At 34.6% G+C, this 144,179-nt stretch overlaps 9 protein-coding genes across 14 annotated transcripts; 3 read left to right on the top strand and 6 right to left on the bottom strand.

The window, feature by feature from the left end:
• Window positions 1-16,564: 16,564 nt before the first annotated feature.
• Window positions 16,565-19,599, bottom strand: LOC130943966 (FCS-Like Zinc finger 10-like). Its single transcript, XM_057872074.1, has 4 exons — window positions 19,409-19,599; window positions 19,264-19,322; window positions 17,561-18,689; window positions 16,565-17,155 (listed from the first exon to the last, which is right to left on the bottom strand). Exons 3-4 carry the CDS (start codon window positions 18,667-18,669, stop codon window positions 16,993-16,995), a joined length of 1,272 nt encoding a protein of 423 aa, XP_057728057.1. The 5' UTR covers window positions 18,670-18,689; window positions 19,264-19,322; window positions 19,409-19,599; the 3' UTR covers window positions 16,565-16,992.
• Window positions 19,600-48,604: 29,005 nt separating this feature from the next.
• LOC130946268 (uncharacterized) lies at window positions 48,605-49,665 on the top strand. Its single transcript, XM_057874943.1, has 4 exons — window positions 48,605-48,684; window positions 49,208-49,259; window positions 49,335-49,498; window positions 49,602-49,665. The coding sequence occupies exons 1-3, from the start codon at window positions 48,609-48,611 to the stop codon at window positions 49,480-49,482; spliced, it is 276 nt and encodes a 91-aa protein (XP_057730926.1). The 5' UTR covers window positions 48,605-48,608; the 3' UTR covers window positions 49,483-49,498; window positions 49,602-49,665.
• LOC130946267 (potassium channel KAT3) lies at window positions 49,029-55,501 on the bottom strand. Of its 2 annotated transcripts, none has more exons than XM_057874941.1 (13): window positions 55,297-55,501; window positions 54,833-55,048; window positions 54,442-54,603; window positions 54,013-54,070; window positions 53,593-53,910; window positions 52,597-52,836; window positions 52,425-52,523; window positions 52,312-52,344; window positions 51,601-51,786; window positions 51,235-51,312; window positions 50,715-50,784; window positions 50,024-50,176; window positions 49,029-49,807 (listed from the first exon to the last, which is right to left on the bottom strand). In XM_057874941.1, the coding sequence occupies exons 1-13, from the start codon at window positions 55,449-55,451 to the stop codon at window positions 49,704-49,706; spliced, it is 1,872 nt and encodes a 623-aa protein (XP_057730924.1). In that variant the 5' UTR covers window positions 55,452-55,501; the 3' UTR covers window positions 49,029-49,703. The 2 variants fall into 2 exon arrangements, with proteins under 2 accessions (XP_057730924.1, XP_057730925.1); XM_057874942.1 differs by having other exon boundaries at window positions 55,348-55,501.
• Window positions 55,502-61,521: 6,020 nt separating this feature from the next.
• On the bottom strand, window positions 61,522-91,425 carry LOC130944509 (uncharacterized). 4 transcript variants are annotated; one of them, XM_057872851.1, is made up of 36 exons: window positions 90,415-91,425; window positions 86,979-87,123; window positions 85,658-85,936; window positions 85,273-85,440; window positions 84,956-85,171; window positions 83,619-83,713; window positions 83,125-83,299; window positions 81,773-82,197; window positions 81,566-81,683; window positions 81,322-81,396; window positions 81,156-81,227; window positions 80,661-80,798; window positions 79,926-80,079; window positions 79,370-79,743; window positions 78,621-79,084; window positions 77,922-78,257; window positions 77,026-77,250; window positions 76,547-76,637; window positions 75,124-75,201; window positions 74,608-74,898; window positions 74,295-74,492; window positions 73,613-74,101; window positions 73,065-73,226; window positions 72,555-72,884; window positions 72,387-72,469; window positions 72,110-72,214; window positions 71,560-71,791; window positions 70,992-71,360; window positions 69,075-69,176; window positions 68,263-68,406; window positions 67,854-67,942; window positions 67,206-67,288; window positions 66,986-67,101; window positions 66,055-66,140; window positions 63,084-63,183; window positions 61,522-62,238 (listed from the first exon to the last, which is right to left on the bottom strand). In XM_057872851.1, the coding sequence occupies exons 1-36, from the start codon at window positions 91,257-91,259 to the stop codon at window positions 62,173-62,175; spliced, it is 7,518 nt and encodes a 2,505-aa protein (XP_057728834.1). In that variant the 5' UTR covers window positions 91,260-91,425; the 3' UTR covers window positions 61,522-62,172. The 4 variants fall into 4 exon arrangements, with proteins under 4 accessions (XP_057728834.1, XP_057728835.1, XP_057728836.1 ...); XM_057872852.1 differs by having other exon boundaries at window positions 86,979-87,118; window positions 90,415-90,557; XM_057872853.1 differs by lacking the exons at window positions 85,658-85,936; window positions 86,979-87,123; window positions 90,415-91,425 and having other exon boundaries at window positions 85,290-85,440.
• A 16,092-nt stretch (window positions 91,426-107,517) lies between these two features.
• Window positions 107,518-114,483, top strand: LOC130946090 (uncharacterized). The gene is made up of 4 exons (XM_057874773.1): window positions 107,518-107,806; window positions 111,600-112,193; window positions 112,573-113,565; window positions 113,660-114,483. The coding sequence occupies exons 1-4, from the start codon at window positions 107,518-107,520 to the stop codon at window positions 114,481-114,483; spliced, it is 2,700 nt and encodes an 899-aa protein (XP_057730756.1).
• Window positions 114,484-115,541: 1,058 nt separating this feature from the next.
• On the bottom strand, window positions 115,542-119,158 carry LOC130946089 (serine/threonine-protein phosphatase 7 long form homolog). The gene is made up of 6 exons (XM_057874771.1): window positions 119,064-119,158; window positions 118,484-118,913; window positions 116,748-117,463; window positions 116,572-116,662; window positions 115,644-116,452; window positions 115,542-115,551 (listed from the first exon to the last, which is right to left on the bottom strand). The coding sequence occupies exons 1-6, from the start codon at window positions 119,156-119,158 to the stop codon at window positions 115,542-115,544; spliced, it is 2,151 nt and encodes a 716-aa protein (XP_057730754.1).
• A 2,164-nt stretch (window positions 119,159-121,322) lies between these two features.
• Window positions 121,323-125,417, top strand: LOC130945241 (DDT domain-containing protein DDR4). 2 transcript variants are annotated; one of them, XM_057873971.1, is made up of 11 exons: window positions 121,323-121,631; window positions 121,813-121,923; window positions 122,448-122,534; window positions 122,628-122,665; window positions 122,749-122,830; window positions 122,964-123,070; window positions 123,148-123,307; window positions 123,391-123,483; window positions 123,604-123,724; window positions 124,256-124,298; window positions 124,696-125,417. In XM_057873971.1, the coding sequence occupies exons 1-11, from the start codon at window positions 121,524-121,526 to the stop codon at window positions 125,156-125,158; spliced, it is 1,413 nt and encodes a 470-aa protein (XP_057729954.1). In that variant the 5' UTR covers window positions 121,323-121,523; the 3' UTR covers window positions 125,159-125,417. The 2 variants fall into 2 exon arrangements, with proteins under 2 accessions (XP_057729954.1, XP_057729955.1); XM_057873972.1 differs by having other exon boundaries at window positions 124,256-124,305; window positions 124,696-124,949.
• Window positions 125,418-125,653: 236 nt separating this feature from the next.
• On the bottom strand, window positions 125,654-127,004 carry LOC130944060 (acetylglutamate kinase, chloroplastic). Its single transcript, XM_057872196.1, has one exon. The coding sequence runs from the start codon at window positions 126,939-126,941 to the stop codon at window positions 125,898-125,900; it is 1,044 nt and encodes a 347-aa protein (XP_057728179.1). The 5' UTR covers window positions 126,942-127,004; the 3' UTR covers window positions 125,654-125,897.
• A 1,739-nt stretch (window positions 127,005-128,743) lies between these two features.
• LOC130946912 (DDB1- and CUL4-associated factor homolog 1) lies at window positions 128,744-137,261 on the bottom strand. The gene is made up of 14 exons (XM_057875808.1): window positions 136,652-137,261; window positions 136,374-136,455; window positions 136,138-136,254; window positions 135,881-136,059; window positions 134,815-135,670; window positions 134,627-134,724; window positions 134,068-134,491; window positions 133,391-133,993; window positions 133,126-133,308; window positions 132,427-132,990; window positions 132,166-132,276; window positions 131,545-131,663; window positions 129,844-131,416; window positions 128,744-129,529 (listed from the first exon to the last, which is right to left on the bottom strand). Exons 1-14 carry the CDS (start codon window positions 136,900-136,902, stop codon window positions 128,825-128,827), a joined length of 5,865 nt encoding a protein of 1,954 aa, XP_057731791.1. The 5' UTR covers window positions 136,903-137,261; the 3' UTR covers window positions 128,744-128,824.
• Between the last annotated feature and the right edge of the window lie 6,918 nt (window positions 137,262-144,179).

The raw sequence follows: 144,179 nt of genomic DNA, 5'->3' as shown, positions 1-144,179 counted from the left end.
TAGCAACACTGTTGTCTTAATTCTCGACCCTTAAGATTCTTTACCAACTATCATTCTAACAACATTTTTTTTTCTTCCAAGGTTGTTGCTACTCAACTCTGCTGAAAAGTAGTCACGCTTGTAAGGAGAAGGCAATGCATTATGATTGTCCTATGTTATTTTGAGGTGAAATTTTGTCGGTTAATTTTGTAATGTGCTCCTATTGGTTTATAGTCAAAATGGTCCACATGTTTGTCAATTTGGTCCTGGAAATAACAAATGCCTCAAATTTATTAATTTGATATTTTCAATTTTTAATATTTAATCTATTTTTAATTTTTAATTTTTTTGGATGATAGCAAGAGATAAGATCAGTGGTGATGGTATTAGCAAGAAGAGACTATAAAAAGAAAGAGTAAAAATATAAAAACAAAAATAAATTTTTAAAAATAAATTCGAGTGCTCTCGCACTAAACGCTAGGTTGGATGTTCAGCACCAGAAATGGCACAAATTTCAAGGCAACTCTCTATTTGGGTGGCGCTAAACGTCAGGTTGGGAGTTTAGCGCCAATAAACACAAATTTTGAGGAGCATTTATGTCGATATATATAGGCGCTAAACGCGGACCTGGGCGTTTAGTGCCAGCATGCACGTATCCCAGGAAAAGACCCCTGCCTCGCAGGGCACCAAACGATAGCTAGAAATGGCATAAAACGTGGAGTTGCTTCTGTTTGCTTGGCGTTAAATGCCAAGAGCGGCATTTAGCGCCCAAGATGGCACAATTTTCAAAAAGCATTCTATTTGGCCGGCGCTAAACGCGGACCTGGGCGTTTAACGCCAGCCCTCGTTTTCCAAAAAAAAATTGTTAATAATAATTTTTCTTACCCTCATATCAGTCCCTTCTTCTTTTGCAATATTTTAATTTTTTCTTTGTTTTTGCTCATTCGTGCATTTGTTATGTCCCTCCCTATTTTCAGTTTCTCTTTGTTTGAGGATAATCGATTAAACTTTTAAGTTTGGTGTTGTCAAGCGTGCTCTCTGTTTATCTTATCATTAATGGCACCAAAGAGAATTGAATCATCTTCACGGACCACAGCCTGAAGAGAGAGACAACCACCACGACAATTGAGGTGGTTGAACTTCCTTTCGTTCTATTTTCTCTTTCCATTCTTATTTTGTTAGTTCCCATGTTATGTTAATTTATTTTCTATCTTGCATGATCTTTAGTGTTTTTATTCTATTTAATTTAGTATTTTAGTATTTTATTTTTAATAGAAAAAGTTGTCTCATGTATCATTTATTGAGCTTGAATCTGAAAAAAAAAATGAGAAAAAGATATAATGCTTGAAAACTTGAGTTTATATATTCTGAGTTGCCTTATTTATCTTGATGTCAAGGTATTTATCTGTGGTTCTGAATGTATGAATATAAATGGTGCATATTTGATATTGAAGTAAAAGTAAATAAAAATCAAGGTCCAAGACTGTGAGTATCAATGGCTAGGAAGGTCAAATATGATTAAGAGCTCAAGGAGTTATTTTCTTAGCCATATGCTTGTAGTGTGAATGTGTTAAGTAATCCTTGAGACAGAGTACTAAGAGTCGAGACCAAGTACAAATACAGAGTATGCCAAAGGCTCTGAACACCACTGACTAGGAGAAATAAAAAGAAAAATCATAACTCAAAGATTTTTCCAGTTAAGTGCTTGTGGTGTTTTTGTGTCAAGTAAAGTTTGAGACAAAACATTTAAGAGTTACGATTAGGCTCAAGGTGCAAAGCACCAAGGAAAAGAAATAAGAAAACGTTGTGTTCAAGGTTTAAGCAAAGGTCAAAGAGGAAGAGAATCGATAATATCATCCAAGTTCTAGTCATGAAGGACGTTGACATTTCCGAATTTCAAAGGATAGTGAGATGCCAAAACTATTTAGGATCACAGTGTTAATAATCCCACTCAGTAATGGGACAGGAGCTTAAGTGAAAACTCAATTTTTAGGCAACTTCACTTCTCAGTTCTATATTGTTTTTAGTTACTTGAGAACAAGCAATAGTTCAAGTTTGGTGTTGTGATGTGTGAGCATCTTTTCTTTATTTTCTATTTATTTTAGATATGAATTTATTGAGTTTTAATTAGATTTTAGTGTTTGAAGCCTATTTGGATGTTATTTTGAGTTGCTTCAGTGTTTTGATTTCAAGTGAAATTTGGATAAGTTTGACAAAGTTTGTGCTGAAGAAAAGAGAAGAATTTGGATTCTGTTGAGCTGGCGCTTAGCGGCCGTATACTTTGAAATGCATGCAACCATCCTGTGAAGCTAGCGCTAAATGTGGACTTGGGCGTTTAGCGCCAGGTACCTCATAACGTGTGCGAGCTCACTGCCTCAAAGATTCGGCGTTTAGCGCCAAGAAGACAGCAAGGTTGGTGAACTCTCTGCCTCGAATGGCGCTAAACGCTGAACCTAGCATTTAGCGCCATGAAGACCGAATTGAATTAAAGCTTTCTACCACCTGGGGCGCTAAACACCCACTCTGGCGTTTAGCGCCAATGATGCGGCAACCTCACCCAAAAGAGCATCTTTAGTTGGATTTGGTTTTTAATTATTATATTATATTTTATTTTGGTTATTTTTATTTACAAACCAAATATTTTAGGTTTAGAATTATTATTTTATTTTAATTTCAAATCAAATTAGGTTAGATAAAAAGGGAAAAGATTTAGCCCTTCGGGCTCTATCTTCTCTCTTATGCACTTCATTCTATAGTTTATACTTTTAAAATCCTAGTTTTTTTCAGAGTCATGAGCAACTAAACCTCTCTTGTTAAGGTTAGGAGTTCTGTTTATTCTATGGATTGATACTATTGTTATTCTACTTTTAATTAATGTATTGATTTCAATTCAAGGATTTGTCTTCGTTCTTCATCTCAGGGACTAAGGTATATCGGAAGATAACCTTTTTTCTATTTGAGTTCTTGTTAAATCTTAGAAAACTAATTTACTTGAACACAAGCTTGAAAACAATTCCTCCTAAATTGCTAATTACTTGGACTTAACAGGATACGTGACATATAATCTTCTTATATTCGGGTTTTTAGAATTTTTGTGGCTAATAAACTAGAATTAAACTTAACCCTTTAATCCTACATTAAGTGACCAAGGAATTGGCGGTTGATTAGGTTAGAGGAGATTATATCACTAAGAAATTAGGGTTTAATGAATCAAAGTTTGCCATAAATTGAATCTTGCATGATTAAAGTAGGTGGCAAGAAATATAAATCTAGAAAAATAAATAACTCTGAAATCTTAACTATTTTCTCACATTATTCTTCACACCAATTTCACTGCCTACCTTCTAATTCTCTGAATTTACTGTTTAATGCAATTAAACCCCCCAAAACATCATTTTCTGCTTGTCTGACTAAGTGAATCATTCAACCATTGTTGTTTGGTCCATCAATCCTCGTAGGATCGACCCTCACTTACCCGAGGTATTACTTGGTAGGACCCGGTGCATTCGCCGGTTAGTTTGTGGACTTCAAATTCCGCACCAAGCTGTCACTGGTATTCTGGATATCTTGGTAAGCAGATTTGAGTTTGAAGCAACCATCCGATGTGAGAGCCCACGTAATCTGGTCTTTATCTTTCCAAGGGGACGGCGGGGGTATCGCAACAATCTTGCTGACTACGTCATCCAGGAGCCATTCTTTGATTTTGTCAGCATCCCAATCCCCTGAAACAGAGAGAAAATCTATAAGGTTACTAGAATAACCAATGCTTCTATTGCTTACCTGATTAACATGCATATCCAAACTCCCTAAATTAGGGACCCAATTATGTTTCCAGAAGTTGATGTGTTCGCTATTGCCAACCCGCTAAATGGTGGTTTTAGTGACATTCTCCCAATTAGCGCATACTCCTTTCCAAAGGTTCGAGTTGCTTTGCTTTCTTTCTATCCGAGGAATAGTGTCATCACCTTCACCATATTTGGATCACAATACCCTTGACCATAGGGCATCCTTCTTCTCAATAAGCCCCAGCTAACCTTCATCATGAAAGCCTTATTAAGAGCGTGGGTATGGCAAACACCCAAGTCCCTATTTTTCTTTTGTAGACCCACTTTCTTCCAACTTAACAAGTGGATCTTCTTTCTTTATTTAGTTTCTTCCCAAAGGAAATTTTTGCATTTACGGTTAATGAAATTACAACTAGTAATAGGAAGTAAGGCAATTTGCATAGTATATAAGGGAATAAAAGAAATGATAGAATTCACCAAGGTATTTCTTCCTGCCAAGGAAAGAGAGGATGCCTTCCAGGAGTTATTGAGTTTGCTGAAGATTTCATCAAAAGTGTTATTTGAGACCTTTGAATGATGAAGAGGAACCTCAACTTATTTCTAACTTCCAGACCCCAATCCCCACTAAGATGAGTTTCGAAGAGAAGTAAAAAATTTGCATCAAATTCACATTTTAAATCTTTGATAAGAGTGGGAAAAGATTTAGAACCAGCACCTCTATAATTCTAACGGATAATATTCATAAGACCAAAAAAAGAGAGGAAGGTTACGGAAAACCTGGAATTCATTATTAGGCATTCGTCCTTTGCTTCAGACAGCTGCGGTCCCGGAAAGAGCTTCCCTCTTTATTCTTGCTCACTGGCGAGGCCATCATATGAACATCAGGAGGTCTACCTTGTTGGTTATTAACTGCCTTCTCCTTCATACCACTCGAAGAGAAGCTTGCTCCTAACCGTTGAGTGGAAAGATCTATTTTCACAATAGGATGCTCCAGCACCTTACTAGACTCCTTTGATTTGTCACCAAGAAGGCATCATTATTTTCTTGCTGTAACCAACGCATACTATGCAACATCACCATTTCCAAAGCTTCCATATCCAAGTGCCTACTACGTGATCTGGGAGGAGGAGATGCATCAGAAGCTTTAAGAATATTAGCTACTTGTTTTCCATAATTTTTAGCTTTAGTGATTATGAGTTTCTCATTTTTTGTAGCCCAATTCTTCACAATTGGGCCTTTTTATGGCCTATTTGATAATTAGGAGCATTAAACTTGGGGGATTTTTATGATAGGTATGTCCCTTCTCAATAATAGCTTGGGCCTTGATAACCTGGAGCCCAGAATCAATTTGGTCCTTAAGCCCTTCCATAGAACCCTTTTTGGCATCTTCCTCACCCTTCTTCATATAAGCCATTGAAACGGGACCCCTTCCACATATCTGCGCTCCAGATCTCCCTCCCTTGCTATATTTGCTAAGGTATCATACTCATTAAGAGACCCCTTTTTCTTTTTTTGGAAGGAAATATCTTTCTTTCTCGTGATTAGTCTCTTGACCAATATCCATGGTTCGAAATTAGACGTGGCATTAGTGTTAGCATCCCAAACATTAATTCCCTCACTATTCTTTCCATTTGGTCACCTTTCCCAGTAACGGTATTCCCTTCATTGGAGTTTTCATCATCACCGAAGTTGACTTAGTGAGTTAACGCCTTAGTTTCAAGATTTTTGTAGTAAGATTCTAAACGATGGCCATACTTCCCGCAAGACAAACAAATTTGATGAACTCCTTCATACTCAATGTTCGCTTCCCATAACAGAAATGTGGGCACCAGTTTCTTGGTTAGATCAATTTCCACACAAATCCTCGCAAACTTTTTCCTTGAGTGTTTAGAAGTTGGACGATCTATTTTGAGCATATAGCCAATAGTAGAACCTACCCTCGAAAGAAATCACCGATTATAGAGATCTATAAGCAAGTTTGGGATGCGAACCCATACAACAATCTTTCGAACCACATTCTCTGATATGAGGAAGAAGGGCATCCATCTTTGGACAATATAGTAATACCTAGCTATAATCCACAACCCTTCTATAAGCGCATGGGAATAGTCCTCGTCATCTGAAAAATGAACAAAAAAGTAGTCACGATCCATATTATTGAGTTTAGAGAACTAAACTATGATTAAGATGATGACTAAAATTATTGGGCTATTATCCAATTGGTTGTGTAATTTGTTTTGTTTAGTGTGCAAAAATTAAACTGAATTAAAACTGGTCCAAGAAGCAAATGCTCAAGCCCATACACACATACAATCATGGCCCAAGTATATATATAATTACTATCATCTAAAATCCTTCTATCAGAAACAAAAACAAGTCTTTAAGCCAAGTGAAGGAAAGGAAACAATTGACCTAAGATCCTTACAAGCCATATAGCATCTGGTCTACTCACACAAACAAACTCATAAAGGCCAAGTATTGATTCACCTTGAACAAAAGCCATCACAAAAATTTCCATCAGAAATAAAAAGAATGCTTCAGGGATCAAAGAAAGAAAATAAGCCCAAGAATATAAACAAGCCCATATCCATAACCTAAGTCTAAACAGTGGTCCACACTCAAATCTATTCATTCACCATAGTTGCTAACTAGGTAACTCAATTTCAATTTCATTTGAACCTCTTCCCATCCACCGGACCAAAGATTTTCTCTTCTCTCTCTTATCTTTCTTTTATATCACATCACTCTGTAACAAAAAGAAAGAATAGGAAAGTTCTTAAGCTAGGGCAATGGGTAGAACAAAAAGTTTAACTCCAAATTCAAGAAAGAAGAAAAAGAAAAAGGGCAACAACAAGAGAAAAGATTTCTTTAGAAAAAAGAATCACAAAAATGTGATTTTTCCATTTGTACTTCATCAAGGAACCGTGAAGAAATCAACTCTGTACAAACACCGTTCTAGAAACAATGGAGAAGGTGAAATCAATGGTGCTTTGCTTGGAATCTACGGTCAAGAAATAAACTTGGGATTAAAGCAAGAACGCACGGCTCAGATTCAAGATGCATGAAGAAAAAGCTTGAAAGAGAATACTGAAAGTATGGTTGCATGTCACTATTTCTACTCTCTCTCTCCTCTGTGGACGCACTGTTGCATCTGTGTATTGGGAGAAGAACACCCAACATGTGTTGAAGCAAGGTTTCAAGCCCTAGAAGCTTCACTCCTCTATAATAGGGGTGAACGGCCAAGGATTGTAGCAAAGAGTGAGAGCACAATGTTTGGATTCTGATAAATCACTGAGCTATTTATTTTTCTCCTTCATGGTTTTTATTTTCTAATTCTTTTTCTCAGTTTAGTATTTCTGAGTTTTATTAGAAAAAGGCAAACATGGCGAAGTTTGTAAGAAAAAGCCAGTGAGCTAGACTTGGAGAAAAAGCCTAAGTTATTTCAGAAATCCTTTGTAAGTTTTTCTGTTTTGTATCATGATCCTGAGGAGATTCTCTTGCAAGTTGGGTTAGCACTTTGCATTTGAAAGGTAGGGTGAGTCCTAGTCAAGTTCAGGTTGGGTTAGAATCTGGACTTGTTCCCTTGCAAGTTAGGTTAGCACTTTGTATTTGAAAGCTAGGGTGAGTCCTAGTCAAATTCAAATTGGGTTAGAATCTGGACTTGTCCCATATAGGATTGGAGTAGATCCTAAGGAGAATTGGTGATTGTAATATGTTTAAAAGATAGTAAAATTCCATCATTGTTGTGATGGAGACTGGATGTAGGCTACATTGCACTGTGTAGCCAAACCAGGATACATCTAGGTGTCATTCTCTACTCTCTTCTCTGTTCTAGCTTGTACCACGTCAGAAGACAAAACCAAAATATCTCCTGTATTTTTTCAACATAAAGTAAAGTTACAAGTAAAGTGAAAAAGAGGCCAAGATTCAACCCCCCATTCTCTTAGCCACTGATTACCATCACATATCAATGACACCAATGGTACCTTTCGTTACCCAATTTCTTATTAGACATTGTTCCATGAAGGCCAAACCAACCCTCTTGCCTAACAACTTCACAATGAGGGCATTATTCCAAGATTTGCACCACTCTTCACACTCTTTCTTAGAAACAGGAATAGTCGGACAAGGGTCAAACTCTTTTGTAGTCTCCTGTTGATCATTGTCCTCTTTATACCATCGATCTTTGGGATTAGGACCGTCCCCCACCATATCATCAGCAAGCCCTATTTCTGATATCCCTTCAAGGCAGGATTCGGTGACAGGCAAGAGCACTTTCTTGTAAGTGAGTATCGAAACCACTGGGTCATGGGGATCACCCATAACCGAAGTGTCCATAGGATCCACTAGTTGATTCAGGTTCACCTCATCCCGAGTTTTAACTTTCTTTGTGCTTTGTTCGACCAGATCTTCTTCTTGTGAAAAACCCCTATCAGAACAATCCATCACAGCCAATTAAAAAGATCCAGATTTTGATTTATTATTATATGATATTTTAGGAGGTTCCAATTGGAGCTCTGAATTTAACACACTACCAAGACGATATCGTTGTCTTTGGAATTCGAATTTCTCATTCTCTTTTTTTTCTCGCCAATTTTTTGTGTTTAGAACCCTCTAATATTTTTCTTTTCTGATTATAAATAGTCTTTTGAGCTTCTCAGTTAGATTCTCTGAGATTTCACCAGTTTAGAGTGGTTCCAATGGGAGCTTCGAATGTAAGACACGACCAAGATGATGTCGTTGTCATTAGGGGATGCATGTATATTTTTTATAATTTATTGTATAATTTACACTATTTTATTTTTAATTGATTATTCTCATCAATATTAATGCTCCTTTTTTCTCAACAGTAATATTAGAGAGACAAAAAAAAAGTTCAAACTTGTCTTATTATCATTTGCTTTTATTTGAATTTTCTTATGGTCAATTTTATCTGTGGCTACCGTGGCCAATTCTCTTGAATCTCATAACTCCAACCATGAAAACTTGTTCTTTTTCTTTAAATAATGTTGTTTGAATGCATTGTATGAATACAATATTAAAATTTTAAATTGAAAATATCAATTCTCATGCTTGGCAATTAGTGATTTTTTTAAACCTTAATTCCTAGTTTAACTAATCATTATTTATCTTAAACTGCAAATTAAGTGAAAATGAAATTGTTTTAGTAGTTATTAGTTAAGAGTAGTTCGTGGGAATAATCTGATTATAGTCATTCAATTATGGTATTCAAAATTTTTATGGTACTCCTATAAAAATATGTGTCAACATTTGATATTGTATGTATAATTCAAAATACACTACTTTTCACATAATTGTGGTCTCACATTTAATACTATATCTCTATGTATAGTTTCGAATACATGGTATCTTTTATATAGTCGGTTGATCATGAAAAAGATGACAATAATATACTTTGAGTCTCTGCAGTTTGAGTACAGTATGCAATCTAATCAGTTAATAATAAATTAAATGGGTATGTAAAACTATATGGGTCAATATCAGATGCTTTTGTGCATATTGCATAATTCAAAATATCAAATTCCATTGTGCTTCAAAAACACCTCTACAATTTCATGAGAAATAGTACGTGCCATGTAAAATTATGTGTCAATATCAGATATTTGTGTGCATATTGCATAATTCAAAATACCTATTGTGTTTCAGAACACCTTTATAATTTCATGAAAAATAGCGTGTCCTAAGAGCACATGTATCAGTATCAGATGCTGCTATCTCTGTGTGTTACATACCCACATCCCAGGTATCTCTATCTTTGTGTACAGTTGGTTTTGTCATATACATCAGTATGCATAATCTAAAATACACTGTACTTTTTACATAGTATGTTGTGTTAATATCATATATCTTTTTACAGTCTAAAATATATGGTACCTTTTTATATAATTGGTTGCATATGTTGTCGTGGAAAATGTGACTAAAATGTACTTTGAGCCTTCACAGTTTGAGTACAGTAACATGAAATATAGAGTACAATATGAGAAATATCTCTAGAATTTCATGAGAAATAACACGTGGTATCTAAAATTATGTGCCAATATTAGGTATTTTTGTGCATATTTCATAATTTGAAATACCTGTTTCAGAAATACCTTTATACTTTCATGAGAAATGACGTGTCCTATAAGAGCAAATGTATCCGTATCAGATGTTGATATCTCTGTATGTCACATCGCAAGTATCTTTATCTATGTATACAGTTGGTTGTGTCACATAAGTATGCATAATCCAAAATACACGGTACTTTTTACATAGTAGGTTGTGTTAATACCAGGTATCCTGTACAATCTAAAATACATGGTACTTTTTTATGTAATCGGTTGCATATGTTGTCATGGAAGACATGACAATAATGTGCACTAAGGCCTTCATAGCTTGAATGTAGTAACATTAAATATGGAGTACAATCTGAGAAATACCTCTAGAATTTCATGAGAAATATCATGTGGCATCTAAAATTATGTGTCAACATCAGCTACTTTTGTGCATATTGCATAATTCGAAATACATGTTGTGTTTCAGAAACATATTTATAATTTTATGAAAAATGACGTGTCGTATAAGAGCACATATATCAGTATTAGATGCTGATATATCTGTGTGTGTCACATCCCAGATATCTCTATCTTTGTGTACAGTTGGTTGTTTTACGTAAGTATGCATAATCCAAGATACACCGTACTTTTTACATAGTAGGTTGTGTTAATATCAGGTATCTCTGAACAATCTAAAATACAAGGTACCATTTTATGTAATCGGTTGCATATGTGAAAGACGTGACAATAATGTACTTTGAGCCTTCACAGTTTGAGTACAGTAACATGAAATATAAAGTACAATCTGAAAAATACCTCTAGAATTTTATGAAAAATATCATGTTGCATCTAAAATTATGTGTCAATATCATGAATTTTTGTGCATATTAAATAATTCGAAATACCTGTTGTGTTTCAGAAATACCTTTATAATTTCATGAAAAATGACGTGTCTTATAAGAGCATATGTATCAGTATCAGATGCTAATATCTTTGTGTGTGTCACATCCCAAGTATCTCTATCTCTGTGTACAGTTAGTTGTACGCATAAATATGCATAATCTAAAATGCACTGTACTTTTTACATAGAAGGTTGTGTTAATATCAGATTATCAGGTATCTATGTACAATCTAAAATACATAGTACCTTTTCATGTAGTCGGTTGCATATGTTATCATGGAAGATGTGACAATAATGTATTCTAAGCCTTCACAATTTAATGCAGTAACTTGAAATATAGAGTACAATCTGAGAAAAAAGTGTACAATCTGTTATCAAATACAGAGTCCATGCATGGAGAAAAATTGGATCAATCAAAAGAACACGAAAAGATCAATGACTTGCGAGAGAGAGGATATATGGAACACAATAAAATCTCATGTTCACTTAGTTTGCATTTTTTTTCTCAATTCTTTTGTTGAAACTTTAGGTTTCCTGCAAATGTCAACATTACCGGAGATGCCGTATTAGGGCCCCCTTGTTGCAATGAGATTTTCTACTGTTGCCATTGTCATAATGAGACAAAGGTCAGTTCATCTTTCTTTTTTTTTTTTCAAATTTTACTTCCGAGACATTTATATTTCTTTCTTATTCCTCAAGTTGGTCGTTTTGTATAAGATAAGTTTTCATGTTATTCATTAGATTAAGTGAGAAGTCTAATTTATAAGGAAAGCGTAAAAGTGAATATCAATTAATTCAAACTACTCTTGACAAACAACCGATTTTTCTTTAGTGACAGATTCCATTACTTAGGACTTTGAAATGGTTATTTTTATTTCTCATGCTGTGACATCCAATTTTTTTCTCTTTCATTAGAACTTATTTCACTTATCTTGTTTTCTTTGTAGAATGATATCAGGTTGATCAGAAGCTTCGACATGACATTCCCCGTCATCAAGTTAAATAGGTAGGCTTATTTATTTGAACATAGATCATTCGAGTATCACCAAAATAATGTATTGCTCCTTCTCCTTTCTGTTATTTCACATGTTAATTCAATTGAATATCTATGTGTGTCACATTCTAGGTATCTCTACCTCTGTGTACAGTTGGTTGTGTCACATAAGTAGGTTGTGTTAATACCAGGTATCTCTGTATAATCTAAAATACATGGTACTTTTTATGTAATCGGTTGCATATGTTGTCATGGAAGACGTGACAATAATGTACTCTGAGCCTTCACAGTTTGAGTGCAGTAACATAAAATATAGAGTACAATGTGAGAAATACTTCTAGAATTTCATGAGAAATATCACGTGGCATCTAAAATTGTGTCAATATCAAGTATTGTTGTGAGTATTGCATAATTCAAAATACCTATTGTGTTTCAGAAATATCTTTATAATTTTATGAAAAATGACATGTCCTATAAGAGCACATGTATCAGTATTATCAGATGCTGATATCTCTGTGTGTGTCACATCCCAGGTATCTCTATCTCTGTGTATACAATTGATTGTGTCATATAAGTATGCATAATCCAAAATACACCGTACTTTTTACATAGTAGGTTGTGTTAATACCAGGTAATGCTGGAAGTGAGTCGAGCTAGACCAAGCTCAAGTTTGGCTCACGAAAATTAAGCTTGGCTCACAACTCGATTTATTAACAATCGAGCCTATTTCGTAAGCTCAAGTTTTGCTCCTTCTTCCTTCCTTCTGTTATTTCACATGTTAATTCAATTAAATATTTTGGGTTGTTTTTCAGGTGATATGTTCACTTTGTGGGACTGAACAAGAGGCAAGGGAAGATCTAACTATTAGCATAGATTATGATAAAGTTTATTTTTGTTTAGTAAGAGAAATACTTTTATGCTTGCAAGTATGCACAAGTGTTCAAAGACATTATTCATATGGGAAGTTCTATGGTGTGGATAGCATTATGCTTTACATCAGCCATTTCCTTTTTAATGCTACTTTTGAGATGTTTTTATCCATAAGGGAAGTTGTTTCTGCACAGCTGCACCACATATAGTGATCCAAGCCCAAAATCCAGTCATAGTCACATAGACAAAAAGAAATACAACTTACTCATTAGTCTCAACTTGCCAAAAATAATTAACGTCACATTAGCCTTATTAATTTCCCGTACAGCAGTAGATATGCAAAAGTACTAGTCCCATTAACTGAACCTGAAAGCATAAACAATCCCAAACGTATTCATTAGCTACGGTATCCACATAATATCCACAGATATGGATGTTTAATGCCATCCACACTATAGAACTTCCCTATTCATATTCATAGACAATCATCAATAAAATTTTTTGGCTTTTGTAAGTTAGAAGTTAGAACCCTGCCATAAACTAAGTTTACTCTTGTGGCCATGTGAGTGCACTTTGAATATACATTAAATATGTTAATAGAATAAAGCAATATATAATCTTTCTCATACATCGTAATTCGTTTGATAAATGAGTGGTGTTATCTTTATTTTATCATAGATAAATTCAATTTTACAGTGTGTGGTGCAGTCGATTTAAAATATAAAAGTTCTATGTTTGATAAATTCATTCCAAAGATAAAAATTTATCAAGAATTGAATTTAATTCAATTTTGTTTTCTTTTCTTATCTCATCGTACTTTTCAAACACATGGTATGTATGTAAAGCTAGATTATCTGTCTAAAATAACTTTGACTGATGGACAAGGCACAAACAGAAATCATGTTTACTTCACCATCTAACCCCATGTAGAACATGCATGATGCATATAAATATATTCATTTCTTGAAATCAATTACTTTTGTACAAGATTAAATAACCATTTTGATCTTTTTAAAGATACAAATTTGAACAAAAATCATTTTTAAACAATAATAATAAAATTATCCTTAATACCAATCACTGTTGACACCAATCACATTACCATCATCATCATCAATCATCACCATTGTCGACACTAACCGATAACCACCACCACCGCCATTGGCAAACCGGTAAGGCACACTAATTACCGCATTGTATTTTTAATATGGGGGTAGAAGGTGGTGTTTTTAAATAAGGTAGAAAGTTGGTATGTTTTTTATTTATATGGATACCACAAATCTAAAGGTCAAATTTGTGGTGTTTTATTTTATTTTTTTTTTGTTAATAACCACAAATCTGAGGTTTATATTTGTGGTTTTAAAATTTTTTTTTTTAAAATACAAATTTAAGGATTAGATTTGAGTTTTTTATTTTAAATTTTTTTAAATATACAAATCTGATCCGCAGATTTGTAATTCTATGAAATCTGACATCTGACTGCAGATTTTTAAATTTCTCTACTTTTCCAAATTTAAAGATCCAATTTGTTATTTAAAATAAAAAAATTAATCCATATAAAAAAAAACACACCAATTATCCATAATAATAAATTACGCACAATTTTTTTTATATAAAAAAAAATAGCCCCACTCATTTACAAGCAACAAAGACATCACGAGTGGCAGTTAATCCAACAGTATCAACCACATATTTGCCAGATTTGGCCATTCAGTTTCATCAAGGCTTAGACTGCAGCATTGAAAGTAATATTAGGACCGAAGAGTAAAATTTTGGTAAAAAGTAAAAGTTAATTTTTTTTAGTAAAAAAAATCTACAAAAAACTTTATCCTCTGTAATATACATATTTTTTTATAAATTTAATAAAGGTTGTCAAATTTCACCTAGTTGTACTTTTCACTACAAAAATTCCCGCAGCAAAGATCACAGAAATTACACACAAGTCAGAATTATGTGCCAAAAATTAAAATATTAACACCATTGTTATCAACTTACCTACCAAACAAAAATAATAATAAATGCCCAATAATCGCAGGCAATAATTGTATGCTACGTACAATTTTCTTTTTATGTAAAAGGAGAATCAAACTTGAAGATTAGTTTGAGTCCCCAGTCTCCACAAACACTAAAAAGTGAACACAAAGATCAGGTTAAGGTTCGTTCAAGCTAATTAGTACACTACATTACAACCCATTTCGCAATTAAAATTTCATATAACATATACAAATTAAATAATAAATAATTATTAAATAAAAGGATAAGTGCTTCTCTATATAGTAAACACTCTTCGAAAGGGAGAAGGAAGAAAAACAGAGCGAGCACTAATAGTCATTGATACACACAAAAGCTTTAATTTTTTCATTCATATTTTTCAAATATCTATCTTTCTGTAATGAAAAAGGCATATTGATAGTTGAGAGAAATCATAGAAAAAGCCAAAGAGTTTAAAAAAAAAGACAAAAGTGATAGATTTAAAAAAAAAGCCAATCTTAAAGTTTATTTGTATGGTTATTTTTAAAGATATGAGCTGGAATTAGGCTTGTATAATTTTTCTTTTGTAAGTTAGGTTAGTACTAAGAGTTTAGAGGTGATCTAAGTTTGGTTTGAGCCTAGGGGTTAAGAATTAGATTTAAATTCTTATGTAGAAAATAGGTGTTTATAATCATTGAATTATAGCAAAAATTTTATCATAATCTATAATAGAGATTGAATATAAACTTCTGCTGAATCAGAATATATAATTATATACCATTTTTTGTACCCTATTCTTTTTGTTTTTAGGTACGAAACAAAAACAAATAATCTTTTGATTTATCAATTCTTTTATGCTAACAGTCTAAACTCTAAAGTTTAATATCGTGGATCCTTGTTTCAACTCCCATAAAAACCATCAATTAGAACATATTGACTAAAAAATATTAAGTGACGTAATTATCAGAAGAAATATTATAAAATATATTTTTTTATAACTATGGTTTTTGTCTCAAATTTTGGTTTTTTTTGTAAGCTTTTTAATGAAATAGTTATCCAAGGTATAATGAGATAGTATATTATTTTTCCTTCAATGAGATTTTTTCATTTGGAAAATTTGGATAAATGGTCAAATTCGTTCCTAAAAGATTACACATTTTTCAAATTAGTCTCTAAAAGATTTTAAATTAATCGCATTAGTCTTTCTGTCATTTTTTTTGGTTAATAGTTGCAAAATTTGTTAGTGTGACATGTTAAGTGATACTACAATACACATATGAGTCTTAATTTACTATTACCATGATAAGTTTATGAAATTATATCAAATTAAAACCTAATTGAGGGAATAACTTGAGATATCAAAATCCCTCAATTTGGAGTTGATTTGATCTAATTTCATAAATTTATCATGTTAGCCGCCAATTAGAATTACTAAGTGTGTGTTGTGGTGTTACATCAACAAATTTTGACATGAATAGTGACGAAAAGACTAAAATAACTATCTTACGATCTTTGAATGATAAATTTAATTAAAAAAAATGTTCGAGAATTAATTAAAAAAAAAAGTGTTCAAGAACTAATTTAGAAAACGATTGATCTACTAATTTGGCCATTTACATGTAAAATTTTAATGACACTAGTCTATCGCAGTAATATCCAAAAAAAAGTGTTATAAATGTAATATTATAGATATTCTAAATTGTAAGTGAATTTTAAAATTTAAATTGATAATGATTTATAAAGGTAACCTAGCTTAATTAACTAAGAGTTATTTGACTATAAATAACCTCGTTGTTGTGTTTTAAATTAAGCATTCATTAACTAAAATCATCTCTTATTCTGTATATTTTCTTTTCTCCTGTTCTCTAAACCCTCATTCTTAAATTTATAACATACTTCTTTTTCTATAATAAATATTAATTTTTTGACCAGTTTTTTAGATCAGTAGTCAAGCCAAATATGATTAGGGTTAAAATGGAAATAAAACTTTGGAAGCCAAACCCCCCAATCCTCTTTATAAGTTATAGATAATAACATAGAGTTTCTGATACAATAACCAAACATCAAAAAGATAAGGGAAGCCGGAAAAATGTGCTTCAACCCTTCAATAGTTTAATTTCAGCATGCTACTAATCAGTTTTTCATAAGATACAAACTCTGCTTCATATATAAAAGAAAGAAACCAATCTCCAAAGCTTAAACGTGAAGCAGAATCCACCAAAGACCCTATCAAAGCTTGAAAATTGATCAGACACCAACAATGGCGGATGCATGCAAACGCGACGATGTACAAAATGACCATCCATGGCTGCTGATAGATGCACATAAAACAGCTCATAGTGTAACAGATGATCATGGTGCGTCCACGCCTTCTCATTGTTCAATTCAGAGGAACTGTGGGGAGTTTAGGAATATGAACTAGACTCGAGTATAGTTCTATCTATTAGATGTGATGATTCCAGTCTCAAAAAGTTTCTCACCATGTTCTTGATTTGGAGGGTTCTTAGAAGAAGGAGTATTATCTGATTCTTCCTCTAACTCCTCGTCATTCATGATCTCCAAGGCGCGGCACGTTAGACTGCAAAATGCTCTTTCACCCCTGCAGTGTTGTTGTAAAAGAACATCCAAATCTTAGTTAGAATCGAATTCAATCATTCAAAGAAGACAGGGGTAGGTACCCGCAGGTACGGGTTGTATTGTCATCCCTACACAAACGGGCAATCGATGCGAGGGAGATTTTAAATTAAGGGAATTTCTATACATACTAAATTAGTAGGATTTATGGTTTCTCCTCAACAAATAAATGTGTATAGAGTAATATGATTCTTCCTATTTGGGGTCTATATAAGTTGTCCTAATTCTTGAATGTTGTATAAATTATAACCTATGCCATTGTGAGTGAAATTTTGAATTAGAAAGATCTTTAGTTCACTATTAAGAAGCTACATCATCACTAAGAATATATAACAAGATGGAAATGTAATAGTACCAAGTTCTAACTCACCTATACATGTAAATATCTTTACCCTCTTCAAGCTTCTTGTTGCAATGGTGGCAGAAACTTAAGAACTCACTAGAGGGATAATGGATTGGAGTTTGTAGCAGGGATACTACTCCCTTCTCCTTTTCCATCTCTTCAATTTTAAGATGATTCTTGAACTCATCGTTGTTGTCATGATGAGTCTCCAAGATGCAATCACAAAAAATGTGAGTTGTTTTGGGATTCGGGCCTCGCGAAATCACACATGTGTAGTCCTCAGAGTTTTCAATCTCATTAGCTGATAAAGACTTTATGAATTCATTGGAACAAGAGCACATGGAAAGTGTGTTTTTAGAGTAGTTCTTGCTCCCTCCAATAAAATGAGGAGGGGAGCTCAATTGGGTGGTTGTGTTCATCACAACCACATCTTTCAAAGCAAAATCGTCCTTGTTTGGATCGGTATTCGACGAATTAACCAAATCAGAATAAAGGGTCTTCAACGGACTACAAGAATCCAATGAACATGACCTTGTTTTCCCAAAAATCTCATGGTCTAAACCACCATCTCCAATCTCAAATAGAACACTAGACTCACTACCACCCTTTTGGAGAATAGATCCAATTTTTCGGGTTGTGAAAGGAGGAGGAGCCTTACAAAAATCTTTAGGCAATGACTTTGATGATGTTGAATCAAAATTGTAATCCAAATAGGCCTTTTCACAATTTGAGGCCTTGGGAGTAACACTAATGTTCTTGCTCTCAGAACACCTTAGAATTTTCCCATTGAACTTGGGACAATCTTCCAATGAATCTATAAGGCTTAGTCCTACTTTGCAACAATCCCAACTCCTTTGATTACATGATGATTTTGGGGTCCTAATATTAACAACATGGTTCCCAAGATTTGAAAGAACTCTAGAATCTAATGGAGAAGTAGGGCTTCTAACTGAATCAGCATCTAAAAGACCTTTAGGACCAAAACCAACAAAGAGACATGGGACATTGTTGAAAATTGAATGGTTTGGTTGAGTTTTGTTTTGCCCCAAAGCAAGGAACTGAGGAGAATAGTGATCAGAATTTGAATCCATTTGGTTCTGATCCTTCTGCTGTGACCTGCTCCTCTTTCTCAGCATTATCTCAAACACAAAAGAACCTGTTCAATAATCAGACCAACATATATTGAATGAACAATTTTTTTTTTAAAATAATAATAATTTAAGTATGAATGGATAAAGAAATGACACTAAATAGGGATAAAGCTTGAAACTTTGAATCCATATCACACTAATCAAATGAAATTTAATGCCTTTTTCCTTTGTTGGGGGGAGGGGGAGGGGGGGGAGTACCATTGAAATTGGTAGATTCTGTGTTGACCTCCCAAAAAATATATGAAAGTACATAAATGAAGAAGCTCAAGAAAATGGAAGCTATTAATTTCCACCATGCAAGACCCAAAATGGAAACTAAGAAAAAGGGGGGATTAAAAATAAAATAAAAAATAAAAAATGATGATAAAGGACACCAACAACAGAGATAGCACACTGCAACAGAATAGCATCATAAAAATAAAAATACTAAAAACACCAAGAAGAAGAAGAAGAAGAAGAAGAAGAAGAAGAAGAAGAAGAAGAAGAAGAAGAAGAAGAAGAAGAAGAAGAAGAAAAATGGAACAATCATAGCAAAAGGAAATAAATTTATTTAAAAAAAAGTAAAAAAGAAAAACCCACCTGGGATTCTTTCTTTTGTGTCTCTTTCTCAATATGAAGAACACCAGAGAGAGATGATGCTGTGAATGAAGAAGAGAACTCACAAAACAAAACACAACACAACACAAATGCAGTTACGAAAAAGAAAAAGAAAAAGAAAAATTACAATGGAGTATGTGTTTGTGAAACTTGTTGCAGTTACTAGTACTCCTCATAGGTCATAACTCACTACTCTCTCTCTCTCTCTCTCTCGCTAATGCATGCCTCAAAATCAGAGCGAAGCAGTGAGCTTCTGAAATACTCTTCTCTCTCTTTCTCTCTCTTTCTCTAGAATAAATGTGGTAGTACTGTACAGAATACAAATACAATGCTGAATTTCTTCTGTACCAGCCCACAGAATTGAGAATTGTTTTTGTGGTTTGTACGTTCCCCATTTTACCTCCATTGTTCATTGCATTAATTTTCATTTTTTTCCCTTTTATTTTCTTTTTATGTTACCTTTGTTTCATGTAATTGGTAATCTGCATCAATTAAGAAAACTCTGTTTTAATTAATTCATCCATGATGTGAAGGATTATGACTTATGAATATGATATTAGAATTAAATTTTTAACTTCACAAGTAGTTTCGTTAGGACAAAATTCTAGGTTTTTTTTTTAAATGAAATGAGTGATATTCTAATATTCTAATTTTTTTTATGTTTTAAAAATTGTGGAAGGAACTAAAATTGGAGAATTCGACTTTTTTTTTTTAATTAAAAGATCTAATTTTTATACTTACAAAATTAGAGAGTTTGATTTTTGTACTTTTTACAAATTAAAAGGTTTAATTTATGCATTTTAAATTAAACAATTTCATATTTAAGATTAACATACAACCATTCACAATTTAAAAAAATACAAGTATCATTCTAATATCAAAAATAAAAAATAATTTTTTACACATCACATATCTAAATTAACAATAACTTTTTATTTATTTTAAAATAACTAATTTTTATATTCTTTATAAAAATAATTATACAAAAATATAATTAAACGATTATATAAAATATTTTATATTATTAATATAGTAAAATTAGACTCTATTTTTATTAGCAAACTTTATTAAGAATATAAAAAAATTATAGATATAAACATTATAAGTTTTGATTTTTTTTTATTAATAACAAATATTTTAAAATATGATCTGTTAACAATACTTTTAACTTTTTCTTGTAACAATAACTTTTTTTTATTTGAGAGTACATTGGAAGTGTTTGAGTTGGCCTTGAAATCTTGAATTCCTTTTTTGGTTGAAGAATTGGCCTCACATTACATCTTGATAATGATGAATATGGACAGTAATTAATTGCCGGTTAAGTTTCTTGTAGACAGTATTAATTACCGGTTAAGTTGTTACACATTATGCTTAAACACATGTCTCTTGCTAATAAATGGTCCTTAGGAATTTAGTCAATTTACAAATAGAATATTTTCATAAAAAAAATTATAAAATAAAATTTATTAAAATAACTAAAATTTAATTTTTTTTTATTCTCTTATACATTTTGAGTGCTCAGTAGCTAAATTTTAAACATATTTACAATTTTAATAAGTGCATTGAATAAGCTAGTTAAGGTTATTATTTATAAAAAGATTAATTGTTTTTTGTTAATAAATACATTATAAATATATTGAAAAATTTAACTATTTAAGTTTTAAAGGTTTTTTTATCAAGCATCTTACTACAAAAATTGGGTAAAATGGGTGCTAATAAACATCAAAAGTCCAATATGAATTTTTAGTGTATTTTAATGTAAAGTAGTAAATATTAATTTTTTATTTATTTTAAAAAAACATCTTACTTAATATATTTAATAGTTTACGCGTTGCTCATGTAGTTTCTGAATTATTAACTCGTCCCTATACCTTTTTTTTTATAATAAAAATGTAAGAATCCCAAAATGAAAAGTGACTATGATAAAGGCAAGGGGGTAAGTGATGACAATGATTAAGAATCTTATTCCCTTTATTACTGTTTGTTACTGTTACCATCTAATTATTGAGAAAGATTAAAGTTTAATTAAAAAATTTACTAGCTCACTGGTTTCATTCTTATGTATTATTTTAAAAGTAAAAAATAGTAAAATACAACATACAAGTATTTATATAAAAATAAAACTTTTTATTTTTAATATATTAAATATAATAGGATTACATAAACACCACAAATTGGTTACAAATCACTTAGTATAGTATTTTTTTTATTTCGTTTTTTAATGAATTAGAAGAAAAATTAAATATATTGGACTTTTTCCATTTTTTATAAAATATAAAAATATTTAATTCCCAAAATAAATTTAAAAAATATTTATTTTCTATAATCTCTTTTTTTTCCATAAAGTTCACCTTAGAACTTCTAAAAATACACTTGAAATTTTTTTTTATATTCTAAATAAGTTAATCCCTCGCTCAAGGTTCATGACCATCAATTGCTAATACTCTCATGTTTATTTAAAAGATTAAAATTAAAAAATTTTAAATAAACATATTTATATTAATTTTAAAATTATTTAAAATAATATTAGTACGTTTATTTAAATTAAAAATTCTAAAAAATAAGAATATGTTATTTAAAAGTTTTAATATAAAATAATATACATACACTTTTTTTTAATTTAAAATTAGATGGTTAATTTTTTTAAGACTCAATAAATATAATTAATTATATAAATATAATAATATGAGTATTTTTATTTTTATTAAATTAAATTAAATTATTAATTTAAATTATACATATTTAAATTTTAAATTAAAATTTTAAATTATTTAAATAAAATTAAATTAATTAAAAAATAAAAATATACTAATATGATTCAAATGTGCCATAATGTTCTTTTAATTTGTTTTAAGAATTAAAAAAAATTATATTTTATAAAAGAAAAAAACCCCATGTGTATTTATATGTTTTTGAATATATATACTATAGCAGAGAGTTTTAAAATATCTGTTTTAAATGTTTAATTACACATGTCAAAAGAGTTTAATTATTCCAAATTATTGATATTTTGCACTAATTTTTATTATGTACTACGTTGAGTGTTGAAAATTTTCAATTTGATTACTAATAATATTTATTGTTTCATTACATGTGCCAAGAAAATTTTGAATATGTGGGTGGAGTTTAATAGTCGTACATGAATAAATAAATTTATTTATCCATATATTGTGGTTATTTATCCATATATTATGGGACAAAATATTATTCTAACATAAGAAATGTTATTATTTCATTGCATAAAATTCAATTATTTTAGTAATTAATTATTCTAATAAAAAATAAGCTAAGTATAAACATAGATAAATATGTAAAAACTAATAATATTAGTCGATTTCTAAAGTTTAAGGAATACTTTATATTCAATATAACATTTTTTAAAATATATTTATAAGTTGAGTTTAATGATGCACGGATATAAAATATTTTAAATAATTGTTTATTTTTTTTAAATTTAAAGATAATTATTTTTATTTATGTAATATTATATAATTAGATGTATAAGTAAAACTTATCAATATTTTGAAAATTAAACTAATAATTGAACCATAAAAATTAAATATTTAAATATTTAAAAATTCAATCAATATTTAATTTAATAAAATGATATATTTTTAGAAAAAATTAATTTTTATATTTTATTATTTGAAATCCATTAACTATTAAAAAATTTATCGATTCAACTAATGAGTTAATTTTTTTATTTGATTTTTTCTTTCCATTTTTTAACTTAGTGGTTGCCAAGCAATTTTTGTTTGAATTGGGACAGGTTTGGTAATCGATTTTCAATTAACATAATTAAATTGACTAATTTAGTATAATTCTAAAATTTATGATAAAATTATTTTATACAACCAGTATATCAAAATTAATTTTTTATAAATTTTCAAAAAATACTGTTAAATTATTAGTGAACTTTACTCAATTAAATTTGCCTTGGTGGCAACGTAAACCAATCTTCTTTTTAACCATTTGTCAGCATCGAAAGAAAAAAAAAATAAATTAAACACTAAAACAGAAGAGAGAGATGGTGAAGGATGAACAGTGTGTCTTTTGCAGTGAGAGTGATCAGAAAACGACAAAAGAGAGGGTGTGTGATGATTGAATAAAACTGACAATGGGCCATGCTCATGGGTCAGTTGACTGAGTTAAAATGGGCCCACAACTGCTCAAAGAATAGAAAGAGAAAAAATTGAAATTTTTTTAAAATATTTTTAAAATATTAATGTTATAGTAATTTTAATTAATATATTATATATTTTTTATAATTAAAATCAATAATTAAAATTATTAAAATATCAATATTTTAAAAACAGTTAATTTTTTTTAAAATTAATATTAATTTAATAATTATGTTTATACATTAAATACTTTTATATAAAAATATAAAATATGATTATTATTAATTTATTATATATTTAAATTATTTAAATTAAAAAACTAGAACATATATTATTCATTAAAAATATTAATGTTAAATTAAGATAATATGTTTTATTAAAATATAGATAAATATATATTTTATATTAATAATTATTTTTTTATAATTAATTATACTGTACGCATCACATTATGGGGATAACAATACCGAAAACTTTTAACTTGAAAGTGGCTTACCAATCAATCAGTGTGTTAGTCGTGTTTTTAAGCTTTTTAGTTTTTTATGTGTTCTCGGTGGTGGTTGTCGTTTTCTGAAACTCAGCTTTTCATGATTAGATTTTAGTACTCAGAAAGAAAGAGAGTTAAGGAGGGCAGGCACGTGTGCACCTTCATCTTATATCTCCATATAAATCCAACGGTCCTCATTGCAAGATTCTTCTACAATGTAATTTACCATTTATTTATTTTTTCTTTTCCTTTTGGTACCGAATTTGTTTTTTTAAATATTTCGATGCTGCCTTTTATGCAAGTCCGGATCCAGTGCCTTAAACACGTGTTATAATATGAATGGCGTGTTGGTTTAGACTTTGTTCTTTTACACTTTTGATTACTTTTTACTTTTCGATTCTCAATTACTAATATAAAAAAAGGTTTAAGAACCAATATTTTTATTAAAATTTAATTAATATTTAATTAATAATAAATAAATAAATTTATATTATTAAAAATATTAATAATAATTAATTAATAATTATAAATTATAAAATTTATTAATTTCTTAATATTTTTTATAAAAAATTTCTAGTTATTAATTTATTATATAAATTTATTATTTTTAGTTATTATTTAATTATTAATTTAATTATTTTATTTTAACTTTTTAATTTAATATTTTAATAATATATTTTATTTTATAATTTTAAATATTAATAATTAATTAATATTTAAAAATAATAAAATTTATTTTTTGTCTAATATTTTTTTAATAATATTGCTTCTGAATTATTTATCATTCTAGAAAATTAACGTCATTTAACTTTAAGTATTATTTATCTTTAAGAGTTTAATTTCTTATTAAAAAAACTTATTGATTATTTTAAAGATTTTATTACTCTTTCGTATTTTAATATAATTATATTAGGGTAAAAAATCATAATAAGCCAACTGGCTCAAAAAATTACGTAAATACGCCAAAGCAAAAATCGTTTCAGCAATAAGCCAGATCGTATTTTTATATAATTCGAACCAGGTTGGTTCGAACTCTATTTCTTAATAAATCGAACCAGGTGAGTTCGAATTAGGGTTTTTTTCTTGGTACTAAATCGAACCAGCCTGGTTCGAATTAGGAATGAAGGTAATTCGAACCAAGATGGTTCGAATTATAGAGAGAGAAGGTTTGCATGTAATTCGAACCGGGCTGGTTCGAATTACACCAATCATAGTTCGAACCAGGCCGGTTCGAACTATGTGTGAGACTGACTGAGCTGTGTATCTATGGACGAGGCAGATCCGAATCGGCTAAAGAGATGCGGCCTATGTCGCCAACCCGGACACAGTTTAATAAGAAAAAATAAACGCAAAACTGTTTCAAGATTCATTGATCATACAAAATGAATGTCCCAGAACAGAAATAAAAAAAAACATAGGTAAACAGACTATAACATAAAAAAAAAAGTACAAACCACTATCATACATGATTGAACTTTAAAGAAAAAAATACATAACAACATGCATACTAGCAAGATGCGCACTAATGTAGATAATGCTAACACTAACAACATGCATACTAATGGTGTCCTGTCTGAGACGAGCCTCCAACCTGTGGGCAACTACGTCGCGTGTGTCCGGGTTGGCGACATAGGCCGCACCTCTTTGGCCGATTCGGATCCGCCTCGTCCATATTCGTCCGTATCCTAGTGGATCTAGGACGACCCTCTCTGGCACGCCTCATGGCAGGGTCTGGAATCACCGTGGGCCCGTCGTAAGGTGGCCAGAAGCCCTCCGGGATGGGAGGTGTGAATCCCATCCGATACACATTGAAGACCGAGCTAATCTGATAGACGCTGTGAACGTAAGAGGTCCAGGTGACCCGTGAGTATGCACAGCACGCAAGTGCGTGCTGACACGGGAAATGAAGAGCCTGGAAGTACCCGCAGTCACATGTCCGAGACGCAAGTGATACTCTGTAAGTACCCAAGGAGAAAGAACCAGTCGGAGTTGTCTCTGCTACAGTGAACTCGGAGTTATCCCGGTCATACAGCGTCACCGTGAAGCACCTGGCCGTCTTCATGTTGGCCTCAATACACTTCACCAAATGCTGACTGAATTGTTGTCCTGTTCCCATATGGGCCTCAGCCTCTCTCCCCTTGCGAACAAACAGTTCCGCAAGCCTACAATATGTTGCCTTCACCAGGGATGCTACAGGGAGATTTCTGACCCCCTTCAGGATAAAGTTCACACACTCGGAGATGTTCGTCGTCATGTGACCGAATCTCCGCCCCTCATCACGATGCTGAGTCCACAACGAGTAATCAATCCGGTTCGCCCATTCACACATCGCCGGATCTTCAGATCGCAGGATATCAAACCAGTAATCAAATTCAACCTCGGTCTTCGCATACGCCGCGTTCACTAGTAGCCTCCTAGCGTCTTTGCCCTTGAAGGTTAGGGCAAAATTAGCCGCTACGTGTCGTATGCAGAATGCACGGTACGCAGATGGAGGTAGCCAACCGCCGTCAGGAGCCTCAAGCGCAGCCTTGATGCCGTTGTGCCTGTCCGATATAACCAGCAGACCGGGCTGCGGGGTCACGTGCTGTCGAAGGTGCGAGAGAAAGAATGTCCAGGACTCCGCATTCTCACCCTCTACTAGTGCGAATGCCACAGGTAGAATGTTGGAGTTCCCATCCTGTGCAATCGCGATGAGCAACGTTCCCCCATACTTCCCATACAAATGTGTGCCGTCAATGCTGATTAGCGGCTTGCAATGACGGAATGCCTCGATGCAGGGCGGGAAAGTCCAGAAAAGTCTGTGGAAGTACGCTTGAGATTCGTCCACCTGTCCTCCAACTCGAACCGGGCTCGTCTTCAGGACCGCAACACTCCCAGGCATCGTCAGCTGGACACCCAAGACCCACCTAGGCAGGTCGTTGTAGGACTCATCCCAGTCACCGTATATGAGGGCAATAGATTTCTGCTTCGCCATCCAAACCCTCCGGTAAGTCGGCCTAAAACCAAAGTGCGCTGCCGTGGCGTTCAGGAGCACCTTGATGCTCACGGATGCATCGGCCCTAACCATTGGCATAATGAACGCGGAAATCACATGATAATCCAAACTCCTGTGGTCACTCGAGATGGATGTGGCCAGGCAAGTGTGAGGTCCATTGTACCGTTTGACCTCCCAAATGCCCTTGCGCTTCCGGAGACTCAGTCGAATCAACCATGTGCACCCATTCCCAAACTCCGAACACTTGCCCACATACCGGCGGTGATCGGACTCCACCACCTTGTACTGTACCCCTCGCCGGATGCTGTAAGTCTTCACACTTAAAAGGGCCTCATCTTTATCCTGGAATTGCTGACCAACCTGGAACTCTGTCAGACCAGTAGTCCCTTCCGCATCTCTAGCTCCGAATCCAACAGCGTGCCCTAAAACCCCCTCATGTCTCATGGCGTCCAAGTCCAACGAGGAAAAATGTGGTGGATACTGCTGTGTGCCAGAGCTAGAACCACCTACCTCCAATGCAGGCCCAGTCGCTCCAATATCATCAGCGCTATCATCGTCAATCATATCCGGCTCGACGTCATCCTCGTCTTCATCGTCCAAAAAACCGTCTCCTACGCCAACAGGTGCAACTCCCAGTAAAGCGTTCGGCAAATTTTCCCTTTCCACTACCTCGTCGCCTTCGGTGGCATTGAGGTCAACAGCGAAAGATGGGGAGGCGACATGTTGGACCACTGGTTCGTACACAGAGACGGACGAGGAAGCAACGGCAGGCCGGGAACTAGAACCTGCTGCATTCGCTATAGTGTTCGTATTCCTGTTCGAACCGCCGGAGCTGGATACAACATCAACCAGCCGGGCCAACAACTCCGGTGTCCTCACCTCCGGAAACTGCCGCCGACAGAGATACATTACTTGCAAGTCCGCATCATTATTAATCGTGAAGCAATCATACTTCACCGTATTCTGTAGCACCGTGACTGGAATGCGATAGAAAAACTTCTTTACCCGCTTCGCACCCTCCAGACCGAGCTTCATTAGTACAGCGCTAACAAGGTCATCGTAACTCGTCGTAGATGTTATGACAATACATAGAGGATTCTTATCTGTGAACTTTACTCCGGAACGAGTTTTTCTATTAACAGATCCTCTGTGGTGCACCAAAACCACAAAACTCTCCTCACTAGCCATCCTACTCCCTCTAATGAGACTAACTCACGTTTGGAACCATATATATACAGTCAGTCTCACACATAGTTCGAACCGGCCTGGTTCGAACTATGATTGGTGTAATTCGAACCAGTCCGGTTCGAATTACATGCAAACCTTCTCTCTCTATAATTCGAACCACCTTGGTTCGAATTACCTTCATTCCTAATTCGAACCAGGCTGGTTCGATTTAGTACCAAGAAAAAAACCCTAATTCGAACTCACCTGGTTCGATTTACTAAGAAATAGAGTTCGAACCAACCTGGTTCGAATTATATAAAAATACGATCTGGCTTATTGCTGAAACGATTTTTGCTTTGGCGTATTTACGTAATTTTTTGAGCCAGTTGGCTTATTATGGTTTTTTACCCATTATATTATATTATTTGCACATCAAAATTAATTATAAAAATTATTTATTAATATAATATATATATATATATTAAAATATAAATACACATTATAAATAAATTAAATAATATATATATATATACATTAATAGTTAATTTTAGTGACTAATTTTAGTATATAAATAGTATTTTTAATTTTAAAAATATATGTTAAAAATATTATTAAAAATTATTTTATTAAAAATAATTAAAAATACAACTTTTTATATTTCTAATATATTAATTAAATACATCAAAAAATTCAAAAAATTTTGTTATATTCTTAAAATATTTTAAAACCTTTTAATTTTTATTAAGTGCAAAATAAATATATTAGACTTTTTAAAATTAATTTTTTTAATATAAATCGTCTATATTAAGAACTTTAAAACACTTGTTAGCAAAATTATATATTTAGTCATACTAATTAATAATAGGAATTTCTTTTTTGTTTCATTTGCCTATTAACTGAGGCACACAAAGCAATAATCCAAAGTTCAATCTAGATTTTAATCTTAAAAATAATTCCAATCGAAAAAGCAAACTCGTTTATCAGTTAATAATTGAGTAATTTAGTATGAAGAGATATTTTTACGAAACCAACCTGGTATTATTACTATAAAGTATAAAGACTACAATCATCACTTATCCATGATCAATATTCAATTATAAGTTTAAAACTACTATTTTTCATGTGTTAATAAGTTATTCCTGCACTTATAAGTGAACCACGCACGTTACTATATATGCTAATTAGCTACAAAAGCATTTAAGTTGTGTTTGTTTACAGGAATAGACACTGACATAGGGACGTTGACACATAAAATCGTATTTGGTAAAAAAGATAATTTATTTAGAGATATTAAATTAGTATATTTTGTGTTTTTTTATAGAAAAGATATGGAGATACTAATAAAATATACAACTTATTTTTTTATTATTTTTATTAACTTTTTATTATTATATTTTTCATCTCAAATCTTTTGAATAAAAATAAATAAATTAAATTTTCATAATTTGTTTTAGTTTATTACTAAATAGAATATAAAAACACAAAAATTTATATTTCTGTCCATCAATATCTTATCGTATTCTATTTTTAGTGTCTTATTCTATCTTATTCTTAAAAACAAAGAAATCTTAGTGAGATGGTAACTTTTCACACTATTGAAAACTAGTGGGGATTAATAATAGGTATTATATCTTCTACTAATTCATTTTTTATTCATGTTATGGTGGTTTAAAATTAATTAATTATATAATAACAATTAATATAGAAATTGATAAGAAGATAAGGCTTTTAGTTTGATATTTAATATATCTTTTTAGTTTTAATCTTTGAAGATAAAAAAAATTTAATAGAAAGACAAAATATAAGAGATAAAGCATGAATAAGAGATTAAATATACCAATCTAAATACTGTAATATGTATTGTAGACCATGACATGAAGAATACAAATATTATTTTTATAGTTGTTAATTTATATATTAGTTTAATTTTATGTATTTTTATTTAGTTAGTAGATTAGATTTTATATTAGTGAATTTAGAATTTTTATTTTTAACTTAATATGAGATGTATAAATACCTCTAAAGCTATTATAATAATCTAACAACCACACAAAAATTAAAGGAGTGAATAATTATTTTTTGGTTTCGTAATGAAATTATAGTATAAATAAGTGAAATTAAGTGAGTTCTCCTATTATCATATCAAAAAATTAAATTGAATATAGAATAATTTTTTATGTTCAATTATTTTAATTTATCCTAAACTATAATATCTACAAATAAGATTGAGTAAATTTATTTTTTATTACAACAAAAAATTATATAAAAATATAATAATTCTCTTTTATTTAATTTTAATTTATTCTTCTTTATTTATTTATTTTTATTTAATTTCAATAATTGTCTTCTTATTTATCATTATTTATTTATCATACCCTAATTTTCTTTATATATAACAAGCATCTCATACAGCACATATATCTATTGGCTGGACTGCTTTTTTATATTTTTAAGGATTAATATATAATTTATTAAATTAAAATAGCACAGTTATATAAGTATAGATATGTTTATATAAGAAATATTAGGTGATTAATATTTATTTTTATTTTTAAATATATTTGAATTAACACAAATTAATTCTTTTTTATATACTAAAAATATTAGATCCCTAATATATATATTATATAGAAAAAATATAATTAAATATTTAAAATAAGTAAAAGATAACTTGAAAAAGAATCAGATTTGACTCCTGTAATTATGAGTAAAAAAAAAAAAAAAAAAAACCCACGTCCAGAAAGAAAATAACATTAACCAGCAAAGAACATTTTACTCCTCCGAGTTACAACTACACGACACCGTGCCTCTCTTCTTCGACCTTTGAAATCCAGCTTATATTGCTGAAATTAATCCACTTGATAATTACAAAAGCCATGTTAATTGGGCGATAGCAGTAGTATGTGAAACCCAAAATTGGAGCTTCAAATTTGAAAACAAACTTTATTTTATTTTATAATTTATCTCTCAATGGCTTTTTGGAATGTGGCAGGCATTCAATTGGTAAAGGTGTATGTGGAAAAGGGTTATAGATCCAAGAAAAATGTAAAAACAGTGCATAGGTTCAACATCTACATTGAATATGCACGCTATCAATAGCTAGCTACCTATATATGGCTATAACTTAATAGAACCCTACCTAGCCGGGCTACCATACCAATAAAGGCTTCTATGCTATATCTGCTGCCTCTGCTTCTTATTTTGCAAGAAATAATAATCATCACGCCAACACCCTACTTCTACCAAATATTTATATAAAAAGGAAGTTACATTATTAAATTAATTGAGATTCTAAATTATACAATTACTACAATTGAGATTTGTTTATATACAAGTATAATTTTCTTTCTATATAAACACTCACAACTTGTAGGATTTTAGAAATTTTTATCAGGAGTGAATAAAGATGGGATAATATCTGCATTTGATCTGTAAATTTTGAATATTATTTGATTTGCAAAATTATCGAATTGATTTAATTTACACTCTAATAAAATTAAATCACGAATATAAATTTAGATTTTTTAAAGTTTGAATTTCACTTTAAAGAGTAAAATATGATCTCTCACCATTGATTTCATATGTGGGATCAAAAATAAATATGAAAGAGAAACTATTCAATGATAAAAAATCACACTTTACTCTTTAAAGTGAAATTCAAACTTTAAAGAATCCAAATCTCACGAATATTATACTTATATCCGCAACTTTGATCTGTTTTCTCATTTGAAAACTTAAAAAATTTCTTTTCTTTTCGAGCGCATCTCACACATTTCACTCTCTAAAAAAATTAACATATCGTATAATAATACATAAAAAGATATGGTATATATGGCTATCTGATTTTGAGAGGTTGTGGGCAATTTTAAGTTCACAAGAAAATTTTTAAAGTTAGACATATGTCTTTATTAAGAAGGAAGAGTGTAAGAAGTAGTTCATTTATTTTTTTTTCAATTATTTGAAATATCTAGCTAAAAAGGAAAAGGAACGGGCGAATATTTCATAACAAAGACTCAGGTATAGAAGAATTTTTTCATAGATCGATTGTTAGTTCTAATGCATGGACTAGTGTGGATCCTTTTGTTATTGATAGCCATCCCGAAAATGACATTCGAGATATATATCTCACATTTTGTTTAATTTGGTTGCGAATTTTGTGTTCTAGTTCATCTTTTTGCTCTACTTTATTGTGTTAAACTCGTTTGTTCAAAAAAAAAGTATAATAATTATTTAATAGTATAATTTTTCTTATAAAAATTATTTGTTAAAATATTTTTTAATAAGATAACTACTTAATTTTAAGCGAAATGATATTTTCTCCGGTCCTATATTTATATTTTGTATAATTTTTTAATATAAAGTTTCTAATTTGTAATGCTCTAAATTTATTAGAAATAAGTTTTTTAAAATATTTTCTATTTTAAGGATATATCCAATATTCGATTAGAAAATGTGCAGATCGGATTGAATCAGATACGATGAATTTGTTGAGGATCGAATAGAGATTTTAGTTATATCTGAGTCGTGTGCAACCCTAATTTTCACATAAACTGCAGTGACATGTTGCGGATTTATTTAAAAGCGTAACAATGCATATACCTCTTTTACTCGTAATGGTTTATGATGAGACAAAGCAAAGTGAAAAAAGATGTGGGAGGCAGTCAAGGTGGTGCTGGTGGAGATGTGGGATCTAGTGAAGGTCTTGTAGAGATTGGCTATGATGGAGGCACATTCAAAGTTGGTGGATCTAGTAGACAGATGTTTGCAGGTTCTAGCTAATAGTCAGATATTTGTGGGGTCTTGCAATTAGCTATTCAGCAAACCTTCTAATATGATGTTCGCCGATTTCGATAGTCCTAGCCCCATAGAGGAGCAGTATGGAGGTTCTCAATTCTATGCAGAGATTGCAGATATGCTATGAGAAGACGAGGGATAACATTACAAACCACAGATGCTAGAGGTGCATCCACATATGCCATAGGTGCAGCCACAGATACCAGAGCTGTAGCCACATTTCATAGCGGACCTGAATGAGCTAGTCACAGGTCCATATGACATGGGATTTGCATTGGGGTGGGAGGACGCCTCCATCAGCATTTGGTGCTCTATCTCCTCCACTAGCAACTGATATCAAGTACAGAGAGGCCACAGGGTGAGACGGCCGCCTAGATGTGGCATCAGGTCTCATTTACTACTTGGATTTGTGCATGATGTTGACGACAATGATGATGATGAGTAGTAGGCTATCTAAGGTTGTTAGTTTCTCAGTCACTTGTTATGTTTAATTTATTGTTGATATGTGTCCTACTATGTATTTTGTTATGTTTGAACTTTGTTTATGCATTTATGAATGTTATTATGATAAATACTATGGCGCTGGTATGTGATTATAAGTTATGTGAGTCGCATGTTAAATTAATAATTCAGGTCTAAATGGATACAAATTGGAGCAAATTGAAAGAAGTGCATAACCATTAAAAGACTAGTTGAGAGTACAAAAGATAAACAAAGTGAAACAAATACATAACCATAAAAAAAACCTACATAGTACGAAAATAGGCTAAAACAAGTACATAAATTATAAAAACAAAAACCATAAACTAAATGTTATTGCCTACAGTGGATCTTCGGTGGTCACAGTTCTTCCGAGTATGACCAGGCTACCTGAAGAGACCATATCGCTTGTGCTAGTTAAGATCAGCCTCATCCATGTTGTTATGAATTCTGGTGGTTCTTGGACTCCCTTCACTTGCACGTCTCATTCCAAGATCAGGAATGACGATGGGCTCATCATTCGGTGGCCAAAACCCTTCTAGAATGGGTGGGGGTGAAGACCATCTTGTACACATTGAAGACCTCAGTCATACAGTATTCAAATCATGAACATATGTCACCCAGTTAATTCGCGAGTGAGCACAGTATGCGATGGCATAACAACATGGAAAATGGATGCCCTGAAAATACTTACAATCGCATGTATGGTCCCTAAGTGAAACTTGGTATGAGAAAAGCAAGAAGTAACCGGTTGGAGTCATCTCAGCCACAGTGTACTCAAAGTGATACCTATTAAACAAAACGACAGTGAAGCATCTTGAATCCCTCATGTTGCACTATATTGCCTTCGTCAGGACCTGGCAGAACTCATGACTAGTCCCTAGCTATGCCTCTGTAGCTTGCATTCGGAGAACAAATAACTTTGCAAGTCTCCCATAGGTGGACTTCACCAATGAAGTTACTAGAAGATTCCTTGTGCCTTTCAGAACAAAGTTAATACACTCGGAAATACGTCTGAAGCGCCTCCCACTATCCTGGTGTTTGGTCCACTTGTTGTAGTATATTCTGTTTGCCCAATCACACATAGTCAAGTCCTCATAGTATCAAACCAATAGTCAAACTCAACCTCCATCTCTTGGATACGCTGCATTAACGAGTAGTCTTTTTGCATCCATACCCTTAAAACTCAAAGTAAAGTTTGTTACGATATGGCGAATACATAATGCTTGATAAGCACTCGAAGGAAGTCAACCACCATCAAGGCCTCCAAAGCAACCTTGATCCTATTGTGCCTATTAGAGATAACAAGAATGCCCTGCTGCAGAGTCACGTGTTGGCAAAGATTGGACAAGAAAAAGACCACGATTTTGCATTTTCACTCTCAACAAGTGCAAACACAACCAGGATAATATTCGAGTTTCCATTCTGTGCAATTACCATTAGAAAATTACCTCCATACTTGCCATACAAATGAGTTCCATTGATGCTCACAAGTGTCTTACGATGCTAGAAGGCCTTGATACACAAGGAACATCCAGAATAGACAATGAAAGTACACTGTAGAATCATCAACCTGATCACCAACTCTAATTGGAGAAGTTTTTAACACTGCAATGCTTCCTGCCGTGGTAGACTGCACACCGAAAATCCATCATGGCAACTCGTCGTAAGACTCCTCTCAATCTCCATATATCTGTGCTATTGCCTTCTGCTTCGTGAGCCAAACTTTTCTGTAAGTAGGTCTGAAACTATAACTTTCATCTGTTGCTTGCTGCAAGACCTTTATAGTTATCACAACATCCGCCTCGATCAACAGAAAGATGAAAGCACGTGTCACATGATAATCAAATTGTCTGTGGTCGCTTGATATCAACGTGTTCAAACAAGTGTGAGGCCTTTTATACCTCCTAACCTCCTAGGTTTTTTTTCTTTGCCAAAGTGAGATTCGTATCAACCAATTGCAGCATCTACCAAACTCCTTGCACTTTCTATGGTACTTAAGATGGTATGATTCTGTCACTCTGCACTCTACTGCATGATAACGCTATAAATCTTGACATTAAGAACAACTTTCTCTTTATTCTGGAATGACTGTCCAATCATAAATTCTATCAGAGCATTTGTGCCATGCAATCTCTAGCCATCAAAAGCAGACTCAAAGTCTAGTGTTGTGCCATCGCATCCAAATTTAGTGTCGAAAAGTGTGCCGAAACTTGATGGACCATGCTGTGTACGTGGATTGCTCCTTTGATCCTCATCACTATTTCAACAGGTTCCTCCTCCGAATCATTCTCTCTCATTGTATTTTCAACCTGATCTGGTTCGCTGTCACCCTCACCAATAGCAATCATGTGAGGACTACCAGCCATCACAACCACTAGCTCACCAAAGGAACGATTATATCCGATACCACATGCATCCCCATCATCTTAGTTTAAATCAACTGCAAGCTTCAATTGGTGATAAAATCTTCCAACTTCGCAAACAACTCATGGATTCTCACCTCTGAAAAACTTCTTCGACAATGAAAAAGAACTTGCATATCTTCATCAGATCCTATGACAAACGTATCATACTTCACACCACTTTACACAATGGCAATGGAAATCTTGTAAACTAATTTCTCTACCTATTTCGTTCTACACACCTCAAGTTTTTGTAGTATATTGCTTTGGACATCAACGAAACTATTTAATGAACGAATAAAAACACTGAATGCTTCCTTGTCTATAAAATTTATACTATCTCTTTTGCTCTTCTGAATCTTTTTCTGTATAGTGCACAAGAGCTAAAAAAGTATTTTTACTGGACATTGTATTTGTTCATTCTACATCATAATAATATTCAACTAATATTTATAGAACAATCCACATTTATAAACCGCTACAACTTATAAAAAATTACACTTAGAGCATAAACCACCACAACTCGTCGCAGTTTATATAGAAAGAAAATTGCGCTCGATCGTATGTAAGGAAATCTTAATTATTGTAATGGTATAATTTAGAGTCTTAATTTATTTATTAATATAATTTGCCCTAACGTAATGTTAATGAAAAGATATTTTACAAATATATTTAATTTTATGTTTAATAAATAAATAACTTTTAGAAGAATCTGCATAATTAAATAATTATATAATAATTATATAAAATATTTTATTTCACAACTCACAAACTAATTAAATCTGTTGTAATAAAATATTAAAATTTTTATATTAGTATAATCAATTTTTTCCAAAAACTCTATGTCTTTATATATGACAGTTAATTTGTAGTTGACTTTTGATATTCTAATAACAATATTCATAATAATATTATGTTGAGTTTATTGTTGATAAATTACTTGAAAGTAATAGTTAAAGAAACAACTTCTATCAGTTTGTCCTAAATTTACATGACTATACCCCAAATTATTCATGTTCGAGATTCCTACCTACCACAAGTTAATATTCATGCTAAAATGAACTAACTTAGGGAAAGCGTCAAAGAAACATGGCTTAAAAGAAAGAAATCACACATAAAAAATAAAAATAAAAATAAAAACGGATTTTTGGGATATGAAATTAGTCTCAATATTTTTGGTAAAATATTATCAATGTCTATTCTAAATTTTGAAGTTTTTAACTCATATAGAGTTTGTTTTAGATGTATTTGAATTCTCTAAGTTCAATATAATATTAATGTTTAAACTTAAGAGTTAACCAACTTACAAATTTTGAAATAATTTATTTGAATATTTAGTGACAAAAAGTTTAAGATGTTAGAATTTGCAGCGATAATGAATTAAGGATACAGTTTCGCATCTCAATAGAGTTTCCCCACTTAAAAATTGGCCTACTAATATTTAAAATACGAAAGTCGATATTTGAATTGCCACCCGTAAAAGTATTATCATCACACCTTTTTCGTTCAATTTTTGTTTACTCTTCTTAATGTACTTTTTTTTTGTCTACTCTTCTTAACGTACTCATTCTTATATAAATGAATAACTAAAAGAAACAATTATGTAACATATATTTTTATAATTTTTTATTATAACAATCTTTTTAGATGTGAAGTCAAAAACAAATACACCAACAAATTTTACAATTAATTAATCCCCCGCTCCAATGCTTTAATTAGTTTCAAGAATAAATAATTATTTGTATCTATAAAAAATAAAAATATTGATATATATACTCACATTAAATCTAAACTAAATTTATATTCTAAACTAAATTTATACTCACGCAGATATTTTTTATGTGACAAAATTAAAGTATCCTACGTGACACTCTAATTTTTTAAAGATAAAATACTTTTGTAAATTTACTATAAATGTTAAAATTCAATTCAATTCTATAATTTTATTAATTTATTTTAAATCCTAAAATTTAATTTAATTTCATATCATTAAAATTTTTAAATAGACCGTTAAGAAAAACACAAATTAATAAGAGAGTATTTACTATGTTTAATTTAGATTAATTAAGTAATTAAATTACTTGTTTAAAGTGTGAGGTTGGAATTTTATTTTGTATATATAACAAATTATTTAACGACAAAAAATTCAGAGCTACAGCGTATTAACCCTTAATTTACCGGGATGAGAAATATTATAAGTTTTTTTTCTTTTTTTAAATTCATCTAAATTAAACAAACATGAACCGGTAGGGCAATTACCAAACACAAACGATAAACGACAAAAAGATAGTAAAATATATTACCAACCACTTCATCAGTATAATAAAGGAAAATTTATTTTCTGCCGTCATTATTTCCCCCTAATTTATTTATTCTTTTGGTGCAATGCGATCTTCATTTATTTATTTTCTTAACGTCTCTATGTGAGCCCCCCCCTATGCTCCCAAGTCCCAAGTACCAAAATATTCTCGCAGGGGTATTATGAAGCGTAGCATTATTTTATGCAATTTTGTATCGTTTCGTAACCACTGCCGTCAGTTTAGTGATGAATGAATACACGTGAACATGAAATTAAAGTATAAACATGACATGCTCCTTAAGTAATCTTCGTGATTAGCAATAGTTTATTAGATTTTATTCCAAATGCAATGGATTTGTTTGGCAGAACGAAATGCAAATTTGATTTTGGCATTCAAATCCCAAATCAAGTACTTAAATATTGAAGCTTTGTTATTTTTGTAGGGATTCTTATCCTTGTTTGAAAGATTTGGAAGATAACAGGAAGATCACAACATCGTCAATTTGAAATATACATCAAACGGTAGTTCCCACCTCTCAATTGGGTGAGGTAAATTAATATGTAAAAGATGCCACTTAATTAACTATGTCGATTTTGAAATTGATTTTATTTTCATAGCTCACTGATGAATTGATCAAATCTAATATTTCTAGAAGTAATGTTTAAAATGGTCATTGAAATTTTTAACTCACTTTAATTAAGTTTTTTATTTTTTAAAATGACTAAATATATTCTTTACTCAAAAATATAAATTTTTATTAGTCCAAATATCATCATTCGTTTTAATGTTGATGATGTGTGCAGTTAAGTACAGTTTGTTATAAACTGATGTGAACAAACAATAAATTTAACTCAAATTGGTCCATACACAATTATAAAATTCTAACTCTCAAATCTTTATCTTCATCGTTTGTTCTTTCTCCCTTATTCTATGCTCTCTTTTTCCTCATCTTTATCGTTTGAATTGAACCTGGTTCTTGCCATAGCGCTACTTCAATACTATCAAGTTTGCTCTTTTTTTTGTCTCTTTCAATTTCAAGGGTTTTAAGTATAGAGGGAGCATTCACTTTTTCATGGTTCTTTGGATAGTGGCAGAGTCCATAGTTGTGGACTAATTCTAGAGACTCCTCTTCTTTCGATGACACTATATAGTTCAAACTAAATAAGCAATATAATAGAGAGTAATAAACAATACATAATACAAATTCATGCTCAAATATCATCAACTTAGAAGGAACATTCACTTCACTTCAATTTCGTTTGATGAAGTAAAACAAAAATGAACCAACCTTGTTCAGAAGCAATGTTGCATGTAGAGGTTGGCAGCAACAAGCTGACTTCAACAACATTGAAACGGTTGTTGATTTGTGTAGTTGTTGTATCATTACTCTAAAAGACAACAGTCTTATGTTAGATGGGTAAATATTAGATGGGTAAATATTAGTTTGTTGTTGTCCAAAAAAAATTATAAAAAAATTATTGTAAGGCATGAACGGAGAAGAAAATAGATCATGTCCTAAATATAAAAAAGAAGCAGTTCACCTAAAAAAAGAAAAAAGAAAAGAGAAGCAAATAAAATGTTAAAAATAAGTAATGAATTTAAAATTTGAATTGGTCGAGAGGTCTCTTTAATCATTCACTTAAACAAGTGTCGGGAGTTTGAATTCCATCTTGTGTATACAATTCTTTGGTCAATGACAAACCTTTAATGAAGCTTAGAACCATTGCGGATTAGTTCTTGACTTAATGCCTGCCAGATTATGAGATATCGTGAGAAACTAAAAAAAAAATGAAATTGAGTTGGTCGAGTAACCAACTCAAGGTTAAAATTTGAGTTTTGCCTTATATATGAGATAACAATCTATTGGCGAGTGGATATGATAAAAAAATTAAAAATAACGATATTTCATCTGGATCATACTAATTTAGGGTTTATTTTTATATTTTTTTAGTGAATAAATTACCATTTGTATCCATGAAAGATACAGACGCTAACAAATGTACTCATATAAGAATAAAACGACAATTGTAACTACGGAAGATGGCTTACGTGTGCCAAAAGTACCCTAACAGACCAATTGCGTAACCAACGTCCGGGTATTCTTGGCACACAAGGCCATCTTTCGTGGTTATAATTGTCGTTTTATTCTTATATGAGTATATTTGTCGGCATCTATATCTTTTATGGATACAAATAGTAATTTATTCAACATGTAATAATAAGAAAAGTAGCATATATATTAGATGTGTGTAAATAAAATTCAACTAAGCAACTGCCTTAGCTCAAATGGCAAACTATATGTATATATAGTATGAATGTTTTGTAATACTTGAAATTGTGTTGTTCAATCTATCTGACAAAAAATAAATAAAATTCAACTATACCTATCACCAAAAAAAAATTACCCATACCAAAAATAAAAAGAATTGGATTAACTACTAATTCAATATTTAAAAGATTCTATCACTAACAAAAAGATTCCTAAAATATGTTATCGACAAAACAATTTGTGAATGATTTGAATATATGACAAAATAACTAATAAATATTGTATTTTTTTTATAAGTGACAACAAATTTTCGTATTTAGCAAACGACTTATCAATTTCATTTGATTTTTTTGTGGTAGCATTTGAATAAATATTTGAAAGTTGCACAAAAAAATTTAGAGCGAAATTTGATCTCTAGATTTTTCTTTCTATTTTCAAAAAAATATAACTATTCACAGTCATTTTTTGAAAATTCACTTGACATAAAATTACAAATTTTAAGGATAGAAATATCTTATTTTTTTTAATAATGATTACAAAAATTTACTTCAAAATCTGTTTTCTAAAATCTGTTTTTGGAATATATATTTAATATTTAGTTCTTTTTGTTGCATTCTTAAATTTTTCATGGACTTATTTGTCGTTAGCCTTTTTTAGGATTATTTTTATAACTTTTAGATACCATTTTAATAGTTTACTCAAAAAGAGATTGAATGAAAAATATCTTTTAATATTATATGATAAAATTACTTAAAAAAATATAAAAATGAATTTTAAATATAATTTAAATTTTAGTTCTTGGACTTAATTTGACCAAAAAAAATCACAATAATGGTTCTGTAGCAAGATTTGTTTTAAAGAAATAATGGCCAAACTTTAAGTTTCATATATTAATAACTAAAAAAATTAATTAATAAATTCACTAAATGTGTTGTGATATGGATTCCCATTTAATGATATACGACTTTTTTCATAATATGAGTAGCTCATTTTTTTAATAGTAAAAGGCTCAAATTTTTAAGATAAATTAACTTAATAAAATTTAAAAATGTCTGTATAAATCGGGAAAACATGATCTAAAACAAAACACACACAAGACTAGCATAAAACACTTATATATATATATATATATATATATATATATATATATATATATATATATATATATATATATATATATATATATATATATATATATATATAATATAATGCATATTATAAGATAAGAAAGAGTTAATTATCAAAAAACATATGAATTATCTCAGGTATATTGAGATAATAATATTAGAAAATATTAATACTAAAGTTTTCTATTTATATTTTTTATTTTATATTTATTTTTTTTTCTTATTTATTTATTTTACAACACGTTATCAGCACGACATTCTGATCAAAATTTAGAAAGACACGTGTAATAAATTTATATTATATCAAAACTCTCTCATCTTAAATTTAATACTCTTAATATATCTGGAGATAACTACTTATCATGGATATTAAATACCAATATTCATCTTAATTCAATGGATATTGGAGATACCATTAAAGTTGATAATAAAACATCCTCGAAGGATAAAGCTAAAGCCATTATCTTTTTTCGTTGTCATCTTGACAAAGGATTGAAAAAATGAATATCTCACATTAAAAAGGCAAATCTTTGAAAAAATATTGAAGAAAGGTATAAACATCAAAAGACAGTGATACTTTATCAAATTCGATATGAATAGATGCATTTGCGTCTATAGGATTTTAAATCCATAAATGAATACGATTCAATAGTGTTCCGAATTACCTCACGAATGAAATTATGTGGAAAAAAATAACTGATAATGACATGTTAGAAAAAACTTTCTTGACCTTTCATACCTCGAATGTGCTTCTGTAGCAACAGTATCAAGAAAAAGAATTTAAAAATATTCTACTCTAATTTCTTACATTCTTGTTGTTGAACGAAATAATGAATTGCTTTAAAAAATCATGAAACGTCCCCAGCTAGCACTGCCCATTTTCTGAAGCAAATGCGACAAATTATAATCTAGAAGAGGTAAATGACAAGGTCTTGGTAAAAAAAAAAATTATGAAAGGAAGAAAAATTATTTTCACAAAAAATATCTTACCAGAAGTGGGACAAAAAAGAAATAATAAGCAAAATAAATTAATAAAAGATAAATATTTTCGTTACAGTAGAAAGGACCATTGGTCACATACATATCGTACCTAAAGGCATTTAATTGATCTTTATCAAGCATTATTTAAAAAAATGACAAAAAAGGAGACAAATTTTGTTTAATAAGATGTTGCTGAAAATTATACCACTTATTATGAAGTATCTGATTTCTTTGAGAATTCTAAAAAAAATATTGGTCATTTAATCAATTATGAAAATATTTAATATTTAAATTCGTTAAGTAATTATGTCATAAAATAATGTAAGAAACTTATTATTAAGTTTTATTTTCTATGCATTTAAATTTCAAATATAATGTATATAAATAACGTTTACTAAAATATTAATATTTATGTTTAAGAATTTAAAAATCACTAAATATGTCAACTTTTATTAATAATAATAATAATAATAATAATAATAATAATAATAATATATGATCTTAATCTTTTGTATAGTACTACTTAAACAAATAGTTTCATTCAGGAATACAATTTTATTACGCATACACCTTTACTTATGTTGTTATTATTATTATTATTATTATTTGTGTTTAAAAAAATTGTGAGAATATATAATAAAGATATCGACTTTGTGGATAGTGTAAGTTTACATACCATTATCAAAAGTAATATATATATTTTACTCATCTTATATCAAAAGAAAAATGTATGTGTTAATACCATTATTAGCTTAGGCAATGTGATAGAAGACTCTAAAAGAGTTATAATTTTATTTTTCGAAGCAACAAAATTCATAATAAATAATTCACTATTATTTACTAAGTCTATAAGGAACTTGCTCAAATTTAAAGATATTCGTCGAAATAGATATCATATTAAAATAATGAATGAGGAAAATCATGAGTACTTATATATCATAACTCATGATTCAAATAAAAAGATTATATTAGAAAAGTTACCATCACTTTCTTTTGGGATTATACTATACTAAAATCAGTGCAATTAAATCACATGTCATTGTAAACTAGAAGTTTATTAACCCAAATGAATTTATAATTTAACGTGATTGGAACAGCCATGATGCGGAGAATTATTGAAAACTCCCATGGACATTCACTAAAGAGTAAGAATTCTTCAATTTAGTAAATTCTATTGTGATGCATGTTCTCAAAGAAAAATAATTATAAGGCCATCACCAGTAAAAATTAGATTTAAGTCCCCAAGAATTTAAGGAGACATATGCAGATCAATTCATTCACTATATGGATCTTTTAGATATTTTACGTTCTTAATAGACGCATCCTCGATATGGTCACATGTGTATTTATTGTCTTCTCGCAACCTAGCATTTGCAAGATTACTTACTCAAATTATTGAATAAAGAGTAAAGTATCGTTTTTGTCCCTAACGTTTGGGGTAAGTCCCAAAGTTGTCCCTAACGTTTCAATCGTCCTATTTAAGTCCCTAACGTTTCAAAATTGACTCAATGTTGTCCTGCCGTTAGGGATCCGTTAATAGAATTAACGGCGGGACAAAATTGAGACAATTTTAAAACGTTGGGGACAAAAACGATACATAGAAATAAATTTTAATTTTATCCTTCAATAATATTAATTTTTACTGTACATAATATTCAATCGTTTTTTAAATTACAGTTAATCACATTACTTTTATTTTAAATAAATTAATTTTGTTATAATTTTATTCTTAAAGTAATGTAATTTTTTTATAAATAAATAAATTTTACACTTTCATTCTAAATAATGTAATTTTACTTTCATTATTTAATCACATTACTTATAATTTTTTTAATAATTTTCCACTTTCATTCTAAATAAATTAATTTTTTTATAATTTTACATTTAAAGTAATGTAATTTTTTTTATAAATAAATAACTTTTACACTTTCATTCTAAATAATATAATTTTACTTTCATTACTTAATCACATTACTTATATTTTTTTTTTAATTTTACACTTTCATTCTAAATAAATAAATTTTTTATAATTTTATGCTTAAGTATTGTAATTCTTTTATAAATAAATAAATTTTATACTTTCATTCTAAATAATGTAATTTTACTTTCATTACTTAATCACATTACTTATAATTTTTTTTATAATTTTACACTTTCATTCAAAATAAATTAATTTTTTTATACTTTTACTCTTTCATTCTAAATAATGTAATTTTACTTTCATTACTCAATCACATTACTTATATTTTTTTTATAATTTTACACTTTCATTCTATTCATATTACATTATTTATTTAGAATAAAACTGTAAAATTTATTTATTTATAAAAAAATTACATTACTTTAAGTATAAAATAAAAAAAATTATTTAGAATAAAAGTGATGTGATTAAGTGTAAATGTGATTAAAAATAATTGAATACTATGTATAGTAAAAAATTATTATTATTGAAGAATAAAATTAAAATTTATTTTTATGTATCATTTTTGTCCCCAACGTCTTCGTCCTATTTAAGTCCCTAACGTTTCAAAATCGTTTCAATTTTGTCCCGCCGTCAATTTTATTAACGGATCCCTAACGGTAGGACAACATTGAGTCAATTTTGAAACGTTGGGGACTTAAATAGGACGATTGAAACGTTAGGGACAACTTTCAGACTTACCCCAAACGTTGGGGACAAAAACGATACTTTACTCTTGAATAAAAGCACATTTTCCAGAAAATTCTATCAAAATAATTCACCTTGATAATGATTCTTATTGTATGGTTAATAGAATAAGTGTTGAACATCTAGTAGATCATGTTCATATACAAGATGAGTTAGTAAAATTACTTATTAAACACTTCCAATAAGTTGTTAGATCCTTACTTATGAGAACAAATATCCCAATTTTTGTTTGGGGTATGCAATTTTACATGCCGCGGCGCTTATTCGTTTGAGGCCAACAAGTTACCATCAATTCTCTCTCCCTTGCAATTAGCTTTTGGCTAGCAGTAAAATATTTTCTATTTGAGAATATTTGGATGTATGATATATGTCCTAATTGCCCCACCTTCTCTTACCAAAATGGAACCCCAAAGAAATTGAAAATTTATGTGGGATATGATTCCCCCTCTATAGTGAGGTATCTTGAGATACAAATAGGAGATATGTTTAAAGTTTGATTTGCAGATTGTTATTTTAATGAATCAATGTTTCCAACATTCGGGTGGAGAATAAGCCACTTGAAAAAAAGAACTTAATTGAAATATATCATTGTTAATGCATCTAGACTCACAATTAGGATAATGTGAACTAGAAGTTAAAAAAATTATACAAAATTAATAAATAAATTACCTGATGCATTTTTTTATCAAAAGAGGATAACCAAATCCTACATACTAGCTGAAAATGTCCCAATTCAAATTGAAATTCTAATTGGACAAATGTCTACCGAAATAAGTACATGTCAGAAGTGTGGTAGACCAATTAGTTCCAAAACTAAAAAATTTTGAAAAAGAAGAGAGGCATTTGATATTTCCAAGACAGATGGTACTCCTGTTAAGAAAGATAAAGACATAGAAATGACATTAACAATTGTCTAAAATTTTAATATAATTTTGACGCCAGAAGAGGTTCAAGTACCTGGAAAATTGTGAAAATAATGAGATCTCAATAAAATATATTTTTATAGAAGAAAAATAGAACCAAAATAAAACAATTATCAATGAAATATTTGCATATAATGTGGCATTATACATCATGTATGAAAGTAAGGATATTGAGTCAAGAACAATCGAATAATGTTGACAAAATGATGATTGGCCGAAATGGGAAGAAGTTATGAAGGTTGAGTTAGATTCACTTACAAAACGTGAAGTTTTTTGACTTGTAATCCGTACACCAGAAGACGTAAAACTTATTGGATACAGATGGATATTTGTGAGAAAACAAAATGAGAAAAATGAAGTTATACATTATTACAAACGTCAACTTGTGGTACAAGATTTTTCACTAAGACCCGGTATAAATTATGAAAAAATATATTCTCCTGTAGTAGATATAATAACATTGCGTTATTTGATTAGTTTATCTACATACCATAAACTACATATGCATATAATAGATGTGGTGACAACTTATTTATACAGATTATTAGATCATGATATCTATATGAAAATTCTTGAAGGACTAAAGATATCTAAACTATCAAATGAATATTTTCAAGAGTTATACTCAATCAAATTGCAGAGATCTTTATATAGTATAAAGCAATCTAGACGAATGTGGTCTAATCGTCTTACTGAGTATCTGACCAAAAAGGGATTCAAAAATAATGATATCTACCCATATATTTTCATAACGAAATCTGCATATGGATTTATTATAACTGCTATGTATATTGATGATTTAAATATTATTAGAACTCTTAAAGAGATTCTAACAATTATAAAAAGCTCTATAAGAAGAGTTTGAAATGAAAAATCTCGAAAAGACTAAATTTTGTCTCAACTTGTAAATCAAACATATAAACAATGGGATCTTTATCCATCAAACAACTTATACAGAAAAGATATTGAAAAGATTTTATATGGATAAGTCACATCCATTAAGTATTCAAATGATCGTATTGGTCTTTGGATGTGAAAAATGGTCAATTCCATCATAAGGAAGAAAATGAAGATATCATCGGTTCTGAAGTACCATATCTTAGTGTCATTGAACCACTAATTTATCTTGCTAATAATACACGATCTGACATATTTATTAGCAATATATAATTTCTCTCCAACTAGAACACATTAGAATAGAATGAAACAAAATTTTTAATATATTCATGGAACAGTTGATATTGGACTGTTTTATCCATATAAATCCAAATCACAATTAGTTGGCTATGCAGATGCAGGATACTTGTCTGATCTACACAAAAAAGATCTCAAACAAGATTCACATATGGTGATACAGTTATATCATGGAGATTTAGAAAACAGACGATAGCAATAACATCCTCTAATCATGATGCAATATTAGCGATACATGAAGCAAGTCGCGAGTGTTTTGGCTGAGGAGTTTAATCCAATATATTCTATCCTCATGTGAATATTAGCTCCAACTGTTTTGTTTGAAGATAATACTGCATGCATTGCTCAACTTAAGGGTGGATACATCAAAGGTGATATAACAAAGTATATTTCTCTCAAGTTCTTCTTCATTCATGACTTCCAAAATAAAAAAAAACAATTGATGTCCAACAAATCTGCTCAAGTAATAATCTGACATATTTATTTATAATGTCACTTCCAAAATCCTCATTTGAAAGATTGGTACATCGGATTTGTTTACGCCGATTTTGAGATATTAAATAATGTCAACAAAAAGGGGAGATTGTACTCTTTTTCTTTGTTAGATTTTTATCCCTATTAGATTTTTCTTAACAAGGTTTTTAATAAGACAATCTTCATCACAAATGATACTGTATTTTTTTTTCTTCACTAAAGTTCTTTTTCATTAGATTATTTTAGTAAGATTTTAATGAAGTATGATCTTAAATAGATATTTAATAAAAAATATTATGATATAGATGCCTATTTAATGATATGTGACTTTTTTTTATAATATAGGCAGTTCACCTTTTTAATAATAAAATATTCAAGTTCTTAAAATAAATGAACTTAATAAAGCTTGAAAATGTAAACTTTATACCTATATAAATAGGGAGAGTATGGTCAGAAATAAAACACACACAAAATTAACATAAAACACTTTTTTCTATATATATATATATATATATATATATATATATATATATATATATACACGTTACAACATATTAAAGAGTAAATTATCAAAAAATAAATAAATTATCTCAATTGTATTGAGATAATAATATTAAAGAATAATTTAATACTAAAATTTTCTATTTACGTTTTTTAATTTTATATTTATTTTATCTTATTTATTTATTTATTTTACAACAAAATAATGATAAATATTTACCAAATTGTATTTTATTAAAACTGTATTTCTGTAACAATATGGGCCGCGAGCAAGACAAAACCCTATAAGGCCAAAATAGTAAACTCCTGAACCACGTCTTTTACCCTATAAATTGCGGAAAATTCGAAACAAAAGCAAAAACGCGCGTTCAGTTGTTATTTGAATCTCCCATCCCGATAACCAAGTGCGGAAAAGCAGAGTGAGAAATCTCATCGGCGACGATGGCGTCTTCAGATGCAGTTCCTCCGCCACCTCACGAACCAGAACCTGAAAATCAACTTTGTTCTCTCGTCTACGGTGAGAAGCATTTTCATCTGCGCGCGCTCGTTAATTAGAGTTTTCATTTCACTAATAACTGCTGTAAATCACTAAAACGTAATTGTTCCTTCAAATCTCAGGAGATGTGATTTTGAATTTGTAAATTCGAGATGAATCATTGCGTTTTTAAGATTACAGAAGGAATTCTTAGTTATGCTTCGTTTTTCCGATTATCAGAAGATAAAACATGCAAGGAAATATAATAAAATCTAGAGAGAATTCGAATATGAAGCATATTCACATTTTTAGATCTAGTTCGAGATAGATCCTTTCTGAAAAAAAAAAAAACTATTGATAAATCTGATTTCAAGTGTTGCTGAATAAATTGGCTGAGATAGAAGACTTCAGCTACAATTTAACGAACTCTCTTTCATTCTAACTGAACTTGAGTTGTCTCAAAAGCGTGGCATCACAGAATCTTTAGCAACATTGAGCTGTTAGGTTTTTGACACCCATCACTGATTTTTTTCTCTGTTTGACTTGGATCATGGTTACCGTGAAGAGATATCACACGAAGCACAAGCGATCATGGAGAACATGCTTAAGATGATCACGTGAGATGGCTAATCACTTATTTGTTAGAGAGTGATATATATGTTCTGAAATTTTATGTTCCTTTCTGGTTGCAGTGAAATCAATCAAAATTCTGTTCTAATAGAGGAAGAGATAGAGAAATGTAAAGGCTCTGCTCTGGATAAGAAACGGACTTTGGATGAAGAGAAGAATCATTTCCAAAAGGCTGCTTATGCTGTTCTTGACATGCTCAACAGAGACTGATATACTCTAGCCAAAGGTATCACTCTGGATTTTTCCATGCTTATACAACAGATTAATTCCTCGATATTGAATGGATACCTGCTTTTGTCATTGTAAATTTGTAATATAGTTACTTACAGACTTACAGTGCATCCCGAGCTTGTTTGATTAAACCGTCTAGAAACACAGCATCATATCACAAAGACCAAACCGGCCTCATCTAGATGTCTTGAATTTGATCATTAGAAGATGTATAACTCGTCATGATCTCTTAAGACGTTTATTTCTTCTACTTCTGAGCCATCCGCCATAATAATTTTGCTCGCTCTTTTACCGAACTTTTTCTCTGCAAACATAGATGACAAAATTCAGCTCTGTCTTCTTGATTCTACCAACACAATTAACTGGTAAAATCATAATGTTACAAATGTTGCCAGTACAACAGTTTTTCATTGTAGAACATCACTCCTTGTGCATCAATTTCTTGACCTTTACTGTGGAGTAACTTCTATTGAATCAGATGGTTTATTGCTGATATGAAAAATGCTCTAAATCTACTTACCTGCTACTCTGAAAAGCTCTTCTATTGAGCTCGGGAGAAGTATGAGCTTTTTCGTGTCTCCTTTTCCCATTTTCTTTGCATTGGGATGATGACCATGGATTATTACTCTAGTGGAAGCTGGGCTTGACCATGGATTGGAATTTATAGTCCTTCCTGACATAAGTAGTAGTAGCATGAGCCGATGCTGCAAATATGGCTAAGCAGTATTAAAGCCATCTAACTAAAAAAATCTCGGTGAAATATTTGACAACTTCCTTAACCTTATCTTTTGGAGAAGTGGTTCAACACAGAAACTGTAGAAAGCAACCTTGAAAATCATACGTATCAGATAATTCTTGTTATTTAGAGTTTGATTTGTTTGTCACTGAACTAAGATTGTGATGAAGCTGGTTTTATTCATAATCAAGGTTTAGATAGGTAGCTACAACCAAGATGATGCTTTTGTGCATAACCTCCGGTTGATTTTTGTGCGCCTTTACCAGTTCATGTAAACAACTAACATACCATAATCCAATATTTCTTTCTGTTTCACAAACATGAACATGCACATAAATGTTTCCCTGATCTGTTTTACAGAATCCTGAATGCTCGTTTTTAGCTAAATGATTTTGCAAAGTTCCTACTCTAGGGTTTAGATTAAACTTAAGACTGTTAATAGCTTAATGTTTTTACTAGGCGTGATTAAGTCTACCTTCTTTACATGGTCCATCATCGTGATATCTTGAAACTTCATCGTGTGAGTCCCCATTTTGTGTTATATGCTGCAAGAAATACGGTTACCATCATAAAATATAATGACTTAATTTTGATAAAAATTTTCAATGTTGTTTTCATTTTTAAATATTTTTTATTACAGATAAATTCTTCCTTGAAACCTACGTAACATCGGATGCTTTGCATTAGCCTGTCCTTTTATATACCAAATAAATGTAATATCATGTTTGCAAAAATTATTTAACTTTTACAATAGATGACCATGTAAAATATTTTTTGTTGGACACTGTATTGAAGTTAATCTCTAAATACAATAGTCTTCCAAAACAACTTGTAAAAGGTTTTAGCCATAAGCATGAAACCATACTACCCATGATCTCAGTGCATCTTTTTCATTTTGAATTTGTACTATGTTTGTGAATTAGTTAAAACTTCAGGTTTCTTGCCTAAATCAATCAAAAGTTTTATTTGTTGATATTCAGAAGTAAAAGATATACCTCGAGATACAGGTCTCCTAGTAATTCTGATAAGTATGGTATTTCTTCTAGCACGCTGCTTCTTTGTTCCCTCAAGTACTGGGAGTATAAGTACCAATGTTAAAATAAAAAATATAGCTAAAGCCATTTGAACAGGGATATAAATGAGGTTTGGATGAAGGAAATTGGGATTGATTTCTCCGTCATTTTTTTGTGTGGCTCAAAATGCTATTTGGACCAACATTTTATATTCTGATAAATTTAGCAAAAAAATATGGGGAGTGCTCTTGAAGTGTGCTTATTAAAGTCGACTTTCAAATGAAAACAGCAATGTGTATGCATTTGTGATTCTGTTTTCTATCTTTATCAACTTATAAATCTCCAAACCTTAATGAAGTTGTTGATGATTTGTCTCCCATCATTATTAAATGGTTGCATCATCTGCTTGAACTGATGTTGGTTGATTCGTATGACCTGGGAGAGCCTCCTAGTTCTAACTGTAAAAGGTTGTGGAATATTAAACATCCCGCCGATTTCTCCAGCCATGCCTCCAGGTTCTAATTCAAACAAAAGCTGGAAAAATAAATTTTTTCTATGAGTTCGTCTATGAAATGTTAGGTTGGAAACATTGATACTACTTTCAATTCCAGAATCCCAACAAATTTAATTCTGCTAATCTCTTTAGTAGGCTGACTTGCTTATTGCTCTCTACAGTTATGCATGATACTTATTACATTTTCACTTTTATGATTTTCAGTTTTGATGAAGGTTTTCTGAAATCACAGTTCAAAGACTAAGTTTGAATTGCTTGCACAGGTTACCAGGGAATTGTTGAAGAAAACATGATCTTTCAAAATACTTCTAATCTCAGGTTGATGCATATGGTGTCTTCCAGGTCTGTGGGACACTTTCATTCTCTATAGTTCATTCTCATGTTATTGTTTTTCCCTCTTTTGATCGTTCTTTCTTCAGCATTATACTTTATTGGGATTTATGTAGTACTCTTTCTAAATCACTAGGAGCTTGCAATATTAACATTTCCCTTTAGCTAGAAAATGGTATTTTACTCAGAAAATGGTTAGTTGAGTAACATCTCACCTGTTCGCTTCCATTCTTGTGTATAAATAGATCCTACAGTTAGAAATAGTTCAGGTTTTCAGTTAAGCCTGGTGTAAGGGTAGGATTTGAGAAAGATATACAGATGTCCTTACCAGTGATCCATATACCAGAATGTAGAAATATATTGGCATCTCATTTTGCAAGATAATGTCAACCTTAGGTAAGTAGTATTCTGCTTTCATGTCTGACGCCTGTGTGATTAAGTGTCATGAGATTACCATCCACTTTATAACAGCATAGAAGATAACAAGAAAAAGATTTTACCAGCTGAATGATACACTCATCAGAGACTCCTTTAAATAAATATGCTTTATCAACTACATTGCTGAAAAGATGTTGAGCAATACTGGATCTAATTGCTTTAGGGAGGTCCTGTAGCACTTCTTGTTGCTGTGACTCTTCCATCTTAAGTTTCAATTCTTTATGCGCCAACATTTGTTCTTTCAAACGTTTTGGGAGTCTACTTTTGCTTGCATATCGTAACACTCTGTTAAAGGCATCCCTCTGTCGAGCCCGGAGGGAAAAAAAAAAAAAAAGAAAATTAGACTAATGCCGAAAATCATATAAGAAGATAAAATTAATATTGATCTTAATATTAATTCTATATTTAAAATGAACTTAATATCCTTATGTTTGAAGATCAATTTAAGCATCTAGTCTAGATAGTTTTTATATATAGTAGAGTCCCAATACAACAAAACTAAAACATATAAATGTGGAATTATAGCTTAATGTTTTGTTCCTTTATGTGTCTGTTTTGCTCCTTTGACTTCTTCTAAGAAGGCAGGAGGCAACCAAACTTAGGCAGCTGGGAAAACTTTGGTTATTTGAATTTGGATAAAGTATGTTTTCTGTTTCTAAGTTCTGCGATTTTTTTCAAAAATACTTCAAACATTTAGTTGCATTTAATTTTGTCGCTAATGTTTTTTTTTTTTGGTCAAAATTATCCCTAGATGTTAACTCCATATAAAATGTTAGGGACACAATTAAAAATTTTTAAAGATAGTTTTGACACAAATAAAAAAAGTTAAAATTGAATGAATAAAAAAATGTTTAGGACAAAATTAAATTAAATTAAATATTAAAAATATTAAAAAAAATCGCAAACGTTAAGGACTAAAAACATACTTCACATTTAAAATTTTTATTTTGTGCATAAGATTTAAAGCCAACAATGTGGATGATAGTGTTATCAAATATAATACTTAGTCAAGGGAATTAAAATTCCATAAATATTCATTGGGAAAAACGAAATATTACCATTGCAAAGGTTCGGACGGTGTTATGAACTGCCAGATTAGTCATGTTTCCGATTATATATGCCGTGAGGCCTATGTTGAACAGCATAAATAAACTACTGTAAACCTTCTCCTCTGTATTCACTGCATACAGATCTCCATAGCCAACAGTGGTAAGAGTTGTTATAGACCAGTACATGGAATAGATGTAACACAACCAGACACTCCTATATTTAAAATCCGGTAGTTCCTTGTGGAGCCATGTATTTTCGGGTGTTTTGTGATGGAAAGCCAACCAAAAATACATGCAGCCTGCGAAGTGAACTGCAAATAGCGTAACCTATGATACACCAGAGACAAATAAAGCATGAATGAACCTAGATTAGTCACTCTACATATTCTTATTCGGATTTATGCCCAAAGAGAAGATCTATTCACTTACACATATAAGTTTACAAAATCTTGTTGCAGTGTAGCTAATTCGTATGTCTTTCTCTAGCCTGGAAAATAACTAGCAGTATTTAGTTACACATGGGTAGCCGTATTAGTTATTACACATGGGAAAACAAGAAAATTTACCAAATATTCTCAGAAAATCTTAAGTTGACATAGTTTTCATATATCATATTTAAGCATAATACAAGTGAGTTTTACTTATATTCTTCAAAATATACACCCATTTGTGAGGTCTCACTAAGTGTGCTTACACAATAATTTTTCTTATAGAAGGTTGGTTACGTGGTCGAGTACACATGATATTATGATATCATTTTGTTTTTGTATTTGAAGTCAGTTATCAAACTAACCTGGGAGCATTTTCATTTTCTTTTTCTGATTTGCTTTTGATCTAATATCATTCTTATGAATGTACCTTGAGAAGAATTCGCTAACATGTCTCAATCGCCATAGTCTAAGCATATTTAGGAAACCAAAGATCTCGGGCCCGTGTCGTTTGCCTGTCAGAATTTGGTATATCTGGTCGAAAGGGAGAGTGGATGCTAGATCCATTGGGAAGTGTAACATTTTAATATATCTGACAAAGTGAAAATGCAAAAATCTTGAATAAAAATGATAGAAGAAACCCAACATATTTTCATAATGCTTTGATTGATTCGGTTATCTATGACTTAAACTGAACTAACATATTTTCATTGTGCTTTGATTGATTTGGTTATCTATGACATAAACTAAACTAAGAGAGCACGTAATAAGAAAGTAAATGACCAAAACCAGGATATATCACATTAATAAGATGTTCCCACCTTATAGCAATCTTCTTATGGTCATCAACGAGGAGATAAGTTGATCTATCCAAATAAGCCACAAAGAAAGTAAGGATAATATCAATGGCAAAGAAGCCATCCACAATGATATCAACTGGCACCAGCGACCCAATTGACAGTTCTCTGAAGGCTAGCTCGAATGGAGATGCCCATGCAGAGTAAACCACCAATGCAACTAAGAACGTTTGCCACAACCTAATCATGGATTGCAATTCCACATAGTAATGCATAAATTAATTGAAAAATAACTAATAATAGATATTTACCGATCTTGATTTATCATTCATGTTTTGTATATTGAGTCGAGACACACTTCGTCTTTTACCATAAGATGGAACGTGAAGTTCATTTAAGTCTCACACATACCATGACCTATAGCAGAGAAGCTTTTGTTCGACTCAATATTTTTCAACTATTTTTTTGAAGAAAATTAATATTCCTACCGATATCTTCGGTTATACGGAGCTATTACATATTTTCTAAGGTTCAAATACCCTTCATCAAAGTTGGTGCCAAATGCTGGTAAGAGGCTGCTGGGAACTGAGGCGAAGTGGTTTATTTCGCTCCTAGAACTACTTCTAGCTACAAATGGCAACATTGTTGGGGCCACGTTATTCCAAAATGGCTTCCTTTGATAGATAAACAAATATCAATCCTTCTTTGAATCTTTGTTATCAACGTTGTGGTATACCGTAATAGCACAGTAATATATACATACATGCAAAAGCGACAAGCCTTAGGCTACATATTAGATAACAACAAAGCTAATTATCTTGTTTGTAATTCTACCTAAGCACTAGAATCTGAGATAACAATGCAAGCCTTCACAGACTCTTTATGGTATATGGAGACTAGAGATGCAAGCGATCCAGGGTCTTGTCAGCATTGAGAACAACAAAACTGAAACCTTTGGATGTCTCGGATTTCCCTTTACGGTGTATTTAGAACACAATAAACTTGAAAAAAAAAAATACAAAAACACCAAAACATAAAGATAAAAGTTCATCCAAATCCTAAGAAAAAAAAATACAAAACATAGAAAAAAGAACCATTCAAAACTAAAAAAAAGAATCATCAAAATCCTAAGAAAAAAACATACAAAACATAGGGAAAAAAATCATCCAAAACTAATAAAAAGAATCATCCGAAATGTAGAAAAAAGAAACATAAAAAAACTAGTAAAAAAAATCATTCAAAACCAAATAGGAGGAGAAAAAGAAGAGCCGCAGGGTGGCCGACGACGACGTCTTAGACGGCGTTGCGTGGACAGTGGGGGAACTCGCAGTGGCGCATTGCGACAAGTGGAGGAGTCGCATGGATATGAGTAGTTGATCGCGCGTCGCGAATGAGGACATGGTGGTGGCTGCGTCGCTACGGATAGAGAACCGTGGGGTGCGAGTGGCGAGCGATGGGGAGTCGCAATGGGACGCAAGGATGGTGAAGCAGAAGCACAATGGTGTCTGTCTTTTCTGCGCGAACGGCAGATGAGGTGGCAGAGAAGAATGCAAGGACGACTGGTGATGACACCCAAGGACGGTGCAGGGGTGGTGCTAGCGGCGCGAGGACGAAACCGCAACAGTGTAAGGCATTGGGAAGAGGGATTGGGATTTGTGGTTTTGTGTGGTAAATGATGAGTGGAAGTAAAAATAAATTAATTATTAGGATAAGTTTTGATTCAAAAATACCATTAATGTCAATTAATCAAATTTTGAATTTGAAAAAATAATTTAAAATTAATCATTATTAATTGAGTTGTTCAATTCTTGGCTGGTGGTAGGGCTGGAAGTGAGCCGAGCTGAGTCGAGCTAGACCAAGCTCAAGCTCGGCTCACCAAAATTGAGTTTAGCTCACGGCTCGGCTCATTAACAATCGAGCCTATTTCTTAAGCTCAAGCTCGACTCACCGAAAGTTCACGAGCTGGCTCAAGCTCACGAGCTGGCTCAAATAATAGAAACATAAATACAAAATCTATAATTTTATATCAATAAATCATAACTTATATATTTTAAAAAAATTTAAGAAGAACAATTTTATATATTGTTTATCTATCAATAAATATAAATTTTTTATTTATGTCCTACATCAAAATTATATGTAATAAATAAATATAAAATTTTAAATAATTAAGATCATTAATATATATAATTATATATTACTATTTCATATGTATATATATAATATTAAAAATATAGACTAAATGCATATAGGATATATGTGTTTATATATATATATATATATATATATATATATATTCAAGCCAGCTCACGAGCTAATGAGCTGAGCTTATCCAAGCTCAAGCTCAGCTCATTTAATTTATGAGCTCAATTTCACCAGTTCACGAGTTTAGCTTGTCGAGCTATTAACGAGCCGAACTCGAGCTGACTCATGAACTGGCTTGACTCACTTCCAACCCTAGCTGGTGGACACTTAGTTCCCTATATTTTTCTATATAAAAAGAGACCAAAATAATATTTAACAAGCTAATGACAACTAAGTTTCTAAATTTTATATGAATTTTCCATGTCAACATTAAATTTGGTTTGTAACAACGTATAGAAAATAATCTATTTATATAACCATCCGGAGAATATAATAATAAATAGCATTTATGTAAGCAATCTATTATCAATTTCACAATTTTTTATATTAATATGAGTTCTGTTATAAATTCAAACAATTTTACATCTAAGTTCATTTAAGTCATTTATATAAATTCAAATTCAAAAACACTTGCGTCTTGAATGAATAAAAAATATTATAAAAACAAAATAATATCAAATAAATTGAAAATGGTCCATTATAAAAATTCGAATTCAGAAACACTTGTCTCTCGAATGAACCGAAAATATTATCAAAACGAAATCATCGTATAATACCAAATGAATAGAAAATTGTCCATTATATAAATTCGAATTTAGAAACACTTGCATCTTGAATGAACTGAAAATTAGCTCAAAACGAAACCATTGTATAATACCAAATAAACCGAAAATTGTCTATTATATAAATTCGAATTCGATGATAACGATAACGATAATATGTATTAGAAGAAGATAATGACGATAACGATGATGATTATGATGATGATGACGACGATAGAGGAAAAGGATGAAAAGGAAGTAGGAGACAAAATTTCAATAGGAGGAGGAAGAGGAAGAGGAAGAGGAAGAGGAAGAGATGTTGTTGGTGACGACGGTAACGAAATTGAAAAATAATAAAAAAAGAAGAGAAGAAGAAGAAAATGTAGCATCTGGATCAGAGTGAAGAAGAAACAAGAAAAAAAACACATAACTCAAATCACTTAGATAAACTTAAATATAAAATTGCTTGAATGTGAAGAATTACTCTCTTCATATTTGATTATATAAAAAAATTATATTCTAAAAGATGTTAATTTATATCAAAAGCCTAATTCTAATATTGCATGTTCAATTTGTTAAGTAAATTTTATTTTATAAAACTATGAAAATCATATAAAAGATTAAAATCAAAATAGTATTAAAGTAAAGTAATAACATTTATGATTTATATAACTAATCTATAATTAATTTTATAATTTCTCATATTAGATTCTTCAATTATATATTAAAAAAGTGTATATTATAAAAAATGTTAATTTTTATTAAAAAATTAAATTTTAATATTACATATTTTATTTGTTGAGTAAATTTTATTTTATAAATTATAAAAATTATAATAAAAAGGTCAAAAAAGTATTAACGTAAAATATTAATGACATAAAAATGATTTTATTAAATAATTTAAGGGATAAGTATTGTTTTAGTCTCTAACGTTAAGGGTCAGAATCGAAACCGTCCCCAACGTAATTTTTTCTTTAGAATAATCTTTAATGTTTTTTTTTCGTATTAAAATCGTTCTTTTAATTTTTTCCGGATAAAAATATATTCCGCCACTATCGGCACCTTTACCTCCAGCACCAACACCACCAAGAATAACAACATCAATGAAATCAACCCAAATTCAACAAATTAAGAAATCAGAAATTCAACAAATCAACACAAATTTAACAACTAAATCAACACAAGCAGAAGCAGAATGCAGAAAAAATCAACAAAAGCAGAAGTAGAAAGCTGAAACCGAAGCAAAAATAGATGCAGAAACTCAAACACAAAGCCAAATCAACACAAACAGAAACACAAATTTAACAAGAAGTAGAAGCAGAAGCTCAAGCAAAAGTAGAAAGCAGAGTCCAAAGCAAGGAGCAGAAGCCGAAGCAAGAAGAAGAAGCAGATGCAAAAGCCAAAGCAGAACCACTGGCAGCTCGTGGGTGACGGAGCGACAGCGACTGGGCAGATCAGCGGTGGCTCAACCTCAGATTCCTCTCTCTCTCCTTTGCGTGCCGCCCTCCTCGTGTCGGGCTCCCCTTCCCGGCGACGCACTCTACGGCGGTGGCAGAAGCATGCATGAACGGCGGCGACGTCTCCCTCTGTTTGCGGTTTTGGTGGCGGCTCGTGGGCGGACCGGCGACGATGCAGGTGTTGCGATGGTGGCGGCAGTTGTGGCAGCGGCCTCCTCCCTCCACCGGTGCTCTCTCTCTCTTTCTCAAATCATCTCTCTCGCTGCTCGTGCTCGGTGGCGAAGGAGCCAAAGGTAGCGGCGATGGCAAGAAGCGACCGTGGAGACTCGCGGTGAAGGCGATGGCCTCCTCCCCCCCCCTTCGCGTTTCCTTCCCTCCCTCCGCTCAAAACGCGTTTCCTTCCTCCCCTCCCCCAAAACGCGTTCTTTTCTTTTATTTTTTTAAATTTTATAATTTTTTTTATAAAAATAGGGATAGTTTAGGAATAAAATTAAAAAATTTATTAAAAAGGACGATTTTAATACGGAAAAAACGTTAAGGATGATTCTAAATAAAAAAAATTATGTTGGGGACGGTTTTGATTATGACCCTCAATTTTAGGGACTAAAACAATACTTATCCCTAATTTTAAATTACGTTATTTTTGCAATAATATGTGAATTATCTAATTAACTCCAACCAAATTGTTATAATCGTTTTTCATCTTTTTCTCTTCTTTTTTTTTAACTTACACACTCTTGCTTCTACTTTCTTTTCTTCTCCTCCTCTTTCTTTTTTCACATCTTTCTCTTTTGTTATCGTATTCGTCGTCGTCGTCACCACCATTGTCACCACTTCCTCCTCCTCCTCTGTTTCTTATTTTATTTCTTCTTTTCCTTCCTTTTCCTCTTCCGTCGTCGTCATTGTTATCGTTATCATCATCAACGTCGTCTTCTTCTTATATATAAATAACACTATTATTCATTCTCTTTTGAATTTTTACACTTGTTCTACTTAATTTCGCTATGTTATCTACTTATTTTTTCACTTATTTTCTTTTCAACCAAAATTTGTAAATCTGCGACTCAAATCTTCAGGAAATAAATTTAGTTCCATCACATCATTTAGTTAGAAACTTCGGTATTAAAGTGAAGACATTTCGGTGTTATTCTTTACAAATTTATGTATTATTTTATATATCAGATACATCGTCTTCTTTTTATACGTAAATGCCACTAGTTGTTATCTTTCGAATTTTTGCATTTGTTCTGCTTAATTTCGTTGCAATATCTACAATTTTTTTCACTTATTCTCTTTTTTATCAAAATTTGTGAACCTACAATTCAAGTCTTCATGAAATAAATTCTTAATTCTATCACATCATTTAGTTGAACATTTTGATGTTAGAATGAAGACATTTCTGTCTTAATTTTTAAATTTTTGTGTTATTTTATATATGAGATAAGCATTCAATTTATTAAATGTGTAATATTTTTTAAAAAAATTAATATTTCCGTCACAGTTAAAATTTTTTTTATCAAAACAAAAATTTGTGTCATGATTAAAAAATTTTGGTACTATCTTTTTGATAAATTCTGCAAAATTTAAAACTCTCCTTCCTCTTCATCATTATTATCAGAAAAAGGAAGAAAAGAAAAAAATTAAATAAAACACAGAGAACAACAGTTGCAATAAAAGAACGACTATGAAAAAAAAACACGCGAAGAAGAAGAAGAAACGCGATATACAAACATTCACGTTAATGAAAAATTGAAACATATAAACACACTCTCACTAACTCTCACTAATGAAACTGATTTTTGTTAAATTTAGACCGACTTAATTAAATTTAATTACCAGAAAAACTTAAATGTGTAACAAAATTATATTTTTTAACCGTAAAAATCTTCTCATTTATATTATTCTTGCATTGCGGGGATTTAAATCCAGTAGTATATTGAAACACATACCAAGATCATCTAATCTTTTAGCTTTTAACTATTTAACATACCAACTTAAATAATTAAGAGTAAATACTCAATAATTAATTAGCACAATTTTCTTACCACTTAGGCACTTATCTAACTGAATTTTTATAACCCTTTTGCTTCTATTTCTCAGTTATGCACATTATTAAAACCATGCGTCTTCGAAACCCACTTATTCCTTATTCTCCACACAACAAGTTCAAGTTGTATTTATCAATCTCTATCTACTGGACTACCGACTAGTCGACAACGTCGTTGTCAAGGAAAAATACAACGTAATTTAATACAGATATAAAAAATCATATCAATGATAAGAGTGAACGAAGAACGTTACAACAACCCCCCCCACCGCCCCCCCCCCCCCCCCCCCCCCCCCCCCCCGGTGGTCGGTCTCTCTCTCTCTCTCTCCCCTATTTTCTGTTTCCTTTTTTTCTTTTTTGGTATTAACTGTTGGCATCTAAAATTCACTAGCTTTCAGCTATGCCTTGTGCCGAGTAGGCCCATTAAGGGGGACAACTAGGGCTAACCTTTAGTTATCTACAAGACTTGAACCATTGCTACATTGGTAACTGGTCAAAATTCTTGAACCAGTCTACCGAAAAAAAAAAAAAAAACAATATCATGAACCAGCGTTATCGTACAGTCTGAACATCCTTTAAGATGCTTGCATCCTTAAGAGTTCTCCTCTCCAATGCTATTGTGTGTTTTAGAACTTCAGTGAGCACTCCAAACATGTAGGTGCCCTGATTTCAGGAAAGGCCATGCTACCGTTAATCTTCTGAAATTGGCAACCCTAGCAATACCATATGGACGCCTAAGATCGCGGTAAACTTCAAAACTCCAGAAACTCTTAAAAACATTGAGACAAAATAAGGAACCAATTACAACACTTGATCCCTGTTGATCTGGTTTTAACCACTCTACATAAGAATCACACTGGTCTAACTCCAGCTTTCAACGCATCTAGTGCATCAATTGACCAAAATATGCATACTTGGACGATCAACATTCTCTGTGCTTTCTTCTGGCATGTGTTACATGTACTGAGCCAACCATTGCTTACACATATCAAGCACGGGGAGTGCATTTGCATGCAGTGCCTGCAAGAACATTAATAATAAGATATGACAACTTGAATATGTTACTAGACAAACTTATACAATCCATCAAACAGAATAATGTAAGTTTATGAGTTATAATGAATGAGACGATGAAATTTGATATGTGAGGTGCAGGTGGAGGAGGTACTGATCAGTGATAATCCTGGGGCATGTTATTAACAGCCACTGTAGGAACCGCTAAGAAAAAAACGGTTTATTCAATTTCTCAAATTAATAGCACAGCAATACACTTGAGAACCTATGGGTTAAGCCAACAGCTACTTTTTCTTTTGTCTTGTGGCCTAAGCATTCTTTAGAAGGGAAAGACTAGCCATTGAGATTTACTTCGGATTGAAACTGGCATGAGGTTCTATCCAAGGAGTTACCAGACATAAGCCACCAGCAACATGCTTCTTTTTGCCCTCCATGGCCAGAACTTGCACCTGTTGGACCTCCAAGCCAGAGAAATGGAGTAGCTGCTTCAGCTGGACTTTGGTGATGAAAGGATGGTCTTAAATGTGATTTCAATGTTGTTTGATGATGAAATGGAATCAAAGAAATTAAGAGCAGACACGTAATGTGCGCCATATTTAGGAAAAGAGCTATGTCTGCTGAACACAAAAATTAAGCTCTACCCTAAAATTTCCCCCAAGGATCAATTTAAAAGAACACCTTGCATTTTGCAAGATCTACCTAGTTTGGAGAAATGGGTTCAGAATATAAAATATAAGGGTGAATCCTATGAATTTGAAGTTCAGGATGCAGCATATCTAATGGAGTTGGTCAATTGTTCCTAAATTATGATCAAATAATGCAGAAGTCCATGTCAAAACTGAGAGGTTAACCTGATGAGCAACATATTGAACATCAGCCACACTACCACTCCGTGAAGCAATTTGAAATGCGCTTTTCAAACGACCACAAACAACACAAGCAAGAACTTTCCTGCAAACACAATAATGAATAAATAAATACGTTACCTTGATTAATGAATTTAAATATGAAGTCACGTGGCACATCATGTACTCAGCTATATGTCGGTGTTTGCGGTCCATATCCAACAAAAACACGGACACGGTTACACACGTCTAGTATTTGGTTACACACGTCTAGTATTTGGTTTGCTGAGATACAAATGTTTGAGACACGGGAGTGCACAAGGCAGTGTTTGGTTAGTGTCTATGTCCATCACAGACAAGGACATGGTGGCACATGTCCACTGTTTGTTTGCTAATAATAGACAGTAGGGGTGTGCATGGCTCGAAGACCCGGCCCGGCCCCGAACACTTTAGGGGCTATTTTGCTGTGATTTCACCGGGTCCAGGGCCAGGTAAGGGTCTCAAAAATAGACCCGGTCATCATTCGGGTCGGGTCTGGGGCATGACTCGGATTAGCCGAACTCGGCCCGGTGGCCCGGTCATCATACACAATTAATATTTTGTGTTATTAGTGATGGATGATGGCTATTCTTATGTGGAATTCAAGTATTGTAAACATTAATATTTTGTGTTATTAGTTATTATAAGACTATAAGTTAATATTTTATGTTTAAAATACATAATATTGTGTTATTTGTATTGATTTAAATATTTGATGTTATTAGACAATATTAGTATTGATTATGGTTATGCTTTAATTTTAGAGAAGAGTTGGTTCTTGTTATATTTTTCTAAGTAAATTTCACCATGTCAAATAATGGTTCGGTCTTGGAAATTTGGATATTTTCATATGCTAACTTATAAGAAAGTATCAAGGTAATGTAATGTTAACAGCCCGGTTTTCACCCACTTTTTACCCGGTATATATTTCGGGCCGGGTCTGGGTCACATCAAACCCGGTTTCACCCGACCCATGCACACCCCTAATAGACAGATTTTTTATGGATGCAGTGGCATACAAATGCACATAAAATACATGTCTTCAGGGTCCCTCTTTAAAACCGGGACACTGAGACAATCTATAAGACAAGTTTTGACACTTGTCTCTAATTATTTTTGAAATTGCCAATTTTATCCTAACACTAACCCCTCTTTTTACCACTATCTTTGCTCTTCCTCTTCCCTCCTCTCTTTTCCTCTACCACTTCCCTCTCCCTCCACTGCTCCCTCCACTGCTCCCTCCGCCACCGCCATAGCCGCTGCTGCACTCCTCTCTTCATCCTCCCCTTCTCTCTAAGCCGCCTGGGCCTTTCAGTTTGCCACCAGTGCCTCCTTTCTGAACTGCTCTGCACTTTTGCTTCTGCTGCTCCATTGCCTCTTGGATGCTCTGATTCCCCCCCCCCCCCTTTCCCTTTTTTTCTGGCCAGGTCTGCACTAACTCCTTCCCCATCACCTTCTCTGCCTCTGTCGCCTCAACCCTCACCACATCCCTGTCATCTTCATTTCTGTTCCCTTTTCTTATTTTATATTAGTTTTTTTTTTAGTATTAACCGTTGAACTTTTTTACTCTGTTTCAGTTCTTTTAATTTGAATTGTTGAATTGATAATTAAATTATTGATGATATTGATTTGGATTGAGGTTGAAACATTAGTAGTGGTGGTGGAAAGTGGTCATAGTTGGGGTAAAATAGATATTTGAATTAAATAATGTCTTTTATATCATCACCAAACATGTTAAAAAAATTGTATATATTTGTGTCTACGTCTATTTGAGTATGTATTCTATTTGTCCTTGGGTCTGAAAGACACCAACCAAACAAGGCCCAAGTGAACACAAATACACAAAATTTGTGCACCACCTCAAAGCTGGGACACAGAAAAAAGACGAGACAATTTTTCTCTACTATCGTCCCTTACTAGTTTTTCTTCTCTCATCATTTTGCCTCCTTCCGCCCTCTGCCTGTGTTCTCCTCTTCCCTTTTCCCTTTCCCTCTCCCTCTTCCATTCTGCCTCCTTCCACTCTCCACCTTCTACCCTACGGTCCTCCACTTTCTGCCTCCATCTCCTCATCCCTCTTCCTCCTTGTCTCACACCTCCATATTTGTGACGATGTGAGCTTCTAGAAGCACCAAGACATCAGCTTCCAGATATGCGACGTAAGCTTTCATGTGCTCACATTGTCGTTGTCTCACTGCGCCACAGCTACCTGTCTTGTTGCCAATCTCGGTGTTCTCATCACCATCGACGACATTTGCTCCTCTGCCATGGGTCTCGGTCTTTGTATTTTCTGGTTTCTTTTTTATTTTTGAAATTGTTAAAGAAGAAAAGAAAAAAATACTGAAAATAATTTGATGATGAATGATTATGGTTTTTTTTGTTATTTCTTATGAATTCTTATTATTATTTTTATTTATTAGTATCGTTCTTTTGACTTTTTGTTTAAATTGATTTCTTTTGAAGAACATGGAGGTTACAGGAAAGGTGAGAGACGGCCATTGTGGTGGATAGAGAAGAGGATAATAGTTTTCCTTTTTCTGTTTCTTTTTTAAATAAAGGGTATCGTAGACTTTTTTAAAGTTTTATGTATCTTGTCCCTCTTTTGCCAAACACAATATATAAACACAAATATTGTGTGTCTGTCTCTAGTGTTTATGTCTCAGGTGCACACCAAACGCAGCCCATATGTACACATAAATATGTAGTTTGATCTAACCTTTTACCTTGACACCTCCTACATGTTTGAACTGGACAGAGAGACATTAATGTTTTTTATATCCAACACCAACAAAGGAGAAAAAAAATGAATGATCATTGATATCCAAATATCTGTGCCTAAATATTTTTCACTGAACAAGCCTATAATGATGCATAAAAAGCATCAAAATATTTTACACAAGAAAACAATATAATTGAAAATGTATTAAGAAAAAGGACTCACCTGTGGCTGCTAGTTAACATGTCTATTAGACGGTCTGGGCGTTCTTTATGCTTGTTGGCATATACATTTATTGCAGCACCCAAGACCTACAGCATTCAAAACGTTCAAGCTGATCAACATTTGTTTAAGTCCACAAATTATTACTCGAAGACATTCTTATTCCAGTAGCTGGACTGAAAATTCCAGATAATGCACCATAACTCATGTTACAAAATCAACATCTTAATTTCCTAATTTGTTTTAGACAATATAAAACCCATGTCTACATGCCACAACTTCCCTTTGATGATTTTTTGGATTCAAGTTGTACCTTTACCATAGCATTCATAAAAGAAGTAAAAGTGATGCTGCAGCACCTTCTAACCTCAGATCTTGGTGGCATAACTGGGTGGGCACTCCCAACATACCAAGGATACTTAGCATTCAACTACACTAGGGGCAAAAACCAAATTTAACTCCCCTGAACTTCCAAATGTATTCTCAACTTTTATTAAGGTAATTTCCATACACAGACATTGCAGTCTACAACCACAGTTTTCCCAACTTTTTTTTATACCAACTCAATGCATTCTGAAAAAGCCCTAGTTATTTAACTTGAAGCCGCATTAAAACTCCCAACTAAGCACATTTTTTTCAGGAAACGATATTCTGCTTAATCCCTTGCTTTCTTAGGAAATGATATTGTGCAAATAGGAGTAATTAAATATTTCCTTCTTGGGTTGTTAATATCTATAGTTTATCTAAATTGAAGAGGAGGTGATTTCCTCCCTCAACTTAGGGATAGGACACTACAACTGTCCCTTTAGCCTATTTATTCTGGCTTGTAACCTCTTTTGCACTATATAAAGTTAAACAACATTTTTCTACACATGCATTTGAAATAAGAACCTTTCAAATGCAAAAGAGAAAAGAGAAAATTTATCAAAAATACCTGGTCCCAGTCATCATCATCTATTGTGCCCTTGATATTTCTAAAGAATTCTGTCAATTGACTGCCTCTTTTTCTCTCAGCAAGAGATGCAGCAACACCAGCATATATATCAACAGCTGTGTGATAAAATTAAAAGACCAGGCTTTAGATATGCTGACAGAACTTTGTGAAGGTAGTAACAAGATTGCAGAACCAGATTGTAGAAAGAATAAAAATTTACCAGGAAGATTGAATTCATAAATCACTTGGAATGCCAAATCAAAATTTTTCTCAACAAGGATCTCAGCAACTTTACACCGCCGTCTGAAATTTTTAGGAAATTATGAGCCTTTTTTATAGTACATCAGTACATAAACATGAAATACTACAAGATACGGCTTAAAAATAGTTCATGCTTACAGCATGTACAGTAGAGAAATTCTAATAGCATCCTACGGGTAACCTTAATAGTTAAGACTTTGGGTATAGAATATAAATTTTCCCTATGACAGTCAAACAATAACTAACTCAACCCATTTTTGGTGTAGACACCAAAAACAGAGATAGAAAAGAGAGTATCTGTTAAGATAGAAGGTCCCATGTTTTTATGTATGCGAGAGCTGGGGGTGGAAACCTAAAATGGGTTAGCGTTGTTGGTTATCTACAAGTTGCATACCAATGAACAAAAGATTACTTACCATTCCCAGTTAAAGCATTCAAGTAACTATGAAACCTATTTATGTACTTTTTCCAACATCATGGGTAATGGGTTGTCTCCCCTTATGTAAGTGAGTATAACCCCTACTTAATAGAAGGGAAAAGAGGTATAAAATACATCAAGAGAGAATGGATGGCCAATGTTATAGGGTAGCTCAAGAAATAAACAAACCTGAAAGTTTCTGGATCGTTCGGATTCCCAAATAGTGAATGCTTCCACTGTGGTCCTTCCGAGTCATTAAAGGATTTAACAACTTCAACCTACAGAATAAAATAAATCCAAAGAAATCTTGAGAAATGAATATATGACTTTACAATAATCCATAGGGGAATATATTAATGCAGAAACTTCGAAGTTGTTTATTCAAGAAATCCGAAACAAAAAGTCAATTCGATTCATACTCTAGAACAACTCCCAACACATATTTGTATAGCTAAGCATATATTCAAATGTTTTCAAAAGCAAAATAGTGTCCATAAATACTGTCAAAGGAAGTCTCTAATATCAGTTTCAGTTCCCAATTGGCTTTGAAGCATGTGCTTAGAAAATTAATTATTTGACCAGTAAACTTAGTATTTACCTGAATTGATACCCGAGCAGAAAATTTGACAAGACCTTCTTCGGTAAGCTTCTCAGAGGCACTTTTTCCTCTAAGACCTTTTGTAATAAGCTTGGTTGATTCCCCACTTTTGTGCCTTGCAGACAATCCCTCATCAAAATGCATCTATTCAATGAGTTAAAAACAGAGATTATTGGACAAAAGCAGCACCATAAGTGACAAGAAACATGTTATGATAATTTAACTATAATAAAAAAAAAATTCTTTTGGATGCAATCATGCAAATGCACAGGCATCCAAGGATGACAGCTAAAAAATGCTTTTGTTTGTGTCAATTTTTACAGATTTTGTCATATTAGCGATCAACCTATTTACTAATCAACTTTCCTCAACAATAAATCAGTTTTAGATGCACATCAAATCCACACTGATGAGCCAAATCAGTTCAACCCATATCTTAAAAACTAGCTGGATCAGCTATTGGAACCTTGGCATGAATTAATCCCCTCAACAAAAAAACAAACCATTACTAATAGTGTCAGTTAGGAAAAGCTGTAAGTGACTCTAAGCCTGAGTAGAGTAAAATCGAGGCAGCGTAACCGCCTCTGTCAGCTAGGATAGATCTGTAACTAACTTAACATTGTAATACCCCATACTAATCTTACTGTAGCTTCCCTCAGAAGCTACTCTCATCTTGTATATAAGTAGAAAACTGGCTCAGCTATGACTAAGCTAATCATATCTGCAAAATTCCCAAAACTCTCTCTCACTCACTCTATGCAGGCTCAAAATTAACCACGCTAGCCTTCCCTTCTATCAAATTATGGACATACCTTAGCATGTTCCAAATGTCTAATGGCTTCCTCTTGAGACGAAGAGTTCACAAATAGCTGAATACAGCACAGTCCAGCAGCAACATGGTCCTTCTTAATTACCTGAATGTGTGTAGATCATCAGGAAAACATCCATAGTAAGTTAAAAATTGTCTAGAAATAGAAGTATTACGATCAATTTATTTTACAATATGACATTGATAATACTTTTTTTTGTCGGCTAGCTTGGACAAAAGGTTGAGATCCCTTGATCCCTTTGGATTATGCAAATCTTATTTTTAGTTCCTTAACTCATTTCCTATATACAATATTTTCCACCTTCATAAACCAATTGTGCTAAACCAAAACAATACCAATGGTCTGTTACAAATTCCAAAGCAACATTAGGCTATTTCCCCTTGTGATGTTTCAGTGTAGGGTGAATTCAAAATTATTATTAGATATGTTTCTGCACTATCTTGTTGCTGGCTTTTTATGGAAGACTTTTTCTTGGTTTTTGGGACAAGGAGGCCAACATTTTGTTGCATTGCACGTGTGCTTCATTGTTTAGAGTAGATATGACATGAACACATGTCCCAATTTAAAGCATGAGAATTTTTCGGAAGTATGTGGATATTATATTTCTTTTGTGTTTGATATCCTATTAACATGACTCTATACTAAAACAAAATTTATGCTAATCTTCTTATTATACACGTCTTATCTTTACAGCTATTATCTAAACCTTATAAATTCATTACTCGGGTGACAAGTAAATATATAACCAAATAATTCGAAAATATTAATATGCAATGATGAGTGGTTACTAGTCATGTATATCATATTTTAAAGAAATTATATCACTTAAAGAAAATTGTACCACCCTTTTTATCTTCATAGTCTGTGAAAATGGTGTCCAAGAACAATGCATTGACTTAGAGAACAGGGCATTGACAACTAAGTAACTTCTGTTTTTTTCCTCCTACATGGCCTCAAGTTATTCAAAGTATAGTTGGCCTCAAATGGGTGGGTCATCAATTCCTAAGGTATAGTTACTGTTATCCCCCCAAAATTCATTTATTAGGGTTACCTTCTCCTACTTGTCTGTAGTCGTTACATTCGGGTGACAGCTCTAATATTTAATTTTGGAAGTATATTTGAATCATACTACTCATTTCTAAGAAATTTTGTTAAGACTTTTTAAGTTCCCCTTTGTATAATGCCTGTTGTGTCAGTTTTCCACCATTAAAAAACTGGGTCTCTCAAAACTTCCATTTTCTAAGAAATTCGTATGACAAAGGTTACTTGTTTAAACACTTTTGCTAATTTCATTGACTCAGAATTTGGGCAGTTGATTTCATAAGAATTCTCCTGTAAACTTTATATTTCAGTTCTTGGTTCCTCTACAAATATAGGGAAGAAAGATTTCAATAAGACAAATATTTTTTTACTGTTCTTAATAGGATAAGTAAAAATGACATGTAGCAAAAGCATAGGCCTGGCATTGCTATGTCTCTAAAAATATGTATATTATATCTGGTTTGGAATCTGAAGCAGAAATTTATCTCTTTCACCATCACCCTATGGTGCGGCCCCTATGGATTTACTTCATTTTCCAACTAATTTATAGGTTTTGGCTCTTGAGAATATCCAAATGTCAATACACAGCCCTTGAATTATACTGTACTTTGGTTATCTAGTTGGAACGATTTGTTTTCAATTATAGCCTACAATCAGTTTTTTGGCTTTCCTTTGGTGACCTACTTATGGTCAGTTTCATGTTATGTGTTCTCTTAACGTATAAAAGATTGACGTGTCCAAAAGTATTTTACCCACACAAGACCCTTGTTCATTACTTTTGGTTTATTTTTTACAGATATCTAAAAATTTTCTGTTAGATAAAAAATTAAATAACACATTAAGAGAGGAAAATATTACCTGAAATCTATATAAATAATTGAAATGCTTGTGAGTTTCGCAGTACAGGCAGATACGGGCAAGGGCTGCCACTGTATACTGATTCACAGCTACATCCTGCGATTTAGCCGATGACATTCTAGATGAAATTACTTCCTCCAAAACAGGCATAGCACCATAACCAATGCACATTTCGCAGAGATCATCAATTGTCCCATAATCAGTCGCCAAAGAATCTAGTCTCTGAGGAGATGAAGAAGGCACTCCACTCGGGGCTAATGTTGATGGCAGCGGTGGTGGGGGCACAGCATCAGGAGGAAAGAACAAAGAGCAAGCATCATGGTAGTGACCGTGCCTAAACATAAAACCAAGCAAATTCGGACGAGCATACTGCAAAGTTCAAGCAACAATCATGAAATCCAGACGTTAAACAGAAAATCACAAAAGATAAAGGTAATAGTAAAACAGTAATCAAAGCAGAATATATAATCTACACTTCCTAGTAAAGACCATAAACCTATTGTGACAACCAATGCATAATTATTTTATTTCACAAGCCATTATTTGCAGACAAGAGAGTTATGCTCACATCTTGTAAGTAATTTACACACTCAGTGTATCTGACATTATCCAGGTTACTTCGAGGACCATCTTCAAAGTCTCGGCTATATACAGAATTATTATTATTTGTAGATATTTGAGATCGTCTTGATCTCTCTGAACGGGGAAATGTTGATGGCATGTATAAAATGTTGAGATATGAATCAGCAGAAAGAGAATCATCCAAGATCGTGGGCGCACTCTTTGCAAGATGTTCATACCTGAAGCAGAAATATAATTAGAAGCTGTTTTATAATGACCAAGACTAAGGGCATCTTTACTTCTTATTTTTTCCCACTTGGCCTTCATCCTTTTCACCCTATTACATAAAATAATTGCTTTCAAAATATTAACCAATATGAACAATCAAAGGTTAAGTGTGATCAACACATTTAGGTTTTTATCACAGAACAAGACCTCAAACGGGAAGAACTGTGACCCTTTAGTATCTGTATACTTTCAGTGTTCTCTAGAAAGGCACAGTTTGCCCAGCCTAGAACCAAAAAAGCCCTGGTAGAATATAGCAACAAACAACTTACATAGAACGAACAGCTGAGACATCAACTGGTGGACCACCTTCAATGGTATTAATAATCTCTAAAATTACAGGTCCAGGATCACCTTTGTGCAACTGAAGTGCTTGCCTGAAATGAAATAAATATATAATATGTAACTGAGATTAAGTCCGTACTCAAGTCCTTCATGATGCCTATCACTGCATTTGTGCAATATTCTTCAAATCTTTAAAAATGTTTATATATATATATATATATATATATATATATATATATATATATATATATATATATCACATACTTGAACTTCACACGAGCTTGTCCATAATGCTCCATCCGAATTAGTGCATGTCCCCATGCATTCCACACAGGGAACACATCAATCTAATGAAGAGAAATATTAGTTTTTAACCCACAGTAAAGGAAATCAGCACTTCCAGTAACTATATGACTGACAGGCATAATCTACCTTGCACTTTCTGCAGGTATACACAGCCATGCTGTACCGTTCTTCCACAACCAACCTGTCACGAAGATGGGCAGATGACTCTGCATCAGCGATGTCATCAAGAGAAGCAGCTATCCCTGAACCCAAAAGGCTTTGGAGAAGCTCTGCTCGTCCCAACCAGACATCTGCCTGAGACAAGATTTCAGATAGCTCATCCGTCGCTTGACTACCCACACTAGAGCTACCAGCATCAGATGATGTCTCATCAGTATCTCTATTTCTTTCAGGATTACTGGAAAAATCAATTCCACCTGTGAGCTTTCTTAGTAGGGACTTCGCATAAAGCAAACCCTGCAAATACAATATTAGAATGGTAGTGTTTTCATTTGTAGCAAAATTCTAATGAACTAATGACAGAAATAGAGATGATGATGCCATCTTACAAATTGCATTAAAGCAAATAACCATACTTAGAGCGTATTCAATTATCAACCACTATACTCAACAAAACTACTCTTTTCGAATAAATACCTGCACAAATGTTTCTGTGGCATGATATGCTCGCCCAATCGTTTCCATAGAAGCATTCTCAGGCAACTGATGGGAGTTCAAGACATTCTTCATTTGATTAATGCACAAGTCAAGGGCAATTTTGGCAGAGACGGACTCATCAGAACAAAGAGCAAGTAGTGCCTACAACACAAGCATCCAGAAGAGACAAAATGGCATCGATAAAAAAAATAAAAAGATGGCAGAGATATTCTACTATGACATGAACTATTTCTCCTAAAAGCGCTTAAGGCATCAGGTAGAGGTATAAGAATAGTTGTATCTCTAACACCTCCTCATGTAAGAACCACTTTTAAGATTGATAGTTAGAACAATTTATCTTTTGTGTGTGTGTGTGTTTGGGGTTTTTTTTTGGGGGAGGGACAAGGATTAAACTTTAGACATTTTAGTCATAGAAGCTCTTATACCATGTCATGAATATATACCTCTTAAAAGCTTAAGTTGTCAAGTGAAAGTACATGAATGGTTATATATCTAATGTACTACTACACTCGATAGAAATAACCTACCTTAAAAAGGGTAATGTCAGGGGAATTTTCATATCTGTGAGATGAACGAATGCTTTCATCTTTAACAAGGTCACCTGTAAGCATCCATTCATCAGCAATTGAAACAGAAGGAAGCCGTTCTTGCCCTTCTGTAGAAAAGGACGAAATACGATCCTCTTGAATCCCAGTCATTGCCTCCCAGGCAACTCTATCAGAAGGGGATAATCCAGAACTTTTTCTTTTCCTATAAACATCCTTGGGAGCACTTCTGTCCACAGTGTTTTTAGGAGCCCATGAAAAAGCTCTTCGAGCCTCTTTCTGCAAGTTACTTAGGCTGCTTGTAAAAGACATCTTGGGAGGGGCACCCGGTCTAGCCTTCTGCTTTGGCCTGGATCCTAAAACAGATATCCGGTGTTCCCTTGGAGGTGAGCTGATGCTTACAGCAATAGCCTTAGCCGAGTACGTAGTAATTACATTGTTGTCTCGCAAGGAAGGAAATTCCTTTAATATCTGTAGAAACAAAGGCAAACAAACATCGCATTGATTGTGACTTATGAGTATATAAGTAACAAAAGATTTTCTTAAAATACAAAAAGGATACGGCATATCCTATACAAAATAATAGATATAAAGTAGTCATAAAAAGGAAAATGAATACTAATGCATGTAATTAAAGCACCTAGCCAAAGTTAAATTATAGTACCAGTGCTGCTGATTGCAACTGTTTCCGCATAAGCAACACTTCCAAAATCAGATGAGGATGCTCATGCAGGGAAGAGCACCTTTGCTGCCACGGTACTGGCAAGACAGCCAGCACACGAAGCCCTAACGCCCATGAATTAAGCCGGGAAATCTCAACATCAGACAAATTTCCTTCCCTCCGCTTCAGGAAGAAGTGAACCTTCAAAAAATCCATGGAGAAAATTTACCAGGATGTTGAGGGAATTCCAAAAGTTCGGATACAACAATTTATATCATAAATGCAGGAACAATATGATAGATAAATGTTTGATTACAAGAAGCTGTTTTGAACGCAAATTGGGCAACAGTTGCATTGCACCCATCGCAACCGGCAAGGCATCATCTGTGTCCCGTAATGAAGAAAGAAAGCGTGAGGCTTCAGCTGGTCCTCCACCATTAAGAGGGTCAGCTGTTAGAAGTTTCACAAGCTGTCGTCCCTGCAACTCTCTTCGTAAATCATTTGACAACCCTGCACTTTCTGCCACTTCTAATGCAGCAGATACAGCTCCTTTTCCAGCTAATCTAAGTGCCAGCCCCTCTGGATCTTCCTTGCAATCTGCTTCAACCTGAAACAGACAATTTTCTTTTCATGACGCCAAGATTTGTCATAATCAAGAGAGAAAAATATGTTACTGTAAGTATATTCCTAATACATCATTTACTGGTGGTTTCATGTAAACCCGTATACATAAACAACATAGACTTCTGAATAAATAAAAAAAATAGAAAAGAAAAGAAAAGAAAAGCACTGATACATTGGACATTTAACAGTTTACAGAAGAGAATATAACCTCTTGCCAGCTTGTATAATGATCGTCCGCATTTAATATGTGGCTGTACCTCTGCAGAGCTTGTTTCATTTGCAAAATCTAAACATTACAAAGAATAATGTAATTTAATACCATATGAAGCATGTCAAAAGATTTATTTTTTAAAAAAATACAGGTAAATACGGAAATGTAAAAACAAAAAGAATAAAGTATCAAACCGTAGAACAGATAAAATTTTTGAAAGAGAGTAGTTTGCTCAGTGTTTTCAAATTGCAGCCATGGCCGGAACATGACATTATGGCGTGGCGGTTTTTGGGCTAACCGTCATTTTAAGTTTGTGGCGTTGCAGAAATGGCGGCCGCAATTGCGGTGGCGCCATGGCGGTCTGATAATGGTATGGCAGAAATGGCGGGTTGGTTTGGAGTTTTCTTTTTAAAAATTAGAGCGTATTCATTGGCTCTTGTATACTGCCTCTTCACGCCCCTCTATAATCTTTGTTGTTCACTTTCCCTCTCTGCTGCTCGAGGAAGACGAGGACTTGTGACCCCGACTCATCACCAACAATAGCATCACCGCTATTCTGCAGAGGCACAGAACATTGACAACAATTGCACCACGAACTACAGAGGAAGATGAAAACATTGAACGTTGTTTGTGAAACTCTGCTTCTCTAAGCTGCTTCCTTTTTTTTCTTTGTATTTTGAACCCTAGAGTTCTTTTTGTTTTTCCATTCTAATCTCTTTTTTCCTATTCTCACCCCTCAATTTTTGTACTTTATAAAACCCTCAATTTGCTTTTGCTACTGCTTTATTTGTGTTGATATTACTATTTATGTCAATTTGATATTAGTTTTAATCTTTAATATTGATTGTGGATAAATAGTTTCATATTATTACTGATAAAGTATTAGTAGTTAGTAGTTTAGATATAATTTTCTTTTGTCTTTTAGTAGTTTTATTTAAATTTTATAGATTATTTAGTATATATTTGTATATAATTTATATTTTTTTGAAGGTATCCACCATATCTGCCATTTCACGCAATACCATCCGCTATAACCTCATGGCGGTTTTTTACCCTTCCGCCATTAGCCGCCATCCACCATCAAAATTCAAAAACTATGGATTTGCTATATTTAGTAGTAAACCAAACAACTAGGACATTTTGCATGCATTGGCTTCTACTTAGATAATATCAACTCATGGTAAGACTTGACCAAAATGTACCTCAACAAATTTGTAGCAGAGTTAATCATATATATAGTATACTCGTGTAGCTAACTAGCAATCCATGAGTATTGAGTACCCACCAGTTAATCATAACAGAGATGCATCCAGCATGGGTATGACAAACACTATAAGAGTATCCAGGCATCACACCATAATGGCAATGTTGATGTAAGAATATAGTATTAATGAAAAGAATGATAGGAAAAGAAAAGTACCTCTTGCCTAACAGGATCATTCTGAGGCAGGTGGCAACAGCACATTGTCAGAACATCTAAAGCAGCATCTAATTCCCAAGTGTGCACATACCTATTATAAAATTCTGAAATTTGAGAATGCCATCATAGGCTGAGGGAATTTAAAAAAGCAATTAGGCAACTATCATATTCTCTAATGTAAACATGCCAAAAATGAAGAGAAAGCAGCACTAGAAGTGTTGGCTGAAACATAATATCTTACTTCGCCAACAGGATTACAATAAATGATTTCATATATCTACCAAGCCTTTAGTGAAAGACCCTATCGATTTGAATAACTGACAAACTACATTAAGAACTAGCTATCCTAAACTTTTAAGCTGTTAGGTGAAGACAAGAAACAGTTCTATATTTTTAACAGAACTTATGGTAACAGAATATATCCTTTACCAGATACATAGAGTTCCTGCTAAATCAAGAAAATGAAATTATTCACACACCTTAAGGCAAGTCTAGCTGCCAGCGGTTTGTCCTTCAACCTTAGGCAATACTGCCAACTGTTGCTCCAAAGATTACTTCCTCCATACCCATGATGCTGTGCAGAATTTGAGTGAATCTCTTCTGAACGTTCAATGAGTAGCTGAAGAAGCTGATCAGAGGCCCCATTACGTAGAAAGCGATCCGAGAGTGCAAGGGCATCCATTAGTTTTCCTTCTTCAATAAGTCTACAACAGAAAAAAAAAAAAAAAGAAAGAAAAGAGCACGTGTAACATGTAAATCGCTAAAGAAAGAGTAAACCTCAGTTTAAAAAAAATATTTTTTTTTTATACGAATTGAAAGAATAAAAGTGAGGAGAATTAGGCATCCTCAGCATATAAACTAAAAGACAAAGGAACGCGGGGGAGGGGGGGGGGGTTGTAAACCAAAGAAGGAACAGGAAACAGGAAAATAAAGCAACCAAAGAATTAAAAATCAATGGAAATAAACTTTCCGATCCTCAGCATGTCATTTAGGGAAAAACCTCAGACAACAGCTCTGAGCTTTGCTTGATTACACAATGTAGGCAACATTCTTTCTCGAGATTAGGGATTTAGGAAAGCAGGGGAAGAGAGAAGGGAAAGGTTAGAAGAAAATATAAAATGATTGATGTGTGGTGTGTTACAAGAGGAAAGGCATTATCCCTATCCCTATTTATAATAATAGGGAAACCCTAATCCTATTCAAATACGGAAATAATCATAGAATAACAGTAAACATCAGAACTAATCCAAAGAAATATTCATCAATATATTCTAAAATATAATTAACACATTATACGATATTCTTTTTATTCTACAATTCTAATGCAAGAACAATTGAATATAGTAAAGGGAAGAAAATTTTGAAGTAATTGTACCGTCTTACTGCCTTTTCATATGGTTCTTCATTGTCCCAATCAAATGAAAGGAATATTGTGGTATCAATTTGACCAGCTTCATATTTTGAGGAATCATGCGAGAAATCTGTGGCTTCAATTCCATGGCCATTCAGTTCTGTTAGAGCCACAGGGATAGAACTGCTACTAACAATGTCATCAGCATCTGACTCTGTCTCAGTGTCATGTTCACGAATTCTCTTAATAGAAGTTCTTGCCTCGCGATTGCTGTCATCAGCTGTTTGACCAGTTACTGCAACTTCTGAAACTCGATGGAGGTTAGTTTGCATTTGTATCCATCTGTTTAAGGTTGGGAACCTGGAGAGAAGATAAGAATAAACAATTATTTATAACACAGACTGACTGATAGCATACAAACCGTGTATATTAAACTAAAAGAAGAGGGCGAGATGCATTCTTGAAACAGTTTGTTACACTCCTCCCTTACAAAAAGCAAAGAAAGGAAACAAAACCCTATGGAAACATGGGATATGAACAAATTAAGGAAAGCAAATGAATGGTTTTATATATATAACACTACTCTAACCTACAAAATTTTCATCCTAGGGGGTGTTGAGCAAACCCAAAAGAACCCAGAAGATTGTTGCCAGTGAAATAGTTTGACACATGTTTATATGAAACTGCCACTTGCCAACAAAAATCGAAAGATCGGGCATGCACCTTTCGGATTGATCAAGAGCAAACTCATAGAATAATCTATCAGCATCTGGAGCTTGCAGTAATCCATCATTCAAGGAGCTTGAAATTGAAGAGCTACTGCTACTGTACAGTATAGTACTCCCAAATACACATGCTAATACAGCCCTGACTGGGGAAATTTTTGCCAAATGCTTCACCACATCCAACTGTAGAGGGTATAAAGCAACACCGGGTGTTGCTGAAGAGCGGCAATAGCAACTAGGTTTAGCATCTTTAGATGATGGAGACAGTACTTTATATTCAGAGCTGCTCTTGGGGAATGTAGGAACAACTGGAATACATGCCCATCCATGTCCAGATCGCGGAGGGAAAACTGGAGGGACACATGCCGAAATCACCTCATGTACAAAATCAGCAAACATGATTTCAGCTACCTTTCCAGCCGCATCAGTACTGCCTCTTTCAAAAACAAGCCGGGTCAAAAGCTGTACATAGAAAAGCAAAACCAGCACAGGTGATTAAATTAAAGCAATATTGCTCATAACATGAAACATAAAAATACATTAATAAATGAATAAATGATAATTATATCTTTTAAAATAAACTATTATGATTTCCGTAAGAGGCAAAGAGGGGTAGCTTAATAAACAAGCATCATCTGATTACAAAATTTATATGCTGTCAACCATCACATGCAATGGGTACTCATTGAAGTAAATCAAAATCATGGTAAATGTTCCGTCAATAATTAAACATTTTGAGAACCTTACATCCTTAGGCCACTCATACACGACAGAGAAGAAGTTAAAATCATGAGTAGTATCAGTTCCATCAACTATATCACCAATCGCAGCAACATGAAGAATGAACTGTGATAGATATGTCATGGGTTTGGCAGTCAAGGGAGCAAATATCCTCTTCCCATAATCTTTAATATCATAACCAGCAGAGTGCTGGCCTGTTTCTCCTCCACTTGAACTCAAAGGTATTTGTTTAGCAACTCTTAAACCAAGCCCAAGTATAATGTCCTTGTCACTGTGTGTGGCAATAACACCCCGATCAGCATACAGTCCCTCACCTCTAGTAGTAGTACTTGGTTCAGTTTCTTCATCAGCGACAGCTCTTGCAAGGTTATGAAGCTTACCTATGATTTATGCATAAAAAACGTGTTCTAATCAGAAGAGAGGAATACCAGGTGGTCTCTACCCAATTGCTTAAATCAAAGAAGATGAGGAATGAAATGCCCATAGATAAAATTATTCATATTTTTGCATAATAATTAATAACACCACTAATAACATGCCAAAAGAAACATAAAAGAAGTACCACTGAGAAACTGTCGCTTGTCCATATGAGCATCTTCAATCATCTGATGCAGCAGAGCAAGAGCACGCTCCCTCTGCTCTTGCCGGTGAGACTCTTTCGGGGAAGTGATAATAATTTCCCCAGATAAGATTGCCTGAAGTGCTGGAGGGTTGTCCTGAAGGGGCAGAACATATAAACATCATTGCCAAGACAGCCTTCTTACAAGATTGAAAAAATATAGATGGTAGATATGTGGGTAATAATAAATTGAGTTATTCTAGTATGCCTATGCTACGGTGGCTATGGTGACTGTGGTGTTATAAAAAGTGTTGCTAAAATTAAAGTAATGCTTTTTTACTATTTAACAACGCTTTTTAAAAAGTGTTGCTAAAAAAAGTGTTACTAAAATGTAAAAAAAAAAAGTGATTTTAATTTTAACACCACTTCATAGCCACAGTAGCCACCATAAACATAGGCATACTAGAATTCGCCTAATAAATTAGTTAATGAAGAACTGCAATCAATGAGTTATTTAGGTAATGCACGTGATGTTGTAGAATGAGTAACTTAGAACTTTTATCTTTTTAGAGTCTGCCAGACAACATGACAGAGGAACACTGTAGGAAAGCTTATGAGATACAGTTGGCTTATGCCCATGACTAAAATCAGAAAGGTTTAAACTATAGCTTTCAAGGCCCACAATGCTGTACATGAAAATGATTCCTGGACCAATAAATAGTACTCAAAATTCCTCACCTGCTCCAAGAACTCATGTAAGCGCTTTAGAAGACGCCGTGACACAGAGATGACTCCCACTTCAAGGATCTGATCCCAATAAGTGGATCCATCTTTGGCAGATCCTCCAGGATATATCTCAGATAGCATAGTTTGTGCCTGCAAATGGTTGAGCATAAGATTTAGTCAGCAGGACAAAACCTTGCAAAAGTAAAGAATAACAGGAGATAAAAGTTAGTAATAGATTCAACAATTGATGAACATAAAACTGCCTAGGTGATATAATTTTTTTCCTTCACTCTAGTTATTTCCCCTTGTTTATGCATTCCAATTTTCTTTTAGAGAAGTGTAATACTAACAAAATAGATTGGATTCACTCTGTTTTGTTATCATGCTTCTGTAAAGGGGATTACTTTTATCCTACATCTTATGATTTGATCTTTCTTCCTTCCCTCTATAATGCAAGGAAAATTTAGTTGAAAGGAGTGGAATCTATTGAACAAAGGATAGCAGCACCTGATCAAGTAGCTGCTGCGACATCTTGGCAGACTTTGCAGAAGTTGCAGCAACATCAATGCAAAGAAGAATCTGGAAAGAAATGCAAATGCTCAAAACCAACAAAATATATATTACTCATTTTATTATGTTGAAAAGACAAAATGAAAACTGCTTAGGCACTTACGGTAGCCAAGGGACCCAACTGGGAGCGTAAAGAGGAAAAATCCAGATCATGTACACGGGATACCACATCATCTTCCTACATATGGAAGAAAATACTACATCATCCTCCAAGACAGGGAACAGGAAATCAAAGGCCATTAAGAAACAGAAATAGGAATGCATCCAAAAGACTGTAACCGCTACGACTCTTAGCAGCTAATACTGATTACATTTGTCACATAAAATTGAAAAGAATATATGCATACTTTATTGCAGGCACTATCTACCCATTCGGCTAACTCAAGGGTAGCTTTGTCTTCAGCAGATAATGAAAATCGATGAACAGCTTCTTCTCCAATATCAAACTTAGCTTTTTGCATGCATCTGCAGAAGAAACACGAGATTTGATTTCTCAAATATGACATGAGATACATTTTATTTGCTATTTTATACATTAGAAAGGCAGAGCTCACAGGTTAAGTAGCTTAGATGGAGCTGCACGTAAAACCGTCAAAGCCTCCTTCCATCTCCATTGGCGTTCAGATAATGGTAGAAGATGCTGTAAAATTGACAAACGCCATTCCCACTCTTCAATGAAACGCTTTGAGATTGAGATTCTCCACTCGAGTGCCTGTCTAGTGGCTGTATTAACACTATCAGATAGTGTGTTCTCTAATTCAATCTCTGATGTCGGAATGTTGCGAGACAATATATCAAGTAACAAAGAAGTGAAAGATATAACCATTTTATTTGCCCCTTCAGTTCTGGTTGGATAATCATCTTCCAAAGAGCAAGCACCGGATAATTTAGAATCACTCCATGGTGATCCACAATGCATCAAGTTAATAGAAACATTATCCATATGCAATAGCGAAATAATCACATTCACCATAAAAATCTGCATCATTGAAAATTTGCCAAAAGATAAGTATGCTGACAGAAAATTACTAGACTTTGAACACTTTTTATGACAACACTGAAATTTACAGTTTAAATCACAGAAATATCAAAACAATGGCACATGGACTCCTTTTAAAATGTTTATCCTACTGCATGGATGCTCATTATCAATTACTAAACATCCAGTTCCCGACACGCAGCATATTATATCCTGCAAAACTTTTTCCTTACAGTTACCTATTGAATTTTTTTGTTTTCAATTTTAGATAAGGAACACTAAGAGAAGACAAAAATATTTATTAGTCCACTAGCTTATTTTCTGGTTTTACATTTTCCCTCCAAGTAAGAAATGTCTCAAACTCGCCATCTAACTTTAAAAAGTTGGAATATATTTATCATCATTGTGAACAATATTAGTTACATATACATAAAAATATTATCTAGCATCTGAACTGACAAAAATAACATAAATGACACCTTATGTAGCAAGTTCTATTTTCACATCAACCCTTTTAAATATAACCAACCAGATCTACAAAGAGGGTAAATGAGTTTGGCCTAAAGAAATTAGAGGGTAATTTTTAAATGTTCATTATTCACAGAACGAATTTGGAATATTTTACTACTTAAAAGACAAATTTCAAAACAAAAAGTAAGTTAGGAACAAATCAACTGTTTTTATCTGAAATGGGGGAAAAAGCAACAAAAGATCCCAATGGCCAATACAACATGAGTTCACATCACTGGTGTGTGGTGGTATGTTCCATGTGAATGACACAACGAAGTTTAACTAGATAGAACTAGGAAAATTACAACATGATTGATAAGTATAAGATATATTAACAGAACCTGCCTTACACAACCAACTGAAGAAAATTACTGAAAGTGGGACAATAGAATCATATGATCACTGAAAGAGAATAACCTTGCGAGGAAGATTACTAATTGCATCCAAATGGCTCTGCAAGTCCTTCAAATGGGATAATGGCACAGCTTGATGATTCCCTATTTCATCAGATGTACTCCTTTCCATCGCTCCTAAAGCAAGAACAATAGATTCTAGAGCATAACGCATGTGCATGAGGTCTACATCTTGCTTCCTACACACATACACAAAACGGATGTTTGGGGGGCGGGGGGGATGATTTGTGAATAGCATGAAGAAAAACCAACAAAACAGGGGGCTAAAAGAAAAACATATACAGTTAAGAGTAAACACGAGATTAAGTATTTTAACATTTCATGTCAAGAAATTCTAGCCACACACGACTTGCATAATCCCATGTAGCTTAATTAATCCATAAAATAAAATAATAATAATAATAATATGACATCCAGCCACCTTAACTGCAAATATCCATCTTAACCTCAAGAGGCTCTAAAGACCATTCAGAGAGATAAAGGAAAACATAAGCACACCTCTTCCAAGCTTCTAGAGTAGAGGCAATGGGTTGCATACTGATCAACTCAATGGCTTCTTGGAATTTTATGCCTGGGACAACATCAAAAAGTACCTAACAAAGACTGTAAAGTCAGGACTGTACAACAGAAGATAAGACTAACATATGAACATTAAAATATCCATGCATAATATATCCCAATCTGAAAAGTTTAAAATAGAAACCAATATACCGTTCTTTTCTGTATGAAAGAAGAATGATACAATATAAGAAGACCAGAACAACAGACATCTAATACAGGAACAAAAATAAAAAACAAAAAGCTAACAATGATAGCTTTCCAATCTATTAGAAGATCTTTTAAGTTTGAGTGATGTCCTTTGTATTTTACATATTAACAAATATATATTTTCCTAATCAATTCTCAAATCCCAGTTTGTATATTTACCATGCACAAGTCAAGATTCAAGTACTACATGGTTAAGAATCACCTAAGAACGTGTTACAGAATGAGACAAGAAGTATTACCAAAGGATTATAAAGGTAACAAAACAACATCACTATTATTGGGGATAAGGTTCCCCTATACAAAAGAAAAACAACCAACAGATTAATTTATAAAAACATAACTTTCCGATCTCTCAGCATGTCTGAGAGGAAAAGCCCTATAAAGATCATGAGCTTTACAGCAAAAAGATGCTAAGCATCTAATCCTATCCCACAAAACATGCTTGTCAGTAAATATGTCATTGAAGGTGCACGCATTAGCTCCTAATAGAGTGAGCTAGAGAGAAGCTCTAGAAGAGTCGAGTCAGAATTAGGACCCTAACTAACTTGAGCAGTTTAGAGAGTGATTAGGCAAGTGGCTTCTAGAATCTATTAGGAGCCTAACTAACTTAAAATCAGTCCCCATGTATATAAAGCTGTAAGCTCAGTATCATTGATCATAAGAACAAAATCATCACTCTCACATTTCTGGATATCTCTCTCTCTTTCTGCTCTGCTCTCACTTCTTCTCTTCATCTTCTTCACCTTTCCTCTAGTTCACCTAAATCTATCAGCTCCAACCAAATAGTGGCAAAAACTACACAGTGACACTGAAACTTTGCCCCTTTTCTACTACCAAACCCAACAGTACCACAACTGCCACTCTAGATAGATCATATATCATTAAAAGCATAAAGTTCAAACGTTCAAGTGCTCAGTATAAAGGGTGACCTTCTATAGAAGATGGGGAATAAAATAACATATAAGTCAATAACATCTGTCATAATAAGCAAATGTTGTATTACGCGAAGACTGCAAAACATCAAGCTCACTCATTACAGTATCATACATTTGACATAGGTTATTTACCCTAAGAGGACTTTGGACCGAAAGTCTTTCCAAGACAAAGTTCTCAACAAAAGGATCAGAATAAACATCTCCATCTCCAAGCTCCAGCTGTTCTTTTCCAGAGAACATCAATGAGAATTTGGAACTCCAAGCATGTCCAGAGTTCACACAGGCAACAAAAGCAGCAAGATCAAGCTGATAACATAAGGTATCACATAGATGCTCGACACAGGACATCTGTCAGAAATATCAAAATTTTCAGCAGAATTCTACCTAGTACTTCATTTAGTTAATTACCACCCATGAAGCACATTTTGAAAATGAAAGATGAAAAATACCTCATCTGATTTATTACCATAAAGAGAAGATTCTTCAAGCCGAATTACTTGTGACTTACTTGTCCAGAGAAATTGCATTAATTTCCTCCGTGCTGATATTTTACCAGCCAACAAATCCCAACCCATGGCAGCTATCAAAGGCTGAAGATGGGGAAACAATTGGAGGACCTGGCAACAAGAAGCATATAACTTTGAATTTGAAAGTACAGCCGCATGGTAGGTTAAATTAGGTAATTCAGAAGTTTAAAAATGACCCAACCCCCCCCCCCCCCCCCCAAAAAAAAAACCCCACACCCAAAAGAAAATAATGTAATGTAACATCTAACAGAATGACAATATTCATACATATGCATATTGGCAGAGTAACAAAAAGATAGGCACATACATTGCTTGCTTCTTCCAGTTGCTCCCTCTCCACAGCCGACAGGGCTGTATCCATAATACACTCAAGAACATGGAGTCCAGAAACACGAGCATAATGATACATATCTGTCTTAAAAGATCTGATTACCTCACTTGGGAATAATGCTTTATCATCTAAATTCTTACTAGCCTTTGGTTCTGCTACATATCTTTGAAGACGTACAAGAGGACGTGGAATAAACTTGTCAGATTGAACTCTATCCAATTCTATCTCTTCAGACAGTAGCTCGTCATGAATACCCTGGAGAGAATAATTGATATTTACGATTTAAAGTAGTTAAATGAGCAAACTCTTCATTTACATCAAAATGTCCAAGGGAAAAAATTATAGCATAAAAAAGCTATTTTCTCAACTGTTAGACGCTAATTTTACATCAAGAGTAGTGATTCTGGCTAGTTGGTTTCATCATAGAAGAAAGTCAAAGATACTAGAAAATGTATTTTTTAGATAAAAAGGCCTCATTGATCAAGTTGGAATGCTATAATACATTGTCAAACTTCCTCTTAAAAGGCTAAATAAGCATTTCCATAAGATTCTGTTTGCTTCAGCAATAGTTTAGCCTTGCCCTTCTTTGAAATGAGCTATCTCAAAATTACATCTTGAGAATTCTAATTATTTTCTGCTCTCTGTTTTCATGCTTCCCTGTTGAAGCAATGTCTTGTGCATACAGTATATATGTACATGTAAAAGTCTTGTTGGTTTGATTAGAAAATGTGAGAAAGGATAAGAAAATATAATGAAAAGAAGGGGGGGGGGGGGGGGGGGGGGAAAGAAAGATAGAGGCTTTCTAATGTAAAACATGGAGAATTTCAAAAAATAAACTTCTGTTGATTTTAACTAGACAGTGACTCAAGCTAGTAGCCTAGTTTAACTAACTATGACAACCTGTATGAGCTAGCTACAGGCTATACAGTAGCAGCTTTATTATGCTTCTGGAGTTTTACAAGCTTAACCCTATGATTACATGGTGCATTTACTACAGTTTACATGCTCTGTAACCTTCCTAGCACCCTCCGTTTCATTTATTATGACACTATCCAAACCGAGCGAAGCAAATATACTATGATGAAGTCATTCTCCAATTTTGGCACTTCCAAAATGTTAATTTAATTACCATACATCGGAAAAACTCAGGAGATAAATAAAAACTAAACTTGAGCAATAAAAGAATACAATTTGTCGAAGAGATCCAATAGCATATTAGCAATGGTGCCATGAATATATGCTACTCACTAAAAGCTCTGTTCTCATAATATCTTCATGAAAAAAAGAGAGCTTGTACCTGTATCATTTGAACGATGTCATTGCAATATGATGAAAGAGCTTCACTAAAAATCCCTAGTAACTGATTACGCATGGTATTCCAAGAGTCCCCAAACTCTTCAGTTCTTGATAAAACCACTTTCAGGAGATCTTTCAAAACTATGCTACAAAAGGATTATAAAACATTTAGATCTTAACATCTTGGATAGGGAAAAGCTTGCATGAGAAAAAGGAGGGGAAAACAAATTAACTAAATAAGAAAGAAGAAACCTCTTCCATCACTTCATGAATAACAAATAAAAGAATGAAAAAAATATTAAAAAAGAAAAAGAGGCAAGACCTCAACTAGACCCTGATAATTATCATGCTGGACAATCTCGTCCCTCATAACCTTTTTATCTTTCAAGTCCCTAACCATAAATCATGAGACAAATTAAAGATTTAATATGACAAATTCATCCACCATCAATTGAAAAATGGTGACAAATTTGTCCTGCCATACACAATGAAGAATTCATATGTCCACATTTTTTAATAATGAGATACACTTGTTCAATTAGGAAGTGGTTGCGGATAAATTTGTTATTTTCAAATCTTGAAGACTATTTGTCCCATTATTTGCATGGTTGGAGACTTAAAAGAATAACAAAAGTAGTGAGGAATGAAATTGTCAAGGACCAAACAAGTAGTTCACTAAAATAAGTGCTTACCGCTTCAAATTACATCAGTCAAATAAGCCTAGATCCCTAAGCTTTTACAGGTATCTACAATAGACATGAGGCTTATAGAAGTTCATGATAAAATCAAGTCCCCAAGTGCAAACCATGCATTTGAAGTTTCATCTTTCTATTGAATATGAAAAGGGAAGCTAGGAACTCCGTGGTTTCTATTTTCATTTTGTTGCAAACATTTTACATGGTCCCAAATCTGGATAAAAGAGAAGGGTTGTGTTAGGCTATCAATAGCCAACATAAAACTCAGTCGAATTCCAATGACAAGGATCAAACACAGAATTGCACTAAACCTATGTTGTTCAGAAGCAACGCATTGTATGGCTCGAATGCAGTGTCAAATGAGTAAAGGTTGTTGCATCAATGCCGCAAATGCAGTGCAAAATGAGCAAGGGTTCCGACGTTTTCGTAACGAGCAACGGTAAATAAGGTAATTCACAAATGTAAAGGTGGGCAAGTCGCAATTTAGGACATGGAGTGTAGACACACGTACAGGGAAATCAATGGAAGCCGTGGATACCATGACAAAAAGGAAAATAAACATTATGTGCCTACAAAAAAAAAAAAAAAACTATTGGGTGAGGGCAAAGGAAGAGAATTAGACACCTCAAGTTTTAAGCTTTGGTAAATAGAAAACGAGAAGAACCAAAACGAGGTAGCCATTATTGTTGATAAACATTAGAAGAATGGTGTGGTAGATGTTAAAAAGGTGGGTGATCAGATCATCACTCCAACTGGCTATTGATGGGGAGACCTTTAATGTTATTAGTGCCTATGCACCACAAGTTGGTTGGAAGAGCACCACAAAAAAAAATTTTTGGGGAGATCCAATAGGTTTAATCCAAGGCATTGGAAGATAAGATTTTTTTTTGGAGGAGATTTAAACGGACATGATAGGAAGGATGGGAGCAGGTACAAAAGGGATACACCAAGGTCTTGGTTTTGGATTAGTGAACACGGGGTAAAGTCATCTTGAACTTCTCCTTAACATTTGAGTTTCTTATAGCAAACATTCGCTTCAGAAAACAAGAAGATCACCTTATAACACATAAGAGTAGACTCACAAGCTCTCAAATTGATTTTTTCTTGTTGAGAAAATTTAATAGAAACTTTGCAGTAATCAAATAATTGAGTGCTAAGTTATCCAGGAGAGAGCTAGACCACTCAAGTACTCAACATAGGGTTCTTATTATAGATTTCCGAATCTGGTGAAAGGTGAGAAGAAATTGCCAAAAGAAAAACACGTGGTATAACAGAGAAATTTCTCATTGGTGTAAGATTATACCAGGAGTCATCTCTAAGCACATATCTTTCCACACTAGTTTTGGAAGTGCTTATTGAGCATATACAAAAACCCATACCATGGAACATACTTTTCTCCGATGACATCGTCCTTAAAGGCGAATCGAGGGAAGATTTGGACGAGACGTTGGATTTTAGAGACAAGTTTTGGAAATACATGGTTTATGCATAAGCCGCAATAAGGAGTATATTGAGTGTAAGTGCAACAAACAAGGGGTAAACTCAAACATTGCAGTGAAAATTGGAGAAAACACCCTAACAAAAGTCAAGAGGTTTAACTATCTTGGTTATATTTAATATAATTGAGAGATAGAGACGATATGAACCAAAGGATTCAAGCAGATTTGTCAAAATGAAGGAATGCGTTTTCCTTCATATGCAACAAAAAAGGTTTATCTGAAACTTAAGGATAAATTTCACTGCATTCTAATTAGACCAATTATGTTGTATTGGCTAGAGTGTATGGGGGTAAAGGATAAGTATGAAGATAAGTTTAGTGTTGCAAAAAATGAGGACGTTTTAATAGATGAGTAGTCATACTCGAATTGATAGAATAAGGAACAAATATATGAGGGAGAAAGTTAAAGTGGACCTGTTGTTAAAAAGATTGTAAAATTTCACCTTAGGTGGTTTGAGCATGTTGATTGTTGGGAGAAGACCATCAAAGCATCCGGTCAAGAGAGTGACCTAAGAAGTCTCTGAATAGGACGATCAAGAGAGATTTACTTATAGATGGACTAATTTCTAACATGATTTATGATAGGGCGTATTGATGTTGCTTGATCCATATAATCGGCCCCACCTAGTGGGGAAAAGGTTTTATTGTTGTTGTTGCTCTATGAATTTTTGAAGAAAATAATGAAAACAAGATTTGTGAAGGAAATGATGAAAATTGAAACAATATTTTTGTTTTAAATCTCCTCAGGTATTTTATTGTTTTAGATGTTTTCACTCCTTGTTTCACCAAAGACATGAAACACAATTAAAAACAAAACCAAGCATACCCTTATTTCTATATTCAACAACATACAGATCAAACGAAGTTATTGAGCCATCAAAACATGCGTAGAAAGAAGATAATGTAGGGCATCCCAAATAAAGAAGATACAAAAAGGCATGATACCACACTAAACTAGATGTCCTACCCTACAGGCTTAATCATATGAAGCGAAACTACTAAACTACACACAAGATTAACTGGAATTCCTCATCTGAATGGGAATCATACTATATATAGATTTATTTTGCACACAATGCCAGTGTAAAAGAAAACAAAAACATTTAATAGAATCTACCAACAATCTCTGCACTCTTAGTAGATAGTAATTAAACTCATCATGTATACAAAAACATCAAATTCCTCAGAATTAGTCTCCATGTACAAAAAGTTAAGGAAATTCAGGGGGGAAATTGTCAACATACCGGTACTCAGATTGCTCCACTCCATAATCAAAATGTAAAAACCGAATATGGGAAACCGCTCCTTGTGTATCCCCCTTTTCAAGACTCTCCCTCATAGCACCCAAATGAATAACCTGAATAGTCCTCAGTATGCAACCAAGAACCCTAACATCCCCTTCCTCCTCCGCCCCCTCCTCCTCCTCCTCCACCACCACTCCGCCACCCTCCCCTCGCTTGACAGTGACCTCCAATCCACGGTCCTCACTCTCCCACCGCTTAATCTGCTTATACACATTCCCACACAGAGCATCAAAAACACCCGCATGATCCAAAACCATCCTCCTCAAACTCATCAATTCACCTTCCTCAACCACAGTCGCAACGCTCGCATTAGCAGAACTTTCACTCCTCTCAAAATCCCCAACGCCAACATCATCATCGTCACCTTCCACTCTCAACCTCTTCACACCAAGCTCCAAAACACCATCAAGAACTCTCCTACACCTTCTTAATTCTTCATCATCCGAAGGTTCTGGAACCAGGTCGATCAAATTCTGCACGAAAAGCAGAAACTCGGCGCGAAAACGCAGCGTTTCGGAGTCGAATCCCCAAGGGGAAGAGGCGTTATCGAATTGGAGCAATTCGAGGGTGGAGAGGTATGTGAGGAGGGAAGGGGAGGGGCATGAGGGGGACCAGAGGATGTTGTGGAAGCGGCCAGATCGGGCAACGAGGGTTTGGAGGATGCGGCGGGCGAGGTCGCGGTTGCGAGGGCGGAGGGCGAGGAGGACGGCGCGGAGGGGCTCGAATTGCGCGAGGTGGAGGTGGTTCGCGGCGAGGCGAGAGAGAAACTCCGTTTCCTTCGACATCGACTGTGGTGTAGTTGCCGGTTCACTTCATCCGAAGCTCCGATTGAATTTGTGCATGAATCTCCTCTACCGAATCTTGTTGTGATTGTGTGAGAGTTTATTGCTGGGCAGCGACTTGCGTGTCTGAGTGTGTAAGAGAGAGTATTCCTCGTTTTTTTCGTCTGGTTTTTTCATTTGAAGACTAATTTAAACAATAATAATTTTTCTGGGACGAATTTAATTATTAATCCCTTTTTTAGTCTGATTTTTTTCAAAGAAAAAAGTGAACCCTCAAAACTGTTATGAAATAACTAAATAAATAAATAAATAAGAAAGAAGTAACCGATATAAAGTAAAGAAATATGATTAGATAACAATATTAATCACAATTACTATCTCAATATAAAAGATATGATACTTATATATTTACATATATGTATTAATGTATGAAAGAAAGAAGAGAGGAAGAATTTTGTATATAGACAATATAAAGAGAGAGAGAGAATTCTTATTGCTTGTGTGTGTAAAAGTTTCAGCATATGCCCCTATTTATACATGTGCAAGGCTTTACTTTTTCAAACTAGATTAAATACAATCACCCTTGGTAAACTAAGTCTCATAGAAAATGGTCATCCACATCATTCATCCTTATCACAACAATCCTTATCACAACACTCCCCCTTGGATGACCATTTAGGATTATTGCCTCATTAAAACCTTACTAAAGAAAACCCAATGGGAAAAAAACTTTAGTGAAGGAAAAAGAGTACAATATCCTTTGTGATAGGGACTGCCTCATTAAAAACCTTGTCAAGAAAAACCCAGTGGGAAAAAACCTGACCAAGGAAAAAAGAGTACAGTCTCCCCCTCTTGCCGACATCATTTAATGTTTCGAAATCGGCGCATCCCAATCTCATGTACCAATCTTTCAAAGGAGGATTTTGGGAGTGACTTTGTGAATAAATCTGCCAGATTGTCACTTGAGCGGATCTGTTGGATATCAATTGTCCCTTAATTTTGAAGATCATGAGTGAAGAAGAATTTGGGAGAAATATGCTTTGTTCTATCACCTTTGATATATCCGCCTTTAAGTTGAGCAATACATGCTGTATTATCTTCAAACAGGACAGTTGGAGCTATCTTTTGATCAATCAGTCCACATGATGACATAATATATTGACTCAAACTCCTCAGCCAAAAACACTCGCGACTAGCTTCATGAATCGCCAGTATTTCAGCATGATTAGAGGATGTTGCAGCAATTGTCTGTTTCGTGGACCTCCATGATATAGCTGTACCACCATATGTGAACAGGTATCCTGTTTGAGATCTCCTTTTATGTGGATCAGACAGGTATCCGGCATCTGCATAGCCAACTAATTATGACTTGGATCCATAGGGATAAAACAATCCCATATCAACCGTTCCATGGAGATATCGAAAAATTTGTTTGATTCTACTCCAATGTCTTCTGGTTGGAGAGGAACTATATCTTGCTAGTAAATTCACCGCGAATGATATGTCAGGTCGCGTATTATTAGCAAGATACATTAGCGCTCCAATGGCACTAAGATATGGTACTTCAGGACCAAGGATATCTTCATTTTCTTCCTTAGAACGGAATTGATCCTTCTCCACATCCAAAGATCTTATGATCATTGGGGTACTCAAGGGATGTGACTTATCCATATAAAATCTCTTCAAGATCTTTTCTGTGTATGTTGTTTGATAAATAAAGATCCCACTTTTTATATGCTCGATCTGCAGGCCGAGACAAAATTTAGTCTTTCCAAGATCTTTCATCTCAAACTCTTCTTTTAGAGTTTTTATAATTGTTGGAATCTCTTCAGGAGTACCAATGATATTTAAATCATCAACGTACACAGCAATAATAATAAATCCAGATGCAGTTTTCTTTATGAAAACACAGGGGCAGATATCATCATTCTTGAATCCGTTTTTGGCCAGATACTCAGTAAGACGATTATACCACATTCGTCCAGATTGCTTTAGACCATATAAAGATCTTTGCAATTTGACTGAGTATAATCCTTGCGAATATTCATTGTATGGTTTAGATATCTTTAGTCCTTCAGGGACTTTCATATAGATATCCCGATCTAATGAGCCGTATAAATAGGCTGTTACCACATCCATTAAATGCATATGCAGTTTATGATATGCACATAAACTGACCAAATAACGCAATGTTATCGCATCCACTACAGGGAAATACGTTTCTTCATAATCTATACCGGGCCTTTGTGAAAAACCTTGTGCCACAAGTCGGGCTTTATAGCGCACAACTTTATTTTTCTCATTTCGTTTTCTCACAAATACCCATTTGTATCCAACAGGTTTTACATCTTCTGGTGTACAGACTACAGGTCCAAAGACTTCACGTTTTGCAAGTGAGTCTAATTCAGCCTTCATGGCTGCTTCCCATTTTGGCCAATCATTTCTTTGTCGACATTCTTCAACTGATCTTGGCTCAAGATTCTTACTTTCATGCATGATATTTAATGCCACATTATATGCAAATATTTCATTGACAATTGTCTTATTTCGGTCCCATTTCTCTCCTGTAAAGACATAATTTATCGAGATCTCGTCATTTTCACAATTTTCAGGTACCTGAACGTCTTCTGGCGTTATATCAGAATTTTGGACAACTACAGGTGTCTTTACTATGTCTTTTTCAACAGGAATATTTACCTCTTTTCTCTTTCGAGGATTTTTATCTTTGGAACCGACAGGCCTGCCACGCTTCTGTCGTGTATTTGCTTCCGTGGCTATTTGTCCTACTGGGACATCAATTCGAATTGGAGCATTTTCCGCCCTGCCACGCTTCTGGCGTGAATTTGCTTCAGTGGCTACTTGTCCTACTGGGACGTCAATTCGAATTGAGGCATTTTCCGCTGGTATATAAGATTTGGTTATCCTCTTTGTATCGGAAAATGCATAAGGCAATTCATTTGCTATTCTTTGCAAATGTATAATCTTTTGAACTTCTAGTTCACATTCCCCTGATCGAGGATTTAAATGCATCAATGATGATGCATTCCAATTAAGTTCCTTTTCAGAAAACTTATTCTCTCCCCCTAATGTTGGAAATTTTGATTCATCAAAATGACAATCCGTAAACCGGGCTTTAAATACATCTCCAGTTTGTATTTCAAGATACCTCACTATAGAGGGAGAATCATATCCAACATATATCCCCAATTTTCTTTGGGGTCCCATTTTGGTGCGATTAGGTGGTGCAATGGGAACATATATTGCACACCCAAATATTCTTAAATGGGAAACATTTGGCTGCTGGCCAAAAGCTAATTGCATAGGAGAGAATTGATGATAACTCGTTGGCCTCAAACGAATAAGTGCTGCGGCATGTAAAATAGCATGCCCCCAAACCGAGGTTGGGAGATTTGTTCTCATAAGCAAAGGTCTAGCAATCAATTGGAGGCGTTTAATAAGTGATTCTGCTAACCCATTTTGTGTGTGAACATAAGCTACTGGATGTTCAACACTTATTCCATTAGCCATACAATAAGCATCAAATGCTTAGGAAGTAAATTCACCAGCATTATCAAGACGAATTGTTTTGATTGAATTTTCTGAAAATTGTGCTTTTAATCGAATAATTTGAGCCAGTAATCTCGCAAACGCCAGGTTGCGAGAAGATAATAAGCACACATGTGACCATCTCGAAGATGCGTCTATTATGACCATAAAATATCTAAAAGATCCACATGGTGGATGAATAGGTCCACATATATCACCTTGAATCCTTTCTAGGAATTCAGGGGACTCAAATCCAATCTTTACTGGTGATGGCTTTAAAATTAGCTTTCCATGAGAACATGCAGCACAACAAAATTCACTAGTTTTAAGAATCTTCTGGTTCTTTAGTGAATGTCCATGAGAGTTTTCAATAATTCTCCTCATCATGGTTGTTCCCGGATGACCCAATCTATTATGCCAAGTTACAAATTCATTTGGGCTAGTAAACTTCTGGTTTACAATGGCATGTGATTCAATTGCACTAATCTTGGTATAATACAATCCAGATGAAAGTGAAGGTAACTTTTCTAATATAACTTTCTTATTTGAATCATGAGTTGTGATACATAAATACTCATGATTTCCCTCATTCATTGTCTCAACATGATATCCATTTCAGCGAATATCTTTGAAACTCAACAAGTTCCTCAGAGACTTGGTAGATAATAGTGCATTATTTATTATAAATTTTGTTCCTCCAAGAAACAAAATTATAGCTCTTCCGGAGCCTTCTATCACATTGCCTGAGCCAATAATAGTATTAACATACTCTTCTTTTGGCACAAGATGGGTAAAATATATATCACTTTTAAGAATAGTGTGCGAACTTGCACTATCCGCAAGGCAGATATCTTCAGAATATATCCTTACCATTTTTCTTCAAAAACAAATAATAATAATAATAAAATGAGTAAAAGTACATGCACAGTAAAATTATTCACATGAATACTTAACAAACACATACATATATCAAATTATTCCATCATTGATCAAATAGCCAATATCTCCTTCAGAATCCTTAAAGAAATTAGATACATCATAATGAGTGATGAAATTTTCATCATTTGAAACAAAATTTGTTTCCTTTTCTTTGTCATCCCTTTTCAAGGATGCTTGATAAAGATCAACTAGGTGCCTTGGGGTATGACAGGTACGTGACCAATGGCCCTTTCCACCACAACGGAAACATTTATCCTCAATTGATTTACTTTACCCATTATTTCTTTCTTTATCCCACTTCTGGTGAGATCTTTTCTTGTGAGCATAATTTCTTTTCCTTCCATAATTTTTCTTGTTATCAAAATCTTGTCATTTACCTCTTCTGGGGTTATAATTTGCCGCATTTGCTTCAGGAAATGGGGCGGCGCCAGCTGGGCGCGCTTCATGATTTTTTAAGAGCAACTAATTGTTGCGTTCAGCAACAAGAAAGCAAGAAATTAACTCAGAACATTTTTAAATTCTTTTTCTCAATACTGCTGCTGCAGGAGCACAATCAAGATATGGAAGGTCGAGAAAATTTTCTCTAACATATCGGGTTTGAGGAGGTATAACCGTCTTTTGATGATTGTACATTTCGTCAAGGTCTTTCCACAGATCTGCAGGATCTTTTAATGTGGGATATTCATTTTTCAATCATACGTCAACATGACGACGAAGAAAAATCATAGCTTTGGCTTTATCCTTCTGGAATGCATTATTTTCAGCCTTAATGGTATCTCCAAGATCCATTAAATCAAGATAGATTTTAACATCTATATCCATGATAAATAATTATTTCGAAATATATCAAGAGCATTAAATTTAAGATGAGAGAGCTTCAACATAATGAAAATTTGTTACCTGGAGTCTTCCTAAAATTTCATTAGAGCTTCGTGCTGATAACGTGTTATGAAATAACTAAATAAATAAGGAAGAAGTAACCAATATAAAGTAAAGAAATATGATTAGATAACAATATTAATCACAATTACTATCTCAATATAAAAGATATGATACTTATATATTTACATATATGTATTAATGTATGAAAGAAAGAAGAGAGGAAGAATTTTGTATATAGACAATATAAAGAGAGAGAGAGAATTCTTATTGCTTGTGTGTGTAAAAGTTTCAGCCTATGCCCCTATTTATACATGTGCAAGGCTTTACTTTTTCAAACTAGATTAAATACAATCACCCTTGGTAAACTAAGTCTCATAAAAAATGATCATCCACATCATTCATCCTTATCACAACAATCCTTATCACAACAAAAACATTCGTTATTTTCTTGATTTTTTTTTTTTTACAAGAGAAGTTGATATTTGAATACTAATCGATCACGATTTAATAAGTTTAACTAAAATATTATCTAATAATTTTTAATTATCATCTTTATACAAAGATATTTGTATATAAATATTTATTTTAAACAAATTAAAAAAAAAGTAAATATAAAAATAAAAGTAATTATTTAAATTAATTTTTAAAAATTTTAAAAATAGATATTTTAATTCTAAAAAAATTAATACTCAAAAATATTTTTAAAGTTTTATTTTGATAGATAAATTAGTTTTCAATTTATTTTTTAGCGGAGTAATTACCTAAAGCAGTCCTCAAAAGTTTTAAAAATGGATATTTTAATCCAAAAAAATTAATACACAAATCAATCTCTAATATTTTTCTCCGTTAGACATAATAGTCATGTGTCTATTTTCCGACATAACTCACTAAATTCTTCAAATATTTATTAGAAAAATAATATTAGTAGATATTATAATCAAATTAACTTTTAAGGTTAAGTTAAATCTATTTAGTTTTTAATATTGTATTTTTTCAAAAACTAAAAATTAAATCATCCTCATTACATACACAATTTCAAATTCAAAAAAAAAAGAGATGTACTAAATCCCATATTCTCTTAAATTAAAAAGGGGTTAAGTACGATTTTGGTCTCGAATTTTTTTGTTCCGAACTTTTTTTTGCATACAAAACCGTCCCTAAAGTTTCAGTTGGTTTTAAAATCGTCCTTCGGATAAAAAAAAATATTTTTTAAAGACAATTTTGCCCTTGATGGTTTCTTTTCCTTCATGTCATTCCCACGAAATCATTTCGTCTTCCTCAAATAAATCACAATGTTTGAGAACACACTTGGTCTTTGAAACGTTTGCGTCATACCCTACAAAAGCGTTCCTATGAGGATGATCTACGCTACTCGTTGAAGAAATTGTGTTGCTGGGAGTTCGATCGAGGTTGTGTTGTCGCATTCGTCACTCATCTTCATCGCTGCAGATAGCCGTTGTTGAAATAAACTTGCTATCCATGCAATGTCGCTTCACTTCAACTATTTCTTTCATTTTGGTGGTTTGAGATTTAGAACAATGTTAATGCATCTAAGTTGTATAGGGTTTAATGTAGATTGCATTCACTGTGGATAAAGTTAGGGTTTGTAATGATCTATTTTTTTTTCTTTCTTGTTTATTTTAGTAATGTATTTTGTTGAATAATAAGATTGTTTGAGTAGAAGATGTTATACTTTAACAGGAGGGTGCATCATGGGAGAACATTCGGATATGAGAACGGGATATTTAAGTATTTGACAGGGCAAACTACAATCATCGAAGAAATTGATGGCGATTGGTGGTCTGTGTTTGAGGCATATGAATATTTAAGACAGTTTGGATACTTTTAGTCAACCATTGCAGCATTATAGTAAATATCTAAATGCGAATGATTCTAAGAATAACTTGAAAATGTTGAAAGGTGACTTAGATGCAATTGCGATGTGCAAAATAGCTAAGATGAGGGGCTTGGTGGATTTGTTTGTGGTGCATGATGTTGGGGATGCGGATGAATTTTCGAAAGTTGGTTATATCGTAGGAAAAGATACTGGGGTTGTTGAAAGTGAGGAACTTATTAGTGGTGGTCTTTAGATAGTGGTATTTGTAGGAGAACAAGAAAAGAATGTGATAGCAAAGGATGATAATCCTGTGACTAATGCAGTTAGGAATGTGGTTGAAACAGAATTTTAGAATAAGGGTATTTCAGTAGAGTTAGATAGTGAATGACAGATTGACGGAGATCGCCATGAAAGTAGTGATAAAGACAGTGATAACCTTGAATATTTGCCATCTAATGAGGAGAGAAGTAGTGCCAAAGACATCAACTTCACTGATAGTGAGAAAGAGTATGAATATGATAGTGAATTTGGGAAAAATTATTCTGCACCAAAGATGGCTACTACGGCCAAGGGTAAGAGGGTTGTTACAAGTGAGCTAAGTGATGTGGAAGGGGCATATAGTGATGAATTGGAAGTAGACCATATGATTGATAGAGATAACTTAGGGGTTGATGATTAGGGGTGCACATAAGATCAGATGAAACCGAGTTTGGCTTTACATGGACCCGACCCTAAATAATGATCAAGTCTATTTTTGAGACATTTACCCGACATTGGACCTAGTGAAATCACATTACTTTAGTGCCACACTAAAATCGGGTCTCGACCGGGTGAAGTTCGGGTCTTGATAAATTTTATGTCAAACAAACTTGTTACAGAGAAGTTGATAACCATACTTGAACTTGAATTTATTCATAAATTCTAATTTCATGCTTCTTTGATATATTTCCTAATTCAACAAATGTGATTAAAAATAAAACAATAGGCTTATAATTAATATAACATAATATTGAAATTAATTTAAAACATATATACCTTTTTTAGTCTCCTAGATTGCACATGGGCTAGGTGAACTATTGATCCGGACCCGACCCTAAATAATGACCGGGTATAATTTTGAGATCCTTATCCGATCCTAGACCTGATGAAATCACACCAACATAGCCCAAAGTATTCGAGTTCGGGCCGGTTCTTCGGGTTGAGTCGGGTCATGTGCACCCCTACTAATGAGGCAGAGGAGGATGCTGATGGTGGATCAACATGTGAGGGCCAAAGGTTTTCATTCCATAAACCTCAAAAAGGCATGACTAAGTACAAATGAGAGGTGAAAACACTTTATGAATCTAGGAAAGAGTTTAAGGATATTGTAGTAGCTAATGCAGTACAAACAGTTAGGAATATCAAGTTCAAGAAGTGTGACTTGGTAAGGGTGAGGGCTGTTTGTCACAAAGAGTGTCCTTTTTGTGCATACAGGGCTGGAGAGGAATAAACATGGCAATTAAAAAGCATAAATTTACAACACACTTACATGCATACACACAGAATTGGCATAATACACTCCAAATCGCTAGGCAACTAGTTTAAGAAGAAGGTGGAGTCCAATCCAAGAATCGAGATAAAGGAGTTGGTGGCAAAGGCACATAAAAAATGGAATCTAATTGTGACTAAATCAATGATAGCAAAAACTAAGCAAGAGGCATTGAGCCATATTTAGGGTGCATTTAGGGAGCAGTATAAAAGGATTAATGATTATTGTACTAAACTTCTAAAAGCACATCCAGGATCATCCGTCTACCTGAAAGTGATTCGGTCTTCGGATTTTGCTTAAACCCAAGCTTGATGAATTACTGCATATTTCAGAGACTGTATGTATGCTTTGATGAGTGGCATTCTATGTCCTCATGCCATCAGTTGCATTAACTTCAAAGGATTTTATTTAGAATCCTATATGAATGACTGCTACAAAAAGGATGCTTACCTGAAGTGCTACCAATAGGTGATACACCCTGTGAATGAACTGGATCTATGGGAGAGAACTCAATATGATGATGTCATGCCACCTCTATATAGAGGGCCAAGTCATAGACTCGTAAAGAAGAGAAAGCGAGGGTCTGGAGATGAGGAGAAAAGAAGCCAAAATCATATATCACGGAGGGATCAAATTCAAAGACGCTTCAACTTTGGTGATGTAGGACACAAGAAGGGGGGTTGTACAAAGCCTAAGAAGAGTGAATGTGCCATTATATTCTAGGGTTTAGTTTATATTATGCTATGTATATATTTCACTATTTACTTATGTATTTAATTCTCATTCTTTCTATATAATTGTCATTACCTTCATAGGCCCAAATCTCAACACAACAAGCTGTCAAAGCTCCCAAGAGAGGGAGGAAGCCTACATCCAAACAACTCCATGGTCAAACAATTCATATAGGAAAGAAGAGAAAGAATTCATCCTCACAACCCAATCTTCCAGTAACTCAGTCCAAGAAATCAGTAGCTCAACCCAAGAATACATCAACTCAGCCCAACAACCAACTCCAGCCTAACCCCTAAAGCACTTTCAACCCAACCATTGGCCAAGAACAAGAATACAATAGCAGTAACTTCTTCTAACAAAAAATAGTCACTGAGTCAACCAACTGAGAGAAAGATACATTTTTCTGTCATCCAGACTAGTGCACCACATGTTCCTCTGCAGAAGTTCAAGCTAATGGCAAAATTACCTCTTAGTGAATGGAAAAATCTTTAAATATTGCTTGTTATATTTTTTTGTTATCACTGTGTTATTTAGTTGAAAACAATGTTTAGTTGAAAACAATGTTTTATACACACTATCTTGAATCCTGTTTTTTGGTATTAGGTGTTTCAGCATACTATCTTAAATCTTGTTTTTGTCTCAGTGGCATGACATCCATTGTAAGCTATGGTATCAATTTAGACTTGTGTAATCTATGGGTTGAATTGTGTTTGTTTTAACTTGTCTTTAATTGAAATTGGTCATTAGGTCATTGCTGGAGTTACAAATCTCATGATACACCATTAAACAGGTTCACAAATGATACACCTAAACATCACTTTCATTCATTACTTCAAATAAGCTCATAAATGATACAACATTAAATCATTGTAACATCACAAGTTATCCTCAAAATTTATTCATAGAATACAACAATCTCCTAAAATTGCCTAACTAATCATCTATAATTTAGGTGCATTCCATATAGTTGCCTTAACTTATATGAATTCTGTAGTAACAAAAATAAAATCCAATCCAGCCAACAATCCCTAAAGCAACAATAATCCTATGGTTCCATTCAACATCCTTCAATCTTGATTTTAAGTTTGTAATTTTTCTCCTATTTCTTGCAATTTCAGTGTGCTGCTGAGCTCCTCCAAGTTTCGGATCTGCCCAACGAAAAAATCACAACTATCCTAAACTTGACACAAGCCATAAATGTAAGTGAAAAAATATCAAATTCCCAAACTGATCAGATTCGCAAATGAGGAACAACAACATACCTCATAGCATATGCAACTCCAAAATATTTGCCCTGGGTTATCCTTTGTTGATGAAGTTTGCAGAATTGGCCTCTTTCCATGTTCGCATAGCAACTCCTTCGCAGGTAAATAAAATCGAGAAGATTTTGAACTCTGGGATGTCATGGACGACTGATTGTTGAACCCTACCTCTGCTTTGTTGAACCCTAGCATTGTTGCTTTTCCTTGAGCTTCCAAAGAAGACGATCATGTTATCCTCTTCACAATCTGCTCTCTTATTTATTTGTTTCATTATTTATCTATTTATTATTATTAGTGTTATTATTATTATGAATATTATAATTATCTGTTAAAAAATGAGTAATGGACACTAACAAACTTAGGAATAAAATTGTCTGAAAAAACTATTTTAAAACCAACTCGAATTTTATGGACGATTTTATATGCAAAAAAAAGTTGGAGATGAAAATTTTTTTCGATCTATACGTTAGGCATCAAAATCGTACTTAACTCATTAAAAGCATATTATTATGGTTTGTTTAGTTTCATATTTCGTTATTTGTATGTTTCATTTTATTATGTTGAGTATTCTCTAATTCCAAGTTAGATATGTCTTTCATTAAGAAGAAGCGGTCCAAACGTTGATTATATATATATGTATGCACTATGTAAGATTGTAAAGACCAGTTTGGACAAACAAGTTAATTAAGCTCTTTTGGAAAAATGCTTAAAATATAAAAACTTAAATTAAAAATAACTTATAAATAAATTATTTTGTGTTTGATTTTTTTAGTCATAAAAGTACTTATTTTAAAACAAAAGTGATAAAAAGCTTTTAATTATAAAAGTCACTTTTTTTTTAACTTCTCCATAAGTACTTAAATAATTTTTTAGAAAGTTACAAGTTAATTTTAAAAATTGCACCAAACATTAATGTTATAACTTTTCATAAGTTAAAAAAATTGGTTATGGATCTATCCAATTTGGTCATAAGTAGATATGCTTATAAGAATCATCATCATGCAAGACATATTTAGTGATATTCATTAGTATCAATTATACCACATAAAAAAAAGTAAAATAAAATAAAATTATTCTTCTTCTTCTTCTTCTTCTTATTATTATTATTAATAATTACACAATAATAATGTGCCATAATATTTTGCATGTTTTTGAATAAAAATAATGACAAATTTATTTATTCAATTTGTATATATAGATATTTATAATATAAAAAAATTTAGATAAAAAATATAAAAAAGCATATATACATATATAATAAATTAATAATAATAATAATAATAATAATAATAATAATAATAATAATAATAATAATAATAATAATAATAATAATAATAATAATAATAATAATAATAATGTTCAATATAGTTATTATAAATTATTTAAAAAAAATTCAAGGTTGAAACTATTTAATATTTTTGTATTTAATATAACTTAGCTTGGTCGGATATCAAAGTTATTCTTCTATTTTCACTTGAATCTCAACTTAATCACCAAATTATCAATTAACTCTTTCTATTTTACAATTAGACTAACTTAACAGATACATCCATGTGGCACATACAAATTATTTTTCTTTGATTTATAATATGCGCCAAAATTATGTTAACAAAAAAGAAGTGTGTCGAATTTGTATTTTCCGTTAGTGACTTATGTCGGAAAATTGATGGAAGACTGTTATGTTTAGCAAAGAAAAACATTGGGATTGATCTGTGTATTAATTTTTTTGGACTAAAATGTTCGCTTTTAAAATCTTTAGAAACTGATTTGAGTAATTATTCTGCCGGAAAATAGATTAGAGACTAATTTGTGAGTAAAATCTTGAAGATATTTTTGTATATTAATTTTTTAAGGGACTAAAATGTCTACTTTTAAAATCATTGGGATTGATTTAGATAATCACTCTTAAAATAAAATAGAGAGAATAAGAAATTTTTATTAGAAAAAAGTATATACTGGGTACCAAGAGTCAATCTACCAATTTTTGACAACTCAATTAATAATTAATAATTTTAAATTATTTTAATAAATTTAAATTTCAAAAAATGACATTAATAAAAAATTTGAATTATATAAGTTTTGTGTTGAGTAACCGCTCACAAGGTCACTGTGATCAGCGTCCGTTTTCTTTCTATCATCGCGTCATCTTCTTTCGGAGAGGGTGAAGATCACGCAACCTGATCTCTTCAACAACGACATGGTGGTTATTCATGGCCTTCAAGCTTTCATCGCTCCGTTTTCTTGCGACGTGGAGAGGATGACCTCGCTCTCGTTCCCGTTCCATCCAGATCATCGTTCTGGTCAACATATTAATACTTCCGGCTCGGTGCAGCCTGCTATCATGCGCCTGATGCTCAGAGATGCCATGCTCCGTAACAATGGCTTCAGCATCCTAGCCCTCCCTAGAAAGGTGAAGTACGCCGAGCTTGTGACTCATGTGCCGGTTCGCCACCATTGCAGTGCACTATCTTTCCAGCCGCAATAACCACTGCGTCGCCGGTTCATTGGTGCGCCGCCGTTTTGTGACGATGAAATCTGTTATCGCGAAAACTCGTGCGTGTTCTATTACCCGATTGCCATCGAACGCATATCTCTCGACTTTGTCTCAAAGTCACGAACAAAAATCCTGCATCTTCCGATGGCTTCGTCAATGGAATGTATATTTGGAGAAGAATGAATAAATGCATCATCCATTAATGTGGATTATGAATGTTCTTTTAATTGAGGTATTTATACATGTGCCTTTAAGAAGTATCTTTTTATACATGTGTCTTCTAATAGAAATGTCTTTTTTAGATGTGTCTTTTAAATGGATGTATGTCGAAAAGGGAGCAGCCGTTGGGGTTGGGGAATGAAGTTAGACTTGAACGGTAAAAGATAGGGTTTATTATGTTTACTAATGGTAATTGGGGTTGAATTAAATTTACCATGGATAACTGGACATGTATTTTTTTTTTTCTAAAATAAACTCTAGAGTCCAGCTCAATAAAAATTTGCAAGAGTTAGCAGAACCCTTATTGATCATCTAATGGAATTGTAAATATAAAGATTAAAATAAGTAACATTACTTAAATAACCTTGTTAATTAAAAAATAAGAACTAATAAAAAGGAGAAAACTTTAATTAATAAAAACTAAACCCTTGCTTCTGCAAGAGAGGAGTGAAGGCAACAATGCTTTTTTTTTTTAAGCAAAAATGAGAAGCCAAGTCAGAAACCATTTCACGAAAACCTCTAAAAGAAGCTTGTTGTACGTGTGTTCGTCTTTCTCAAGGTGCTTCACCATGTTATTGAAGAACACAACTTTGCGAGGAAGGAGTAAACTGAGCTGCATCAAAGACCAAAAACTTCTTCAGGTTCTTTGAAGAGACCAGCGAATACCGACAATAAGTTAAGGAACCTTGTGGGTATCACGAAACGTTTGCCTTCTTGACCTACGTACACAAATATGAACCCCGAGGGAGCGCGTCACAGCGACAAAGCGCATGGGTGGGAATCGACAGAAGAGGAATCGTAATGGTAGTGGTGGTGGTGGTGGCTGATGGCCCTCCTCACATTCTTTGCCTCTCTGTTCTATGGTGTCTCTCTTCTCTATATTTTTAATGGGTGTAAAGGATGGATTTAAAATTTGAAAAATTTAATACCGATTTTTAGTAAAGAAAAGTTATTAAAATTTCCGTCTTTATTTTAAAAAATTTTAGTTCCGCGTATTTTCACGTTTGTAAGTATTGAAGGGATTGAAATTTTGTGTATTTACATTAAAATTTTAGTTCTAATTTTTAGTTATCGAACATAAACGGAGTCTTAGGGTTCGTTTGGAAAACTTTAGAAGTAATTTTTTTAATTTTTAACTTATGAAAAGTTGTAGTATTAATGTCTGGTACAATTTAAAAAACCAAATTGTAACTTTCTAAGAAGCTATTTAGGAGTTTATAGAGAAGTTAAAAAAATGACTTCTCTCATAATACTTCTACTTTTCATCAAATTTCTATAAAATAAGCATTTTTAGAATTAAAAATTCAAACACAAAATAACTTATTTATAAGTTACTTTTAACATAGTCATTTATTGTTTAAGTTATTTTATCAAAAATAGCTTAATTAAGTTAGTTATCCGAATTGGGTCTTAATCTCTTAGTCTTTAGAAACAAATGCAACCTTAAAATTTTAAGATTATTGTCTTATTGAAGAGATAATATCTAAGGTTATTAAGAGTCCGTTTGGGAAGTAGTTTTTCTGACTTTTGAATTATGAAAAGTCAAGTGTACGCATGTTTGACACTATTTTAAAAAGAACTTTTAACTTTTCGAAAAGTTAATTTAAAGCTTTTTGAAGAAGTTGAAATATATGATTTCTCCTCTTCAAAAAATTATTCTATCATTCCTGTAAAACATATCACATCAAAACAAAAAAAATCTACTTTTATTCCTGGCTCCCTATCACCATTTTCATCCAAGATTACATCTGTTAGAAGTATTGGCCTTCTACCATCATTTTCACGTAATGATTTATCAGCTGAAAATATTGTCCTTCCACCACCATTTTAAAACAATGTTCCATCTGAATCACCTATTACATATATTCATTTTAGTTTTTTTTATTATTTTACCACTTTACTTTTATTACTAAATTTGTATTTACATTGTGTGTGGTATAAAATTTCAATTTTAATTTTATTTTTTTTATGTGATTTTATTTTTATATAGCTTCTATTATTTTTATATAGCTGCTATTATTATTGTGCTATTATAAAGAATTAATTGCCTAAACAATTGTAATTTTAGTGATTAGGTTATAGAAAATCAACATTCAATATTGAAAAGTATTTGTTATCATCCTTGTTTTAATATCCATTTTTTGTGAAAACATAAATTGTATTTTTTGAGTTATTTATCCAAACGCTACAACTTTAAAATAAGTACTTCTATAACTAAAAATTCAAACACAAAATAACTTATATATAAGCTGCTATTAATAAAAGTCCTTATTCTTAAGCTCTTTTTTCAAAAAAGTTTATTTAAGTCGTTTGGCCTAAATTGTGTTTCAGTCTAACATAAATGGGATAAGTATTGTTTTGGTCCCTAAAGTTTTCGTCCCTCTTCTAATTTTCGATTTAGAATCGTCCTTAACGTTTTCTTTCGTATTAAAATCGTCCTTTTTATTTTTTTGACAAAAATACCCTCACCACTACCAACACAATTATCTCCACCACCACCACCACCAACACCAACACCAACACCACCACCAGCACCACGACCACCACCAACATCACCACCAACGCCGCCACCATCCCCCTCCCCTCTTTCCCCTTCCCCCCACCCCCACCCCGCGTCCCCTCCCCCTCCCCGTCTCCCCGTCTCCCCTTCCCCCCACCCCCACCCTGCGCGTCTTACCTTCCCCCCTCCCCGTCTCCACTTCCCCCCACCCCCCACCCCCACCTCCACCTCCACACAGAGAAGCAGAAACAAAAAATCAACAAATTCAAGCACAAATTTAACACAAGCAGAAACAGAAAGCAACAAATCAACAAAAAAGCAGATGGTGGTTCTTCAGAAATTCAAAGCACAAAGAAGCAGATGTAGAAGGCAGAGACAGCGGCGGACGGTGGTTCCTCATGTGGTGGAGGCGAGGAGAGTAGAAGAAGAAGAAGAAGAAAGTGGTGGTGGTGCGGTGGTGCGGTGCGGTGCGGTGCCGGAGGGCGGCAAGGTGGCGGCGGGATGGCGGCTTCCCTTCCCCCTTCATCGTCATCATCATCAGAGTTCTGGAGGAGGCGGCGGCGACGACGGAGGCTCCCCGGCGCCGTCCCCCTCCCCTCCCTTCCCCCGTCGTATACCCTTTTCTTTTCCCACCCCCTAAACGCGTTTTTACGCGTTTTTTTTTATTTTATAATTTTTATTATTAAAATAGGAATAGGGATAGTTTATGAATAAAACAAAAAAATTTATTAAAAATGACGATTTTAATACGAAAAAAAACGTTAAGGACGATTCTAAATCGAAAATTAGAAGAGAAATGAATTCGATTCTAACTGAAAACTTTAGGGACCAAAACCATACTTATCCCAACATAAATCAATGTTTAGGTTCAGAAGTTTTGGAAAACAATATCTCTTATATAATTAATTATTCTAATAGTGAAACTCTTGAGTTTGTTTGAACGCTGGACATAGCTATTTTAAGTCAAATTTAGGGCAATTTACTTAAATAAATAGAATAGAGAAAACGTTTACCCAAATGTGCAAAACTGATTCTTGTTACCTGCATGTGCAAAAAGTCATTTCTATGTAATCCGTGGCAACCTACCACGGTTTCAAAACGTGCATAAACCGTGGCAGGTCCTAGCGGATTATGGCCAAAAGATATAGAGTGTAAACCGTGGTAGGTCACCACGGTTTACTAAAGAGAGATGGCGTGCATAAACCGTGGAGAGTCACCACGGTTTATGAAGAAACTTGTTTGCACATAAAACCTTGTGGGTCACCACGGTTTATGTGTGGTAAATAATGGCCAGAAAACCTTGTTAATTTTATGTCCAAGAGACACAACTTATTTTTTATTTTTTTTTATTATTCTTGTTAATTTTTTATAATTATATTTTTTATTATTATATTTTTCATCTCAAATTTTTTTAATGAAAAAAATGAGAATAAATTAGATTTTCATAATTTGTTCTAGTTTATCACCAAGCAGAATTACAAGAACACAAAATTTTGTGTCTCTATCCATCAGTGTCTTATCCTATTTTGTTGTTGAAAACAAAGGCGCCTAATAAATACACACTATATAGTACATTTTATAAAGAAAAAAAAATCATCTATTTCTATTGAATATTTATAATAAATTTTTTTCGTTCTCTTTATGTATTATTGACTAATATATACTATAAAATTTTTACATGTATTATCAATTAGTTTTTCATTATGTTTATCCCTATTTTTCATTTTACACTATATTTAAATATTTATTATACTATAAAAAATATTAATGAACATAATAAAATAATTACTTATTAATATTTTTTAGAGTATTCATTAATATTCTTATAATATAATAAATATTTTTTATTTTAAATTTAACAAATACTAATGTATCAATATACACTTATATGTGAATTTATTAAATCTATATAAAAGATTTAATCAATAAGCATGTTAATGAATATTAATATACCAATATTAACAAGTAATTATTTTATTTTACTCATTAATATGTTATAGTGTAATAAATCTTTATTTTATAAATGAAAAAATAAAGATGAATATAATGAGAGAGGTCACCTTAAGCTTAAACGAACTTTTGAGTAGTTTTTATAAGTTCGCCTAAGATTTTGAAAACTTCAAAAAAACTCAAAATAAAAAATAAAAACACAGATTCCAAACATTAATGTTAGTGTAATTTATTTTTAAAAATATTTTTTTTATTTTATAATAGAAAAAATCTAAAAATTTCATGGTGTTTATTATTGGAGTCTAATTTTTTTCTAATTTATTTTACATAACAAATTTTAAATATTTTAAATTTATTAAATTTCATCATTTTAAATTAAATATTAATTTTTTATTTTTTAGTAAATAGACATCAATTTTTTAAGCACTATAAAAACCATTTTCTTAGTATTATCTGATTTTTTTTATTGTACTCTTTCTATTATAAAAAGCTGTTGTTGATAAGACATAATTTAAGATTCTGCTAATAAATTTATTGTGCTAATAAATTCATTTTTTATTGGACATAAAATTAACAAGGTTTTTTGGCCATTATTTACCATACATAAACCGTGGTGACCCACAAGGTTTTATGTGCAAACAAGTTTCTTCATAAACCGTGGTGACTCTCCACGGTTTATGCACGCCATCTCTTGGCCATAATCCGCTAGGACCTGTCACGGTTTATGCACGTTTTGTCGTTTTGAAACCGTGGTGGGTTGCCACGGATTACATAGAAATGGCTTTTTGCACATATAGGTAACAAGAATCAGTTTTGCACATTTGGGTAAACGTTTTCTCTATTCTATTTATTTAAGTAACTTACCCTCAAATTTATATATATGGTTTGTATATAATTTTCGAACTCTTATCTTTTTTCATTTAAAGTTTATTATTTTACAAGTTAGTGTTTCACTTTTCTAGTTTAATGTAAGATATCTTAAAAAGCATTCTAAAACTTTTCTGAAGCTTGGTAAGATTTCAAAAGCTGTTTAACAAAAGTCAAGGTATCTCAAGATCTATTTTAAAGAATTTCAAAAACAAAGTTTTCAAAACCTACATACTAACACATTTTGCTGTATATAAGTCTAAAGACTAAAAAACTTTTAATTTTTTTGTTTCAGATCTAAAATAATTTCAAAGCACCATTTAACCAATTTTTGTGAGCTTTTATTTATTTAAACATAGACCTTGGTAGAACACTTTACGATAGACCTTGAAATTCGGATGATATATAATTCAATCCAATCTAAACAATTAATTTATTTTAGGATAAAATAATATTTTAGTCTTTAATATTTGGATCAAGTATTAATTTGATATCTAACATTTTAAACATCTTATTTTAATGTCAAAAAATTTTAAATTTTTTATTTCAGTCTCAAAAAATTTTAAACGTGTGTGTTCAGTGTTGTCCCATAATTAAACTTGACATAAATAATTAGCATATTGAAGAGTCAATAATGTATTTGATTTCGGTACATAAATAAAATTAATCCACTAATGATCACTAACATAAAATTTTTCTTTTGATTATAGATTGTTGATTGATTGATACAATTTGAAATTTTTTTACACAAAGGAGATCGACAAGAAGGTTTTGTTATATTTTTCTAATATATGGAAGAAGATATTTGATAATAAAGTCGTTAGCACCTAGTCAATTATTCTCTTAATAATTCGTGTTAAATTTAATAATAGGACAATATTAAATCTATTTAAAATTGTTTGGAATAAAAATAAGACATTTAAAAAGTTAGGGACAAAATTAGAATTTGGTTCAAATATTGGAGGACCAAACTAATAATTTATCTTTTATTTGATGAGAAAGTATAAATAACCAAATTTATATCTAGCCAACTGATTAATCTAGTGGGTCAATTTTTTGGATATGGAGCTTGTATGTGAGCTTTTCATGGATATGGAGTTAAGGTGGGTTAGACATGGATGTGGGGCAGAATTTTGGCAGGTTTTTGGAGGAGGACTCGGACGGTCCGAGTTCTCTGTTCGTGGCTATGGTAAACCGGAAGACGCACGGTCCGAGTTGGGGGGGGGGGAATCGGACCCTGCGAGATGGCATAGGGGAAGGACAACACGCACGGTCCGAGTTGCGTGCATGGAGTGGATTCGGACCGTCCGTTTTGGCTGGGGATGGCAGAACCGGTTTATGAACACGCATGGTCCGATTTGGTTGCTTAGTATATTTTTAAATGAAGTTAACCTAGTCGGATGGTCCGAGTTGAGTATAGAGTGTATATAAAAGTGTGCAACGAGTTAGCGTTAGGTTACCCTTCTTCTTCCCCTTCTTATGCGCCGATTCGTTCCTCTGTTTCCTTCTTCTGGATCTCTTATATGGTTGTTCAAAATCAAAGGAGTGTGTAGTTAGTGTTATATATTTTTTTTTTTTTGTGAGTAGGAGAAATGAGTGATAGAGTACTAATAAAGGTGTATTATTTTGGTCAAATTTTATTAGAAACATCTGAAGGGGTAAAATTTATTTGTGAAAATCCAATAGATGTTGTTATTCCTTTTATCATTTCCTTTGAAGAACTGAAAGGTTTGATCTGTGAAAAGATTGATTCTGAGAGGGCAAAAAAAATATCCTGTGTTCTATATAGATATCCCGTACCGGTATTTGGTGGGTTTGTCCAATTTCAAACAAGATATGTGACGGACGAAGCGAGCATGCAGGAGATGTTTTCAATGTATATTGAAAACCGGGCGCAGATCTCGTTTATCGAGTTGTATGTTGAGTTTGAACAATCTGAGGCAGACCGAAATATTCTACGGGAAGATTATAATAGTGACAGTGAAGAAGAGTTCGAAAGCAACTACGAATGTGTTGGTGCAGATGGAGATGACGATCATGGTGAGGGAAATATGGATCCAGATGTGACAGAGGTGGCAGATGCACTCGCAAACGATATGCCGTTTGGGGAGCCTTCATTCATGCGAGTTCTGGACTTGGAAGCCATGCATGTTCCGGAGTTTCCGGAATATATGACTGCAGGTACGTTAATAAAAAATTATTTTTTTTTATTTATTTTTTGAATTATTTATGAATGAATTATTATTTATTACCCATTATTTACGCATGCGTTGATGTCATGTATGTGTTAGACATTGAACCGGTTGAGCTGATCCTATGTTAAAAAAAAATTAAAAAATAGTAGGAATTTAAAAAAATAAAAGTCAACATATGTGTTCAGTAATGTTTGAAACATATAACGTTATTTTAAACGAATATAGAACATAGAATTTAATATTTTATTATTATTTACGTTAGGGTGGGATTTATGTCATACTTGATGCAGTTAATATTGATTTAGTACGGTTTTGAAATATATATGTATTTATTGAAATTTTTTCCATGCTTGGTGTCCTGGCAGAAGTTCCTTTTGTCGCAGATGGTGAATTTGCTGTTGGGATGGAGTTTAGTTCCCGGGAAGCTGTTATTAAGGCAATAAAAGAGTATACCATACGACGAAGCGTAGATTACCGGGTGTATGAGTCTGAGCCTTTGACATTTTATGCCAAGTGTACACAGTATGGGTCAGGGTGTGATTGGCTTATCAGGGTTAGTCTGATCAGCAGGAAGTATTGTTGGGTTATAAGGAGGTATAATGGTAGTCACACTTGTACCAGAGCCACCATTTCACAGGATCATGCGAAGCTGGACTCCATCACAATTGCAGAAGCAATAAAGCCATTGGTTGAGGCTGATCCCTCCTTAAAGGTAAAGTCCGTTATAGCAGAAGTGCAATCGAAGTTTAACTATACTGTTAGCTATCGGAAAGCATGGTTGGCTAAGCAAAGGGCAATAGAAAAAATATTTGGAGGTTGGGAGGCATCGTACGAAGCGTTGCCTATATGGTTTCAGGCCATGTGTCATAAGGAGCCATCAGCTGTTGTCCATTTTGAGACTATGCCTGCATACCAAGGCGATGACTTGGTTGGTAATATTCGGGTACTGCATAGAGTATTTTGGAGTTATTACCCCTGTATCAGGGCATTCAGACATTGTAAGCCAGTTGTCCAGGTGGATGGGACTCACTTGTACGGGAAGTATAAGGGTTGTCTCCTAGTCGCAGTTTCACAGGATGGCAACAACAACATCGTCCCAATTGCGTTTGCTATTGTCGAGGGAGAGACTTCTGATGCGTGGCACTTTTTCCTTAGTAACTTGCGTCAACATGTTGTCACTCGGGATGGTGTCGGACTCATATCCGACCGACACGAATCCATCAATGCAGCTGTGGAACGGAGTAACGGAGCCTGGTCACCTCCTAGAGCTTTTCATATGTTCTGCATCAGGCATATAGAGTCGAATTTTCTGTGGAAATTCAAGGCACCGTACCTCCAAAAATTGGTCGTCAACATTGGTAATAATTTACTAAATTTAAGTAACTTATTAACAGTAGTTAAATATTAATATTTGTTTTTTAGTTTTATTTTTTTTTTTTTGCTTTCCTCTAGGATATTCCAGGACGGTGCGGGAGTATGAAGTGCGTTACCAGCGATTACGGGAACGGGGGGAGGCGTATACCAACTGGTTAAACCGAATTCCTCGCGAACAGTACGCATTGGCGTTTGATGGTGGATACCGATGGGGTCACATGACAACGAATCTAGTGGAATGCATCAATTCAGTGTTGAAGGGTGCACGCAATCTTCCTATTACTGCTCTTGTCAAGGCAACATTCTACAGGCTAAACGAGCTCTTCACCAGAAAAAGATCAGAGGCAGAAGCGCGGATTAATGCTGGCCATGTGTTCTCCGAAGTCGTGACATCGAAGTTGCATGCAAACCAACTTGCATCAGGAAACATACAGGTCAGTTGCTTTGACCGGCAGAATGAAGTCTTCGAGGTGCGTGAGATGCCAAGCGGATTGGAGTTTGCAGTCGATCTACGCGCCCTTCGATGTGACTGTGGTGAGTTCCAGGTGGACCGGATCCCCTGCAGACATGTGTTCGCATGTTGTGCGAACCAGCGACTGGATTGGAAGCTATATGTGCATGATGTGTATAAGATGGACCAAGTTCGGCGGGTGTACCGAGCAAGATTTAGGCCACTAGGTAACCCGACGACGTGGCCTGCGTACAACGGTCCTCGCTACGTACCGAATCCGTATCTGAGACGTGTCTCGAAAGGGCGCCCCAGGATGACGCGTTTCTTGAATGAGATGGACACGCGAATGTTACGTCGTCCTAGGCGATGTACGCTATGTGGAGCTGAGGGACACAGTCGTAGTAGATGCCGTCAGTCAGCTGGCAGAACTGTCGACGGAGATGCTCCGTAGGTTCACATTGTGGTAGGTGTAGAACGTCAGTATTATGTCATGGGTTGTCTTTTTGAGATGACTTGACTTGATATGTGGAACATTATGTAATGCTTTTCTGATGTTTTTATGTTACAACGGTTTATGTATTCTAATGTTAATACGGTTTATGTTAAAACGGTTCAAGCTGATGTTTTTATGTTAAAACGGTTTATGTATTCTGATGTTTCAATCGCATTGTGTAAATGAACCGGCCGGTCCGGTTCAATAGGGTTGTATAAAATGAACCGGCCGGTCCGGTTCAACCGGTTCTTCAAAATTTACCGACCTGTCCTGTGCAATCTGATTTTATGAATGACCCGGCCTTTCAGGTGCAATCTGAATGTATAAATGAACCGGCATTTCCGGTTCAACCTGATTGTATGAATGAACAACAATAATGCGTACGTATGCAACACCTGTACCGTAATGCGTACTCAAATAAAAACAATACCTGAATAGTGCATAACTACTCTAAACATACAACATAGATACTCTCAACATACAATATAGCTACTTTAAACATACAACATAAATACTGTCAACATACTACATAAATACAACATGGTCCACGTGATTACTACTTAAATAAATACGTTACAAGACAACTACTTTCTCATGGCCCACTTCACATCCTTGACTAAATTCTTGCATTTCTTGGCCGCCTTTTTGAAGACAGATGGAGTGTAGCGACTAGCACTGCGACGTGGTGGATCAATCCTCAGATTGTAACCTTTGGAGGTTTCATCCGGAGTGCGTGCATGACCTGTATAGAAATTATAAAAAACAATTAAATTATGCGCAGCAGGTAATCACAGCAAGACATAAACCACATAAGATTTAGTAAAGGTAAAAAATAGATGCCAGTTATGAACAAAAAAATAAAAAAGTAATGCAACATGTAAAGTAGAATACAAAACATAATACCATCATTACGAGATTCTTCATCCTCGTCAAACTCCTCTATTTCATCGTCATCTTGATCCTCCTCGTCATCCGGGTCATCTACTAGATACGCATCTGTCTCCCTCTCGAGTGCATTAGCATCTTCTTCAATGAGTCCCATGGATACACGGTTAGGATTCTGACTAAAAAAAGCTCCGCGTCCGTCATCACTCCTACTAGAGTCAACCGACACAAACCCCCCAGAAGCAACCGATGATGTATGGCCCGGATACCTCGCATCCAATGAATACCTACCAGCCATGAGGTCAGGCTGTTGGCCATATGGTGGTAGTCCAGCATCTGCAGACATCAACCCAAGCAACTGGCTAAAGGAACCTCCTTCTCCTGGTTCAAATTGTGAGGTACCCCAATATTGTTGACTGATTGGAACTGATGGCGGGAACTGTGTCTGAGGTACATAATGGCTTGAGGACTGAGGTTGTTCTTGTGGAATTGGTGTTGGAGGTAATATATGAGGCGAAAGTGGCTCTTCTACTTGATTGTCAGCATCCATCTCCTGACTACCCTCATCGGTATCCTGATTATCCTCATCCAAATCCTGATCACCTTCCTCCATATCCTGATCACCTTCTTCATTATCTTGACCCACAAGATTTGACAAGTTCAAGTGGTCCCCATATTTTGATCGGTACCAATGCATGTAACTATCTAGTAGATCATGTGAAGGCATCGGAAGCTCAGATAGAATGTAGTTATACCTGTTTGACCAATGCATCACCCATTTTGAATGACTCTCTTCCGTGGCCCAATTAAGATTCTTGGGACCCTTCAGGGTTTCTCCATGCGCCTTCTCTAGATTCCGCTCCTGACTTGGTAGTCCCTGAACCAAACCAAACTGTCGCCTAAATCTATCGGTAGCATGCCACTCGACACATTCAAATGATACCAACGGAACTGTAGCACTCCAAACCACCGACTGCATGTAGATTTCAGGAGGAATGATGTTCGGATCCACCCGATCCACAGCATAAGCAACCCAAACAAACTGGAAAAAATAAAGGAACCTCAACATAACAGTCCACAAAGCCAATTACAAAGACAATGCTGTATAATTATGTCTCAGACCCTAAACATAAAACTAATACTACTTTCATTGAAACATACCTGCCCTTCCTGAAGTTCATCAAATGACTTCCTAAAGTGAGCTAACTTCAAGTATCTAAATCGTCGGTCACCACGCTCCCAGTTCCGCCACCTATGAAGATATATTCAATTACCTCAGCTACCATTAAATGAATCATAAATATCAACATACGGGTACATAACTAACAAATTATTACCTGTTTGCTAGTGGAAAACTTCGAGGTTCCCTAGGTAGCGGCGATAGGTACGGCATCCTGATCCAAGCCCAACAGAGTAGAAGTGTTAGTGGACCATCTATTTCCTTGCAGTTAAAACGGGATGCCCGGCATAATGCCCTGTAGAGATGTGCCAGGCATGCCGCTCCCCAACTATACTGACCAATACTACCAAAATCACGTAGCAAGGGTAGAAATTTCCAATGCACTCCTGCCCCAGACTTATCCCCAAACAAGATCGTCCCGATCAACAACATAATATGGCACCTCACATACCTCTGTATACTGATATCATCAATCAACTGTAAATTTTCTTTTAAATCACGCAGCCAGGTAAGTTTTATGCAACTAGATCTACAGTCAGACATACGCGGTGCAACTCCAAATTGAAGCAAACACTCCGCCTCCAACGCTTCATAACTGCTCATTGTCATCCCTGTGACCGGAAGACCATCTGTGGGAAGACCAAGAATCATACCTACATCTTCAAGTGTCACAGCACATTCACCAATGGGAAGGTGGAACGTATGTGTCTCCGGGTGCCAACGTTCAATTAGAGCATTTACCAATGCTTTCTGACACTGCACTATCCCAATCTGAGATGCATGATAGAACCCGGTAATTCGCAGATGATCCTCCACCCTTTCGTTGTACCGATCCGGAGGAAGTGGATGGTTACATGTCAACATTCTTGATTTCTACAAAAAAACATAACAAATTACTAATCAAATTATTAAGAATTGCTAATGAAACTCATTACAAATACATATATTCCTAATCATAAATCTCAACAATATTTACAACATCCACAATAATATCGAACATTAATTAATTACTCTTTTGTTATAAATTTTTTACCCCTGCAATACAAAATATTAATAAATCTATACATGCCATCATTCATATTCTAACAACGCTAATAATTAACTTGCTAATAATAATTACTACATTTAAAATTATTTAAATTTTCCCATAAAGAAATATCTAACATGGCTTAATTAAAAAAACCTTTCTAATCAACTCAGCATTAACACTTTATCACAATAATAATAACATCTAACCAAAATCGATAACAGTTACACTTAATTTCTTAAAAACACATTCATTCAAATACCATTGGCTTACAAATAATAATTATACTACAATTAAATAAATTTATTAAAAATTTACATTATGTTCTACTTACTACTACAGCCAAAAACACAAAACTAAAGAACAACAACAACATAACCATAACAAATTTTCTTATCATGATATATATAGTTAATAATACTTAAAAAAATATTTAAATAGAACCTAACAAATATTTCAAAATTAGTCATAACCATTCTATCTATTTATATTCTTCAACTACATATATCTCTAACAACTACATAATCATAACAAATTTTCTAATCATGATTTATATAATTATTAATCTGTAAAATAATTTTAAACAAGTCATAATCATTTCATTTATGTTTTTCAAATGCATGTCTAACTAACAACAATAATATAATCATAAAATAAATTTTAATCATCATCATAAACATAATTATTAATCTGTTCAAAATAATTTAAAATAATGTAACTAATACTAACAAATCAGTCATGATCATTCTATTTATATTCTTCAACTGTGTATCCTAACAACAATCATAATATTGAAATTCTATTTTTTAATAACTATAACTATAAAAAAATTAAAAAAATTCAAAAGAAATTCAAAAAATACTTACATAATCAGGATCACTGAGATAGTGAATAATATGAAGCTCAGATCGATCAACATCTTTAATTTTTAATTTTTTCCCCATCAATGATGCTCCTCCACCATGCAAGCTTTCAGAGAAATGAAGATGAAGGTTTTGAGGGAGAAAGGTTGGTGAGAGTGAAGGAGGGATTCGGATGGTAAGGGAGCAGGGTTCTCCTTTACTAAGTGTGTGATGCCCACCGAATAGGGAATCAAGGGGGAAGCGCCACGTGTACACTACAGCACTGGACTCGGACCGTGCGACTACCCAGACCGAAATCGGACGGTCCGTGACGCACGCCAACTCGGAGGGTCCGAGTCCCTCACCAACTTCATGACCATGAACTGGACTCGGACCGTGCGTTTTGTTGCTTGAACTCGGAGGGTCCGAGTCCCACTCCCCCTGACACCACAACCTGGTTACACACCAGCCACCCCCATATCCCTGTGATACCCCAGCCCCGGTCCAATATGAAAATTAAAAAGCGTAATCTAGTAGTCAACTTTTTAAAATACTGAGTTTAAAATTTAAGAAAATTAGGATTGTGCTAAAAAAGCACATGCACCCTCCCAAATCCAACTTCTCACATCGTGGCCTCCTCCTCCAACTCCTTTCGCCGCGCCTTTCTCCTCTAATTCGTCTTGATGTGCTGCTGCACATTTCGTCTGCAACTCCTCTCACTGCATTGTCTTCCAATCCTTTGGCATTTTCCTTCTCTCATTCGTGTCTCTTCTTCTTCGAAGCAGCTTCCACGTTATTCTTCTTTTTTTTTTTTTTTAAGTCTTAATGATTCTTTTTAATAATTTTGGATATTTTGTTTTTCAAGGTTTTAAATGTATCTTTTTATAGGTCTTAGATAATTTTTTTTATGTTTTGGATGTTTCTTCCTTTTAAGTTTTGAATTATTTTTTAAGTAGTTTTAAATGTTTATTTTTGTAAATTTTCAGATATTTCTTTTCCTTATATTTTGGATGTTTCGATTGTTATTCAATACTTCTAAAATTTAAGCATCTGAAATCCAAATTTTAAAAAACATTCAAAATGATGTCTTATTTTAATAATTTTTTATTGTACATTCTTAGGAAAAACATCTATTGTTGGTGGATGATGGTTGAGCGATGAACGGTGATGGACAGCGTGACGCAACAGCACGATTATGACGTGACACGTCGACTAAGGTAGTTGGAGGTGATATTAAATGACGCGAGTAAAGGACTTAAAAAGAAGGCTAAAATTTTTATATATGAATAATTTTAATGAGAAATACAAAAATATTTGGGGTGTGTTTGGCAACTACGTTCAAAGAGAAGAAGTACGTTTAGATATCTTGAAAGCTGTAATTTTTTGTTTGGCAAATTTTTTATTCGTGAACGCAGAAGTGATTTTGCATTCAAAACCACGTTTTCAAGAAGCAACAATTTTAAGCTTATGCGTTTCACCAACGGGCTTTTAGCCATCAATACTCAATCTTTATTTATCTTTTACCAATTTTATCCTTTATGCATACTATTGTATTATTTATATTATTTTTGTTTATATAAACTATCTTTTTCTATTATTTACTATTTTTTATTAATTATTTATTTGATATTATACACTTTTATAATTATAATTTTTTTATATTATTTTTATTTTTTTTAATATAATATATTGATCCTATTAAAAAAATAAATTAAACAAAAAATTAATTGTAAATAATAATAATAAAAAATTATAACATACTAAAAAAGAGTACTAAGAGTACTCAAAATATACTATATAAAAAATATCATAAATTTTTTTTTGATTTATTTCAATTACTACCAAAATAAATATTTAATTTTTTTATTATTTTTAGTACTCTCTAAAATTTATATTTTGTTAATTTTAATTAAAAGTATATTTTACCAATTTTTATATATTATTTTTATTTTAGTGTATAAATATTAATTTTATTATAGAATTAATTAATAAGATCTATTTAAATATCTAAATTAAAATAATATACAACAATTATTTAAGTTGATGTCTATTTTAGTAATTTTGTATCTAAAAGTGATTTTGAATCGTGTAATCCAAACAACATTTATTTTACTATAATCAATTTTGATATAAATATTGCCAAACATAAATCACTTAACACAAACTTATTTTTCATCAAAATCAAGTTTACAAAATCAATTTTATTCAAACTTCCGTTTGCAAACTATAATCCAAACACACACTTGATCATTTTAGTGTTCTACACGGTTGTGGTAGTAGCACAAAACGTCGTTGATGTTTTGTAATAAAAAAAATTTTTAATCATAAAAGGACAAAACGTTACTAACATTTTGTTAAAAAAATATTATTTTAATTGAAGAAACACAAAACGCCTTTTATGTTTTGTAAATAGCCATAGTTGTGTTTAACACATAAATTAGTTCATGACGAAGGAATTCACTTCTAGTAATACAATATTAAAAAGAAAAAGTTCTAAAAAGAAGGTAAAAAATTTTGTGATTATTTTTTTACTATAAATAAAAATAAAAATGAGATTAAAATTACTCTTGATTTAAAATTTGTAATTTTTTTATTGGATTTTTAAACAGTTAATATATTAGTTGTGCAATTAATTATTATCCTAATTGGTTACCTAATAAAATTATTATTTATTTAGTTAAAAAGTCCTGATAATATATAAAAAAAGAAAATAAAATTAAAGTCTCTTTTTCACCTGGGCCCATAGCAAACAAGCAATACACGACCCTTAAAAGCCACATTTGGAGCCGCGAGGGAAACGATCCAAAAGGGCGCGACCCAAAATTAATTAACCCTAAAATAAATAAAAAATCCAACACTCCACTCTACTCCACACTGTCCACTGCGATTCAGAGCAGGTTAAAATAAAAGCGAGTAAAAAGCGCTTCGGGCGGGAAAAAGAAAAAACTCACCGTTTTGCGTTTTGCCCTGTCGATCACGCTTCCTCTTCTTTTTATTCTCCATTCTTCGATCATTCTCTAACGTTTCTTCTCTCAGAAATCGCAACGAAGAGAGAGAAAGAGAAATGACGAACGCAGAAGAACACAGTGGAGGCGAGGAGAATACGATGGAGGATGAGATTCTGAGGCTACGTGGACGCTGGGAACTCGCTTCTGTTCTCAACTTCTTCGACGTAAGAATCATATTCGCGCTTCATGAAAAGAAAAATCGTTGTTTTCTAATTTTTCGTAGGTCATGATATCGTAGACGTTGTTATTATAATTGTTATTAATTTTTTTGGGGGGTTAAAATGTAGGATTCAGTGTGAGAGTAGGGTATAAATCAATGAGTGAAGGTGGTTTTGGTGATTTCAGGTGTTTAGCTCAATACTCGGCAAAGAATTCAAGCTTTCTGCTGAAGAGTTAGAAATTGGGATTGTCAAGCCTGACTCTGCACTTGCTCAGCTTCACATTCAACTTTTGAAGGTACTTTCTTATTCTTATTTATTATTTTTATTTTTTAATTTATCAAACTTATGACCTTTTGTATAGATTATAGTAACAACGTGACTGTTCATTTCCTTTCATTTCAAGCGAATCATTTTAGTACAAAAAAGAGCTAATTTTTTGCGTTCACCTTTACAACAGGGATGTATTGAACTCATTAACTTCAAAGCTTTACTGTTTTCATAATTTTTTTTGGGATAAAATACTGTTTAAGACAATTTTCACCAAATTAAGGAGTGATGCAGGGAGAGAAAGCCGGGTTTATTTTCTTATTATTTCTATTATTATTTTGGGATATATGTTTTGGGAGAAAAGCCTAAGATATAATATGAATATGATGATAAATTGGCAAACTTTTCAAATCAAACCAACCATCCTTACCTTACCCTTTACGGTTTGTATTTTTAAGCTCATAGTATACCTATCCCATACTATCATTATTTGGATATTGGTCCATCGTTGGTTTCTTTCTAAATTTTAAATTTTGTTTGCATTTTTCACAGGGGATACCACCAGTGAATAAAAATTTGGTTAATGCTGACAAATGGGTGACTGCTCTCTGCAAGAAACTAGCCATGTGGTGGTCATGGGTGAGTCTTTGCTTGTTACTTGACTTTTTACATTTTAATTATTTTTTCTCTCTTCCTATTGTCTCACTGATGCTTTTCGGCTCCTTTTCATAGGTTGCTGAGGGGAAGATTCCACTTGTGCCTTCTAACGGGTACTGGAAATGTACCAATAATGTTGTGCTGAAAATGAGTGCTGCAAAATGTTAATAATTGATGTCATGGATGGTTTATGCAGAGAGGAGATATCCAAATACAAGGAACTTACTCCACTGGATCGTTTGCGACTACTAAAAGCGCTATGTGAAGTCCGAGCTGAAGTATTCTTATCTCCTCTTGTGGTTTCATTAATATATAGGATATTTTTGCATTTTCCTGGCTAGACAATCTATCCTCAAAGTCTATGTTTTAATTTGTCCCCTTTTTTGTTTGCCGGTGTGTTTTTATCTTCAGCAAAATGATGCAGTATCATACATTAATGATTCTTTAAAAGAAGGAACAGAGCTTACATCTTTTCGCAAAGTAGCCTTAGGAAGAGATGGAACTGACACTTCCTTTTGGTAATCTTTAGAAATGTTCTGGTCTTTTCATATTTCTCTAAATCTCAAAATATTGATTACCACTTTGTTGATCATAGGTATGATGCAAATGCAAAATGCAAGAGTCACAGATTGTATAGGGAAATAATCACATCAGACTCAAGTTCACAGAATGATGTAAATGGCTGTTTATCAATTCCCATCAATTTTCAATGGGAAACACTTGCCTCCAATCTTGAAGAATTTTCAAAAGCAGCTGTAAGATCAAATTCACTGCCCTATCTTCTTCCTACATCCTAAATTTCAGTTCTTAATTTACTATCATTGAATGTTGGTTGCAGGAAACATTTTCATGTAGCAAATCTTCTGTTGAAGTTGCTATTAGTAAGAAACTTGAAAGTGATGTCATTCCTGTTCTTGAAAAGCTTAAAAAGGTATGATAGTAATTAGTAATCTTGTCTAGTGTTTGATAGGTCTTTCATGATACTTAATGGCGTGTCCACATCTTTGTTTGTTGTATTGATTTGAAGTAACATCACTTTCAAATTTCACAGAATAAAGAAAGAGCAGCAGAACGAAAGAAACGACAGGAGATGCTATCAACTGATTTTCGGAATTATTGCTCGGGGAATACACGCTCTTGTCGCACTCGCAGGCCTGTTAATTACTCACTTGGTAAGATGGGTATTGTATCTTCAATTATGTGGCATTCACATTTGTTTGATGAATGATGATACCTAAATCAATGTGATCTACCTGTTCTGATGCACAATACTGTTGTCAACGTCATCCTGCATAGTGCATACTAATGGAGTTGAATTTGTTCTTTTCTTGGTTTACGTATTACTTGCATTGGTAGCGTGTATGTCTTATGAATTAAATGGGTGAGGATGTTTCTGCATAAACGAGACATCGGCTTTCTCTCTGGACTATTATTTGTGACATGCTGCCGTTGCATTAATTTGTATGTTGAGAACGTTGCCTAATATTAAGGCGCTCTATTAATTTGGATTTTACATTTTATTTGTTGAACCATTTTTCCTCGACACTCTCCTGGTGAATTTTACATTTTTCTCTGTTAAATGCCTAGTGAATTTTTAATTGAAATTGCATCTAACTTGTCTTGATTGCTTTCTTCTTTATGCCATCTTTTGATGCGAATTGGATATTTGAAGCTAATGAAATTCTTTTTCCGAAATATTGCAGAAGCTTATGATCGTACCATGAAGGAAGCTATACAGTTAATAAAGTATGTTGTATGTATATATATATATTTGGTTCATGCTCTACTTCTAATGATGTCCAGGGGTTTGTTTGGATAATAAGTCAATAACCAAACCAAAAAAGAGATTAGCGAACTTAAATTTATCTTCAGCCTACACTTTGCGGGGTTGCTTCATGCCTTATATATACATATGTAATTATAAATACACATCGATATGGAAGTAGTCAAGTAGATAGTCCTGTGTTGACTGTTGAATGGCATGGCCGTTTAACACTGGCTAGCCCAAGATGTTTTTGGTGTAACATCATATTATTTATTTAATATTTTTGGATTCTGTCATTTTTCATCCCAATTATCTAATAGATAATGTCCTCATTTCTGAATCTAATGCTGCTTTTCTACTTTCCTTGTTTGACATTAGTACAAGGAAAAGGTCTTCAGGCACTGAACGAGACAAAAACACGGGATCAGAAGGTAAATCCAACAGCAAGGATGATTCATCAGAGAGTGATTCCAAACAGGATGTGGTTCCCGTATCAGACAGTGATGATACTGGTTATGAACATGAGGATTGTGGTTACAGTGAGGAGCAAGATGATGATGCTGATAGTAGCGAGCTGGGAAATTCAGAAGCGCATTCAAGCCGTGCAGCTCCTTATACAAAGGAAGTGCATTCAAGCCACGCAGTTTCTTATCCAAGGGGAGTTCGCTACAGCAAGCGGTTAGCTGGAGTCCCTAGCTATACCCTTGCAGAAAGCAGAGGTTTGGCCTCAAAGCAAAGACTGAGACAGAGACCCACTCGAAATTCTGCGTTAGAATCTATTGTTATTCCAGATTCAGATGATGAAGAACAAGAGAACGAAGACATTTCGGAGTCCAATTAGGCCCTTGGTATTACCATAGATATTGACAAAGTATGCAAGCTTAGCAGTGGTTTTATGAATATGCTTGCACAACAGTCAACACATTTTTGTAAGCTTGAAAAACAGCAGCATTAGGTCAATCACAATTTAGGATTTTTAGATATTTTTTGCACCTAGTATTGTCTTGTAATCCATGCACCACACTTTGCTTAAGTGGCGTTGTGCGAGATATTTCTGAAGTATATTTTGGAATATAAATGTAGATGGATAAAAACTTATATGCTGGTAATTTCTACTGGTTCTGGTGTATATACTCCGTTTAAATTTAATTATCCGAGGATTTCATTTGTATGCATTTTGCTCTTTTTCATCAGCAACAAAACCTTGTTACTAAGCAATCTATTAATTTGATTTTGCCAATTGTAACTGCTTACAATATAGGGATTAATTTCATTCGATATGAGCAACTGTAACTGTAATTTCCTCAGAGTTGGAACTCGAACCGAAAGGCAAGAACACAAACTTTCCTGGTAAATGATTTGCAAGTAACAAGTATTTCGTTCAACCAAAAGACCCAAAACTTCATAACGAAAACATAAGGAAACCAAATCAATATTTTCCTTATGCATTACTAAAAGCGAAGTACAAAACGATTTACTAGAAGCTGGGCACAAAAAGCAGCAAAACCTTGCATCATTCATTGCAAGCTTTCATTTATCACATGAAAAACAAGAAACACTATAAAATCAATCTAAAAAATTTAGCCAGTGATCATAGTTCCAGCACCTTCATCCGTCAAAATCTCCAACAGCAAAGAATGCGGGACGCGGCCGTCGATAATACTGGCAGTCCTCACCCCTTGAGCTAGCGATCGCACGCAGCAATTCACTTTGGGAATCATTCCACCACCAATTTTCCCATTATCCATCATTTTCTTCACTCCCTTTATATCAATCTCCTTCACCAAGCTCTTTGGATCATCCTTATTCTCCAATATCCCAGCTACATCAGTTAGCAGAATCAGTTTCTCCGCCTCCAGCGCCGCCGCTAATTCTCCCGCCACTGTATCAGCATTGATGTTGTACGGCTGACCGTATTTGTCGGCCGCAACTGACGTCACCACCGGGATGTACCCACTCGCAATCAGTGGCCGAAGCACCGACGGATCCACCTGCTCCACTTCTCCGACGAACCCCAGGTCCGCCGCCTTGGGGCTGGGGCAGGCGGTTATGAGGCGGCCGTCCATGCCGGAAAGGCCGATGGCGGTGGCGCCGGCCTTGTTGATGAGTGAAACCAGCGTCTTGTTTACCTTTCCGACTAGCACCATGGACACGATCTCCATGGTGTCGCCGTCGGTGACGCGGAGTCCGTCGCGGAACACGGCCTGGATGTTGAGTCGGCTGAGCCAGTGGTTGATCTCCGGCCCGCCGCCGTGGACCATGACGGGGCGGAGGCCGACACAGGAGAGAAGTACGAGGTCGTTGATCACGGATGCCTGCAGCGCCGGTGACTTCATGGCGGCACCGCCATACTTGACGACGATGGTTTTTCCCCGGAACTTCTGAATGAAAGGGAGCGATTCAGAGAGGATGTCGACTCGGAACTGACCCGGGGAGAGTGACTCAGCGAGTTTGGGTTCCTGAACCGGGTTGGAGACGGCTGAAACGGTTGGGTATTTGTGGGTGAAGCGAGTTGAAGAAGGGAAAGAGAGATTGGAAGGTAATGTGGTTTGGGTTTTTGAGCTGAATGGGAACAATGAAGGAGGAGGCAAATTTGTGAGGGTTTTTGGTGCCACTCCCAACATTGTGTTTTCTCACTGTCAGAGTATGAGGCGAAAGTTGCAGATGCTCAGAATTACAAGTAGCGTACCTAGTGACCACCGTTAACTTTTTACCATTAAAAAGAGAAATTCTTACATTGAAATCATGTTTGATTAACAGGTGTTTTTATTTTAAGAACACATCTTAATATTATTTATTGAATTTTTTTATAAATATATAAATTTAAATTTTTAATACATCTATTATATATTTATTAAAATAAAAACTTATTTTCGAAATAAATTTATCATATAAAGAAAAGAAAAACTCTTATTTAAAGCCATCTTCCTTCCACGTGAGTCTCTGTTTGTTTAATTATTTTGATACTTTACATCTCGAGTTGCTTGTTGGTTGTTACACTGACACCTTTCCTGATTAGCCCAAATTTATTATTTGACGAAGCATTTTTTTTTAAAACATAAGCATTGGATTTGAACGGAGATTTTGCATTAGAAAAATTTAGTTTTAACGGAAAGATAAAATTGTAACTATTATATGTACTAGTAATTATATAAATATAATAAAATATAAAAACATTTAATTAATCTCTAATATTAATTGCCTAGCACTTTACATTATTTTTAATTATAATTAAACTTTTATTTTTTACTTTACCAACCTTCTTATTTTAAAGTTTCACTAGTTATGTTGTATACATTTTTATCCTTCCGACAAAAAATTAATTATTTTCTTAACAAGTGAAAACTAAAAAGGGACTCAAAAGTTTCTAATTATAGTAAAATCAACCAATTAAAAAATTGTTAGAAGACTATCAAAATTGATTATTTTGATCATCAATTAGTCATCAATGTTTAAAAATATGAGAAGTTCAGACTCTTTTTAGGACAGCGTCCGACTTTATTGATGCTGAAGTGCCGCTATCTGAATTTCTCGTGAGAAGGTGGGAGAAAGGGACTCCAATGCTTAAGTTAGCAAGGGTTTGAAACAAATTTTTTGTCGATTGAGTTCTCAATATACCAGAGTTTCTCAATGTATTTATAGTAGAAAAAATAATTACTTTTTAAAATAGTTCCACTTAGAATGGTAGATGGCCATTAGAAAAATTGTTTAGATCTCCTTCCTAAATAGATAAATAAATCTTAAAAGTTAGTTACTTATTTAAATAAATATGACTGAATTGCAATCATCGCGTCCGACCTCAGGTAAAGAGTGGATGAGGCCATATTTGTTAGGTAGGCTTTTATTCTTTTTGGACTTCATTATATTTTTGTACTAGAGTAGGAAGTATGAACAAATATGTTGTTAAATTACTAGATTAAAAATATTATATTAAAAAATAAAATTAATGATTAAATAATAAAAAATTATAAATTCTGATGACTCTTAACATTTTATATATATAAAAAAAAGAGGTTAGAACCGTTACACTATAACCAGCACTCCAAGCAAATGACATGTTGGGAGAAATTCTTCTCCTGCTAGAATTTCCTATCCACATAACATGATTATAACCCTTTATTTTAGTAGAGGAAGAGAGGAAGAGAGGAACTGATATCTGAATTTCCGACTCCTTTTCTTAATTTAGTATTACGAAGTACTATACTTTATTTTTCTCCCTCTCAATATTACATCCTTCCGGGAAGGTGGACATGTCTGTCTCAAACATTAGGACTAAAAAGATGCCACGTTGTTCGTAAGGGGGAAAAATGTGGTTTTGAAACATGTACAATTACGCTTCTCGACCTTTCTGTTATAATAATAACTATAGTGATCAGTTCGAAGGAGACATCATTTGAAAGAGATCTCAGAAAAATTGAGGCAAAAATTATAAAAAGAAAAACCTTTCGGCCAAAAATGAATATAATGAAAAGAAAGAAATAATAATTACAGCCTCTTTGATTAACAGTTAATAACCAAAGCCATTACCCACATAATCCTCTTCATCGCTACTTAAGGATTCGAGTACTTCACTATCTTCATCATCCTCCTCTTCCCCCTCCGTCAAAATCTCCAATATCCCTGGTCCTCCGTCGAACTCGACGTCATCCAACATAAAGTCACCATCTTCATCATCATCAAGTTCACTTATACTATCATCATCTTCATCATTGCTCATGTCATCAGGATCACTATCGCTCTCACCACGGAAACCAGGGCCTAACAGTGGATCTACATCACCATCATCATCGTCGTCATCCTCATCTTCCTCCTCACTTTCTGCATCATCAGGATCAGAATCATCATCAGTTGGTCTCCGGCGACCAATTTCATAGACTCTAGCCGATGCATACATCTCATCTTGATCATCCATAGTAATCAACCCAACAAATGAATCTGTTGACTCAGTTGCAAAATCAAGGACACAGCGATCCACAGGTATAGTAGCTATGTCAGAATAATTAATTGCATCAACTGTTCGGAATGCAGCAAAAAGAGGATGCTTGACACGACGTGTGTGGACTGCTGACATCACATCTTCAAGATTTCTCCTCAAGATTGCATACATTACATCACCACGTGCATTGAATGTTATTGATGTTTGATCTAATGAAGGAACACTACGTAGTAGCCTGAACTTGCGCAGATCCCAGACTTCTGAGTTTATAATTACCTGGTTAAGCATTTTTTCCCCAACAAATGAAAGGTCATAAAACACACTTGAAGAAATAATAAAATATAAGTAAATTTAACAAATAATAATAATAACAAACAACAGAATCATTTCTTGGTGTTGAGCTCAACCATCTAAAAAACTGGGCAGAGTTTGATAAACCGCCCCCACAATCTATACATTATGGATGCACATTAGAAGTTGAGTTTTATTACGTATACCTTCTATATAACTATCTTACCACTTTTAGTCATCTCCAGATAATCTTCCAACAAATTAGGACTTTAGCTTAAGACGGATAAAAGATTGCATACCTCATTACCAGCAGGATGAAAGCCTCCACCTCCATAGTCTGTGAACTGATCAAAACGATGAACAGGCCCAGAAACCCGCCGGTCCCACAAGACACCATTCCAAAGCAGCATTGAGTCAGAGGGGCTAAAGTGAATTAAAGAATACACATGACCACGCCCAGTAGAAGTTGCAAATGTATCTGTCAACTTCGATTCTAGCTGACAAGTTTGGATATCATACAGGAGGATTTCCCGCCGCGTAGATTCAGTTGACAAGGCTGCAAAGACATTCCCAGAATTGCTAAACCTGGCAGCCTTGCACCCATCAAATGAATGGGTAGGACCAGTCAAAATTGATGCTGCATCCCACAGCCTAACATCTTGGGAGCTTGATGAAAGCAACAGCTGGGTCTCACCAGAAACAAAAGACTGAACAAGCGTCAAAGGAGACTGGTGACCGGTGTAGCTCTCCACCACATTGTTGTTGTTAGAGTCGAACAATTTTAGCTCCCCATTGTGGCTCCCAACAGCAATATGAGAAGAGTCCTCAAGGAAGGTAATGCATGTTAACAAGGCACCAGCATCATCCCTACAAGTGCGCCATGGCCTAAACCTGCTGTAAACAAATTGCCTATCCTTGCGATTCCCATGCACTCCTCCATATGCAAGTTTAAATTCACGTGTACCAAGCCGAGCAGTCACATTAGAAGGCGCGTCTAAGCTTCGCTTTGGCTCAGGACAAACATGAGGATGAAGAAGAGAGAGTGGAGGAAGAGTGGTAATAGGAGCTGGGCATTGGCGATGCTGATGCTTTAAATATTGAACCACTAGAGAATCAAGGGTAACTCGTTCTGGGTTGTTGGGCTGAAGATCATTTAACACTTGGGAGGATGGCGTCATCTGACTTGGATTTGAAATACTGTATTGGTTCTCATCCCCATTGTCAGCTGTACTTCTTAGGTTAGAAATTGGTGTAGAAAGCCCGGCAAAATCAGCATGCTGAGTAGTTTTCCGTATTGAACTTGAAAAAATAGGAGAGCGAAGTCCTTGGTCCCCAACATTTAACCGCTTGGCAGATGATGAGAACATTCCTATATCCTTTAAATCAGAAAGCTTGCGCTTTGTTGGCATGTTCATTGGAGTCTTACAGTGAGATCCAGTATCAATGTTATGTTTCCCTGAGGATTCAGATGCCATCTCTAGAATACTAGTATCTGAAGATTCCTTCCCAGCACTTAACCATTTTCTGGATGGGGGCTGCTGTGAATCAGCAAGGTGACGTTTTGAATGTGAACCAAAAGATGATGAAAAGGTCAATGATTTTTTCTTTGCAGAGAAAGAATCAATTTTCAAGCTGACATCCTCATCCCTTCCATTAGCTTTTAATTTATTACTGAGAAATCCAGAAGGGGCCCGACCAGATGGCCACTGAATTGATGTTGAGGAAACTTCTGGTGTGGTTGGCTGTTGTGCAAGAGAAGATGGAGCAGCCAATGATGGTAAGGGAGTCAATTGAGCCTCTTTAAGCAACGTAGAAGCAGCTTGTGACAATCCAGATGCCTGCAGGTGTTCATGAATTAGGAGCAAAAGTTCCCTGCATAAGAAAAACATATCAGTGACATCAGAAGGGTCAGAAAGGGACACGCAGGAGGAGAGGAGGAGGGAAAGAGGGATAAAGTAGTCTTGCAAAATTCTGAATGATCAACTGAAAAAAAAAATTACCTTGAATGGTATGTAATAGGAGTAGCAGCAGCTATAGCTGCTCTTTCTATGCGCCTCAAGGTAGGAGTAGCTGCATCAGTAGCAGCTAATGTACTTGCACGCCCTGAATTAGTCACAATCTACAAATAAATTTCAATATAAATGTCAGTATTTCAGTTCCAGCCTCTTAGAAGTGAAGAGATTTATATATGGATATATCTTTGTTAAGCATGAGTTCTGAATTCTAATGCCCATAAAACCTATGATGTCTATAACCTACTGAGTTTTTTTCGCCTAAAATGTGTGATAAAGACTTTGACACAATAAGCTTTCTTAATTTATGTCAAGTTTGCAGTAAGAGTTTAAAATTTCAAAACTGAGACTAGCTGACTAGCTAGCAGCATGGTTCAAATATCTTCCAAGACCACAAAAAGAAAAGCAAATTCACACACACTTTCCTTGACAACAATCAAAACCCAATACCAAACAAGTAAAAATGGGGTAAATAATCGGATTACTTGCAGCAAAAAGACAAACTGAAAAAAGAAAAAAAGAGAGAACTTTTTTATGAAAACAATTGCACAAGGAAAACATTGAAGCAAACACAACTTAGCTCCTGAACAAAAAAGTGGAGACGCTCACCCCGATCAACTCAATTGCAGCCTGGGAAAGTTCAGCTTGCCACCTGCCCTGCTCTGTTCCAGTTGTCTGGCTGCCTGAATCGCGAATTAGCTCTGAAAGCTTTTTCCCAACCTAGGACACAGCCACCAAATTTGGATTTTGAATTTCCACAATATTTTGTTTCAAATTTCTAAAAGCATCATAAGAATAGAATTTAACAGATTCGCAAGTAGAAGTTAAGCGGAATTATCAAGGGCAATAAAATCAGTGATTGTTTCTCACCTGAAGCTTCGTCAATATGTGTGCAATTGTATCATCTCTAGCTAATCCAAGTAGGACTCGACATGCTAGAGCACGAAGGCAATCTAGAGCAGCAGGAGGTGAATATATGCGAGGTTGGAGGAGATGCAAAAGAACCTTTATACCATTATTAGAACGAACAGCTTCTCTTGCTTGACGATATCCTTGTTCTAGTTGTGCAGCTAGGCCAGCACAACCTGCTCCAGCACCCAGAGTGATTCTCCGGTCGCCAACTAATCCTGAGGTTGTTGCAGAACCAGGAGTTTGTGGAGTGTTATTCAGTGTTTGTGAACTAGATATTGTTGTCGTTCGATCTACAGCACCGGATTCCCCATTCCTTTCTCTAGGATCAATCTGACTGGTAACAGCAGCCACTCGATCCGGGTTATTACGTTCAGCAGTCCTGTCTCTACTCTCCAAGGGTGGAGCATTTGAGGTCTGGGCAGAAGCAGACTGTTGACTTTGTGAAGCCAAAGCAGGTTTATTGCTGATTGAAGGTGGGGGGCAAACAAGGTTGACCAAAACATTTAATGCTGGCTGGATGATCTGAAATGCAGAAGCATATGCTGAGGAAAATGAGATATCATATACTAGAGGAACAGGAACAAAAAAATGTCTAACAACTTCCTATACAAAAAATTAGGGTACTAAACACTAAGGTTGCTACCGTAAGACACTTACCTCCGGATCCACATGACTACTAACAATATTTGCAGCATCCAAAATCACTGCTATACCAACACGATTATTGCTTAGTGTTGCATTTACAATCATCTTACGACTGCTAGGTACCAAAGTCACAATATGCAGAACACCCAATGCATACTGGAGCAAATCATGCAAATATCGTTCCACAGGTGGGGCCTACAAACAACCAAATGAACAATAAATAGATAAACTACAATAATTACAACATCCATTGATGCACAAACTGAAGGTATCATACCTGACACAATTCCAACATAGTAATATGGCCACTATAAGCCAAGAATTTCTCCACAGCTGGCCAGCGAGTTCTTACAAATGCAGGACCAAGCTTCCGATCTTTTTGCAATTGTAGGAATACTGCATCTATGGCCTCATTACTGATATCAAGTGGCTTGTACGCGGCCCTTACACTTGGGATGTTCCTAGCAGCACTACGGTTACTTTTGTTTGGGCGAATTGAATCAACTAATAAAAGGAGATGTGCCCTGAAATATTGTCGCAAAGCAACACAAGTGTGGTAGGCAATCTGCTTCTCAGATGATGTCAGCACTTCTGCAGATGATCGATCATTCCGAAGAGATCCTGCACTTGATAAGCCCAAGGCTCCAGAATTTACTCCAGACCTTACCGACGCAGCATCATTTAGAAGACCCAGTAATTTCTGTAGTCCATCTTGAGAATCAAAAGCATCAAGAACTGCTCTGAAGACAAATGCAGCGGCAAAAAACAATGCTGCATTTTTGCGCGCTTGATCTTGGTTGCACTCCAGGAGTTGGAGAGCCAACTCAACAACATGAAAAACAACGTCTGACGGAAGAGCACAAACCCTTTCCATTATTCCCTGAAATTACAAGATTTGATATAGTGTTATTGGGCTTATAATTCAAAAGGTATGACTATTAAACAAGTAAGTACCTGAAGGGAACCAATGGTAAATAGACAAGACGATAGGCCAAAGTAAGTTTGAGCCATTCTAGGGACAGCTAGCAGCTTTTGCATTCCCCCACGGTCCACAAATAGTGCAGCAAATTTCCTATGAGCAGCTAAAGCACATATCAGCTTCATGACATCAGGCAACAGTAAAGCAACCTTGGATGCCTCCCGATGTTTGGAATTTTGCTGCAGAAGAGCAAGACATACATCTACTCCCTTTTCATGTAACACGGGGCCAAGAACTTCTACATATTCTCCAAGTAACTCAAGGCACTGAATGCAATACTTTTCCCTTAATTGTGCAAGGGATTGGATATCTGGGATGAAGTACTCTTCAACATCCTCAACAATTTCCGGTTCTGCACCACTCACATTCTCTGTTTCAGTATTGATACTAATGGAGCTCCTGCGATCAACCAGAGAAGAACATTATAACCAATTAGGCAATTACCATGACTAAAAGTATTATCCTACTATCCTTGCAGTTGTCATGTAAGCACCGAGATCATGCACATAAAACAATGAAATATGCGTAGGATACCTTGAAACCTCAACTGCAGATGCAGCATCAACAACAGTGGATGCAGCCCTTGAAGCAGCCAAAACAGCAGCATCTTCATCATTAGTGGATTTAAACTCCTGAAAAATATTAGAAGCAACAATTTTAACATTTGAATGTGAAGTATAAACTACAACAGTTTTAGCATTTGAATCCAAATATTATCATACCTCTGAAGCTGTGGTTTTAACAAGGTCAGCAGCCGCATCACCAGCTGCTTTAACAGCTTCATCAGGTGCATTGGCAGATCTGGCTTCAGCTTCAGCAGCACAGATTGCTTTCCGAACAATATCAGAAATATCTCTACTTCCAATACGGCAGTCTCTGAAGCAATCATCATTATCCCCTCTTTCCAAAACAGAAGCATCTGAAGTTGTCCTAGCATTCTTTTTAGAATCAGGCACCCTTCTAACATCAACATTCCTCTGCATGGTCCTATCTCTGACACTACGTCCCTGCCCTAGTCGACTACCAGAACCAGGTGATGAAACAATGGCTTCACTTTCTACAGTCCCTTCGTTGACCCTTCCTTTTCCTTTGGATCTTCCCCATCCACGATTTGTGCGCCTTCTCGAAGAATCATCTCTCAAATTGTCATCATGCTCGCCATATTTCATCCTTCCATCACTTATATCTGTACAGTGCCATCTATCCTCATCATCAGCATCTGCCTCACGGATATCAGCATTTTTGCCAAGCAAGTCAGGGGGCTCGCCATCAACCCAGGAATCTTCTTGTCCACTAATGCTTTTATCAAGGCCCCTTTCAAGAGATACATCATCTAAAGATCTATCATCAACCATCCGTGAATCATCTAAATGACAAGGTTCCAAGAGCTGGCGAAATCTTCCACGACCATCATCTCTAACTCTGACTGAACTATTCCCTGATGCATGCCTACTATCTGTTGCATGAGTAATTTCTTTCTGGCTGCTACTTGTCTCACCAAGCACACGCAGACGGAGATAACGCATGAGCTTAGCTGACAATCCAGATGTCAATACATCCTCCACAACTTGACCTCCGCTGAGACCATTCATTATTAATACGCAAAATTGAGAAAATTAGAACTAAACATATATGGATAAGCAAGATAAGGAGCATCATCCACTTGAACTACATGCAATAATAATAATAATAATAATAATAATAATAATAACAATAATAATAATAATAATATAAGCCAGATTTTTGTGATTAAACTCTAAGAAATTGTCTAGTGATTCAGTAACATACCTAACCAAACACACAGCAAGAACTCCTGTTGAATAGGTTTTCAACATTTCAGAATCTGAGGCATCCCTTCTCCCAGAGTTATGCTTCAGATTTTGCTCTTCAGCAGATAGTCTACCATTATCATCCAGCACCCACTCTTTGATGCAGTCCAGTACAGGTTCGTCAAAAACATGAGGATACTGCGCATTTACACTCCATCACATCATGGTAACATACATTGAAAAAAAAAAAAACTACGCATGAAAAATAAATCTTACAATCCAAGTCAGTGAACAGCATAAGAGAAGTCTACAAGTGGCAGCTTGAACGGCAGTTGAGTACGTCGATTCTGCCAGAAACTTCGAAGATATCAACTCAAAGAACTCGTCATTTTCCTGTGGACAATGGTCATGTCAGATAACTTCTATTTTAGCATTTAACATCAAAGCTTAACTCCATTAAAAGCTCCATCAAAGAGATTTTTTTTAAAAAAAGACCATTTAGGTGAAAATACCCGAATTAAGCTCCCAAGGCGCCCAATGTTATGGGCAGCACGGGCATTACTTGAAGAAGAATAACCATTCTCTTCCATGTATCTACATTCCAAAATATAAATCATGAACGGCACATTAGCATCAATGATCATATACAGGTACAATAAAAACACAATTGAATTCATATTTTCTATGAAAACCTAAACACAACGAATACACTGAAAACCGCCGCGAATTTTAAACAATAACAATAACGAACGAACGAAAGAAAGAAAGAAAAGCGAAAGCCAAAACACACCGTGACTCTTGCGTTTCGAGGATAGAGGCCAGGGCATGGAGAACCGCGGGCTTAGGGTTATCGGGCGCAGAAATAATCTTCTCCATGAGCCTGTTAACCTTGGCGACAAGTTCCTCCTCCTCTTTCTTGGAATCGTCTTCTTCATCCTCTTCCTCCTCCTCCACCGGTGGTTCAGATTCCGGCGCCGGAAGTGGTGGAGGCTGCGGCGGTGGAGGACCTTGGCCTTGGTTCTGATTCGCTTGGTCCTCCATGGAGTTTATCAAAAAGAGTGTAGAAAAGTGCAAATGAAAAAATTAAAAAGAAAAGAAAAACCGAGGGCTCTTTCCTCTCCTGATCTATAGCTAGTAGTTAGGGTGATAAGGTACACATTCCAGAGCCATGTTTGCTGCTCTCATCATGTCCCCAGCCCGTGCGAAAATTTATTTGCTCCGAAGGAACCCTTTGATCCACTCGGTGATTAATTATTATAATTATTAATATTAGTGATCTGGTGTTGTTAATATAAAGGGAGAGATAGGGTGTGGTTTGTGTTATTGAGGTTTTTGTGTTGTTGGGGAGTTACAGCAGGAGAAGAAGAAGAAGCAAGGAAGAAAGAAAGAAAGAAAAAAGAGCATAAATTGGCATAAACGGAGAAGGAAATAGAGGAAGTGAGAAAGTGCACGATACCACCAAGAGCATGATGATAGATGGGTCGGAAGCTTCGCGATATAACCCGCCCGGTTCTGAACCCTACCCTAATAGGCCCAACAACTACTGGTCCACCACTGAACTTGTGAAGCCCATACACTGAAAGCCCATATCATAATGCTGACGTACTATTTGGTTGAACAAAGTACCCAAAACACACAAGACCAAACAAAAAAACTCCTAAACAATAGATATTCTGCTTACATGACCATTCATGACTATTTGCTGCTCAAAAACGTAATACATTTAGATTTGCTGCTCAAATTCTTAGGATTACTATAGGATCCATTTTTTTTCCAATTGTTTGATAAAATATAATTTTTATTATTTAATATTTTTTATATATATTTTTTGTCCCAATTAAAATAAATATAAGATAAGAGATCAGGTTTTATCAATAACTGAAAAAAAATTTAAGAGAATCCATTTCTAAATTACGATAACCAAAATCCTTGTCCAAAAACACACAGGATCCAAAATCAAAATCGGTGAACAAGAGTGTTGCAAGTTAGAGTTAAGAGGTTTCGAACCACACACGCTGTTACTGAAAGTGCTCTCTCTACGATGTTACAAAATCCCGTATCTCTCATCTCACCAAAAAATACGTTGGGTGAGTTTTTTGTTAGAGTGGAATCAGTGGATGCTTGTTCTTTGGGATGGGCAATGAAAAAAATGTGGTTTTTTTCGTACATACGAGATAATAATTAAATTAGTATATTAGTTTTTTTATGTCATAATTAAATTAATTTTTTTAGTTTTTAAATTGAGCAAACTAGTTTCTTAATTTTGAATTGTAAATGTAATTGGTATTTTTGTAAATTGACCAGTTAATGTTAACTTTAAGAAACTAATTTGATCATGTTCGTTAGTCGTCTTCCGAACAGGTCGGGTGGACAGAAGATGCAAAGATGGATAGGCGAGGATGTCCTTAGTCCTGGTCGCACTGATTGTGGGTCTGCCGAGCTAGCGAGCACTTGTGCTGGTGAACGGACGAAGGGGGGTGCCACCTGCAAAGACACTCCGACGCTCAAGTCAGCAATGTGCAGGCGGGCAGAATAAGGGGGTGAGAGAATGTGACGTACCTCGGGGGAAGAGCCAATCTTCCCCTTATATACATGTCAGTGGGGGCCCCTCAGGGACAGGCCCATATTCCCAAGGACGCTGTCCATTCACGTTCGTGTTTCTTGCATTTTCCCAGATTCAACTTCATTCTCCTTTCATCAATTCAGGTAACTTTTGGACCATCCCCTTTTTATGCATTATTTCTGTATGCTTGTCGTTTGGTTCTTTGAAGTTGTCGTGTAGCCTCTTAGTTGTGAGTAGATGTGTTAGGGGGGAAAAGTACCATTCCAGGGTAGGCTTTTTTCTCGTTCTCTTAGCCATTCAGTCTTGTTTAGCCTTAGTCGAGAAGTCGTGAGGGTGATGTTTGTGTTCGGCCTGAGCAACCGATCTCTTAGACTAACTGGATGGTACCCCCATGTAGGTATGGCTCGCACGGTCTCCCGGGCATCCGTCAACCCTGCAGCGTACGACCAGTATGCTTGGGTCGTCTCTGATGTAAGGGATTCACCCAATCAAATGGGCGAGGAGGAGCTCACCGAGTTCCGACAAGCCGGGTATTTGTGTGGCGGGACCGACGAGGAGGCCAATTACGACGTTTTCGTCCCGGCTCCTCATGAGCGATTGTACGAAATCAACTTCCAACCCCGCCAGGTCGCCGACTGGATTTGGTTCTATAAAGCCATGTTCACTCAAGTCGGAGTTCGCATTCCTTTCTCAGCCTTTCAAATGGCGCTCTTAAACCGAATTTCCGTGTCACCGTCGCAGTTGCATCCGAACAGTTGGGCTTCGATCCGCTGTTTCGAGATGGTCTGTGAATATCTCGAACTGCCGGTGTCCGTGGATGTCTTCCTCTTCTTCTTTAACCTCACAAACCCTTCCAAGGAGGGAAAACATAGAAAAGGATTCATGTCCTTCCGTGCTGCCCAGGGTCGGAAGATCTTTGGTCTGTTTGAAGATTCCTACCATGGGTTTAAGGACAAGTATTTTAAGGTCCGCCCTGCCAAAGGTCGTCACCCCTTTTGGTTGTCTTTGGAGGGGGTACGGCTTATCCCGACTTATTGGAGCTTCGGGGCAGGGTCCAATAGTTTTATTAAGGTAAACTATAAAAGCATGTCGGCAGTAGATAAGCAGATTGCCGAGGTGCTAAACGCAGTTTTTGGGAAGAACCCGGTAAATCCCCATCTCCTCATGGGTGACAGGGAGTCCGGCCGTAATTATATTTTGTGAGGAGCTTTTCACTTTGCCCTTTGTCTTTTTTCCTTTTATTAATATTGTGTGGCGACTAACCGACCTTCTTTGTTTTCCTGCAGTGGATATGTCTGCGTCGGTGACGGGCCTTGCCGACTTGTTTCAAACCTTTCTCGCCGGTGGTGATGACGAGGAGGGTGACGAGCAGCCTACCCCCGGGGGACCTGATGCTCCTCCGGAGGGCCAGGATGCTCCCGAGCAGAGGGCCGCAACCGATGGGATCGGAACCTCGGCTCAGGGTGCCACGGTAGAAGGTGGCAAGGCGGTCCATGTTTCTCCTATCCGTGAGGTGACCGGGATTGGGGGTTCGGTGCCCCCTCCGGATGATGAGGGGGAGGTGGTAGAAGTCTCCGGCCTGAAGAGAAAGAGGAAGAAAGTCTCTACGGCGTCGTCAAGCCCTGAAGGGGTCCTCACCGTCATGGAGAGGAACTTTGATGCGAGCAACTTCATAGATACCCAATTGATCCCTGGCACTGAGGAGTACTTCCACGAGTCATCCCTTGCCGGGCAGGCGAGGTGGATGTACCGAACACTCCTGCGGGGCGCCGTGATAGCCCGGAAAGCCGAGTTTGAGCTGTCCGGGATGGAGTCTCTCCGTCGGAAGTTGGACTCTGCTGGGAAGGCCAACAATGAATTGAAAAGTGAAGTGGAAACTCTCCGGGAGCAGTTGACTCAAACTTCGGAGAAGTTGGATGCCTCCGAGAAGAAGACCACCACCGCTGAGCAGAAAGCTACCTCCGCCGAACAAAAGTTAACAGCTGCCGAGAAGAAACAGAAAGAGTCGGACGCGACGATTGAACGTCTGGTCGAGCGTGAGATGGCTCTGGAGAAACAGGTCGGCGAGGCGCAGAAGCGTACGGCCGAAGTCGAGAAGGAGAAGCAGGCCGTGGAGGCCGAACTGGCAACATGGAAGGCCAAGTACAAAGACGTCGTCAAACAGGGTAAAGGCGCGATTTTGGGCACCGAGGAAGCCCTGAAGGCTCAAATTAAAATTGTTGCCCCTGAGTTCGACACGTCGGCAATTGGCGTTTTTAAGATTATTAAGGATGGCCAGGTTGTTGATGTTCCGAAGAAATGAACTCTTTGTTTCATCGTTTTTGTTTAGCCGTTTTGTTTTGGCTTGTAGACAGTTGTTTTTAGCCGTTTTGGCTTACGAACAGTTTAATCTTAGCCGTTTTAATTTTGGCTTGTGAACAATGACTCTTTGGTCGCTTGCTCGTGTTGTCGCGATGAAGTTTTTCTTACTTGTCCGATTGTGTTATCGTTTTTAGTAACCACATAAAGGACTTGAGAGTTACTATAAACGACAAGTTGACTACTTAGCTAGATTAGCCGTCATGTCGCTCCGTCCTCTAGGAGTAGAATCTTCTAAGGTTGTCCGCGTTCCATGTCCTCGGGACTTCCTTGCCATCAAGCTTTTCTAACTTAAAGGCTCCCTTTCCCATCACTTTTTTAATTCTATATGGGCCTTCCCAGTTTGTCGCTAACTTGCCCTCTCCGGGGGTCGGCAGGCCGATATCATTCCGTCTCAGGACGAGGTCGTCAGGCTCAAAGTCCCTTTTGAGCACTTTGGTGTTGTAACGCAGAGCTATTCTTTGTTTTAGCGCCGTTTCCGTCAAATGGGCCATTTCCCGGGCTTCATCTATCAGGTCCTTTTCTACAGTTTCCTCTACTCCTTTCAAAAGCAATCGTGGGCTCGATTCGCCGATCTCCACGGGTATTACTGCATCCACCCCGTACGTTAGTCGGAAAGGGGTTTCCTTAGTGGAGGATTGCTCGGTTGTTCGATAAGACCAAAGGACCGATGCCAGCTCGTCGGCCCAAGCACCCTTTTTGTTGTCCAACCTCTTCTTTAGCCCTGAAAGGATAACCTTGTTGGCGGACTCCACTTGTCCGTTCGTCCGAGGGTGTTCTACCGAAGAGAACCTTTGCCTTATACCTAGGCCGCTGAGAAATTCTGTGAATTTTTTGTCAGCAAATTGTGTGCCGTTGTCCGAGATGACGACTTCTGGTATCCCGAACCGTGTTATCACCTGCCTCCACATGAATTTTCTGCAATTGGCTGAGGATATGCTAGCCAATGGTTCGGCTTCTATCCATTTGGTATAGTAATCAATTGCCACTATGAGATATTTGACCTGCCCAGGGCCGAGAGGGAAGGGCCCCAAGAGGTCGATTCCCCACTGAGCGAACGGCCGGGAAGTCGTCAGCAAGCTCAACTCGTTTGCCGGTGCCTTGGCAAAGTTGGCGTTCTGTTGGCACTTTATGCACTTTTTGACAAACTCTTTGGAATCTGCCATCATCGACGGCCAGTAGTACCCAGCTCGGATCAACTTCCTTGCTAGGGCTTTTCCTCCGATGTGGTGCCCACAGCAGCCCTCGTGGACTTCCCTGAGGACGTAGTCCGTTTGGTCGGGGTGTAGGCACTTCAGTAAGGGTTGGCTGAGCCCTTTTCTGAACAGTTGTCCTTGGATGACGGCGTATTTGGCCGCTTCCCTCCTTAATTTCATCGCATCCTTTTCGTCACCAGGGACTTGGCCGTGTTCTAGGTAGTTGGTGATGGGGTCTAGCCATGAAGAACTTAGGGTTGTTATGTGTAGTGCAATTGCAGGTTCCCTTGTCATGCCTTGGATGAGAGATCGGTTTCCCTCCCCTGGCTTCGTGCTGGCTAATTTTGATAGGAGGTCTGCTCGTGTGTTCCTTTCCCTGGGTACATGCTGGACCGTGACCTCGTCGAACTTTTGGCTCAAGCTTTTGACCTTTTCCAAGTACTTCTGCAACAAGGGATCCTTGGCTTGATAGCTGCCGTTTACTTGGGAAGTGACGACTTGGGAATCGCTGCATACTTCCAGCCTTTTTGCGCCGACCTCTGTTGCTAGGGTCAAGCCTCCTATGAGGGCTTCGTATTCTGCTTGGTTGTTCGAGATGGGAAACTCGAATCTGACCGACTGTTCGTATACGACCCCGTTTGGACTTTCTAGGATGATCCCGGCTCCTCCGAAGGTCTGGTTGGAGGCTCCGTCCACATGGAGCTTCTACCGTGTGCCCATGTCTTCGCCTGGGTCTCCTGTAACTTCAACCAAAAAATCCGCCATGGCCTGCGCCTTGATGGCTTGCCGGGGCTCGTACCGTATGTCATATTGAGAGAGTTCGATGGACCAAGTCATCATTCTTCCCGCCAGGTCGGGTTTTTGGAGAACTTGCCGGATCCCTTGGTCCGTTCTGACGACCACTTGGTGACTCTGGAAGTACTGTTTTAATCTTCTCGAGGAAGTTAGGAGTGCTAAGGCTAGCTTTTCCAACTTGCTATATCTTAACTCTGCTCCTTGTAGGGCCCTGCTTATGAAGTAGATTGGTTGTTGGGTCCTCCCGTCTTCCCGCACTAGTACTGCGGCCAGGGCTTCGCTTGTTATAGCGAGGTACAGGTACAGTGGTTCCCCGTCCCTTGGCTTCCCGAGAACGGGAGGTGCCGCTAGGATTTCCTTGAAGTGTTGAAAGGCTTCTTCGCACGCGGGTGTCCACTCAAATGCCATCCCTTTCTTCATGAGGTTGAAGAATGGCAGGGCCTTTGCCGAGGCCCCGAGAAACCGGGAAAGTGATGTCAATCGCCCTGCCAACCTCTGGACGTCCTTGACAGCCCGGGCTCTTCATCTGAAGTATTGCCTGGCATTTCTCCGGGTTGGCTTCTACCCCTCTGAGTTATCATAAATCCCAGGAATTTGCCGGCTTCCACGGCGAAGGCGCACTTGAGGGGGTTCAGCCTCATACCATGTTGACGGAGGGACGCAAACACACTTGCCAGGTCGTTTAGGAGGTCGTCAGGTCGTGTTGTTTTTGCCAGGATGTCGTCCACGTAAACTTCGACCGTTTTCCCTATGAGGTCGTGGAATATCCTGTTCATCAGCCTTTGATATGTCGCCCCTGCATTTTTCAAGCCAAACGGCATTACCTTGTAGAAAGTTCCTCCTGGCGTTATGAACGCCGTTTTGTCTTCGTCTGGTCGGTGCCTCGGTATCTGATTGTAACCGGAGTAGGCGTCCATGAAACTCAGATATCGGTACCCCGCCGCGGCGTCGACGAGTGCATCTATGTTGGGGAGGGGGAAGCAATCTTTGGGGCATGCTTTGTTAAGGTCAGAGTAGTCCACGCACATTCTCCATCTGCCATTGTGTTTTTTCACCAATACCACGTTTGAGAGCCACGTCGAGTAGTCCACTTCTCGTATGAAGCCTGCTTCTAGGAGGCCGGCCGTTTGCTTGGCTACCTCCTCTGCTCTTTCCGCCGACATCTTTCTCCTTCGTTGAGCCACTGGGCGTGCTTCCGGCTTGACGGCTAGGTGATGTGAGATGATTTGTGGATCTATGCCCGGCATGTCGGCTGGTGTCCATGCGAACAAGTCCTTGTTGGCTCTTATCATTTCGATCAAGGGCTCCTTCAGTTCATGTGGGAGGTTCTTGTTAACGAAAGTGAACTTTTCCCCTTCGTCACCGATGCTAAATTTTTCCAGATCCCCTTCTGGTTCCGGCCTCGG

This window comes from Arachis stenosperma, chromosome 8 (genome assembly GCF_014773155.1).
Source record: "Arachis stenosperma cultivar V10309 chromosome 8, arast.V10309.gnm1.PFL2, whole genome shotgun sequence".
Taxonomy (NCBI): Eukaryota; Viridiplantae; Streptophyta; class Magnoliopsida; order Fabales; family Fabaceae; genus Arachis; species Arachis stenosperma.
This window is presented reverse-complemented; position numbering and strand designations above follow the sequence as displayed.

Bases quoted from the DNA above. Each gene is read 5' to 3' on its own strand.
- LOC130944060 (XM_057872196.1), bottom strand. From the start codon at position 126,941: ATGTTGGGAGTGGCACCAAAAACCCTCACAAATTTGCCTCCTCCTTCA.
- LOC130946268 (XM_057874943.1), top strand. From the start codon at position 48,609: ATGGCGTCTTCAGATGCAGTTCCTCCGCCACCTCACGAACCAGAACCT. The intron at 48,685-49,207 runs GTGAGAAGCATT...GTTACCGTGAAG, and splicing joins ACTTTGTTCTCTCGTCTACG to AGATATCACACGAAGCACAA. The intron at 49,260-49,334 runs GTGAGATGGCTA...TTCTGGTTGCAG, and splicing joins AACATGCTTAAGATGATCAC to TGAAATCAATCAAAATTCTG.
- LOC130943966 (XM_057872074.1), bottom strand. From the start codon at position 18,669: ATGCTGAGAAAGAGGAGCAGGTCACAGCAGAAGGATCAGAACCAAATG. The intron at 17,156-17,560 runs GTGAGTTAGAAC...ACAACACTGCAG, and splicing joins AAAGATATTTACATGTATAG to GGGTGAAAGAGCATTTTGCA.
- LOC130945241 (XM_057873971.1), top strand. From the start codon at position 121,524: ATGACGAACGCAGAAGAACACAGTGGAGGCGAGGAGAATACGATGGAG. The intron at 121,924-122,447 runs GTACTTTCTTAT...CATTTTTCACAG, and splicing joins TTCACATTCAACTTTTGAAG to GGGATACCACCAGTGAATAA. The intron at 123,725-124,255 runs GTAAGATGGGTA...GAAATATTGCAG, and splicing joins GCCTGTTAATTACTCACTTG to AAGCTTATGATCGTACCATG.
- LOC130946267 (XM_057874941.1), bottom strand. From the start codon at position 55,451: ATGTTGCCATTTGTAGCTAGAAGTAGTTCTAGGAGCGAAATAAACCAC. The intron at 54,604-54,832 runs GTGGGAACATCT...TCACTTTGTCAG, and splicing joins CATAAGAAGATTGCTATAAG to ATATATTAAAATGTTACACT. The intron at 52,524-52,596 runs GTAAAATCTTTT...TTAATCACACAG, and splicing joins ATGAGTGTATCATTCAGCTG to GCGTCAGACATGAAAGCAGA.
- LOC130946090 (XM_057874773.1), top strand. From the start codon at position 107,518: ATGGTGGTTCTTCAGAAATTCAAAGCACAAAGAAGCAGATGTAGAAGG. The intron at 107,807-111,599 runs GTATACCCTTTT...TTTTGTGAGTAG, and splicing joins CTCCCCTCCCTTCCCCCGTC to GAGAAATGAGTGATAGAGTA. The intron at 112,194-112,572 runs GTACGTTAATAA...GTGTCCTGGCAG, and splicing joins TCCGGAATATATGACTGCAG to AAGTTCCTTTTGTCGCAGAT.
- LOC130946089 (XM_057874771.1), bottom strand. From the start codon at position 119,158: ATGTGCAGCAGCACATCAAGACGAATTAGAGGAGAAAGGCGCGGCGAA. The intron at 118,914-119,063 runs GTGCATGTGCTT...GTGTGTAACCAG, and splicing joins GAGAAGTTGGATTTGGGAGG to GTTGTGGTGTCAGGGGGAGT. The intron at 117,464-118,483 runs GTAAGTATTTTT...GTTTTTTTGTAG, and splicing joins ATCTCAGTGATCCTGATTAT to AAATCAAGAATGTTGACATG.
- LOC130944509 (XM_057872851.1), bottom strand. From the start codon at position 91,259: ATGTCGAAGGAAACGGAGTTTCTCTCTCGCCTCGCCGCGAACCACCTC. The intron at 72,470-72,554 runs GTAGATTATGCC...TCTCTTCATTAG, and splicing joins ATACCTGCAGAAAGTGCAAG to ATTGATGTGTTCCCTGTGTG. The intron at 71,361-71,559 runs GTGAGCATAACT...TGAACTTTGCAG, and splicing joins GTGTAAATTACTTACAAGAT to TATGCTCGTCCGAATTTGCT.
- LOC130946912 (XM_057875808.1), bottom strand. From the start codon at position 136,902: ATGGAGGACCAAGCGAATCAGAACCAAGGCCAAGGTCCTCCACCGCCG. The intron at 134,725-134,814 runs GTATGATAATAT...AATATTTTTCAG, and splicing joins TTAAAACCACAGCTTCAGAG to GAGTTTAAATCCACTAATGA. The intron at 131,417-131,544 runs GTAATTTTTTTT...TTTCTTATGCAG, and splicing joins CCTATTACATACCATTCAAG to GGAACTTTTGCTCCTAATTC.